The following is a 144,179-nucleotide window of genomic DNA, read 5'->3' as shown; positions in this document are numbered from 1 at the left end:
GTACTTTGGGAACCAAGTTCCATTTTGCTGGCTTTGGAATTTTAGGAACTAGGCATTCTTCTGTTTTTACATTAATTTGACCTATTCTGACTGTTTTATTAAGAAATAATTGTAATTTTTCTATTGTTTTACTGGTAGGATTGTCTGCAAGTTTTCTGTACACTGTAGTGTCTGTTAAATGATGCATAGCTTCAATATCATGATCATGTTTTTTCCACAATACTATAGATCCTCCTATGTTGGATTTAGTCACAATGACACCGCTCTGAGTAACGAGGCACGCCAGTGCGTCTTTTTCAGCAATGGTGATATTAGTATTTTTTTTCCGGGTAGATTAAAGCTTTTATGTCATTTAAGACAGATTTATGAAATAAATCTAGTGCACTACCAGGGGTGATGGGGGGATTAAAAGTAGAGCGATTGGCCCCTGTAAAAAAAAGTAATGTTTTTTTCTTTTATCTGAGTGCATTCTTCTACTTCTCCAATGACTTTCAAATGTAAAATATTGTTGTGTCATGTTATGTGTTAATTTATGCACTGTACCTTTAAGGGATTGTGGCCAGGTGACCCTGATGCCCAATGGGGAATCCCAAACCTAGCCCTTATGTAGTGTAGGGGGTGAGGAGAGTTCAATTGTGAGTTAGCAGAGGAAAGTGTAAGAGGAGTAAGGAGTGCAGTGCTAAAGTACCATGAGGAGAAGTCATCTAATAAATTCAATAGCCACACCAAATCTCAGGAAAGGTCCCTGGCGCTCAGGTGAATTGTCAAAGCCTGGTGGGCAGCAAAGCTCTTGGGGAAAATCTCTATTTCAGTCAGTCTGTCAAGTTGAGTCTTTCACATCAGCATGTGCTGCTAATAATCTTAAAGTTACATTCAACAGCAACTACAACTCCTAGCAAGGTGACTTTCGGTGTCGGCGCCCCATTGCCGGCGGCGATAGCTAGGGGGAGAGAAGCGGCGCCGACAGCCAGGGGGAGAGAAGGGGCAGCGGCACCCATTGCCGGCGCCGCTGCCCCGTTGCCTCCCCCCATCCCCGGTGGCATAATTACCTGAGTCGGGTCCGCGCTGCTGCAGGCCTCCGGCGTGTGTCCCCTGCGTCGTTGCTATGCACGGCGCACTGACGTCATGCGCCGTGCCGTTCAGCGCATAGCAACGACGCCGGGGACGCACGCCGGAGGCCTGCAACAGCGCGGACCCGACTCAGGTAATTATGCCACCGGGGATGGGGGGAGGCAACGGGGCAGCGGCGCTGGCAATGGGTGCCGCTGCCCCTTCTCTCCCCTTGGCTGTCGGCGCCGCTTCTCTCCCCCTGGCTATCGGCGCCGGCAATGGGGCGCCGACACCGATAGTCAGGGGGACAGAACGGACAGCGGCGCTGATAGCCAGGGGGTGAGAAGGGCCGACAGCAGCGCTCTAGACCCCAGGAAAGGCAGGGGGAGAGAAGCGGGCAGCGATGGCCTCTCTCCCCCTGCCTTTCCTGGGGGTGTATCGGCGTATAACACGCACACAGACTTTAGGCTAAAAATTTTAGCCTAAAAAGTGCGTGTTATACGCCGATAAATACGGTATATATATATATATATATATATATATTTAAATTTAAAAAACAAAACATGCAAGTTGTAACAAAGTCGTAACGAAGTGGTGAAGTGGATCCGCTGAACCCGTGTGGATGATGGCATGGGCTGTACCAGGTAAAGGAAGTCTAAGGTGCTGCTGGTTTTTACCAGAGCCCGCCACAAAGTGGGATGGACTTGCTGCGGCAGGCAGCACCCAGGTCGCTACCCCTGATACGACTTGTCCCCACAGGCTGCCGAGGTGAAACATGGCACAGGAAGGATGAGGCAAACTCGTATTCGGGGACAGGCAGGAGGGTCAGGACAGGCGGCACTGGAGCGTGGACAGGAAACGTAGCAAGGAGGTCTGGTACACAGTAAGGCAAAACACAAGTATGATATGCTTTCTCTAAGGCTGTGAGGCACAAAGATCCAGCAAGGGGAAACAGGAAGTGCTGACACTTATAGTGTCAGCGAGCAGCAGTAACAAATTAAGGGCATACTGTGGCCCTTTAACCTCTTAAGGACCAATGACGTCCTTGGACATGATGGCACCCTGGGCCTTAAGGACCAATGATGTCCCAGGACGTCATGGCGTTTTCAGGTCCCTGCCGCTCGCCGGGCAGAGATCGGAACCGGATGCCTGCTGAAATGCTTCATCAGGCATCCAGGGCAAACGCCGAGGGGGGCCATGCAGGCCCCCCATGTCGGCGATCGCCGCAAATCGCAAGGGAAATCGTCCTTGTGATCTGCGGTGATACCGAGCTGATTGGGTCTCTGGGACCCAACCGCCCGGTAATTTTGCATGATCCCGGCTGTCACAGACAGCTAGGACCATGCTGGAGGCTAGAAGTGAGGTGGCAAGCCTGCCACCTCCTCCGATCCCCTGCGATTCTTCGGTTAGCTAAATGACCAATCGCAGGGAGGGGGGCGGTTACTTCCTCCCGCCCTGCCCGGCCCCTGGAAGTCCGGCGAGGACGGGAGGAAGACCGGAGGACGCGGCGGAGGATGGGGGAGTGCTGGGGCCCGGCCCCGGTACTTACCTCGTCCCTGAAGACCCAGATCCCCGCGATGAAGACGGCGGCGGCGGGTGGCGACAGGTGAGTGGATCTTCAGCCGCGGTCGGGCCCTTTACAACAATGCACGTCGCTGTAAAGCGACATGCATTGTTGTATTGGGACCCTGTATACTACAACTCCCAGCATGCCCAGACAGCCCTTGGCGTCTGGGCATGCTGGGAGTTGTAGTTTTGCAACATCTGGAGGTCCACAGTTTGGAGACCACTGTGCCCTTCCAGATGTTGCAAAACTACACATCCTCAGCATGCCCTTACTGTCCAGGCATGCTGGGAGTTGTAGTTCTGTAACATCTGGCCCTTCAGATGTTGCAGAACTACAACTCCCAGCATGCCTGGACAGTTTTGGCATACTGGGAGTTGTAGTTTTGCAACATCTGGAAGGGCACAGATTGGGAACCACTGTATTAGTGGTCTGCAAACTGTAGTCCTCCAGATGTTGCAAAACTACAACTCCAAGCATGCTGGGAATTGTAGTTCGGCAACATCTGGCTCTAAAGATGTTGCCGAACTACTACTTCCAGCATGCCTGAGAATGTTTGGGAGTTGTGGTTTTGCAACAACTGGAGGCACACTGGTTGGGAAACATTGTCTGTTTCCTAACTCAGTGTTTCCCAACCCGTGTGCATCCAGCTGTTGCAAAACTATAACTACCAGCATGCAATAATAGACTGTGCATGCTGGGAGTTGTAGTTTTGCAACAGCTGGAGGTCCCCCTACCCTGTGAATGTACAGGGTACACTCACATGGGCAGGGGCTTACAGTGAGTATCAGGCTGCAAGTTTGCAATGCAGCAAATTATGCGCGGCAGCTCAAACTCGCAGCGGGAAACTCGCTGTAATCCCCCGCCCGTGTGACTGTACCCTAAAATCACTACACTACACTACACTAACACAAAATAAAAGAAAAAGAAAAAACACTACATATACACATACCCCTACACAGCCCCCCTACCCAATAAAAAGGAAAAACGTCCGGTACGCCACTGTTTTCAAAACGAAGCCTCCAGCTGTTGCAAAACAACAACTCCCAGTATTGCCGGACAGCCGTTGACTGTCCAGGCATGCTGGGAGTTTTGCAACAGCTGGAGGCACCTTGTTTGGGAATCACTGGTGTAGAATACCCCTATGCAAATCCCTAATTCAGGCCTCAAATGCACATGGCGCTCTCACTTCGAAGCCTGTCGTATTTCAAGGCAATAGTTTAGGGTCACATATGGGGTATCGCCGTACTTGGGAGAAATTGCCTAACAAATTCTGGGAGGCTTTTTCTCCTTTCACTCCTTATGAAAAGGTGAAGTTGGGGTCTACACCAGCATGTAAGTGTAAAAAAATAAATTTGTTACACTAACATGCTGGTGTTGCCCTATACTTTTCATTTAGACAAGAGGTAAAAGGGAAAAAAGCCCCCCAAAATTTGTAATGCAATTTCTCCCAACTACGGAGATACCCCATATGTGGGCACAAAGTGCTCTGGGGGCGCACAACAAGGCCCAGAAGGGAGAGTGCACCATGTACATTTGAGGTGATTTGCACAGGGGTGGCTGATTGTTACAGCGGTTTTGACAAACGCAAAAAAAAAAAACCCCACATGTGACCCCATTTTGGAAACTACACCCCTCACGGAATGTAATGAGCACCCCACTGGTGTCTGACAGATCTTTGGAACAGTGGGCTGTGCAAATTAAAAATTTTGTACAGCCCACTGTTCCAAAGATCTGAGAGACACCAGTGGGGGGTAAATGCTCATTGTACCCCTTGTTACGTTCCTCAAGGGGTCTAGTTTCCAAAAGGGTATGCCATGTGGGCGTTATTTTGCTGTCCTGGCACCAAAGGGGCTTCCTAAATGCGACATGCCCCCCGAGCAAAATTTGCGCTCAAAAAGCCAAATATGACTCCTTCTCTTCTGAGCATTGTAGTTCGCCCGTAGTGCGCTTCAGGTCAACTTATTGGGTACCTTCATACCCAGAAGAGATGGGGTTACAAATTTTGGGGGGTATTTTCTGCTATTAACCCTTGCAAAAATGTGAAATTTGGGGGGCAAACACACATTTTAGTGAATTTTTTTTTTACGTATGCAAAAGTCGTGAAACCCCTGTGGGGTATTAAGGCTCACTTTATTCCTTGTTACGTTCCTCAAGGGGTCTAGTTTCCAAAATGGTATGCCATGTATTTTTTTTCCTGTTCTGGCACCATAGGGGCTTTCTAAATGCAACATGCCCCCCAAAAACCATTTCAGAAAAACGTACACTCCAAAATCCCCTTGTCGCTCCTTCGCTTCTGAGCCCTCTACTGCGCCCGGCGAACAATTTACATAGACATATGAGGTATGTGCTTACTCGAGAGACATTGGGCTACAAATATAAGTATACATTTTCTCCTTTTACCCCTTGTAAAAATTCTAAAATTGGGTCTACAAGAACATGCAAGTGTAAAAAATGAAGATTGTGAATTTTCTCCTTCACTTTGCTGCTATTCCTGTGAAACACCTAAAGGGTTAAAATGCTGACTGAATGTCATTTTGAATACTTTGGGGGCTGCAGTTTTATAATGGGGTCATTTGTGGGGTATTTCTAAGATAAAGACCCTTCAAATCCACTTCAAACCTGAACTGGTCCCTGAAAAATTGTGATTTTGGAAATTTTGTGAAAAATTGGAAAATTGCTGCTGAACTTTGAAGCCCTCTAGTGTCTTCCAAAAGTAAAAACACGTAAATTTTATGATGGAAACATAAAGTGGACATATTGTATATGTGAATTTAAAAAAATGATTTGGAATATCCATTTTCCTTACAAGCAGAGAGCTTCAAAGTTAGAAAAATGCAAAATTGAAAATTTTTTCATCAAATTTTGGAATTTTTCACTAAGAAACGATGCAAGTATCGACAAAATTCTACCAATAACATAAAGTAGAATATGTCACGAAAAAACAATCTCGGAATCAGAATGATAGGTAAAAGCATTCCAGAGTTATTAATGTGATCAGATGTTCAAAAAACGCTCTGGTCCTAAGGTGTAAAATGGCCTGGTCCTTAAGGGGTTAAATTGCAGAGAGCAGGCAAGTGCGTGCCTTGAGGCCGGGTACACACACGCTGGCGACCTGGGACAGCGGAGGAAGCAGGAGGAGAGCGCTTGCGGCCAGCGTGTCTGGCAGGAGCTCTAGTTGTAACACAAGTTGCAGTTAAGCTGACACGTTATCCATATTCTATGGGACAGTATGATAATTAGAGATGAGCGAATCAAAGCTAATGAACCCGAATTCATTATGAATTTCATCGCTTCATTAAACTCCATTTACTGTGGACCAGGCTCCAGGGCATCTAAAATGGCGGATCCACATGTCATGGGGCAAGGGGAAAGGAATGCTGGGAAGGCAGGAGGGCAAGGCGGGAAGGGAAATAGGTGGGATGACCCTAAATCCCATGCAGGATGCAGCCTATCAGCAGCCAGTCACCCCTGTAATGTCACATCCCTATATATATTCGGCAGCCATTTGGCAGCTCATCATATCATTCATTACACTGCATAGAGATAGGACGGACATCGCTGTGTTTTACACAGAAAAGCTCATTCCATCAGTGTTTCACATCCTAGTCACATCAGTGTTCTGCTGGACAGAGAGCAGTGGTTTTTTTTCACTGAAAAGGATTTTTACTGCAGCCATTAACCTACAAGTCACTTTCTTCAGCATAGTATTACAGAGAGGGGAAGATAGCTGTGTGTGTTGCCTCATACATTTCAACAAGCTGTGAACTTAGTAAACCTTAGCAGAGGAGGCAGGAATAATTTTTCAGCGCAATTTTGTGTCTTTATTCCGCAACAAATCATCTGCTGGTTATACTAGTCTGTAGATGGTATAATACCCAACAGTCCATTCCTAATAGTCTTTGACAGAGTGCAACTTTGTGTTTAGTACACAGCTTTTTTGTGCAGCAGCCCTGTTGTGTACTGCTGATGTTGTGCAAAAATATGTTTTTTTTAAGCATATTGTAACAGATTTTTCTGCCCTCATAAATGCATACCACATACCTACATCTAAGTAGTGTACTATTTTGTACCTGTTAATCTGTCAAGGGCCTACATACTGTGAAAGGACAGCCAAAAGTAATCACCAGCTGGTATTTTACTAAAATATGTTTTTTTCAGCGTACAGTATCAAATTTTTCTGCTCTCATAAGTGCATGCCACATGCCTACATCTAAGTGGTGTACTTTTTTGTGCCTGTTAATCTGTCAAGGGCCTACATACTGTGAAAGGACAGCCAAAAGTAATCACCGGCTGGTGTTTTACTCAAATAATTTTTGAAGTGTAAAGTAGCGCATTTTTCTGCCTTCATAAGTGCATACCACATACCTACATCTAAGTAGTGTACTATTTTGTGCCTGTTAATCTGTCAAGGGCCTACATACTGTGAAAGTACAGCCAAAAGTAATCACCGGCTGGTGTTTTACTTCAATACGTTTATTAAGCGTACTGTAGTGCATTTTTCTGTCCTCATAAGTGCATACCACATAGCTACATCTAAGTAGTGTACTATTTTGTACCTGATAATCTGTCAAGGGTCTATATACTGTGAAAGGACCATCAATAGTACACACCTACAAATATATAAAATAGTTATAGACACTTTAAGCAAGTGCCCAGAGGAAAACTCTTGTATAAAAAATATAAAAAATATATAAAAATAAGTATTTTGCTTATAAAAATGAAATACTGGTGAGACATGTTAACTTTAGATGATATAATGCAAAAACATACAAAAAATTTAGCACAGTTGTGCCAAAAACTACAAATGTCATTGGCATAAATAGTACTACTGCAAGTAGTCAACTGCAAATTTTATAGGAATTAAAAATTCAGATATTGAATCCAGAGATCATTGTCTTGTTTAATCTTTTCATCTTGTTTAATCTTTTATCGTGAGTATGGATTTGCCACTGGATTCTGATTTGAAGAAGAGAATGGATCTGCATAATTGTATGGCAAATAGGCACCAAAGGGGCCAGAAACTGAATACATCTGTGCTTGATTCTGTCCATTGAAATCAGAGCAAGGCTGGTTTGTATTATAGTATTTTGGCACTGCAAATGCAGATGACTGATTATAAAGATTGGTTGACTGTGTATTGTAGGAAACATGTGGGTATCCTTGAGTTACTCTCCCAGCATCATTGCCATGTTGATATCGGTAATAAAAGGAATATTGCCAAGGACCAGCAGAAACAGGGAACTTTGGATACTGAACACTGGCAGTTGGAATTGACTGGCTATCCCAGGTGGTAGATTTACCATTTTGAAGTTCCTCAGTTTCAGTAGGCTTTAAGTCGTTCATTCTTTGTTGTGGTTCTTCAGTTGCAGAATTAAGTTGTGTCATGTTTTCCTGTTCCTCCTATGAGCTAATGTCACTGGAACACACAATACTCATATTGTCATCTAATGAAGGATCCATTTCTTCAGAGAACATATCTATCATTTTCTTATTTTGAATGTCAGGTGGTATTCTGACATTTTCTGATTATAAAGGAATTTTGGAATCTGGGACACAGGTAAAAATAAGTATTTTTAAGCGTACTGTAGCACATTTTTCTGCCCTCATAAGTGCATACCACATACAGACATCTAAGTAGTGTACTATTTTGTACCTATTAATCTGTCAAGGGTCTATATACTGTGAAAGGACAGTCAATAGTACACACCTACTGCTGTTCTAGACAAATACTGTTTTAAGCTTAGTGAAGCGTATTGTACTCCCCTCATATACGTAATAAGTATGTCAGGCAGAATAGTGCCAGGATGTGCACAGTGGAGTGGCAGGGGCCTACATTCATCAGCCACAGGAAGAGGTCACAGCAGAGTAGAGGCGTGTGTCAGCCAAATTCGCAGCAAGAGGTCTGAGCTCCCGGTGTCAGCTGGCAGTCGTGTTTCAACCAGTAACCCAGCAGCCGTGATTGATCGCTTCACTCAGTCATCCATTTCATCCCAAGTAACGTGCGACACCCCCAGTCAACAGTCGCTGAGTTCCTCAGACTCAACCCTCAGTTGGCATGGCCCTCATGCTTCTGCTGCCACCTCAAGGCTCTCTCATTGTGCTGCCATGTGACATGTGACTCCTTGTTAAATTTGGACCTCTGTACCCACACGCCGGGGCACGGGACATTAAAACTTGGGAGTTAAAATTTCAATTTAAAAATCCTCAATTTTAATTTCAAAATCTTAAATTTCAATGGTCTCCTCATGCTTCAGCCACCTCCAGGCTGTGCAATTCAGCCACTATATGGTCTCATAATTCAGCTGCCTCCAGGTTGTGTCATTCAGCCACTATATGGTCTCCTCATGCTGCCACAAACTCCAGGCAGTCATTCAGCTACTATATGGTCTCCTCATACTGATGCCATCTCCAGGCTCTGTCATTGTGCCGCGATGTGACATGTGACTCCTTGTTAAATTTGGTCTTTTGTACCCACACGCTGGGGCCCGGGGCACTAAAACTTGGGAGTTAAAATTCCAATTTAACCCCTTCCCGCAAATGGACGTGTATACACGTCCAATACATTTTCTATCACCATGTCCGTTGGCATGGTGATAGAAACGTCATCTCAGCTGTTCTGGACAGCAGACCGATGACACTATGCAGTAGGGGACAAATCAGACTGGTCCCCTGCTGCAGATCATTGTCATTAGTCAGTCAGTTAGTCACTGACTAATGACAAGGACTTGCGGGGTTCCGGGCTGATCGGGTCTCTGGTGACCCGATCGGCCCGAAAATAGGGATGATTGGAGCAGTCAGAGACTGCTCCGATCCATCCTGAGTGATAGGAGCGAGGTGGCAGCTGCCACCTCGCTCTTAAACCCCTGCCATTGGTCGTTAGGACTAGCGACCAATGGCAGGAGGGGGCGGGAGGTTAGAGGTGAAATCCCCGCTCTGCCTCGCCCCTGGATGTCGGGGCAGAGCAGGGGGAAGATGGCGGATGGTCCCGGGACCAGCGATCATGTCCCAGGACCGGTGATCGTGTCGGGACCCACGGCGGTATCCGGACAGACAGTGCGGGACCAGCGGAGGCAGCGGCGGACGCAGCAGTGAAGATCAGCGGTAAGTGATCTTCACTGCTGCCTTCCAGGAGTTGCCAAACTACAACTCCCAGCAAGCGCAGACAGCCAAAGGCTTTCTGGCCATGCTGGAAGTTGTAGTTTTGCAACATCTGGAGGCCCACAGTTTGGAGACCACTGTGCAGTGATGTCCAAACTGTGCTCTTACAGATGTTGCAAAACTACAACTCCCAGCATGCACAGACAGTCCAGGCATGCTGGGAGTTGTAGTTCTGTAACATGTGGCCCTTCAGATGTTGCAGAACTACAACTCCAAGCATGCCTGGACAGTCTGGGCATGCTTGGAGTTGAAGTTTTGCAACATCTAGAGGGCTACAGCTTGGACACCACTGCACAGTGGTCACCAAACTGTGACCCTCCAGATATTGCAAAACTAACTCCTAACATGTCTTTCGGCGGTCTGGGCATGCAGGGAGTTGTAGTTTTTCAACAGCTGGAGGCACCCTTTTTGGGAAACACTGAGTTAAGTAACAAACTCAGTGTTTTGCAACCAGTGTGCCTCCAACTGTTGCATAACTACAACCCCCAGCATGCACGGACAGCCAAAGGGCATGCTGGGAGTGTTAGTAGTATGCCTCCAGCTGTTGCATAACTACAAGTCCCAGCATGCCCTCAATTGTCACTGCATGCTGAGAGTTGTAGTTTTTGCAATGGCTGAAGGAACACTGGTTGTAAAGTTTGTTACCTAACACAGTGTTTCGCAACAAGTGTGCCTCCAGCTGTTGCAAACTACAACTCCCAGCATGCACTGATAGACCGTACATGCAGGGAGTTGTAGTTTTGCAACAGCTGGAGGCACACTGGTTGCGAAACACTGAGTTAAGTAACAAACTCAGTGTTTTGCAACCAGTGTGCCTCCAGCTGTTGCATAAATTCAAACCCCAGCATGCATGGACAGCCAAAGGGCATGCTGCTAGTGGTAGTATTGCAACAGCTGGAGGTTTGCGCCCCTCCCCCCCCATGTGAATATACAGGGTACATTCACACGGCCGAGGTCTACAGCGAGCTTCTTGCTACAAGTTTGAGATGCAGCAAGTTTTCCGCCGCAGCTCAAACTCCCAGCGGGAAGCTCGCAGTAGACCCCGGCCATGTGAGTGTACCCTAAAAACACCACACTATACTACATTACACAAAATAAAAAGTAAAACGCTACAAACACATACCCCTACACAGCCCCCCCCCCAAATAAAAAATTTCTCGTATGACACTGTTTTCAAAACGGAGCTTCCAGCTGTTGCAAATTCAACTCCCAGTATTGCCGGACAGCGATTGACTTTCCAGGTATGCTGGAAGTTTTGCAACAGCTGAAGGCACCCTGTTTGGGAAACACTGCCATAGGGTATTTTTGGTATCGGAGGCAAGTGTCATTCTTGTATCCGGTTCTGTCCTTATGCAAATCCCTTATTTAGTCCTCAAATGCGCATGGCGCTCTCTCACTTCAGAGCCCTGTCGTATTTCAAGGCAACAGTTTAGGGCCACATATGGGGTATTTTCGTACTCAGGAGAAATTGCCTAACAAATTTGGGGGAGCTTTTTCTCCAATTACCCCTTGTAAAAATGAAAAATTTGGGGGAAAACCAGCATTTTAGTGAAAAAAAAATCATTTACACATCCGACTTTAACGAAAAGTCGTCAAAAACCTGTGGGGTGTTAAGGCTCACTGTACCCCTTGTTACCTTCCTTGAGGGGTGTAGTTTCCATAATAGTATGCCACGTGGATATTATTTGCTGTTCTGGCACCATAGGGGCTTCCTAAATGTGACATGCCCCCCAAAAACCATTTCAGAAAAATTCACTCTCCAAAATCCCATTGTCGCTCCTTCCCTTCTGAGCCTTCTACTGCGCCGATCGAACACTTTACATACACATATGAGGTATTTCCTTACTCGAGAGAAATTGGGTTACAAATTTTGGGGGGATTTCTCTCCTTTTACCCCTTATAAAAATACAAGAACTGGGTCTACAAGAACATGCGAGTGTAAAAAATGCAGATTTTGAATTTTCTCCTTCACTTTCCTACTATTCCTGTGAAACACCTAAAGGGTTGACACACTTACTGAATGCCATTTTGAATACGTTGAGGGGTGCGGTTTTTATAATGGGGTAATTTTCTGGTATTTCTAATAAGAAGGCCCTTCAAATCCAATTCAAACGTGAACTGGTCCCTGAAAAATTCAGATTTAGACAATTTTGTGAAAAATTTGAAAATTGCTGCTGAACTTTGAAGCCCTCTGATGTCTTCCAAAAGTAAAAACATGTCAACTTTATGATGCAAATATAAAGTAGACATGTTGTATATGTGAATCAGTATATAATTTATTTGGTATGTCTATGTTCCTTACAAGCAGAGAGTTTCAAAGTTCGAAAATTGCTAAATTTCAAAGTATCGTTGAAATTTTACTGCTATGTTAAAGTAGAATATATCACGAAAAAACTATCTCAGAATCAAATTCATAAGTAAAAGCTTCCCTGAGTTATTAATGCTTAAAGTGACAGTGGTCAGATGTGCAAAAAATGCTCCGGTCCTTAAGATGAAAATGGGCTTGGTCCTTAAGGGGTTAAAAATCCTCAATTTCAAAATCTTAAATTTAAATATCTTGTTTCAATGGTCTCCTCATGCTGCCACAAACTCCAGGCAGTCATTCAGCTACTATATGGTCTCCTCATACTGATGCCATCTCCAGGCTCTGTCATTGTTCCGTGATGTGACATGTGACTCATTTGGTCTTTTGTACCCACACGCCGGGGCCTGGGGCACTAAAACTTGTGAGTTAACATTTCAATTTTAAAATTCTCAATTTCAATTTAAATATCTTACATTTCAATGGTCTCCTCATTTTTCAGCCAAATCCAGGCTGTGTCATTCAGACACTATATGGTATCCTCATGCTTCAACCACCTCCAGGCTGTGCCATTCATCCAATATATCGTTTACTGATGCTTCAGCCAGCTCCATTCTGTGTCATTCAGCAACTACATGATTTAGTGATGCTGCTGGGCCAAGGACACTACCTATATATGTTTATGGTAGCACTAGGTACCATACATCTTCAATGGAAATTAAAAAATTCATCATTTAATCTTAGGGGTGTTGAAGCCCTCTTGTGTACTCATGCTGCTGCCAGCTCTAGTCTGTGTCATTCAGCAACTACATGCTTTAGTTATGCTGCTGGGCCTAGGACATTACCTATATATGTTTATGGTAGCACTAGGTACCATATATCTTCAATGGAAATTTCAAAATTCATCTTTTAATCTTAGGGATTGTGAAGCCCTAGTGTCTACTCATGCTGCTGCCAGCTCCAGACTCTGTCATTCAGCCACTATATGGTCTCCTCATGCTTCAGCCACCTCCATTCTGTGTCATTCAGCCAATATATGGTTCACTGATGCTCTTGGGCCTTGACCTGGGCCTACATTTTTATTATGGTAGCACTAGCTACCATAAATCTGCAATTTAAATTTCAAAATTCATCTTTTAATCTTAGGGATTGTGAAGCCCTAGTGTCTACTCATACTGCTGCCAGCTCCAGGCTCTGTCATTCAGCAACTCTATGGTCTCCTCATACTTATGTCACCTCCAGGCTCTGTCATTGTGCTGCCATGTGACATGTGACTCCTTGTTAGATTTGGTCCTTTGTACGCACACGCCGGGGCCCGGGACACTAACACTTAAAGTTAAAATTTCAATTTCAATATCCTCAATTTCTATTTAAAAATCTTAAGTTTCAATGGTCTCCTCATGCTTCTGCCAACTCCAGGCTGTGCCATTCAGACACTATATGGTCTCCTCATGCTTCAGCCACCTCCAGCCTGTGTCATTCAGCCAATATATGGTTTACTGATGCTGCTGGGCCTGGGCCTAAAAAAAATTTATGGTAGTACTAGATACCATAAATCTTCAATTTAAATTTCAAAATTCTTCTTTTAATCTTAGGGATTGTGAAGCCCTGGTGTCTACTCATGCTGCTGCCAACTCCAGGCTGTGCCATTCAGCCACTATATGGTCTCTTCATGCTTCCAACATCTCCATGCTGTATCATTCAGCCACTATATGGTCTCCTCATGCTGCCAACACTTCCACGCTGTGTCATTCAGCCACTATATGGTCTCTTCATGCTTCAGCCACATCCAAGCTGTATCATTCAGCCACTATATGGTCTCTTCATGCTACCAACACCTTCCACGCTGTGTCATTCAGCCACTATATGGTCTCCTCATACTGCCAACACCTCCAGGCTGTGTCATTCAGCCACTATATGGTCTCCTCATACTGATGCCACCTTCAGGCTCTGTCATTCAGCCACTATATGGTCTCCTCTTGCTTCAGCCAAATCCAAGCTATGTCATTCAGCCACTATATGGTCTCCTCATGCTGCCAACACCTCCATGCTGTGTCATTTAGCCGCTACATGGTCTCCTCATGCTAACAACACCTCCACGCTGTGTCATTCAGCCACTATATGGTCTCCTCAAGCTTCAGCCACATCCAAGCTTTGTCGTTCAGCCACTATATGGTCTCCTCATGCAGCCAGCACCTCCATGCTGTGTCATTCAGCCACTATATGGTCTTCTCATGCTGCCAACACCTCCAGGCTGTGTCATTCAGCCACTATATGGTCTCCTCATGCTAATGCCACCTCCAGGCTCTGTCATTCAGCCACTATATGGTCTCCTCTTGCTTCAGCCAAATCCAAGCTGTGTCATTCAGCCACTATATGGTTTCCTCATGCTTCAGCCACATCTAAGCTTTGTCGTTCAGCAACTATATGGTCTCCTCATGATGCCAACACCTCCAGGCTGTGCCATTCAGCAACTATATGGTCTCCACATGCTCCCAACACCTCCACGCTTTGTCATTCAGCCACTATATGGTCTCCTCATGCTGCCAACGCCTCCACGCTGTGTCATTCAGCCACTATATGGTCTCTTCATGCTTCAGCCACATCCAAGCTGTGTCAATCAGCCACTATATAGTCTCCTCATGCTACCAACACCTCCACGCTGTGTCATTCAGCCACTAAATGGTCTCCTCATGCTACCAACACCTCCAGGCTGTGTCATTCAGCCACTATATGGTCTCCTCCTACTGATGCCACCTCCAGGCTCCGTCATTCAGCCACTATATGGTCTCTTCTTGCTTCAGCCAAATCCAAGCTGTGTCATTCAGCCACTATATGGTCTCCTCATGCTGCCAACACCTCCACACTGTGTCATTCAGCCACTATATGGTCTCTTCATGCTTCAGCCACATCCAAGCTGTGTCATTCAGCCACAATATAGTCTCCTCATGCAACCAACACCTCCACGCTGTGTCATTCAGCCACTATATGGTCTCCTCATGCTACCAACAACTCCAGGCTGTGTCATTCAGCCACTATATGGTCTCCTCATACTGATGCCACCTCCAGGCTCTGTCATTCAGCCACTATATGGTCTCCTCTTGCTTCAGCCAAATCCAAGCTGTGTCATTCAGCCACTATATGGTCTCCTCATGTGCCAACATTTCCATGCTGTGTCATTTAGCCACTACATGGTCTCCTCATGCTGCCAACACCTCCACGCTGTCATGCAGCCACTATATGGTCTCTTCATGCTACCAACAACTCCAGGCTGTGTCATTCAGCCACTTTATGGTCTCCTCATACTGATGCCACCTCCAGGCTCTGTCATTCAGCCACTATATGGTCTCCTCTTGCTTCAGCCAAATCCAAGCTGTGTCATTCAGCCACTATATGGTCTCCTCATGTGCCAACATTTCCATGCTGTGTCATTTAGCCACTACATGGTCTCCTCATGCTGCCAACACCTCCACGCTGTCATGCAGCCACTATATGGTCTCTTCATGCTTCAGCCACATCCAAGCTGTGTCAATCAGCCACTATATAGTCTCCTCATGCTACCAACACCTCCACGCTGTGTCATTCAGCCACTATATGGTCTCCTCATGCTACCAACACCTCCAGGCTGTGTCATTCAGCCACTATATGGTCTCCTCATCCTGATGCCACCTCCAGGCTCTGTCATTCAGCCACTATATGGTCTCTTCTTGCTTCAGCCAAATCCAAGCTGTGTCATTCAGCCACTATATGGTCTCCTCATGCTGCCAACACCTCCACACTGTGTCATTCAGCCACTATATGGTCTCTTCATGCTTCAGCCAAATCCAAGCTGTGTCATTCAGCCACTATATGGTCTCCTCATGCTGCCAACATTTCCATGCTGTGTCATTTAGCCACTACATGGTCTCCTCATGCTAACAACACCTCCACGCTGTGTCATTCAGCCACTATATGGTCTCCTCATGCTTCCAACACCTCCATGGTGTGCCATTCAGCCACTATATGGTCTCCTCATGCTGCCAACGCCTCCACGCTGTGTCATTCAGCCACTATATGGTCTCTTCATGCTTCAGCCACATCCAAGCTGTGTCAATCAGCCACTATATAGTCTCCTCATGCTACCAACACCTCCACGCTGTGTCATTCAGCCACTAAATGGTCTCCTCATGCTACCAACACCTCCAGGCTGTGTCATTCAGCCACTATATGGTCTCCTCATACTGATGCCACCTCCAGGCTCTGTCATTCAGCAACTATATGGTCTCTTCTTGCTTCAGCCAAATCCAAGCTGTGTCATTCAGCCACTATATGGTCTCCTCATGCTGCCAACACCTCCACACTGTGTCATTCAGCCACTATATGGTCTCTTCATGCTTCAGCCACATCCAAGCTGTGTCATTCAGCCACTATATAGTCTCCTCATGCAACCAACACCTCCACGCTGTGTCATTCAGCCACTATATGGTCTCCTCATGCTACCAACAACTCCAGGCTGTGTCATTCAGCCACTATATGGTCTCCTCATACTGATGCCAACTCCAGGCTCTGTCATTCAGCCACTATATGGTCTCCTCTTGCTTCAGCCAAATCCAAGCTGTGTCATTCAGCCACTATATGGTCTCCTCATGCTGACAACATTTCCATGCTGTGTCATTTAGCCACTACATGGTCTCCTCATGCTGCCAACACCTCCACGCTGTCATGCAGCCACTATATGGTCTCTTCATGCTTCAGCCACATCCAAGCTGTGTCATTCAGCCACTATATGGTCTCCTCATACTGATGCCAACTCCAGGCTCTGTCATTCAGCCACTATATGGTCTCCTCTTGCTTCAGCCAAATCCAAGCTGTGTCATTCAGCCACTATATGGTCTCCTCATGCTGCCAACATTTCCATGCTGTGTCATTTAGCCACTACATGGTCTCCTCATGCTGCCAACACCTCCACGCTGTCATGCAACCACTATATGGTCTCTTCATGCTTCAGCCACATCCAAGCTGTGTCAATCAGCCACTATATAGTCTCCTCATGCTACCAACACCTCCACGCTGTGTCATTCAGCCACTATATGGTCTCCTCATGCTACCAACACCTCCAGGCTGTGTCATTCAGCCACTATATGGTCTCCTCATACTGATGCCACCTCCAGGCTCTGTCATTCAGCCACTATATGGTCTCTTCTTGCTTCAGCCAAATCCAAGCTGTGTCATTCAGCCACTATATGGTCTCCTCATGCTGCCAACACCTCCACACTGTGTCATTCAGCCACTATATGGTCTCTTCATGCTTCAGCCACATCCAAGCTGTGTCATTCAGCCACTATATAGTCTCCTCATGCTACCAACACCTCCACGCTGTGTCATTCAGCCACTATATGGTCTCCTCATGCTACCAACAACTCCAGGCTGTGTCATTCATCCACTATATGGTCTCCTCATACTGATGCCACCTCCAGGCTCTGTCATTCAGCCACTATATGGTCTCCTCTTGCTTCAGCCAAATCCAAGCTGTGTCATTCAGCCACTATATGGTCTCCTCATGCAGCCAACATTTCCATGCTGTGTCAGTTAGCCACTACATGGTCTCCTCATGCTAACAACACCTCCACGCTGTGTCATTAAGCCACTATATGGTCTCCTCATGCTTCCAACACCTCCATGGTGTGCCATTCAGCCACTATATGGTCTCCTCATGCTGCCAACACCTCCACGCTGTGTCATTCAGCCACTATATGGTCTCCTCCTGCTTCAGCCACATCCAAGCTTTGTCGTTCAGCCACTATATGGTCTCCTCATTCAGCCAACACCTCCATGCTGTGTCATTTGGCACTATATGGTCTCCTCATGCTGCCAACACCTCCAGGCTGTGTCATTCAGCCACTATATGGTCTCCTCATGCTGATGCCACCTCCAAACTCTGTCATTCAGCCACTATATGGTCTCCTCTTGCTTCAGCCAAATCCAACCTGTGTCATTCAGCCACTATATGGTCTCCTCATGCTTCCAACACCTCCATGGTGTGCCATTCAGCCACTATATGGTCTCATCATGCTGCCAACACATCTACGCTGTGTCATTCAGCCACTATATGGTCTCCACATGCTTCAGCCACATATAAGCTTTGTCGTTAAGCAACTATATGGTCTCCTCATGCAGCCAACACCTCCACACTGTGTCATTTAGCCACTATATGATCTCTTCATGCTGCCAACACCTCCATGCTGTGTCATTCAGCCACTATATCGTCTCCTCATACTTATGCCACCTCCATGCTGTGTCATTTAGCCACTATATGGTCTCCTCATGCTGCCAAACCCTCCACACTGTGTCATTCAGCCACTATATGGTCTCCTCATACTGATATGCATGTTATAAAAAGCAAAGTGTTCTACACCCCCATTGAGGCTCTCTGCAGTCCTGACATAGCCGTTTTTAATATAGATTCGCTGCGAATGAATTCGGTTCGAACCGAATGTTTTTGAAAAATTCGGCAAATTGGCCATATCGCTCATCTCTAATGATAATAATCAATCCCAATTTTTATAGCTTTTTAAATACCACATTTTAGGAAATAAAATTTTTACTTAAAAAACAAATATGCTTAACCCCTTAAGGACCAAGCCCATTATGACCTTAAAGGGGTACTACCATTCTGACAACTTATCCCCTATCACATGGGGGCGGAGCCGTGATGTCACGATACTCCGGCCCCGTGATCGGCAGTCATCAAACCCGGAGCGATGTTTGCTCCAGGGCCTGATGAGAGCGGGGTGCTGCATGCGAGATCGCGGGGGTCCCCAACAGCGGGACCCCGCGTGATCAGGCAACTTATCCAGTATCCTTTAGATAGGGGATAAGTTGTCAGCACGGTAGTACCCCTTTAAGGATCAGAGAATTTTTAGCAAATCTGAACACTGTCGCTTTAAACATTAATAACTCTGGGATGCTTTTACTTATGAATTTTATTACGAGACTGTATTTTCGTGAAATATTCTACTTTATGTTAGTGGTAAATTTCCGTCGATACTTGCAGAAATTTTTTGGTGAGAAATTCCAAAATTTCATGAAAATTTTGAAAATGTACCATTTTTCTAACTTTGAATCTCTCCGCTTGTAAGGAAAATAGACATTCCAAATAAATTATATATTGATTCACATATACAATATGTCTACCTTATGTTTGCATCATAAAGTTTACATGTTTTCACTTTTTGAAAACATCAGAGGGCTTCAAAATTCAGCAGATATTTCCTAATTTTTCCTGAAAATTTTTAAATCAGAATTTTTCAGAGACCAGTTCAGTTTTACAGTAAAAACAAAAAGAAACATAGCCAGCACAATTACCTAATACACGGGTGCATGCTGCTTTCTCAAATACAGAGTGTACAAAAAAGAGGGTTGCAACAGCACTCTTGGTCAAAAATGGAGACTCTTAGCGCACTTTTTGATCAAAACGTGTCCCCCATCCATCACGCGGAGGTGGTCTCATTTCGGATGGGACCCTAACACTCATTACACTCACCTCTGCTGGGCAAATGGCCATTGACTAGGCGACATGCTGGATCCACTATCAATTCAGTTTTGAGGTGAATTTGAGGGTCTTTATGTTAGAAATCCCCCATAAACGACCCATTATGAAAACTGCACCCCTCAAAGTATTCAAAATGACATTCAGAAAGTTTATTAACCCTTTAGGTATTTTACAATAATAACAGCAAAGTGGAGGAGAAAATTCAAAATCTTCATTTTTTACACTAACATGTTCTTGTAAGCCCATTTTTTTGTTCTTGTAAGCCCATTTTTTCCCCAATTTTTACAAGGGGTAAAAGGAGAAAACAGACCCCAAAAATATGTAACCTAATTTCTCTCGCATAAAGAAATACCTCATATGTGGATGTAAAGTGCTCTGCAAGCGCACTACAGGGCTCAGAAGGAAAGGAGCTACAATGGGATTTTGGAGAGATAATTTTGCTGAAATGGTTTTGCCGGGGCATGTCGCATTTAGGAAGCCCCCAAGGTGCCATAACAGCAAAAGAGAAAAAAACACATGGCATACTATCAGAAACTACACCCCTCAAGGAATGTAACAAGAGGTACAGTGAACCTTAACACCCCACAGGTGATTGATGAACTTTTGTTAAAGGGGGACATAAAAATGAAAAAATCGATTTGTGTTCACTAAAATGCTGGTGTTACCCCAAATTTTTCATTTTCACCACATTTCTCTCGAGTAAATACCTCATATGTGGATGTTAACTGCTCTGTGGGTGCACTAGAGGGCTCAGAAGGGAAGGGGCGACAACGGGATTTTGGAGAGAGAATTTGGCTGGAATGGAAGTCGAGGACCATGTGCATTTACAAAGCACCCGTGCTGCCAGAACAGTGGCCACATGTGACCCCATTTCGGAAACTAAACCCCTCACGGAATGTAATAAGGAGTGCAGTAAGCATTTACACCCCACTGGCATTTGACAGATCTTTGGAACAGTGGGCTGTGCAAATGAAAAGTACCTATACGCCCTGGATGGGTTAAAATTGCCCTTTTCTGCGCCTATATTTAGTTTTATTTACTTATTCATTGTGTCTGTGAGGCTGCATGAGGGCTAATTTTTTTTTGTGCTGTGATCTATAGATTTTATTGATACCATATTGGTACCAGGACTTTAAAAAAAAAAAAATATAAATATATTTTTTGCTGTCCATTAAAGTCAATGGGCGCCAAAATCCGCAGCAGCAAATATGCAGCAGATCTGCAGCAAAAATATGCACATGCAGATTTTTTTGCGGGTTTTCCTCTGTGTATTTGAAAGTGGGCGGGCTCTTCTTGGCTGTCCGCAGCAGATTTTCTGCAGCGGAATTTACGCTGCAGAAAATCCGCTGCAGTCCCTACTGACTTCAATGAGATTTGCAGCAGATTTTCTGCAACGTAAACTCCACTGCGGAAAATCTGCTGCGGACAGCCGAGAAGAGCCCGCCCATTGTCAAATACGCAGCCGAAAACCCGCAAAAAAATCCGCCCGTGTGAACGCACCCTTAGACAGGGTTTAGGCAGCAATCGTCTATTCTGTCTCCTGTCATTTATGGGCTTTGCTTATTTCCATGACTTGCATAAAACATCAAAACTGCAGAAGTGGTAGAAATGCTCACTTCCTCTCTGGGGGGTACTGCTTGCACTATTAGCCAGGCTTCTGCTTTTAGCTGGTCAATTTAAATTTTCATCATTAAAATGTCAGCAGATGGCAATGCCATGAATGCCTTAGGCCTTATTCACAAGGAAGGACATTTATCATCGTTGCTTTGGTAAGCGAGTTCTGTAGTCATTTTTTTTTTTTTTGCTTTTGGTATTGCTTATGTATGGCACATTCAGGGTGCGTTCACACGCTCTTTGTTTTTGCAGGTTTTCTGCTGCGTATTTGAAAGGGGCGGGCTCTTCTCGGCTGTCCATAGCAGATTTTCCGCGGCGGAATTTACGCTGCGGAAAATCCGCCACAGTCCCTACTGACTTCAATGGGGCTTGTGGCAGATTTTCCGCAGCGTAAATTTCTCCGTGGAAAATCTGCTGCGGATAGCCGAGAAGAGTCCGCACCCTTTCAAATACGCAGCTGAAAACCCGCAAAAACAAAGAGCGTGTGAACGCACCCTTACTACCACAGGGGGGTTGATAAATTTGGCTCACATAAGCAAAAAACAATAAATCACTTTTGAAATGACTTCCGTACACCAATTTGTACCCCAACTCAAGTTGCAGCTGTGGAAAAAAAGTGCGATATGTGTGTGTTTTTTTTTTTTACATTTTTTTTTCATCCTAAATGTAGTAACCCATTTTTTTTCATTTCATTTCAGATCCATGGACTACGATGACCAGCGTTTTTTGTTTTTTTGTTTTGTTTAATATTAATAAAATGGTTACCGCGTGCTTGTGGGGGAGTGTTTTATAAAATAAAAGTTTTACAAACATGTTGTGTTTAAAAACATTTTTACTTTACAGGCTTAGGCTGGGTTCACATCACGTTTTCTCCCATATGGGAGCGCATACAGCAGGGGGGAGCTGAAACCTCGCGATCCTGTATGCCTTTCTATGCTCTCCCGTATGTAATTCATTTCAATGAGCCAGCCGGAGTGAAACGTTCGGTCCGGTCGGCTCATTTTTCTGCTGTATGCGCTTTTTCCCCGGGCCTAAAACTGTGGTCAAACTATATCCACAAAAAATGTGCCTGGAGGTTACAGGGTAAATCATAAATTCAACAACCTTTGAGGGGTTACCCCCTCGCAGGGAAATAACCCTTCACTAGAACCCCCCTTAAAAATAAATCTTTATTCTTATCTTATTAAAATATTACCCCACCCGACGTTTCGGTGATAAATCACCTTTGTTAGAGGCTAACTCTTGACAAAGGTGATTTATCACCGAAACGTCGGGTGGGCTGGTAGTTAAGTTTTAAACAGTGGAAGGATAGACAAGAGCAAAGAGCATATAGAGTACTCTGTGCTAAAGTAATAGAAGATTGGCACGGAGAAGTTATACACTAAAAGCTCTATACATATAGAGAGGAGCAATTCCAAGCTCCCTAAATACAACACCTTCCACTGACAATTTTAATAAGATAAGAATAAAGATTTGTTTTTAAGGGGGGTTCTAGTGAAGGGTTATTTCCCCGCGAGGGGGTAACCCCTCAAAAGTTGTTAAAACTGTGGTCAACCACGGTTTTAGGTCTGGTTGTAAAAGCGCATATGGAGCAAAAATGAGCCAACCAGACCGAACGTTTCACTCCAGCCGCCTCATTGAAATGAATTACATACGGGAGCGCATAGAAACTCATACAGGAGCGCGATGTTTCAGCTCCCACCCTGCCGTATGCGCTCCCGTATGGGAGAAAACGTGATGTGAATCCAGCCTAAGTAGGGGAAGCTGTCTTATAGACGGAATCCATTACTAAGCTAGGGCTTAGTGTTAGCGCAAATACAGCGCTAATGCCCAATTATTACCCCGGTACCCATCACCACAGTGGTGCCAGGAAGAGCCGGTACAAACAGGCCCGGAGCATCAAAAATGGCACTCGGGCCTAGGCGGTAACAGGCTGGCATTATTTAGGCTGGGGAGGGCCAGTAACAATGGTCTTCGCCCACCCTGGTAACGTCAGGCTGTTGCTGCTTGGTTGGTATTTGGCTGAGAATGAAAATATGTGGAACCCACACGTTTTTTTCTCATAAATAATTAACCCCTTAAGGACGCAAGGCATACCTGTACGTCCTGAGTCCGCTCCCTTTCTATAATGCGGGGCCATGGCGCGCTATTAACCCTTTAGACACGGCGTTCAAAGTTGATCGCTGCATCTAAAGTGAAAGTAAAGTGCTGCCGGTTAGCTCAGTGGGCTGTTCGGGACCGCCGCGGCAAAATTTTGCCGCGGCGTCCCGAACAGCTGGCAGACACAAGGAGGGTCCTCACCTGCCTTCTGTGTTGCCGATCGCCAAAGGACTGCTCAGTGCCTTAGATCCATGAGCAGTCAAGCAGCAGAATCATCATTCAATGTTATCCTATGAGATAACAAAGATCAATGTAAAAGATCAGTATGTGAAGTGTTATAGCCCCCTATGGGGTTATAACAGTGGGAAAAGAAATAAAAAAGAAATAAAAATAAAAGTTAATAAAGATCATTTAACCCCTTCCCTAATAAAAGTTTGAATCACCCCCCCCCCCCCCCTTTTCCCATTTTCACTGCTAAGCCTGTAAAGTACATTTAGAAAAAAGAAAAACACTCCCCCACAAGCCCTCGTTAACCATTTTATTAACATTAAATTAAAAAAACACGCTGGTCATCGTATTAGTCCACAGGATACACGGATCTGAAATGAGAACAAAAGAAACACGGAAAATAAGTACATTGATTGTCACCCACCCGTGCCACATAACTACTAGTGTTGGGCGCAAATATTTGAGTTTCAAATTTTTATCGCAAATTCTCGAATTCACGAATATTGCAAATATATATGCTATATATTAGAAATTGCAAATATTAGATTTTTTCCTGCATATGCGCATATGTGAATATTCACATATTCCTTCTTTTCACTTGTGGGCCAATTAGAATGATGCAAATACACTTGTCAGAGGTTATCAACAACATCCCTAGCAACCAATAGTAAAGTTGACCACCCCCTCAATGTTTTCTTCCTCGAATACGCAAATATGCAAATATATCGATTATGTGAAATTCGCGAATATAGGACAAATATTCGTCTATATATTTATGAAATATCGCAAATTCGAATATGGGCAATGCTGCTCATCACTAATGACTACAACTTACAGCATGTCCTCACTGTAAGGGCAAGCTGGGAGTTGTAGCCATGCGACAGCCGGCTGGTGGGAGATGTGCAGGTGGGTGACAAGCAAGTCAGGGAAGCTTGTCACCCACCCACACATCTCCTGCCCACCAGCTCTGCCCCACTACAACTCCCAGCATGTCCTTAATGTAAGGACATGCTGGGAATTGTAGTCCTGCGGCACAGGTGAGTGACAAGCTTGTCACCCGACCGGCACATCTTCCGCCCACCCGCCGCAGGACTACAACTCCTAGCATGTCCTTACAATAAGGACATGCTGAGAGTTGTAGTGGTGCAGCGCTGGCGGGCAGGAGATGTGCGGGCGGGTTACAAGCTCATCACTCGCACGCTCATCTTCCACCTGCCTGCTCTGCACCACCACAACTCCCAGCATGTCCTTATTGTAAGGGCATGCTGGAAGTTATAGTCCTGCCGCCCGGGCAGGTGATAAGGAAGCCAGGGAAGCGAGTGGCTTATGCTCCGCGGATTCCCAGTGGGGAAAATGAAGTTGCGGGCGGGTGGCCTGGGAGCTGAGATTCTCGTGCGACTTTTTGTAAAGCTCCAGTTCCCGGCCACCCGCCCGCATCTACCACCCACCCTTTAGCTACTGCAGGACTACAACTCCCAGCATGCCTTTACATTGAGGACATGCTGGGAGTTGTAGTTCCAACAGCTTACAGACAGGTGATTGATGTGAATGGGTGCCAGGGAGCTGCGCTGCGCAAAAAGTCGCATCTGAGACTTTGTGTGCGACTTTTTAAAAATGCTGTGAAAAGCAAGTTTGTAAGCCAGGTCTGGCCTGGCTTACAGTTGGGGTTTGCGACAATTTTTTTGCTTACGTGTGACTTTCGCACTTGATGAATTCCCGACCACTGCAAAGTGAAAACTGAAATTTGCGTAGGTAGGGCTGACTGGTATTTTTTGCTTACCCAAAAAAGTACCCCAAAAAGTCGGTTACGCGCCCGTGCAACTTTTTTTTGCGACTTTTGTAAGCAAAAAAACCCCCTCTAAATCCCTTGATAAATCTCCTTCAAGGTGATTGGAGATGCAGAGAGGTACTGTTAATGGGGGTAACATATTTTTCCCGCCTCAGTCTCCATATAACTCTGAGCACTGTCACCTTTTCCCCTTTATCCATTCTATGAGAGAGGGTAGGGATAACATAAACATTTTAAAATGCCACTGTCACATCCTCTTCCCTGCCTCCTCACAGAGGGAATGTGTGTGTCCACTGTCCACATAAGGCTACTTTCACACTATGTGAAAGGCTCCGTTACAAATGGAGGTTAAGGGCTTTTTTGTTTTCTCTTTGACCGCCATTAACATCCGTTATTGTAACAGAGCCTAACAGGAGGCATAACGGGATTCTCTGACGCCCGTTAATGCTGCCGTTATTCCGCCGGAAGATAGTGGGAGAAAAAGATGGCGCAAGCACAAATTTCTCTCCCGCTCTCTTCTAACGGCTGTCACACTACTAGGCACAGTAGACAGTGATTTCATTGGAGGGGAAGCTGCCTTGTGTGATGGGTGCGCACTCTTCATCTCTTTCTGACGCTCTGCTCTCAGCAGGGAGGAGGATGATCCACCAGATGATAACCTACCTGGCTCCCTCACAGGTCTGATTGAGAAGTCAGTAATTATAGTCCCATGGGCCCCAAGGCAAATTCTGGACCTGGGCCTCCTACAACAATTAGAGGGTATGTAAAAATATGATATATATATATATATATATATATATATATATATATATATATATACATACATTAACATCCGTGGACGACATTCCCTTCTCCTAGGGGCTCGGTTATTGTTGTACCCCCTGCGACCCCAATCATTACACCCCTGTCTTGGGGCTGATTAGAGTGTGCTCAGGCACACCCGGCACACTCTGTACGCATGCCTAAAATAGAATAACAGTAGACACTGTATTTTCATTAAATGGTTAACTATCTAATAAACATTTCCATTGAATGTTCAATGTTGAATATGCAATAAACTTGAAATGCACCTATTAATAATCCATGCAATGTCATTGGTGTTAACCTCCACCAACAAACATCGCAGCGAATGATAGTTTATGATATGGTCAGATTGGCAGTTCTTCAGCCAGTTAAACGCTTTTGTAAGTAATGAACTCACCTACTTGGCTGGCATAGTGATCAGTCTCTATAGACAGCTGTTCTATAAAGCCCGGACCTGTCCTCTATTATGTGAGCATGGCAGCCATCCAGACTCAAGCAGCTGCTGTGATCCTTCAACAACACAAGGAAAGTTGGTATGACTGTCTACTTTTACTGAAACTGATGGTAGAGGCCTTCTATTGTGAACACAGGATACACACAAAAATGCATTAAAGGGGAACTCCGGTGGAAACAAGTGGAAAACAAATGTTTTCAAATCATCTGGTGCCAGAAAGTTAAACAGATTTGTAAATTACTTCTATTAAAAATTTCTGAAGCCTTCCAGTACTTATCAGCTGCTGTATACTACAGATACATTTGTGAAGTTCTTTCCAGTCTGACCACAGTGCTCTCTGCAGACACCTGTCCCTGTCAGGAACTGTCCAGATTAGAAGCAAATCCCCATAGAAAACCTCTCCTGCTCTGGACAGTTCCTGACACGGACAGAGGTATCAGCAGAGAGCACTGTGGTCAGACTGGAAAGAACTTCACAAATTTTTCTGTAGCATATCTGTAGTTTACGCAGCTGATAAGTGCTGGAAGGGTTGATATTTTTGAATATAAGTCATTTACAAATCTGTTTAACTTTCTGGAGCCTGTTGATTTGAAAAAAAAAAAAAATTCCACCAGAGTTCCCCTTTAACATAAATCATATTGCCTGTGCAATGTTTACACTGGCCAGTTCATTCTAAGCAGTGACTGGTGACAGGGGAAGATTTGCCAGCTCTATATTTTTGTTGAAACTGATCAGTCTTGTTATATCCATTTGTACTTATTCCACTAGCTTATGGTTGATCTTTACTTTATGTGTGTAAAGGGGCACTGATATAAAAAATGGTAATGTTTTGTGTATCTTTTTACAATAAAAGTATGAGGATTTTGTCAGATAAACAGAAGAGAGAATATGTTCCAGGAGTATATGTCACTCAGATGACAAATAAAGGGCACTGTTTTTTGGATTGCAGAGTGAAAATGCAACTAATCTATCCGGATAGTTTTCTTTTATTTTCAGAGCTTAGAGCCATATTGATTTATATGTGCCAGATCATGGGGATTTATGCGATTCCTTGGATGTCAGATATGGATGTTGGAATCATGATGGCCAACTTGCTTTATTTTAGCAAGCTCTGAGTGTTCTCCTTTGTGAACAAAGCAGACTGGCAGCTCGTAGTGTTTAGGACTCCAGCATGAGTCTGAAATGCTTGCTGCCAGGACTGGTAGGGAGACCCCTAGTGGTCATTTCTTCAAAGTGGAAAATTAAATAGAAAGAAGCATATTTTTTAATAACATGCTATTGTAAAGTTATTCTGCATACATTAATCTAGAATATATCAAAAGTTTTTTTGATGAGAGGTACCCATTAAGGACCAGAGCATTTTTTGAACATCTGACCACTGTCACTTTAAACATTAATAACCCTGGAATGCTTTTACTTATCATTCTGATTCCGAGACAGTTTTTTCGTGACATATTCTAGTTTAACATAGTGGTAACATTTTGTGGTAACTTGCATCCTTTCTTGGTGAAAAATCCCCAAATTTGATCAAAAAAATAAAAATTTTGCATTTTTCTAACTTTGAAGCACTCTGCTTGTAAGGAAAATGGATATTCAAAATAATTTTTTTTGGTTCACATATACAATATGTCCACTTTATGTTTGCATCATAAAATTTATGAGTTTTTACTTTTGGAAGACACCAGAGGGTTTCAAAGTTCAGCAGCAATTTTGACATTTTTCACAAAATTTTCAAACTCATAATTTTTCAGTGACCAGTTCAGTTTTGAAGTGGATTTGAAGGGTCTTCATATTAGAAATACCCCACAAATGACCCCATTATAAAAACTGCACCCCTCAAAGTATTCAAAATGACATTCAGTAAGTGTTTTAACCCTTTAGGTGTTTCACAGGAATAGAAGCAAAGTGAAGGAGAAGATTCAAAATCTTCATTTTTTACACTCGCATGTTCTTGTAGACCCAATTTTTGAATTTTTGCAATTGGTAGAAAGGAGAAAATTTTTACTTGTATTTGAAACCCAATTTCTCTCGATTAAGGACATACCTCATATGTCCATGTAGAGTGTTAGGCAGGCGCAGTAGAGGGCTCAGAAGGGAAGGAGCGACAAATGGTTTTTGGGGGGCATGTCACCTTTAGGAAGCCCCTATGGTGCCAGAACAGCAAAAAAAAAAAAAAAACACATGGCATACCATTTTGGAAATTAGACCCCTCAGGGAACGTAACAAGGGGTAATGTGAACCTTAATACCCCACAGGTGATTCCCGACTTTTGCATATGAAAAAAAAAAAAAAAAGTTTTTACCTAAAATGCTTGGTTTCCCAAAAATTTAACATTTTTAAAAAGGGTTAAGGCAGAAAATACCCCCCAAAATTTGTAACACAATTTCTCCCGAGTACGTCGATACCCCATATGTGACCCTTTACTGTTGCCTTAAAATAAGACAGGGCTCCAAAGTGAGAGCGCCATGCGCATTTGAGGCCTAAATTAGGGATTTGCATAGGGGTGGACATAGGGGTATTCTACGCCAGTGATTCCCAAACAGGGGGCCTCCAGCTGTTGTAAAACTCCCAGCATGCCTGGACAGTTAGTGGCTATCTGGCAATACTGGGAGTAGTTGTTTTGCAACAGCTGGAGGCTCCGTTTTGGAAACAGTGGCATACCAGACGTTTTTCATTTTTATTGGGGAGGGGAGGGGGGCTGTGTAGGGGTATGTGTATATGTAGTGTTTTTTACTTTTTATTTTATTTTGTGTTAGTGTAGTGTTGTGTATTTAGGGTACAGTCGCACGGGCGGGGGTTCACAGTAGTTTCTCGCTGACAGTTTGAGCTGCGGCAGAAAATTTGCCGCAGCTCAAACTTGCAGCCCGATACTTACTGTAAACCTCCGCCCATGTGAGTGTACCCTGTAAGTTCACATTGGGGGCGGGGAATACCTCCAGCTGTTGCAAAACTACAACTCCTAGCATGTACGGTCTATCAGTGCATGCTGGGAGTTGTAGTTTTGCAACAGCTGGAGGCACACTGGTTGTGAAACACAGAGTTTGGTAACAAACTCAGTGTTTTGCAACTAGTGTGCCTTCAGCTGTTGCAAAAGCTACAACCCCCAGCATGTACGGACAGCGGAAGGGCATGCTGGGACTTGTAGTTATGCAACAGCTGGAGGCATACTACTTTGGCTGGGGATTGTATTTATGCAACAGCTGGAGACACACTGGTTTGCTACTTAACTCAGTGTTTCACAACCAGTGTGCCTCCAGCTGTTGCAAAACTACAACTCTCAGCAGTCACCGACAGCCAACGGGCATGCTGGGAGTTGTAGCTATGCAACCAGCAGATGCACCACTACAACTCCTAGCATGCACCTTAGTTTATTGTGCAAGCTGGGAGTTGTAGTTATACAACAGCTGAAGGTACCCTTTTCCATAGAAAAAATGTGCCTCCAGCTGTTGCAAAACTATAAGTCCCAGCATGCCCATAAGGTAATGCTGGGAGTTGTGGTGGTCTGCCTCCTGCTGTTGCATAACTACAGCTCCCAGCATGCCCTTTTTGCATGCTGGGAGCTGTTGCTATGCAAAAGCAGGAGGCTGTCACTCACCTCCAACTGCTGCTCCACGCCACCGCGCAGGTCAGTCCCTCGCCACCGCCGTCGCTCCTGGGGCCCCGATCCCAACAGGGACGCCGGGGATCAGGGTCCCCAGCTCCCGGGGTCTTCTTCCCGCACCCACTCACGTCCTCCGGAAGAGGGGCGGAGCGGGTTGCGGGAGTGACACCCGCAGCAGGCGCCCTGATTTGTTGGCCGGGAAACCGGCCGAGGAATCAGGGCAATCGTGAGGTGGCACCAGTGCCACCTCACCCCTGCTGGCTATGGCCGTTCGGGGCCGTCAGAGATGGAGACCCGATTGACCCGGAATCCGCCACAGATCGCTGGACTGAATTTTCCAGTGATCTGCAGCCATCGCCAACATGGGGGGACATAATGATCCCCCTGGGCGATATGCCGGGATGCCTGCTGAACGATTTCAGCAGGCATCCGGCACCGGCTCCCCTCCAGCTAGCGGCTGGGGCCGGAAATGCGCAGGGCGTAGCCATACGCCCTGTGTCCTTAAGGACTTGGAAACGGGGGCGTATGGATACGCCCTGTGTCCTTAAGGAGTTAAGAGCCAGATTACATAAATGTTAACTCAAGTACATGGTTTTTAGCTCTTAACCCACCATGACTAGAGATGAGCTAATCAAATCTGATGAATCCGAATTCGTTACAAATTTCATGAAAAATTCAATTCACAACAAATGCGAATTTCACAGCGATTCTGTCACGCAAATTGCTACAGTAAACTCCATTTAGTGCGGTCCAGGCTCCAGGGCATCTAAAATGGTGGATCCACATGTGAGGACATGGGGCAAAGAATCCTGAGAAGGCGGGAACAAAGGTAAGCGGGATGACCCTGAATCACATGCAGGATGCAGCCTATCAGCAGCCAGTCACCCCTGTGATGTCACAGTCCTATATAATCGGCAGCCATATTCTGGCTCGTCACTTCATCCTTTTACTGCAGAGAGATAGGACAGCGCTGTGTGCTACACAGGCACTCTTTTTCCAGCAGCTTTTCCCCTCCTAGTGACGTCAGAGTTTTTTGTGGACAGAGAGCAGTGCGTTTTTCACAGAAAATTATTTTTACTGCAGCGATTAACCTCCCAGTCACTTTCTACAGCATTGTATTACAGAGAGGGGCAGATAGCTGTGCGTTGCCTCATACATTTGAACAAGCTGGAGTGAGTTTTTAGCGCAACTCTGTGTCTTTGTTCCACAACAAATGGTCTGCTGGTTATACTAGTCTGTAGACGGTATAAAACATACCCAGTAGTCAATTCCTAATAGTCTTTGAGAGAGAGAGTGCAATTTTGGGTTTAGTACACAGGGACTGTGTGCTGCAACACTGTTGTGTGTTGCTGGTGTTGTGCACAAATACTTATTTAAGCATACTGTAGCAAATGTTTCTGTCCTCATAAGTGCATACCACATACCTACATCTAAGTAGTGTACTATTTTGTACCTGTTAATCTGTCAAGGGCCTAGATACTGTGAAAGTTCAGGCAAAAGTATTCACTGGCTGGTGTTTTACTCAAATTCCTTTTTTAAGCGTACTGTAGCGCATTTTTCTTCCCTCAGAAGTGCATACCACATATCTACATCTAAGTAGTGTACTATTTTGTACCTGTTAATCTGTCAAGGGGCTAGATACTGTGAAAGAGAAAAACAAAAAGGATCCCTCTCTAGGCGCTACCTCTCCCAATGGAATCACACAGAAGAAGATGTCAAGCAAAAGTCTTCTTTATTAACCACTGATGCTTTTCGGGTATTACCCTTCCTCAGATTGGCAATCTGCAGAAGGGTAATACCCGAAAAGCATCATTGGTCAATGAAGAACACTTTTGCTTGACATTTTCTTCTGTGTGATTCCATTGGGAGAAGTAGCGCCTAGAGAGGGATCCTTTTTGTTTTTCTCTGTTACAATTGTGGACGGACCAAAGCCTGTTTTCCTATCCCTACGGAATCACAACACTCCTAGGAATCCACTGGACCCCTTTACCCACTATGATTGAGTGATAAGCACATGTAAAACTCTGGAATATCAAGATAACGCACTAGGCGCCTTGTGTGGTTTTCTTTTTTTTGTCTTTATCTTCTAATAGATACTGTGAAAGGACAGCCAAAAGTACACACCTACTGCTGTTCTAGACAAATACTGTTAAGCGTAGGGGAACGTACACTACTTCCCTCATAAGTGCATACCACATACGTACATCTAAGTGTTGTACCACTTTGTTCTTATAAAGTCTTAAGGGCCTAGTTACTGTAAAAGGCCAACCAAAAGTACACAGAGGACAGGTAACGGCCTAAATTCATCAGGTGCAGGCAGAGGTCGCAGCAGAGTAGGGGCGTGTGGCAGCAGGAGTTGTAGCGAGAGGTCTGAGCTCCCGGTGTCAGCTAGCAGTCGTGTCTCGACCAGCAACCCTGCAGCTGTGATTGATTGGTTCACTCTGTCATCCACTTCATCCCAAGTGACATCCGACACCCCCAGTCAACAGTTGGTGGGTTCCTCAGACTCAACCTTCAGATTGCATGGCAATCATGCTGCTTCGGCCACCTCCAGGCTCTGTCATTCTGCTGCCATATGGTCTCCTCATGCTGATGCTGCCACCTCCATGCTCTCTCATTGTGCTGCTATATGGTCTCCTCATGCAGATGCTGCCACCTCCAGGCTCTCTCACTGTGCTGCCCTATGGTCTCCTCATGCTGATGCTGCCACCTCCAGGGTCTCTCATTGTGCTGCTCTATGGTCTCCTCATGCTGATGCTGCCATCTCCAGGCTCTCTCATTGTGCTGCTCTATGGTCTCCTCATGCTGATGCTACCACCTCCAGGCTCTGTCATTGTGCCGCCATATGGTCTCCTCATTCTGATGCTGCTACCTCCAGGCTCTCTCATTGTGCTGCTATGCGGTCTCCTCATCTGTCACCAACTCCAGGCTGTGCCATTCAGCCACTATACGTTCTACTCATGCTGCCGCCAATTCCAGGCTGTGCCATTCAGCCACTATATGGTCTCCTCAGGATTTGGTCACCTCCAGGCTGTGTCATTCAGCCACTATATAGTCTCCTCATGCTTCCGCCACCTCCAGGCTGTGTCATTCAGCAAATATATATGGTTTACTTATGCTGCTGGGCCTGGAACATTACCTAAACATTTTTATGGTAGCGCTAGCTAACATAAATCTTCAATTTAAATTTGAAAATCCATCTTTTAATCTTAGGGAAGCCCTCTGGCCTCCCCATGCTGCTGCCAACTCCAGGCTGTGTTACTCAGACATTAAACTTGGGAATATAATATAAATCTTTTAATCAATGTAATCTTTTCAAGACTGAGGCCCTATCATCGTCGATGTCATATTACCTGTGGAATCATCACAAGAATCCGATAAAACAGCTTGGAGCGATAACAATGAACCGTAACTGATTAAACGAAACATTAGCACTTTCACAGTCAGGGGGGGAGGGGCGCTGAGATGCAGGGGCTGGAACAGGTGGTATCTCAGCTGGCAGAGGACTGCCAGCTCGATGTTCCCCAGGATGGGTAATCAAAAAATTTAAATAAATTCAAATTAATTTAAATAAAAATTACATAAAAAATCTGCCACATCCAAATGCTGTGTGGGAGTGATTCTAATAGCCATGCCTGTAATCTGCATGTCATACTGAATAACAATATTATTTCACTAACACAGCACACTCTCTATGTGTGTTGGGACAAGGTAATGTGTTCCACTATTGATACTACCTATTGAGCCTCCTTGTGGGCCAGAAGGAGAGGAGGCTGTTAACACGATCTGCTGTACTATTATGGCGCCACTTTAACATGTCACCCTGCCTACTGACAGGTTGACACAGCAATGGTGAAAATTGTAGAAAACAGCTCACTGGTACTGCTGCAGCTTGAGAAATGTGGTTCGGATACAACACTCCACCTGGAGCACAACTGTCCCACTAGAGATGGTGCTCAGTCAGATGAACTGTAGAACTTCATAATGGAAGAAAGGAGAGACAAGACAGCACTCACCATACAGTGGGTTATTTTATTCTTCAGTTGCGCAACTGAAGAATAAAGTACCCCACTGTATGGTGAGTGCCGTCTTGTCTCTACGTTCTATTGTTCATCCTGCAGCAGATGTCCTGTTTCAGTTGCAAACTGTAGCTGGGAATTTACAAACTCTGTCTCCCTCCCATAGGTTCTTGGCTATAACCCTGCCCATTAGGCTGGGTTCACACCACGTTTTTGCAATACAGTTCCCGTTTATGTTTTCAATTTGAAAACCATAATGAAACCTATTGAAAACCGGTTGTATCCTTTTTGCATCTTGTACGATTTTGTCAGTTTTTTCCCCGTACCCGAAACCATAGCCTACCACGGTTTTTGCTCCAGGTGAAAACCCGTATTGAAACCATATACGTTTTTTTTTTTTACATGGGAGTCAATAGGAATCGTAGAGAACTGTATGTGCGTACGGTTCCATCCGGTTTGCACCATGCAGTTTTTTGACTTTGCACATGAGCAGTGCATGCCAAAAGTTTTTTTCTTGGAATTTCATTCAAACAAGTGAAACTTTATTCGAAATGGAGTGAAAAGTTAAAAACATATACAGTTTTTTTCTTTAAAAAACGGATGCAACCACACATCAATTTTCAAATCGTATACGGTTTTCAATCGTATACAGGTTAAAATTAGTACACATGTTTTGATACAGCTTAGTCCGGTTTTGAGGAATCCGTTTTTCATCAAAAACCTGATTCAGGAACTGTATTGCAAAAACACAGTGTGAACCCAGCCTCACACTTATAGGAGTCTCCCACATAGTAGGAGAGAGATTTGGCTGAACTGCCAGGTAAAGTGCACAGCAGAAACAGGAAGTTTGTTGCAGGATGTACACTAGACAGGAAGTGGGGTAATGAAGACAACAGAGATCAGTGCAAGGAAGTCAACAGGCCAGGTCAGCAACACACAGGCAAAACAGGTATGAAGTCAGATGGCAAGGGTTAAATCCAAAGCAAGCGTCAAGACAAACCAGAGGCAAACTAGGAGGGCAGCACAAATTCATAAGATAAATACAGGGTCAAGTCACAAACAGAGATCAGGTTACAGACGATCAGGTACAGAGGGGGGGAAAAGGTTATTATTGCTAGTGAAGGGTGTAAACCTCAATCATGGGTGACTCCGTTAGTGAGACGCCTGTTTAAATCTCCTGCTGTTGGGAGGTATAAGCATGCAGCTGTTTGGCCCAGTGCTTCCTCCTTCTGATAGCCCGAGCCAGCAGCAACACTTAACAACCAACTGCAACTCCTATGATGGGAGTTGTAGTTTTGCAACAGCTGGGGATACAATCTTTGTAAAATTCAGTTTTAGAGCTGTGTATTCTTCAGCTGTCTGCCTCCAGCCTTTCAAAACTACAAACAAAGGATGTGTGGGCATGCTGGGAGTTGTAGTTTTGCAACAGCTAAAGGCATCACTGCTCTAACACAGAGCTCTACAAACACTGCAGCTCCAGCTGCTGCAAAACTACAACTCCCAGCATGCTTGAACAGAATGACAAAGAGTCTGATCAGACATTCAGGAGTCTGTGAAAGCTGAATGACACACATAGTGAGAGCTATGTTGATTATCATCCAGCTTTACTAGGAACAGATAGAAAATGTATGCATAAAAACTACTGTGCAGTGATTTACAGACTGCCAGGCTGCTCCCAGACTCAGAGCAGATGAGTCTTCACAGTGAGGGAGAGAGATGGACACGTCCCCACTACAAGGCAAGAAGAAAAAGCAAGTGAGCAACATATAAATGCTATTTGTTAGGGATATAAAGGTCCTAGACACATTATAAATATATATATATATATATATATATATATATATATATATATATATATATATATAGTGTGTGTACATGTACAGGATGAGGTACTAAGTAAAATAGTAAAATATCACTTTTTTGGGGGGGCACTATGACAGGTACGCTTTGATCTACACCTAGTACCTCAATTTCTAGCTTTATAAGTGGCAATAGTGCCTTGACTCTAGAAGCTCTGTTCTTCAGTATTCTGAGAAGTAAGAGCAGAGTAGTTCTAGTGATGTGCTGACAGGCCTTGCAGCACCCCTTCTGCTCTTTCTATTCTCAAAACACAAGTGCCACAAACAGCATCTGGAGTCTGTAGATGGTGTTAGGACAGCAGCTGCAGAAAACTAGATTTTCTTTCTGCTTCTATTACTGTTGGCTTACACTCACCTGTTTATAGACTAATTGACTGCCTATTTAAATGGCTACAAAAGAGATGATATCCAGTCACCAGATATTGTATCTTATTGTATGCTTATTCTTCAATTTATATACATTTAGATATTTGTTTTTTTCTTTTACTTACTTGTACATTTAGTACAGACTGGCTGAATCTTACCAATACTTGGTTCATACAATAATATAATTTTTTTTGCTGTTGTGTCTAATTTTGTTCCAATTTATGCCAGCAAATCACAGCAAGAAAGCACAAGTAACAGGTGCAACATGTATGTCTAGTAAGAAGCAAGATTTTTAACCTGCTGTGGTCTGAAGTATTAGCTATTTTCAATAGTTATTTTTTACCTTATGTTTTTTTTATGAGCATCTGCAAGTTTAAGCCATTCTCCCCTTTGGACAACTCTTTTGTCTGAAAGCCCTCCCGATAATATGTTTCTGAATCCTCGAGCAATAAACTGTCGTTTGCAGACAATCCAAGTGCCAAATGTTCAATTTCCCTACAGCTTCACAATTCTCACTGAAAGCAATGGCATGTCCACGCAATACACAGACCTGTCAGTCCTTCAGAGCCATAGGCGCTCTTTTTTTGCCAAACTCCACTTTGTCTGTATTTTCTAATGCAGATTGCAAAGAATGTGACTGGCTTTAAAGGTTTTTTTTTTTTTTTTTTTTTTATCAACTGGTGCCAGAAAGTTAAATATATTTGTAAATTACTTCTATTAAAAAATCTTAATCCTTCCAGTACTTATTAGCTGCTGAATACTACCGAGGAAATAGTTTTCTTTTTGAAACACAGTGCTCTCGGCTGAAATCATGACCACAGTGCTCTCTGCTGATATCTCTTCAGCAGCTAATAAGTACTGGAAGGATTACATTTTTTTTAATAGAAGTAATTTACAAATCTGTAAAAATTTCTGACACCAGTTGATTTAAAAAAAAAAAGTTTTCCGCGGGAGTACCCCTTTAATAGTAAAAAAAAAAAAGTTGTCCCAAGTGTTCACTAATAAGCATGAGATGTGGAGTCAGACCGCCACGAATCCCATGTGGCTGTATGTAGACTATTCAATGATATCGCATTGCTACAGACTCTCCTCAGTGAGCCAGAGTGAAGGGTTACTAACCAGAAAAAAACTACAAACTATATAGCAGCCACAGCTTCCCCCGGAGATGGGAGTCAGACACAGCTGATTAGAATAATAGTTCCCAGATGAAAGTGGATGATTACAATACTAACTCCTTAACCCTTTAAGTACCAAGCCCATTGTGGCTTTAACCCCTTAAGGACTCAGGGTTTTTCCGTTTTTGCACTTTCGTTTTTTCCTCCTTACCTATTAAAAATCATAACCCATTCAATTTTCCACCAAAAAATCCATATTATGGCTTATTTTTTGCGTCGCCAATTCTACTTTGCAGTGACATTAGTCATTTTACCCAAAAATGCACGGCAAAATGGGAAAAAAATCATTGTGCGACAAAATCGAAAAAAAACGCCATTTTGTAACTTTTGGGGTCTTCCGTTTCTACGCAGTGCATATTTCGGTAAAAATTACACCTTATCATTATTCTGTAGGTCCATACAGTTAAAATGATACCCTACTTATATAGGTTTGATTTTGTCGCACTTCTGGAAAAAATCATAACTACATGCAGGAAAATGTATACGTTTAAAAATGTCATCTTCTGACCCCTATAACTTTTTTATTTTTCCATGTACAGGGCGGTATGAGGACTCATTTTTTGCGCCGTGATCTGAAGTTTTTATCGGCATGATTTTTGTTTTGATCGGACTTTTGATCACTTTTTATTAATTTTTTTAATGGTATAAAAAGTGACCAAAATACGCTTTTTTGGACTTTTGAATTTTTTTGCGCGTACGCCATTGACCGTGTGGTTTAATTAATGATATATTTTTATAGTTCGGACATTTACGCACGCGGCGATACCACATATGTTTATTTTTATTTTTTTTACACTGTTTTATTTTTTTTTATGGGAAAAGGGGGGTGATTCAAACTTTTATTAGGGAAGGGGTTAAATGACCTTTATTAACACTTTTTGTTTACATTTTTTTTGCAGTGTTATAGGTCCCATAGGGACCTATAACACTGCACACATTGATCTCCTATGCTGATCACTGGCGTGTATTAACACGCCTGTGATCAGTGTTATCGGCGCTTGACTGCTCCTGCCTGGATCTCAGGCACGGAGCAGTCATTCGTCGATCGTACACCGAGGAGGCAGGTAAGGGCCCTCCCAGTGTCCGATCAGCTGTTCGGGACGCCGCGGCGGTCCCGAACAGCCCAACTGAGCAGCCGGGTCACTTTCAGTTTCACTTTAGAAGCGGCGGTCAGCTTTGACCGCCGCTTCTAGAGGGTTAATACCGCAAATCGCCGCGATCGGCGATGTGTGGTATTAGCCGCGGGTCCCGGCCGTTGATGAGCGCCGGGACCGATGCGATATGATGCAGGATCGCGGCGCGATCCCGCTTCATATCGCGGGAGCCGGCGCAGGACGCAAATCGACGTCCTGCGTCGTTAAGGGGTTAAGGACCAGGCCAATTTTATTTTTGTTTTTTCCTCTTTGCTTCTAAAAATCATAACTCTCTTATATTTCCATCTACAGACCCATTTGAGGGCTTGTTTTTTGTGTGACCAATTGTCCTTTGTAATTGCATCACTCATTTTACCATAAAATATATGGCGCAACCAAAAAAATATTATTTATGTGGGGAAATTGAAAAGAAAATCACAATTTAGCAAATTTTTGAAGGTTTTCACGCTGTACAATTCACGGTAAAATGACATGTTTTCTTTATTCTGTGAGTCAAAACAATTAAAATTATACCCATGGTTTAATTTTTTTATATTATTGTACTGGTTTAACCCCTTAAGGACGCAGGACGTAAATGTACGTCCTGGTGCGGTGGCACTTAACGCACCAGGACGTACATTTACGTCCTAAGCATAACCGCGGGCATCGGAGCGATGCCCGTGTCATGCGCGGCTGATCCCGGCTGCTGATCGCAGCCAGGGACCCGCCGGCAATGGCTGACGCCCGCGATCTCGCGGGCGTACGCCATTAACCCCTCAGGTGCCGGGATCAATACAGATCCCGGCATCTGCGGCAGTGCGCGATTTGAATGAATGATCGGATCGCCCGCAGCGCTGCTGCGGGGATCCGATCATTCATAACGCCGCGCGGAGGTCCCCTCTCCTTCCTCCGTGCGGCTCCCGGCGTCTCCTGCTCTGGTCTGTGATCGAGCAGACCAGAGCAGGAGATGACCGATAACACTGATCTGTTCTATGTCCTATACATAGAACAGATCAGTATTAGCAATCATGGTATTGCTATGAATAGTCCCCTATGGGGACTATTTAAGTGTAAAAAAAATTTTTTTTAAATGTAAAAGTAAAAGTAAAAAAAAAGTGAAAAATCCCCTCCACCAATAAAAAAGTAAAACGTCCGTTTTTTCCTATTTTACCCCCAAAAAGCGTAATTTTTTTTTATAGACATATTTGGTATCGCCGCGTGCGTAAATGTCCGAACTATTAAAATAAAATGTTAATGATCCCGTACGGTTAACGGCGTGAACGAAAAAAAAAAAAAAGTCCAAAATTCCTACTTTTTTCATACATTTTATTAAAAAAAAAATTATAAAAAATGTATTAAAAGTTTTTTATATGCAAATGTGGTATCAAAAAAAAGTACAGATCATGGCGCAAAAAATGAGCCCCCATACCGACGCTTATACGGAAAAATAAAAAAGTTATAGGTCATCAAAATAAAGGGATTATAAACGTACTAATTTGGTTAAAAAGTTTGTGATTTTTTTTAAGCGCAACAATTATATAAAAGTATGTAATAATGGGTATCATTTTAATCGTATTGACCCTCAGAATAAAGAACACACGTCATTTTTACCATAAATTGTACGGCGTGAAAACGAAACCTTCCAAAATTTGCAAAATTGCGTTTTTCGTTTTAATTTCCCCACAAAAATAGTGTTTTTTGGTTGCGCCATACATTTTATGATATAATGAGTGATGTCATTACAAAGGACAACTGGTGGCGCAAAAATCAAGCCCTCATACTAGTCTGTGGATGAAAATATAAAAGAGTTATGATTTTTAGAAGGCAAGGAGGAAAAAATGAAAACATAAAAATTAAATTGTCTGAGTCCTTAAGGCCAAAATGGGCTGAGTCCTTAAGGGGTTAATGCCTTAGGGACTCAGCCTATTTTCACCTTAAAAACTCAGCAAATTTTCGTTTTTGCAGTTTGGCTTTTTCCTCCTTCCTTTCTAAAATGTTGCACCTACAGACCCATATAAGGGCTTGCTTTTTGCGTCACCAATTGTACTTTACAATGACATCACTTATTTTAGAATATAACCTGTGGCGAAACAAAAAAAAAAATATATTTGTGGGGTGAAATAAAAAAAAAACGCCATTTTGTACATTTTGGTGGGCTCACGTTTCTACGCAGTGCAATATTTGGTAAGAATTACAGCTTATTTTTATTCTGTAGGTCCATACGGTTACAAGGATACCCAATTTATGTAGGTTTTATTTTATTTATTTTTTATACTTAAAAAAATTATAAACTACATGCACCAAAATTAGTATGTTTAAAATTGGCATCTGATGACCCCTATAACTTTTTAATTTTTCTGTGTACGGGGCGGTATGAGGGCTCATTTTTTGTGCCGTCATCTGTAGTTTTTATAAGTACCATTTTTGTTTTGATGGGACTTTTTGATCGCTTTTTATTAATATTTATATGGTATATGAAGTGACCAAAAATTCACAAATTTGGACTTTGGTATTCTTTTACGTGTACGCCATCGACCGTGTGGTTTAGCTAACATTATATTTTAATAGTTCGGACATTTATGCGTGCGGCGATACCATATATGATAAATTTTATTCCTTATTTCATTATTTTATAAAAAAAATGGGAAAAGGGGGGTGATTTAAACTTTTAATAGGGAAAAGGTTAATGAACCTTTATTACATATTTTTTTTTACACCTTCTTTTTTGGCCCCCATAGGGGCTACAACATGCAATCTTCTGATTGCATACACTGTTCAGTGCTTTGCCATTACAAAGCACTGATCAGTGTAACCGGCACTCTATTGCTCTAGCCTGCTGCGCAGGCATGGAGCAATAGATCGCTGATCGGACAATGGAGAGGCAGGTGAGGTCCCTCCCGTCGTACGGTAAGCTGATCGGGACATTGCGATTTTATCGCGATAGTCCCGATCAGCTCCACTGAGCTGCCGGGAGTATTTTACTTTCATTTTAGACGCCGCAATCAACTTTGATTGCGGCGTCTAAAGGGTTAATGCTGGGCATCGGCACGATCGGCCGTGCCCGGCTTTAGCAGTGGGTCCTAGCTGCCCGTAGCAACCGGGACCCACCGGGTTTAACCCGTTCTCTACTGGTGAGAACGGTTTAAACCAGATAAACGGGACAAGGGCGTACAGGTACGCCCTGAGTCCTTAAGGAACGGGGATGAAGGGCGTATGCATACGTCCTGTGTCCCCAAGAGGTTAAAAAAAATCTCAAACTTTTTAAACTAAATTAGGATATTTAAAATTGCCCTATTTTTACATATACGCATTTATCATATGCATTTTTATGCCTTGACACCTTTCATCAATTTTTCTCTTCCGTCCATGCCCAGGGAGATTAGCTACAGTGCCATGGGTTGCAAACTTCTTGATAATGTTGCACACTGTGGACAAAGGCAAATCTAGATCTCTGGAGATTGACTTGTAACTGTGAGATTGTTGATATTTTTCCACAATTTTAGTTCTCAAGTCCTCAGACAGTTCTCTTCTCCTCTCTCTGTTGTCCATGCTTAATGTGGCACACACAGACACACAATACAAAGACTAAGTGAACGTCTCTCCTTTTTATCTGATTTCAGGTGTGATTTTTATATTGTCCACACCTGTTACCTGCCCCAGGGGAGTTAAAAGGAGCATCATATGCTTGAAACAATCTTATTTTTCCACAATTTTGAAAGGGTGGCAATAATTTTGTCCAGCCCATTTTTGGAGTTTGGTGACATTATTTCCAATTTGCTTTTTTTCCCTCCCTTTTTTGGTTTAGTTTCAACATATACAAAGGGAATAAATATGTGTATAGCAAAACATGTGTTACTAAAATAATTTTCTATGAAAAATACTTCATTTTGTTGAAAAATGTCAAGGGTTCCAACATCTAAAATATTTTTTTTTCCTATTTATTTCCAATTTTTCTTTAAGTCTCCTGATATTTCAATATTATTATTTCAATAATTTCATTGCTGGTACTCTTCAGAGCTATGCCATGGCACAGCAGTGATCAGTACTATCAGTGATCTACCTGTACAGGCTGCCTAAGCAGCCTGTATAAGAAGATCAACAATCAGGTGGTGAGGAGGTAGAGGGAAGCCCTCCAGCTAATTGAGACCGCCACACTGCACTGCATATGTACCAATCCAACCAAAGCCCTGGCACCTGTCATTTCTTACTTTAAGGTGCCACATTGCCAAGCACATCATAAGGTGATGGGCATTGATTTTTTTGCACCTTAAGGGTTAATGGCAAACATCAGTGTAGACTTGACTAGGCAATTCATATGTCTGCTTTGTAAAATTTACAAGGCCAGATTTTACAACAGCAGATCTGCATTTTCAGATCCCCAATTGCAGATCCAGCATGTGTGAATTCCCCCTTAAGAGATTGTCTGGCATTAGAAAAACAAAGCTAATTTCTTCCAAAACGGCACCATATTTTTTGCAAGTTGGGTGTGGTTTTGAGCTCAGTTCCTTTGAAGTGAATGGAGCCAAGTTGTAATACCATACACAACATACGATCAGGTGTGCTGCTGTTTTTGGAAGAAATTAGCTCAGTTTTTCTGTTGCAGGATAACCCCTTTAATGTTTGGTAAATAAGTACTATATGACCCATATTTTGTAAAGTAACACTGTGCAAAATCTACTTTACATCTTTATGTATCTCTAATGAGTGACGCTCCTTTAACAGTCGCAAGAACCTTCTCGGCTGCTAGGCCCCCTAGTGTGCCTTCTACACTGGTAGTTACACTTTTGCAGCTGAGCAGCTTTTCAAGGCCTTCTTAAAGCAATTACTCCAAAATACACAGTTTGTCTCTCCTTTCTTTGACACTTTATGCTTTACTAATAGCAGTAATTCCAATGCATTTTCAAATCAGAGAATTCATTCAGGAAATGACACTAATGGATTAAGTGTTAAATTCCAGGGAAGAACATTCTGTACTTCAAATAAAGGGCCGTATTGAGTGCAAGAAAGGTGTGTCTCCCCAATCTGCCAGTAAAATGAGAAATATATTTGATGAAGCAGAAGTAGTTTCTTTTAGGTCAATTTTAATAAAGTCTACAATAAATTTGCCTGTTAAAAGATGGACATAAATAACCAAGAACGTCTCTGTTTGCGAAGATGTTTTGACAAAAACTTATAAAAAACAGAAACACATTTTTGTTGTTTTCTCCCCGAAACAACATGTTTTAACCCCTTAAGGACGAAGGGCGTTGAGGTACGCTCTTGTGTCCGAGTATTTAAGGACCGAGAACAGCCACTACCCACGGTTAATGCCAGACATCGCCAATCAGGCCAATGTCTGGCATTAACCCTTTATACGCTGCAAACAAAGTTGATTGTGGCGTCAAAATGATAGGGTTAACGTGCTGGTTAGCTCAGTGGCGGTGATCTGGATGTCCGTGGTGAAATGGCGGGTCCTGATCAGCTGAGGGGATGGCAGGAGTGCCCTTACCTGCTTTATCGCCCTCTGATTGGTGCTCCAATGTCCCCAGCCAGCCATGGCAGGCTAGAGCAGCAGAGCACTGATAACACTGATTAAACAGTGTATGCAATCAACATATTGCATGCTATAGCCCCCTATGGGGACTAAAAAAAAGTTAGAGTTAATTCCCAAATAAAAGTTTTAATCACCCCCCCTTTTCTTATTTTTTAAATAAAATAATGTAATAAAAAATAAACATAATCATATGTGGTACTGCCACGTGCGTAAATGTACAAACTAAAATATAAGGTTAGTAAACCGCACAGTCAATGGCATACATGTAAGAAAATACCAAAGTACACCAATTTTGGCAGGTCATCCAGATGTCCTGGGAGACACTTAGGTTTCTTTTCTCCTTCTGGGGACAAATGTATTCCCATAATTGAGGCAGAGAAAGGAAAATGAGCACACTTTCTGCGACAGACTTATTACTGTATTTACAGCAGTTTTCAGGCTGAATGCCATGTTTATGAAGCCATTGCACCACTTATTCTCACACATACAAATTTGTCAGAAAAAAAGATGGCACTTCAGAGTCACAACTCAATTTTCAAAGAAAAGTATCACAAAACAATGTCTTGTTGATGAATCTGAGCACAGTTTTATTTATCTTAACACTGGTGAAAAAAGTTGTGAACCTAGTATCTTAGACCTATAGGGAGGGGGGAATTCATCAAGAGGGGTGTAGATGCATGTCTTTTTACCCTATTAATTTTTGTGGTGGTAAAACGATTAATACATTCTCCTTAAAGTGTGTAACATTACAGTCTATCTTAGTTTCAGCCAGCACATAAAGGCAGGGAATGTACAGACTATAGTTATTTAGAAAATGCATTATATGCATTATAGAACACTATGACATTATAGACTAAAGGCCAAAGTTAATACATCCTAATATTTTACTCTTTTGGTATGTTTAATGTGTTTCTTCTATTTTGCCTGGGGAAAAAAGAAGGGGAATAGGAAATGATTAAAAGAAGTGAGGCAGTACGGAAGAAATCTCTGCATGGGAGCAAGATTTTTTTTTTTTTATGTGCACAGAGGACTTTTTGTAAAGTACATTGTAGTAAGTCATCCTTAACTATACTTTACATATACATAGACACTGTAGTTTTAGTTTTATAGAGGTAATTGTCACATCAAGTACAAAACACTGCAGCCCCAAACTGACTATATTCACTGTCCTTACCTGCGTGGGTGATTCACTCTAAATAGCTACCCCCAACTAGGTGACGGTCCCTACACTGGACTAAGTGCTCAGGGATATAGGGAAAGCCAGACAAGCCATGTTAATACCAAACCAGCATGTAAAAGATAAAATCTGAAAGGAAAACCAGAAAACAAGGCAAAGGGTCAAAACCGGGAGAGCAATGCAGTACAAAATCAGAACCAGAGGAAGTACAATAATAATTGTAAAGGGTCAAAAAAGAGAGTAATGTCAGATCCAAATTGGCGGGAAAACAGAGTCAGGAAAAGAGGCACATGGTAAGGATCCAGGGAAAGCTGAGCAGTATAGAAACGCTGTGACCAGCAGAAGTCTGTTTATAAACGCACTAAAAAAGAGGCATGGGATGCCAGGGCCGGCACTGATTGAAGTGGTGTCCCAGCCTCCTGATTTTCTATCTCTCCCTTGCCTATAACAGGACTGAGTGGCACATGCTGCATGAAACTTGTTCCCCTAGCATACAGGAACAGTACCAGGAACCAGAGAGGTCAATGCATAGGTGCACGGCTGGGTAAGTTCCTGTCAGTAATGCTACTGTATTTTTCAAAAGCTTTCTCCATCTGATTTACTATTTATTCTGAGTTAAAGGTTGGTTTTAAATACTAGTGGATAATCAATGGCATTCCAATTTTTTTTTCAAGTATTTATGCATAAAGAAGTCTCAAAAAAAAAAAAGGGTTTTCATCAAAAGAAAGTTAACATCAAAATAGCTCAGCAAAATCATATATTTCCAGTAAATTCTTCATAGATATAACAAGAACGGTCGCCATAATTATTCCATCATAGTAGTATACCGGTAATCTGAAAATGAAACACAATTAAAATCACTATAATCTCCATAAATTCAACATAATCCCAATGGCCAGATCAGTATATGTCATCTTTCATGCAGTACACTATTACAATCAATTCAAAAAGAGAAAAAAATCCAATACATTTTGCACAATTCCAAGGATTTTAGTAAATTTTGTTGTTTAATACCAAAGAGCTCATGGCAATTTTTTAAAGCTAAACATATATAATATGGGTGCTGGAAATCCATATATGCTATTTTCTTAACCCCTTAACCCCTTAAGGACTCAGGGTTTTTCCGTTTTTGCACTTTCGTTTTTTCCTCCTTACCTTTTAAAAATCATAACCCTTTAAATTTCCCACCTAAAAATCCATATTATGGCTTATTTTTTGCGTAGCCAATTCTACTTTGCAGTGACATTAGTAATTTTACCCAAAAATGCACGGCAAAACGGAAAAGAAAATCATTGTGCGACAAAATCGAAACAAAAACGCAATTTTGTAACTTTTGGGGGCTTCCGTTTCTACGCAGTGCATATTTCGGTAAAAATTACACCTTATCATTATTCTGTAGGTCCATACGGTTAAAATGATACCCTACTTATATAGGTTTGATTTTGTCGCACTTCTGGAAAAAATCATAACTACATGCAGGAAAATTTATACGTTTAAAAATGTCATCTTCTGACCCCTATAACTTTTTTTTATTTTTCCATGTACAGGGCAGTATGAGGGCTCATTTTTTGCGCCGTGATCTGAAGTTTTTATTGGTATGATTTTTGTTTTGATCGGACTTTTTGATCACTTTTTATTCATTTTTTTAATGGTATAAAAAGTGACCAAAATACGCTTTTTTGGACTTTGGAATTTTTTTGCGCGTACGCCATTGACCGTGCGATTTAATTAATGACATATTTTTATAGTTCAGACATTTACGCACGCGGCGATACCACATATGTTTATTTATTTTTTTTTTTTTTACACTGTTTTATTTTTTTTATGGGAAAAGGGGGGTGATTCAAACTTTTATTAGGGAAGGGGTTAAATGACCTTTATTAACACTTTTTTTTTACATTTTTTTTGCAGTGTTATAGGTCCCATAGGGACCTATCACACTGCACACACTGATCTCCTATGCTGATCACTGGCGTGTATTAACACGCCTGTGATCAGCATTATCGGCGCTTGACTGCTCCTGCCTGGATCTCAGGCACGGAGCAGTCATTCGTCGATCGGACACCGAGGAGGCAGATAAGGGCCCTCTCGGTGTCTGATCAGCTGTTCGGGATGCCGCGATTTCACCGCGGCGGTCCCGAACAGCCCTACTGAGTAGCCGGGTCACTTTCAGTTTCACTTTAGAAGCGGCGGTCAAAGGGTTTGACCGCCGCTTCTAAAGGGTTAATAACGCACATCGCCGCGATCGGCGATGTGTGGTATTAGCCGCGGGTCCCGGCCGTTGATGAGCGCCGGGACCGACGCGATATGATGCAGGATCGCGGCGCGATCCCGCTTCATATCGCGGGAGCCGGCGCAGGACGTAAATGTACGTCCTGCGTCGTTAAGGGGTTAAGGACCAGGCCATTTTACACCTTAGGACCAGAGCATTTTTTGCACATCTGACCACTGTCACTTTAAACATTAATAACTCTGGAATGCTTTTAGTTATCATTCTGATTCCAAGACTGTTTTTTCGTGACATATTCTACTTTAACTTAGTGGTAAAATTTTGTGGTAACTTGCATCCTTTCTTGGTGAAAAATCCCAAAATATTTTTTTTATTCACATTTCCAATATGTCTACTTTATGTTTGCATCATAAAATTGACGTGTTTTTACTTTTGGAAGACACCAGAGGGCTTCAAAGTTCAGCAGCAATTTTCCAATTTTTCACAAAATTTTGAACCTCGCTTTTTTTCAGGGACCAGTTCAGGTTTGAAGTGGATTTGAAGGGTCTTCATATTAGAAATACCCCACAAATGACACCATTATAAAAACCACACCCCGCAAAGTATTCAAAATGACAATCAGTAAGTGTTTTAATCCTTTAGGTGTTTCACAGGAATAGCAGCAAAGTGAAGGAGAAAATTCACAATCTTCATTTTTTACACTCGCATGTTCTTGTAAACCCAATTTTTGAATTTTTACAAGGGGTACAAGGAGAAAATGTATACTTATATCTGTAGCCCAATTTCTCTCAAGTAAGGACATACCTCATATGTCTATGTAAATTGTTCGGCGGGCGCAGTAGAGGGCTCAGAAGCGAAGGAGCGACAAGGGGATTTTGGAGAGTAAGTTTTTCAGAAATGGTTTTTGGGGGGCATGTTGCATTTAGGAAGCCCCTATGGTGCCAGAACAGCAAAAAAAAAAAAAAAAACACATGGCATACCATTTTGGAAACTAGACCCCTTGTGGAACGTAACAAGGAATAAAGTGAGCCTTAATAGCCCACAGGTGTTTCACGACTTTTGCATATATAAAAAAAAAATATTTTTTTCACTAAAATGTGTGTTTCCCCCCAAATTTCAAATTTTTGCAAGGGTTAATAGCAGAAAAAAAAACTAAATTTGTAACCCCATCTCTTCTGAGTATGGAGGTACCCCATAAGTTGACCTGAAGTGCACTACGGGCGAACTACAATGCTCAGAAGAGGAGGAGCACCATTGAGCTTTTGGAATGAGAATTTGTTTGGAATGGTAGTCAGGGGCCATGTGCATTTACAAAGCCCCCCGTGGTGCCAGAACAGTGGACCCCCCCACATGTGACCCTATTTTGGAAACTACACCCCTCACAGAATTTAATAAGTGGTGCAGTGAGCATTTACACCCCACTGGCGTTTGACAGATCTTTGGAACAGTGGGCTGTGCAAATGGAAAATTAAATTTTTCATTTTCACGGATCACTGTTCCAAAAATCTGTCAGACACCTGTGGGGCATAAATGCTCACTGTACCCCTTATTACATTACATGAGGGGTGTAGTTTCCAAAATGGGGTCACATATGGGGGGGTCCATTGTTCTGGTACCATGGGGGCTTTGTAAACACAAGTGGCCTTCAATTCCGGACACATTTTCTCTTCAAAATCCCAATGGCACTCCTTCTCTTCTGAGCATTGTAGTGCACCCATAGAGCACTTTACATCCACATATGGGGTATCTTCTTACTCAGAAGAAATTGGGTCACAAATTTTGGGAGGCTTTTTTTTATTTTCCCTTGTGAAAATGAAAAATTTAGGGTGACACCAGCATTTTAGTGAAAAAAATTTTTTTTTTCATTTTCCCATCCAACTTTAATGAACATTTGTCAAACACCTGTGGGGTGTTCAGGCTCACTATACTCCTTGTTACGTTCCGTGAGGGGTGTCGTTTCCAAAATGGGGTCACATGTGGGTATTTATTTTTTTGGGTTTATGTCAGAACCGCTGTAAAATCAGCCACCCCTGTGCAAATCACCAGTTTAGGCCTCAAATGTACATGGTGCGCTCTCACTCCTGAGCCTTGTTGTGCGTCCGCAGAGCATTTTACGCCCACATATGGGGTATTTCTGTACTCAGGAGAAATTGCGTTACAAATTTTGGGGGTCTTTATTTTTTTACACTAACAGGCTGGTGTAGACCCCAACTTTTCTTTTTCATAAGGGGTAAAAGGAAAAAAAGCCCCCAAATTTAGTAGTGCAATTTCTCCCGAGTATGGAGATACCCCATATGTGGCACTAAACTGTTTCCTTGAAATACGTCAGGGCTCTGAAGTGAGAGAGCGCCATGCGCATTTGAGGACTAAATTAGGGATTGCACAGGGGTATCCTACGCCAGTGATTCCCAAACAGGGTGCCTCCAACTGTTGCTAAACTCCTAGCATGCCTGGACAGTCAGTGGCTGTCCGAAAATGCTGTGAGTTGTTGTTTTGCAACAGCTGGAGTCTCTGTTTTGGAAACACTGCCGTACAATACATTTTTTATTTTTATTGGGGAGACAGTGTAAGGGGGTGTAAATGTAGTGTTTTACCCTTTATTATGTGTAAGTGTAGTGTATTGTAGTGTTTTTAGGGTACGTTCACACTGGCGGAGGTTTACAGTGAATTTACTGCTAGGAGTTTGCGCTGCGGCAAAAAATTTGCAGAAAACTTAATGTAAACCCGCCAGTGTGAATGTACCCTGTACGTTCACATGGGGGGGGGGGGCAAACCTCCAGCTGTTTCAAAACTACAACTCCCAGCATGTACTGACAGACCGTGCATGCTGGGGAGTTGTACTTTTGCAACAGCTGGAGGCACACTGGTTGGAAAACCTTCAGTTAGGTTCTGTTACCTAACTCAGTATTTTCCAACCAGTGTGCCTCCAGCTGTTGCAAATCTTCAACTCCCAGCATGTACTGATCGCCGAAAGGCATGCTGGGAGATGTAGTTATGCAACAGCTGGAGGGATCGCAACTACAACTCCCAGCATGCAGAGACAGCTGTTTGCTGTTTAGGCATGCTGGGAGTTGCAGTTTTGTAACATTTGGAGAGCTATAGTTTAGAGACCACTGCACAGTGTGCAAACTGCTGTGTGGGTATGATGGGAGTTGTAGTTTTGCAAGATCTGGAGGTGCACAGTATAGAGATCACTTTGCAGTGGTCTCAAACTGTAGAACTCCAGCTGTTGCAAAACTGCAACTCCCAGCAAGCCTAAACAGCTCTCTGGGTATGCTGGGAGTTGTAGTTTTGCAACATCTGGATGGTTACAGTTTAGAGACCACTATAGTGGTCTCAGACTGTAGCCCTCCAGATGTTGCTAAGTAATTCACCGGCTTCCGTCGGATCCAGGAAGCTGCGTCGCCGTCCTCTTCTTCCAACGATCGTCGCCCGCTGCAGCCGCTGATCGTCGCCCGCTGCCGTCGCCGATGGGTAAGTGGATCTTCGGCGCCAGTCCCTGTCGGTTTCCCCGTCCTGCCGCACCGATTGTGGGTGGGCAGAACGGGGAAACCATAAGTAAACCCCTCCTCCCCCGATCTGCTATTGGTGGTCGCGTCTAGACCACCAATAGCAGAGATAGGAGGGGTGGCACCTCTGCCACCTCACTCCTATCGCTACAGGGGGATCGTGGGTGTCTAGGACATCCGCGATCCCCCTTCTATTCCGGGTCACCGGGTCACCATAGACCCGTAATGATCTGGAATCGGCGCAAATCGCAAATTCACTTGCGATTTGCGCCGATCGCCGACATGGGGGAGTCTAATGACCCCCCTGGGCATTTGCGCGGGGTGCCTGCTGATAGATATCAGTGTCACGATTCGGCTAGCTGGATGTGGATCCTCTGTGTCAGCAAGGGATTGGCGTGGACCGTGTCGGTGGACCGGTTCTAAGATGCTACTGGTATTCACCAGAGCCCGCAGCAAAGTGGGATGGTCTTGCTGCGGCGGTAGCAACCAGGTCATATCCACCGGCAACGGCTCAACCTCGCTGACTGCTGAGAAGGCGTGAGACAGAAGGACTAGGCAGAGGCAAGGTCAGACGTAGCAGAAGGTCGGGGCAGGCGGCAAGGTTCGTAGTCAATATGCATAGCAGATTATCTGGAAACACAGGCTTTGGACAACACTAAACGCTTTCACTGGCACAAGGCAACAAGATCCGGCAAGGGGGTGCAGGGGAAGTGAGGTATTATAGCCAGGGAGCAGGTGGAAGCTAATTAGGCTGATTGGGCCAGGCACCAATCATTGGTGCACTGGCTCTTTAAATCTTAGAGAGCTGGCGCGCGCGCCCTAGAGAGCGGAGCCGCGCACGCCAGCACATGACAGCCGGGGACCGGGACGGGTAAGTGACTTGGGATGCGATTCGCGAGCGGGCGCGTCTCTCTATGCGAATTGCATCCCCGCCGGCAATGTCAGTGCAGCGCTCCCGGTCAGCGGGTCTGACCGGGGCGCTGCAGAGAGAGAGACGCTGTGAGCGCTCCGGGGAGGAGCAGGGACCCGGAGCGCTCGGCGTAACAGTACCCCCCCCCCTTTAGGTCTCCCCCTCTTTTTGTCTCCTTGTCCTTTCAAAAGAGACGATAACATAGGGGACGCCTCTTGAGTCTCCTTCTGAAAAAAGAAATTCTGGGTAGCTATACCAGCGGCAGGTAGTTCAGAAGAAGTGGGAATGGGGAGGGGGGGCAGAGGGTGAAGCTTGTCACGGGGCAGAGTGTCACCAGGACGGGGGCTATAAGGAGGCACGGCACAGTCCAGATAGGCCTTGGGGAGGCTAGGCACAGGAGACACTGAGGCCCGACAGACGGGACTGGGAGCCGATGTGAGGCATCTCTTACGGCAAGCAGGGCCCCAATTCTTGATCTCCCCGGTGGTCCAGTCAAGGGTGGGAGAATGATGCTGGAGCCATGGAAGACCGAGGAGGACTTCAGAGGTGCAATTGGGAAGGACGAACAATTCAATCTTTTCGTGATGGGGTCCAATGCACATTAAGAGGGGTTCTGTGCGGTAACGCACGGTGCAGTCCAATTTAACTCCATTGACCGAGGAAATGTAGAGCAGCTTGACGAGACAGGTCACAGGGATGCAGAACTTATTCATCAAAGAGTCCAGAATAAAATTTCCAGAGGCACCAGAGTCCAAGCAGGCCACGGCTGAGAGGGAGGAGTTGGCAGAAGGAGAAATCCGCACGGGCACCGTGAGACGTGGAGAAGCAGATTTCGTACCAAGAGACGCCACACCCACGTGAGCTGGGTGCGTGCGTGCGTTTCCCAGACGTGGAGGGCGAATAGGGCAATCCACCAAGAAGTGTTCGGTACTGGCGCAGTACAGACATAAATTGTTATCCCTACGGCGAGTATTGTGTATTCTGTGCATATTTGATGCAAAGGATTTAAAGCTGCGGATTTGAAGCTGTGTTCAATCATTTAGTTTACACACAAATCTGCAGCTTCAAATTCTATGTATCAAATATGCGCATGATACTGTACGTATGAATACACCCTTATACAGTAAATACCATACATATAAGGCAGGAGATAGTGAAAATAAGGATGGAATGCTGAGAAAGAAAGGAAAGAATGAAAGAAACGAAGAAAGAGAGAAAGAAAGAGATAGAGAGAAAGAAAAAAAGAGAAAGAAAGAAATGAGAGGAGAAAGGGAAGGATGGAAGGAGATATTGAATAAATAATGGCATAATACAGAGAGGAAAGAATGGTCAAAAGAAAACAAGAAGGGACATAGAAATTAATACTGGAAATGGGAAAGGAAGGAAAATTGATGGGAGGAAGGAAGAAACTCATATATTTTAGTTCCAGCAAGTACAAAAGTATATATACAGCACTGTCTATACAAAATCTTGTGTGCACATTTCGAGAACCCCAGCTCACAGGTCCATCATATAGAATAAACAATACATAAAATGTTTTTGCAAATGACAGTGCCTAATTTAACTAGAAAGGAAAATAAAAGAATAAACATAGACAGAAGATATAGTCACACTGTAATATCAATTTATTTGTTTTTGTATTTTTCTGTTTAGGTGTGTATTTACACAATAGTTTGTTCTGGGCAGTTTGCTATTCTCCCTGGATTGGGAATAGTTAATGCTCAGAACCAATGTGTTTTCGGGTGTGTCTATTTTTACTAGAGTTCTCCTGCATTCTCTGCTGTTTATTTTGTGTAATAATGCTACTATGATGTCTGTTTGTGCAATACTCTGACTATGTCTGCTTGAGCATTTATCTTGTATTTATCTTGTGATTTTATCTGAGTTTTAGTCATGGTTAAATAGTCTTGTTTATTGCTACATTTGCCGGTTTTAGGATTAGTATGTCCGTTCTGGTTAGTCTGTGTTCACACTGTGTTAGTCTAGTGCTACCTGTGCTCTGTTTGTAATGATTCCTATTTGGTATCTTGGAGTCTATTTTGACTCATCCAGTTCTAGTCCTGTGTTCTGTGTTTTTATATTTCTGTTTCCTACTGAGTCAGCATCCTTATCACACGGTGAAGTGTGCCCGCTGGCCAGTAGTCTATTTGGCTTTATTATCATGGATATTCCTTTTGTGGAGTGGGGTGTCCAGTTTGTTTGCTCTGTGTCCCAGTGTGAACATTGTCCTATGTCCCTGATCAGTTTAGTGTCTAGCATTCAGTTCTTTTGTACATCCCCTGCATCTCCTGGATTCTGTTGTATACCTGTTCCATACCAAGTCTTGTTTATTTTTATCATGTCTGCCGTTTGTCTGGATTCTGATTTGTGAATTGTTTGTTTATACACTATATCCTGCCCTGTTAGTATTTGTATCCTGCCTGGTTTATCTGTTCTGGTTTTTGTATTCCGATTTCTGGCCTGTGACCGACTATGTATATTATTAGTTTTTATGCCACTAAACTGTAGCGCAGGGAGGGACCTGCTCCAAATTGTTGATTCACTGCTTAGGGTGTATGGGCAAGTAGGCAGAGAAAGTGTCACTAGGGACAGCTTAGGGCTCACTCTCCCTGTTCCCCCAGTCGGCACACACTGTTTGTCAATCCAGAAAAAAATATTGCTATATCAAATATACAGAGTAGGAAAGGATTCCAACGTAGTAAAGAAAGACAGACAGGCGGCACTCACCAGGCAGGTGTGTTTATTGCAGTCTTTTAGACAGGATACAGGTCACAGACCGGGGAGCTGCGGTGTAGGACGGAAAGAACCTTCTTTTGAGCTCTATCATTTTGCCATTGGGTGGTAGGTAGGACTAAATATTTTCTGTGCCCAATTGCAGTTACAGCTTCTTCTGCAGCCAAGTTGTCTCACATCCTAAAATCAACCTTTAAGGGGTAACCCCCATGCAGGGAAAACCCTTACTAGAATCCCCCCTAAAATTATCTTTATTGATTTCTATATTAAAAACTACCCTTTTAAACACACAGTTTAAAATTGTCAGCGGAGTCAATGGATTCTTATGGGAGAGGATAACCTCTCCTAACTATTAGACTGCATTCTGCATTGGTATAGCCAACAATGACCAATCGCTGTATTAAAACATGGCTAGCCTCACATCCTATTCACATTCTATTAAAGGGTTTTGTGCATTGCATTGAATTACTGGCATGAGTTTTTCCCTGCTTGAGTTGGCATAGAGTATATGGTAATAACATCTCAACAATTTACAAATCTGTTTAACTTTCTGGCACCAGTTGATTTAAAAAAAAAAAAAATGTTTTCCAGAGGAGTACCCCTTTATGTAAACCTAACAGAGATAACATTTGGAGGGTAATTTGGAGAGTATTAGATGTGAAGCTCAAATTTGGCTTTATCATTGCTGTGTTCCATAATTAGAATTATTCATTGGTTCAGGTCAGTGCTCAGTCTTAAAAGTGAACTCGGACTTACAGGGAAAGCATTGCTAAAGCCATACACAAAATACATGCAGGAAAATGCTGTAGGTATCCTAGCCTCTCAAGATCTAGGGCTCTCCTGACATTGAGATTTAGCTTTATGTTTGACATATGCTCATACATACAGCAATCTGCAATTGATCCTACCTATGGCAAAAGAGTTTCCCTGTCGCATATATTTTGTTAAATACATTGAAAAGCATAGTTGACTACACCTTTCGAAGTAGAAGCATACAGCAAAGAAATATAGAGCCCTGTATAATGTGTTTTTTGTTTTATGGGTGCACTTTGCTTTTTACTTAGACAGAAAGCCCTGGGAGTGGACAGCATAGGGATGGCTGGGGCTATATGGGGGGGGGGGTCTCTGTTACAGCGGCAGGAGCTGTTTTGGAGCTGGGATGGTAACCATTTTGTTGTGGTGAATCTATGCGGGCTAGGTCATGAAAGGAAAAATTTAGTCTCTAAAAATGGTTCTCGTGGGTCATGTGGTGGAAGGCTAAGGGGAAGTTAGAGACTAGCTGGAGTAGAGTTGCCTTCAATAGGAAGGAAAGAGGGTGTTAGGCAGTTTTGGGTCACACTTTTTTCTGTCCATCGCGACAGTAAACATATGTGAGGAGCAGGGTGAAAATTTCAGGGAGACACCAGGTACCCCAAAATATGTGTTTTAGGGGGTCTGGATGGTCTGTGGAACTCACATGCTATGTTGGAGGAGAAAATTGCAAAAAAAAATCCTTGTTTACTTTTTCTTTATGTTTGGCCTATTCCTTTAATATCTTTTTATTAATTTTTTTTTCCATTTTATCAATACTATAATATGAAAACAAAAGGACACAGATATAGAACGGTTCACACAAAAAAAGCACAGTGTCATGAAACATTCAAAGAGAGAAGAAATAAAACTCTGCTGACACATCAGTAGCCAAGGAAGCCCACCGTGTCACAAACTTAGACTCTCAAAGGCTACCACACATTTACTATATGACGTTCTATCCCTGTTATCCACTCATATCTATCATTTTAAAAGTCTTTCATTGGCTATTGAAAGAGCACGGATTTTAAGAATACAAACTTGCGAGACAATTTGCATTAAACAAATCAGATGAGTAGAGCAGCTAATACACATTCTTTCATAACCTTTCTAAAGACTCTAAAACATGGTTTTTCTAAATATATTAATACAGTTTCCATTCTCAGTGCTGGCAATAGGCAAATGAACTTCTCAGCGTCTGTTAATACCTACTCAGTGTAATGATAAATGTCTACTGTCTCCACCACTGCATGATTGACAACAAGCTCATAGCTTTCGCCTATTTGGCAATGAAGCCAAAGCAGAAGGAGTTCCCTCCCATAAGGAAAATATTTTGAATGGAAACAGCAGCTTGGCATTGCCGTAATGAGCACAGTGCTGTTCCAAGAGTCAGGTGAGAGAACCACACTCATTATAGTGATACCCGATCTTCATCAACTTCCCCGGCATGTAGCTGCATCATGAGAGGTAGATCTCTCCTGGAAAGAGCAAGGACATGTTAACAGCAGCGCTACAATTAATAAAAGTATAGCCGTGGAAAATGGGCCATGCTATTTTACCACTTATAACTTTGTTTACCTAACACATGAGGGATGAAATAAAATAATTCAGAATTGTCCGGCTTGTGTTATCTAGGAACTCTCCACTTATTTGAAGTAAAATCAAATATTTGATTTGAATATACCGTATATACTCGAGTATAAGCCGACCCGAATATAAGCCGAGGCCCCTAATTTCACCCCAAAAACCCAGAAAAAGTTATTGACCCAACTATAAGCCTAGGGTGGGAAATGCATCATCCCCCCTGCGGACCTCCAGATGTTGCAAAACTACAACTCCCAGCATGTCCGGACACCCATCGTCTGTCCGGGCATGCTGGGAGTTGTAGTTTTGAAACCTCTGGAGGTCCGCAGGTTGTAGACCACTGCGGCCTTCCTCATCATCCAGACCCCCCCCCCCCTTTAGTTTTCTACTCACCTCCCCTCGGTGGGAAGGAAGGGTGAGCTGGTCCGGGCCATCTATGCTGCAGGGACTGTCCGGTGGGAAGGGATAGTTTTTCCGGGCTGTCCATTTTCACCGGGGGGGCCATCTTCTCCACGCTCTGGACCTGGCCCTGGACTAGTGACGTTGCCTTGACGACAACGCACAGGGACGATGCGTAGGCTACGAATGAACGTTCTTGTGTGTAGTCGTCAAGTTAATGTCACTAGACCGCGGCCGGAGCACGGAGAAGAGGACCCCCCCCGGTGAAAATGGACAGCCCGGAACGACTATACCTCCCCACCGGACGGTCCCTGCAGCATAGATTGCCCGGACCAGCTCACCCTTCCTTCCCATCGAGGGGAGGTGAGTAGAAAACTAAAGGGGGGGGGGAAAGGGGGGTCTGGATGATGAGGAAGGCCGCAGTGGTCTTAAATCTGTGGACCTCCAGAGGTTTCAAAACTACAACCCCCAGCATGCCCGGACAGCCGATGACTGTCAGGGCATGCTGGGAGTTGTAGTTTTGCAACATCTGGAGGTCCGCAGGTTGAAGACCACTGATGAAGGGATTGACAGGCGGAGAGTTCACTTGGGTATAAGCCGAGGGGGGCGTTTTCAGCATGAAAAATCATGCTGAAAAACTCGGCTTATACTCGAGTATATATGGTACTTTGTTTTTTAAATTATTATATTGTATTAACACAATATAAAACCACAGCACTCCTAATCCCAGGGGTATTTTACTACAAGCTGTTTCCTTCTTTCTAAGCAGATCCATTTTTAAGAATGAAAACTTGTAATAGACCACATGTTTATTCAGATTGAGGTCTAGACTGTTTCTTGACCACATTATGGAGTTATTATGTCTTTTCTGAAGAACAGTATTATTGCTCTAAGGCAAGAGCATTGCCATTATAAAACATAAATTCATAGCCAAACCTAATTTCTATTAACCCCTTAAGGACCGAGGGTTTTTCCGTTTTTGCATTTTCGTTTTTTCCTCCTTGCCTTTAAAAAATCATAACTCTTTCAATTTTGCACCTAAAAATCCATATGATGGCTTATTTTTTGCACCACCAATTCTACTTTTTAATTTAAACAGAAAAAAAAATCATTTTGAGACAAAATTGAAAAAAAAACCCGCTGTTTTGCAACTTTTGGGGGACGTTTCTATGTAGTACATTTTTCGGTAAAAATGACACCTTATCTTTATTCTGTAGGTCCATACAATTAAAATGATACCCTACTTATATAGGTTTGATTTTGTCGGACTTCTGGAAAAAATCATAACTACATGCAGGAAAATTAATACGTTTAAAATTGTCATCTTCTGACCCCTATAACTTTTTTACTTTTCCGCGTATGGGGCGGTATGAGGGCTCATTTTTTGCGCCGTGATCTGAAGTTTTTAGTGGTACCATTATTGCATTGATAGGACTTATTGATTGCCTTTTTTCCATTTTTTCATGATATAAAAAGTGACCAAAAATGCACTATTTTGGACTTTGGAATTTTTTTGCGCGTACGCCATTGACCGTGTGGTTTAATTAACAATATATTTTTATAATTTGGACATTTCCGCACGCGGCAATACCATATATGTTTATTTTTATTTACACTGTGTTTTTTTCTTATGGGAAAAGGGGAGTGATTCAAACTTTTAATAGGGAAGAGGTTAAATCAGGGGTCCTCAAACTTTTTAAACGGGGGGCCAGTTCACGGTCCCTCAGACCGTTGGAGGGCCGGACTATAGATATCAAAACATGAACAAATTCCTATGCACACTTACATATCTTATTAGTGGACTACCACTTTAAGTACGCAGCACAGTTCCCCCCCCCACATTAGGTTGGCAGTATAGATCCCCCCACATTAGGTTGTAGTTCCCACACATTAGGGTTGGCAGTACAGTTCCCCCACATTAGGGTTGGCAGTACAGCTCCCCCACATTAGGTGCAGTACAATTCCCCCACATTAGGTGCAGTACAATTCCCCACATTAGGTGCAGTACAATTCCCCCACATTAGGTGCAGTACAGCTCCCCCACATTAGGTGCAGTACAATTCCCCCACATTAGGTGCAGTACAATTCCCCCACATTAGGTGCAGTACAGTTCCCCCACATTAGGTGCAGTATAGTCCCCCCACATTAGGTGCAGTACAATTTCCCCACATTAGGTGCAGTATAATGTTCCCCCACATTAGGTGCAGTATAATGTTCCCCCACATTAGGTGCAGTATATATATCCCCCAAATTAGGTGCAGTATAGCTCCCCACATTAGGTGCAGCATGTTCCCCCACATTGGGTGCAGTATAGATCCCCCAAATTAGGTGCATAATAATGTTCCCCCACATTAGGTGCAGTATAATGTTCCCCCACATTAGGTGCAGTATAATGTTCCCCCACATTAGGTGCAGTATAATGTTCCCCCACATTAGGTGCAGTATAATGTTCCCCCACATTAGGTGCAGTATAATGTTCCCCCACATTAGGTGCAGTATATATCCCCCAAACTAGGTGCAGTATATATCCCCCAAACTAGGTGCAGTATAAGGAGTTAATAGACTTAGAAAAGTGCCCAAAATTTCTATGTCCACATGTACATTGACTGAGGTAGTAAGTACCATCTTATCTGGTTCTTTATCAGACATGTAACCCTATATGATAAAGGAATGGGGAAATAAGATTCTTCCCGTGTCAGCTCACATGTTGCAATAGAATGACACCAGATAAAAGTTTCAGCATCATCTCCTTGGCAAATGAGACTTTTTATTTGTCTCTGAATATCACTTTTAATCTGGTTATTCAAACTCCAAGATAACTCCCTTGTTTTTTTTATTTTTTATGAAATTTAATTTACACATGGAAAACCAGTTTCAATTTTTTATTTTCAAGTTATGCTGTTTTAAAATGCCTTTGCTGTCACTTTCCTTTGTCTACCTGTATGTTTTCCCTTTTATAAGCTTCCTATTTTGCTTAAAATTGCACCACATTTTACACACTGTTGACTGCAACCAAAATGTTTTACCCCACTTTTCTGAATGTCCATCTCTTTGATTGTTTAATTGGGAATTTTCATGTTGGGGGCATGTTTTTCTTCATGTAGAATAGTCCTGACAGCTTGACAAGGTCAGTAACTACTTTCTCATTTAACCCCTTAAGGACGCAGGACGTAAATGTACGTCCTGGTGAGGTGGTACATTTACGTCCTAAGCATAACCGCGGGCATCGGAGCGATGCCCGTGTCATGCGCGGCTGATCCCGGCTGCTGATCGCAGCCAGGGACCCGCCGGCAATGGCCGACGCCCGCGATCTCGCGGGCGTCCGCCATTAACCCCTCAGGTGCCGGGATCAATACAAATCCCGGCATCTGCGGCGGTTCGCGATTTAAATGAACGATCGGATCGCCCGCAGCGCTGCTGCGGGGATCCGATCATTCATAATGCCGCACGGAGGTCCCCTCTCCTTCCTCCGTGCGGCTCCCGGCATCTCCTGCTCTGGTCTGTGATCGAGCAGACCAGAGCAGGAGATGACCGATAATACTGATCTGTTCTATGTCCTATACATAGAACAGATCAGTATTAGCAATCATGGTATTGCTATGAATAGTCCCCTATGGGGACTATTCAAGTGTAAAAAAAAATGTAAAAAAATGTAAAAGTAAAAGTAAAAAAAAAGTGAAAAATCCCCTCCCCCAATAAAAAAGTAAAACGTCCGTTTTTTCCTATTTTACCCCCAAAAAGCGTAAAAAAAAATTTTTTATAGACATATTTGGTATCGTCGCGTGCGTAAATGTCCGAACTATTAAAATAAAATGTTAATGATCCCGTACGGTGAACGGCGTGAACGAAAAAAAATTAAAAAAGTCCAAAATTCCTACTTTTTTAATACATTTTATTAAAAAAAATTATAAAAAATGTATTAAAAGTTTTTTATATGCAAATGTGGTATCAAAAAAAAGTACAGATCATGGCGCAAAAAATGAGCCCCCATACCGCCGCTTATACGGAAAAATAAAAAAGTTATAGGTCATCAAAATAAAGGGATTATAAATGTACTAATTTGGTTAAAAAGTTTGTGATTTTTTTTAAGCGCAACAATAATATAAAAGTATATAATAATGGGTATCATTTTAATCGTATTGACCCTCAGAATAAAGAACACACGTCACTTTTACCATAAATTGTACGGCGTGAAAACAAAACCTTCCAAAATTAGCAAAATTGCGTTTTTCGTTTTAATTTCCCCACAAAAATAGTGTTTTTTGGTTGCGCCATACATTTTATGATATAATGAGTGATGTCAATGAAAAGAACAACTGGTCGCGCAAAAAACAAGCCCTCATACTAGTCTGTGGATGAAAATATAAAAGAGTTATGATTTTTAGAAGGCGAGGAGGAAAAAATGAAAACGTAAAAATTAAATTGTCTGAGTCCTTAAGGCCAAAATGGGCTGAGTCCTTAAGGGGTTAAAGGGGTACTCCCATGGAAAACTGTTTTTTTAATCAACTGGTGCCAGAAAGTTCTATAAAAAATTCTTAATCCTTCCAGTCCTTTTTAGGGGCTGTATACTACAGAGGAAATGCTTTTCTTTTTGGATTTCTCTTATATCACGACCACAGTGCTCTCTGCTGACCTCTGTTGTCCATTTTAGGAACTGTCCAGAGCAGCATATGTTTGCTATGGGGATATTGGGGGAGATTTATCAAAACCTGTGCAGAGGAAAACTTGCCCAGTTGCCCATAGCAACCAATCAAATTGCTTCTTTCATTTTTCACAGGCCTTCATAAAAATGAAAGAAGCAAGCTGATTGGTTGCTAAGGGCAACTGGGCAAGTTTTCCTCCACACAGGTTTTGATAAATCTCCCCCATTCTCCTGCTCTAGACAGTTCCAAAAATGGACAGCAGAGGTCAGCAGAGAGCACTGTGTTCGTGACATAAGAGAAATCCAAAAAGAAAAACATTTCCTCTGTAGTATACAGCCCCTAAAAAGTAGTGGAAGGATTAAGATTTTTTTAATAGAAGTAATTTACAAATCTGTTTAACTTTCTGGCACCAGTTGATTTAAAAAAAAAAAAAAAAGTTTTCCACGGGAGTACCCCTTTAACTTCTGACTAATTTGCAGTATTAGACTTGTGTCAGTATGTGTTTAAGAAATATACACCAAGTTGTTATCTCCACTTTTAGTTATTCAAAAATGTTTCCTCTAATGATCTGTAAAAAAAATGTTGACATTTATTAAAATAATCTGCTTTCATTCAAATGTTTGCTACAAAGTGAAAAAGCTGGGTGAACATTAATTAAGTGATTGCATAATTTTTTCAGGGGCTGTCTAAGTTATATGTAAGCGTTTTTTAAGGATTTTCTCCTTAGACTTTCCAGCAGAGCTTCAAAAATACTATAAAATGGCAGAAAATAAAAGGAACCAACCAAAATACGTATAAAAAATACAACAAAATATCCCATAAAACTGACAGAGTAAATGAGATTTTAAATGCAACAAAAAGTCTTGTGTGAAGAAGGTCTTAAAGGCTTTGTGCGTCATTGCACTCAGTCCCATAGAAGATAAACAGAGCAGTAGTGCCTATGCTTGACTGACGCTTCTTTAGGTAAGGAGCTTCCGGAATCCTATTCTCGGGATTTTAGATAGGGGTCCCAGTAGCTGGACCCCTATCTGGTGGAAAGGTGATAAGTGTTAATTGTAGGACTATATAAAAATCCTCAATGGTAGCAAAATGCACAATAAATTAATAAGAAAAATCAGACTATTGCAAATAATTCTATTTGTGTTAATGCCGGTTTTGCACTTTTCTCCTTATCTTGACATTTTTATTTTTTTTTTGATTGATGACTCTGGCACCTTTAGTCCCTGCTTTACAAACCTGTAGTGCTAGAGCTGGACATACCCCTGATTTAACTACAATGGTCTGTGAGCTGGTTTTCACTATCCTTTCCTGGATGGCTGCCAATAGCTGACAAGAGTACTGTCCAAAATAATATGGTTATTTTGTCAGAACGTCAATGGTTTCAATCTGGTCATGGAAGCCTCCACAGAGTAAAAGTGCCACTTGGCCTAGAATTTAGTTGATTGACATTGAAAAGTGGTTAGAAGCTGGAAGACTAACCACAGCTTGGATATCATCCAATGCATAACCACAGATTACAACAGACGTTTCCCACTTTTAAAAGCATTACATATGACATTCAGATTTATTTAAATATGATCATGATTGAAACCAGCAACCAGTCTGTTTATTTTCCACCCATCCTCCTATTTTTTTTACAATCAATAAAAAAACTGAAAATATCTATTATAAATTATAGGATTTGGTATATTCAACCGTTAAATTGTATTGAAAGATTTTTGTATGATATAAGGAAAAAATGGATTGCTAAATGTCTTCTTGCAGAACCTAAATTAAATTAAAAAGTACATACATCCTTGGACATAATTATATTTACAATAATCCATGTTTCTTAAACATTTTATACATTTTCCTAAAGCTCTTTACAGTTTTAGGGCCCACTACAGAATTTCCAAGTGGAATCAACTTGGAAATTCCGGTTCTGCTTTAAATTGATGTTAATAAGATTCCATTGTAGAGTGAATTTTTGGCAGAGTAAATCCAGAGGTGGAAAGCTCTCTACTCCGGAATTTTTTTCACCAATAGAATGAACCCGTCCATTCATTTGGTGCAATACCGCCAGGAATACTGATTCAGTCGGTCCTGGCTGCCCTTGAAATCTCAGTTGGTACGGGCGGAAATTCCATAGTGTTCATAGACTATAACAGTTAGATCAATGATCATTTTTCCATAAACTATATTGAAATCTTTCCGAATAAAGTTTCCATTCAATTTGATATAGATAAGCAACAAGCCACCCCTAATACTGCTTATAGTTTATACATGAAAAAATATGTTAATTAACAATCTCTTAAAATTTCATCTTAATAGATTGATTTCCTTTGATTAAACCATTGAGATCTTTATGCTTGTAATAATAACGTTTTAATGTGATATGATAGTGATGTGTTGTTGTGGAGATGATGACACAATCTGTCATAATGACAATGGAAAAACATATATAACATGTACATTGGTGATTAGTGTTGGGCGTAAATATTCGCAATGCGAATATTTATCGTGAATATCGCATATTCGCGAATTCGCAAATATTGTGAATATAGCGCTTAATATTCGCAATTACAAAAATTTGCTTTTTTTTTTCACAGTACACATCACAGTGATCATCCCTCCCTGCTACCAGCTTGTGCTGTAAACAAGGCTCCAATACTAGTTAGCATATGCAAATTTTTGGCACATATTGATCCCTCCCTTCTTTTAGCTCTTTTATCACGCGATATTGCTCATGCACATGCAAATTTTATAGTGAATGCTCATGCGCATGTGAATTTTAAAAAAAAGACCGCAAATATTGCGAATATGCAAATTTTGCAAATACATGACGAATATTCATCTATATATTTGTGAAATATCTCAAATTTGAATATGGCCTATGCCGCTCAACACTATTGGCGATGTGTACTGTAGGTGTTCTCTCAGTTCCAGTGTCTCAGTGTCTCAGATTCATTAATAACTGACCAAATACTGTATATAATGTGGCTTTTTGAAGGCTCTAAAGTGGCAGAGGAAAGATATATGTCTTGCTGTGATGAAAGAAGTCTTAGTGTAGCATAGCTGAACATTGGGCTCTTTTTTTTCTTGGCCCAGGATTGAAATTATTAACCTGTCATTTCAACCTGCATTTTTATCTTTTCAGCTGTTTGAACTGTAAAATGTTCTTTTTATTGGTGTATAGAGTTTCTTAAAAGATGCAAATTCTTTCTGCGGTCCCTCACAAACATGTCTCCTCTCTGATCTTAAACCAGGTTTATAGACGATGTTTGTCTCTTTGCAGGACTCTATTTGAGCCAAAATACACTCTATACTCACACTCATGCTACAGATCCTTTCCCCACCCTCCTCCCAGAAAGACATCAAGAATAGCAAAAAGTTAACATAACAAGGTAGGGGGAGCTGGGGCTTTTAATACCTAAATTGATATAAGAAAATATACCCTTTACATGCCCCAGGCATAAAATACGGCAGCCACCATCAGACAGGTTTTGTAGACAGATTTCTGGCGAAGCTTTGAGTTTTAGGTGTGCAGATGTTTATGGTATGGTAGACACTATTTATGTTTATCGAGAAATACCTTTGGAAACTATTTAAAGTGGTTCACCAACTTCCTTTAGAAGTATGATATTGCCTGAGCTAAAAGGTTTTCTAGTAAGGATTCATGGAAAAGCACATTTAGTGGAGCTGTTCAATTCAGTGTTCTTTTAAAGCTCATGCCACTGGCAAAGTAATAAATAATTTAAAAGGGTCTTATGTCCAAGAATATCCTAACATTAACCATTTCTTTTCCACATGACACTTCAAACTACTTCCAATTTATTAACTATATCAGATTGTATTCAAGGATTTGCAAGAAGGTAAAAAAAAAAAAAAAAAAAGTAATTAAGGTTAAGAAGAAAAAACATTATATCATGACATTACAACAGTTGTCTGCAGGAAAGGCCAACAATGCCACTTCGCAAAGTGGTCAGCCGCCTAGAGCGCAACTTTCCCAGATTTGGCTTGATAACTACCACTGTTATTCACAGTGCATGTCCGAAAATAGACAGAATTTAATACAGAATCTTTCACTACAAATTTACATGTTGCGATGCAAGCATGAAATATTGGAGGGTGCTGTGGTAGCACTGTACAGCGGCAAACCCTTTGTCTCTATCCTATGAGAGGGAAAATTTGAGTGCAGTGTGTAGTGTAAGCAATATTATGAGCTCAACATTGGGCCCTGGCATGTGAGCTGCTACCTGAGCACTGGACATGGTGAAGAGCAGCCGACTAAAACTGTTTTGCCCTTGTGTGTGAGCTGCCAGCCTACCCCTGGAATTGTATGCCCCATACAGTGCAGGAGTTTCCTAATAGAAAATAAAACTGGAGCCAGAGTTCACACCCATCCCAGAATGTGACACATTGCGACACAAGATGGCATCACAGTCCCCGAGCAAAAAGCTGTGGCCATCAGAGAGCCAAAATACAAGCCTGCCTGGACAACCACTGCCAGGTAACCGCATACAGCAGGTGATAGCATCAACCAGGGGGTGCTATGAGGACTGGCACTGTGCTCTGTCTGCTTCTTATAGGAGCTGACTATGTTATGTAACTGGCTACATCATATAGTGGGGGTTTGCTATGTCATGAATGCAAAATAGTCTAGAACCAGCCCTGTCTGCAGGTTAAGTATTTAAGTATTTACTTGTACAATACGCAGTACAACAGGAAGACAAAATCAAGATCACAGATGCAAGAAAAATGATAATCCTACCCTCCCCCACAATTAATATCCCATCCCATATTCTTCTTATAGATGTCTAAAACCATAAACATAGGTTATACATAATATCATGTGGTAGATACTCTAAACTTGCATGTATCATTTTGTTGGTGCTAATGTGTATTCAGTCTTTCCAAAGAGTCTGCAATATCTGCTGCCAAGTACAGTAAACTCTCCCTTGGTGGACACCTCCCAATAGGGGACACCTCTTAATAGCAGACAGTTTTTAATTCCCCAGCAGAGTCCCATAAGACTTAATGTATTTGCACCCTCCAAATAGGGGACATTCCCAAAAGCGGACGCGGACACACCCAATAGGGGACAATAGGGGACAAAACACTCCCATTAGGGGACAAAACATTTCCATTAGGGGACAAAACACTCCCAATAGGGGACAAAACATTCCCATCAGGGGACAAAACACTTCCAATAGGGGACAACCGGGCTTATGTGCCGGCAATTCCTTGTACACAGGGCCACCGTCAGGGGGTACAGCCAATACCCCAGTAAGGGGCCCAGACTGCACCCCCCCCTGCAGAGCCCCCAGCACAAAAGCAGAAGACCAATGTTTAAACAGTGGTCTCCTGCTTCTGTATGTCTAACGGCCACATCATTCACCCCCTCCTTCCCTGCTCCTCTTTGTGCCACTTTATTCCCCCTGTGCCAAATCATCCCCTCTTTATTACCCCCTGTGCCACGTCATGTCCTCTGGATCCCCCCCTTGCTATTTAATTCCCCCTTTATTATCCTCAGTGCAAACTCTCACCCCCTCTTTACCCCCCCCCCCCCCCCCCCGTGCCATTTCTTCCCCCTTGTGCCATTTTATTCCCCTTTATTCCACTGTGCCACTTCATAAAGAGGGGGGGATTAATTTACACAGAGGGTAATGAAGGGGGAATGAAATTGCATGGGGAGGGGGGGGGGGGTCAAGGGGAAATGATGTGACACAGGGTGTAAGGTGGGGGTAATTTGGCACAATACACGGGGGGGGGAATAAGATGGCACAGGGTATAAAAGGGGGCATGAAATGATATGGGGGTGATAAGGGGAGATTAAACGACACTGGGAGATTCTACTGTAATATTGCTTTTTATGGTGTTTTATAGGTAATTACACTCTCTCATCTCTCAATAGAAGACACTTTTTTATTCAGCTATTGGGAGATTCTACTGTATTAGATCTGAAGGGAGACATTTATCTCCAGATCTTATAAATAAAGACCTTCAATATTCTTACCAAAGGCAGTGGCTTGTGATTCCTTTATTCTTTCTGTTTATATTCCATCCATTTTAAGAAAATATTTTAAAAGGCTTCATACCTTTTCACTTTTTTTTCATATGATGTCCCACTACGGGATATGCTCCTACAGTCCTGTCAGGTTGAGTCCCTGTATGTCCTCATGGCTCACCTGCAGTGTTCCCCCATAATCTGTATAAGTAATATATTAAGGGTTAAGGACCTTTGATATGGTCACATGATTGTTAGCACATGATAATGGTTGTCACATGTTCAGGTCATATGTTTTGTTACCCAGAGAGCACCAGGTGACCCGCAGTTGACCTATGGGCTCCTTGCTCAGCCCCCCTTTATAAGATGGGGAGGTACTACAATCGCTCTCTTGTGTTTCACTTTCTGCTGAGGTCAAGTACAGGCCAGACATCTCAGTCAGTGTCCAGCACATCTGGAGGCCTCAAGCCTAAATTGCAGTCACAGAACTGTAAGTCAAGTCATCTTTGTCTGCTGTCACTATCTTTAGTCAACTCAAGTCAGTTATAGTCAGCCTGGCTTTGCTAGAGTCTGTCAAGTCACTGCAAGTTGTGAGGTCCCTCATGTTACTGGTCACCTCTCTGGGAACTTTACTACCCTGTAAAGACTGTAATACCTTTTCAACTTCAATAAAGCTACCGTTAACCTTAACCTGGCCTTGGACTATTATTTTCCCCTGCCTAACCTAGGAGTAACGGGATTGATTACCTTCGGGTGGTTACACATGAACACTAAGGGGTTAACACCATCTACCCCTGGGCAACACCATCTGCCCCTACACCTCACATTGCACCCCCGGGGCTCATCCCATTCGCATTTTGTTATGTCACCACCTTGTGCTAAAATAAAAAAATAAGTCCCTCCACATCTTTCTACACTCAATAACCCATAAGGGCAAAGTGAAAACAAAATGTTAGAAATCTTATTGACATGGAACAAGCAAAATATTGCATTGACATAAGTATTCAGACCCTGTGTGATTACGGCCTCCAGTCTTCTTGGGTATGATGCTACAAGGATTGTACACCCGCATTTGGGGATTTTCTGGCATTCTTATCTGCAGATCCTCTCAAGATCTGTTAGGTTGGATGGGGACCGTCGATGGACAAACATTTTCAGGGATATTCACAGAGTTGCCCCTAGGTCATTCTTGGTGTCATGACTGTGTGCTCAAGGCCATTGTCTTGTTGAAAGGTAATCCTCAAATTTAGCTGTGGTCCACAGCACTCTGGATCAGGTTTTTAGTAAGATATCTGTACTTTGTTCTGTTCAGCTTTCCCTCACCAGTCTCCCTGTCCCAGTAGCAAAAAATAAAAAATAAAAAAAACCTACAGCAAGGTGCTGCCACCACAGTGCTTCACTGTTGGGATGGTGTTGTGCAGGTGATGAGCTCCATGTCTCCAGAGTCCTTTATATTCTTCTTTTGCAAACTCCTGGTGGGCTTTTCATGCATTTTTACTGAGAAGCTTTTTTCTGGGCACTCTACAAAAAACCCAGATAGTTGAACTTTTGGAGGTTTCTCCCATCTGCAAACTGGCTAAGCTCCAAAGATCCTGAGTGATCGGGTTGTCTCTTTTACCAAGGCCCCTCTCACCCAATGACTTTGTTTGGTGGGGCAGACAGCTCTAGGAAGAGCCCTGGTTGTTCTATTCCCTTTTTTTTTTATTATTATTTAATTATGGATCCCACTGTGCCATTGGAACATATCAGTGCAAAAGGTTTTTTTTAGCCTTCTGTAGTTCTATACCTCCTCTCATTTCTGTCTCTGTACTCTACAGGCCGTTATTTCCAACTCATGGTTAGGTTAGGATGGGGGCAGGGGACAGGGGGCGGTGGACTTTCTAAATCATGTCCAATCAGATGAATTTTGCATAGGTGATTCCAATCATCATGAAGAAACATTTTAGAGATGATTAACAGAAGTGGGAGACCCTCAGAGCTACATTTCATGTGTCATACCAAAGGGCCTGAATGCATAATGTTAGTTTGTTATTGTAAATCAATTTACACATTTTTTTTACTAAAAACCTAAAAATGATGGGGTATTTAGTAAAGAATGATGGGGGGGGGGGGTTGTTCTTTTTTAAGAGCAAGGCTACAACATAGCAAACAGCGAAAAATTGAAGGGTCTGGAAACTTTCTGAATGTATTGTAGATGGAACTTAGGGTTGTTCACATAAATACAAATACATAAGCAAAAAGGACATTGAAAAAAATATAAATTGCTCATAAAGAGCAAAACACAACATGGGAGAGGGGCCATGAACCCCCTCTCTCCACAGACCCCGTCCTTCAATAAATGGTATCCTATTGCTGTAGTTCCCAATTGTGCACAAATATTACACCAATATAAATAACAATTGCTCTATGGTATACTGAATAAATATTGTATAGCACCATATGACTACTCAAATATATATCACAATAATAGAGGAGCTACCACAATGCATTCAATACACAAAATAGGTAAATTAAAGGTTATAACAAACCACAGACGGAGGAACAGCAAGGTATAATATTACATGGGAAGGATCCCAAAGAGAACCCCACGCGTTCCGTCACTGATGATGACTTCCTCAAGGGTGTTGTGCTGAAGATGCCCTATAATCCATATATATATATATTATATATATATATATATATATATATATATATATATACATACACATTCAATTAGTTGGCATATATGACATCCTGTTGGGGTAACTGCTATTTTGTGAAAACTAGGTTATCCCACTAAAATCATAGCCACTCTATGTTGACATGCCAGAATTCCAGTGAGATTCCACAGCAGCAGATTCCCATTGATTTCAATGGAACTCTGCTGCGCTGTGCACATCTGGTGCAGAAATTCGAATTCCAACATCTGCAGAAAGAATGAACATGTCCATTCTTTACAGCAGACTCCGCACAGAATGCATTGCCATCTATGATTACGCATTTCCGAGCAGTCCAACAACGGCTAGACACGCAGTATGCAGAATGTCCGCACGGAGGTTTTTCGTGCAGATATTCTGACAAGTGAAAATAGCCTTAGGCTGCATTCACACTACATTTGCAGCCTACGGCTGTCGGGTCCAGCTGGGGGATTTCAAAACCGGACCCTCCCATATCCCAGCCAGACCCACGCAGCTTCTCATTCACTTTCATTTTTGCTCCGTATCCGGTTTTGTGACTGGACTTAAAACTGTGGTACAGTGGGGCAAAAAAGTATTTAGTGAGCCACTAATTGTACAAGTTCTCCCACTTAAAAAGAGAGAGGCCTGTAATTTTCATCATAGGTATATACCTCAGCTATGAGAGACTTAATGAGAAAAAAAATCCATAAAATTACATTGTCTGATTTTTAAAGAATTTATTTGCAAATTATGGTGGAAAATAAGTATTTGGTCACCTACAAACAAGCAAAATTTCTGGCTCTCACAGACCTGTAACTTCTTCTTTATGAGTCTCCTCTGTCCTCCACTCGTTACCTGTATTAATGGCCCCTGTTTGAACTAGTTATCAGTATAAGGCTGGGTCCACACTACGTTTTGTCCCATACGGGAGCGCATACGGCAGGGGGGAGCTAAAACCTCGCGCTCCCGTATGTGACCGTATGCGCTCCCGTATGCCATTCACTTCAATGAGCCGACTGGAGTGAAACGTTCGGTCCGGTCGGCTCATTTTTGCGCCGTATGCGCTTTTACAACCACGGTTTTAGGTCCGGTTGTAAAAGCGCATACGGCGCAAAAATGAGCCGACCGGACCGAACGTTTCACTCCGGTCGGCTCATTGAAGTGAATGGCATACGGGAGCGCATACGGTCACATACGGGAGCGCGAGGTTTTAGCTCCCTCCTGCCGTATGCGCTCCCGTATGGGACAAAACGCAGTGTGGACCCAGCCTAAAAGACACCTGTCCACAACCTCAAACAGTCACACTCCAAACTCCACTATGGCCAAGACCTGGATTCAGATGAGTCAAGATGGTGACCGGAGGTCTCCTCTAGTAGGATGTCTTTTAGCAGACCATACAAGTAGATTGCAGATGGTACTCACCAATGCAAGTGATTACGATAAAAAAAAGTCCCCTACAGGTAGATAAAAAATGTAAAATCTGACAAAAAAAAGTTTTTTCAAAATGTGAACAAGCCTCCCCTCCAAAATGAATGGGGCCATGTATCATGATATTTTGAGTCAGCAGCAAGGACATTGAAGATAAAATGTGGCTGGGTCTTTCAGCATGACAATGATCCAAAACACACTGCCCGGGAAACAAAGGAGTGGCTTCGTAAGAGCTTGCGAAGGACACCAGAAACAAAATTTTAGACCTGCACCAGGCTGGGAAGACTGAGTTTGCAATAGGCAAGCAGCTTGGTGTGAAGAAATCAACTGTGGGAGCAATTATTAGAAAATGGAAGACATACAAGACCACTGATAATTTCCCTCAATCTGAGGCAAGATCTCACCCTGTGGTGTCAAAATTAACACAAGAACGGTGAGCATAAATCACAGAACCACACGGGGGGGGGGGGGGGGGGGTACAGGACCTAATGAATGACCTGCAGAGAGCTTGGGCCAAAGTAGCAAAGGCTACCCTCAGTAACACACTACGCCGCCAGGGACTCAAATCATGCAGTGCCAGACTTGTCCCCCTGCTTAAGCCAGTACATGTCCGGGCCCATCTGAAGTTTGCTAGAGAGCATTTGGATGATACATAAGAGGATTGAGAGAATATCATATGGTCAATATCATATGGTACATTGGAGCCGAATTCTGGGGAATTAAAATCAGGGAAAAGGATAAAAAATGTAGTACTCCATGGAAGTGTGATACTCCCTGAAGCAGTTTTTAACGCAGAGGCCCGGATGATCGGGGCAAGTGTCACATTGAGTGGTGGTGTCCTTCCGAATCCCCCTCCTGTGACACACTCTGCATTTTTTCTGAGATCGTCCCTTCTTTCCAGTGTGGGGGACCTCACCTGGAAAGTGTTGGCCGGGGACGATCCGGGGCACTGAAGTTCCAGAGGTGCTCTGACCCGCTCTTTGGCGGTCACCAAAGATGAGGGCCCTTAGAACTACCTCTTGAAACTCCAGGTATGTCCCTGTGTTGCCAGCGTTCTGGTACAGTATAAAAGAGTTGTACATGGCAACCTGTACCATGTAGACCGCAACCTTTTTATACCATACACGTGTTTTCCGCATGGCATTATATGGCTTGAGGACTTGATCAGAAAGATCAACTCCCCCCATATACCGATTGTAGTCCAGAATACAATCGGGCTTGAGGACCGGTCCCACGGTACCTCGCACAGGGACAGGGGTGCTGCCATTCCCATGAATTGTGGTGAGCATAAGGACATCCCTCTTGTCCTTATACCGGACCAACAACAGGTTCTCATGGGAAAAGGCACGGGACTCACCCCGGGGGATAGGAGCATGTAGGGGATGGGGCGGAAGGCCTCTTTGATTCTTCCGGACTGTCCCACAAACGACCGTGGATCTGGCGGCGAGGGATGTGAAAAGAGGGATACTAGTATAAAAGTTATCCACGTAAAGCTGGTAACCTTTATCTAGCAATGGGTGCAAAAGGCCCCAAACGATTTTCCCGCTAACACCCAAAGTGGGGGGACATTCTGGGGGTTCAAAACGGGAATCTCGTCCCTCATACACTATAAACTTGCAAGTGTACCCGGAGGTACTCTCGCAAAGTTTATACATCTTCACGCCATACCGCGCTCGCTTGGTCGGGATGTATTGCCGGAAGCTGAGTCTCCCCTTGAAGCTGATGAGCGACTCATCAATAGAGACCTCCCACCCCGGGACATAGGCCTCCCAAAATCTGGCCCCGAAGTGATTGATGACCGGCCTGATTTTATACAGGCGGTCATACGCGGGATCAGTTCGGGGGGGACATGCTGCATTATCAGCATAATGCAAACATCTCCGAATGGCCTCGAACCGGGAGCGTGCCATGGCCATACTGTAGAGGGGTGTCTGGTAAAAGACGTCCCCAGTCCAATATTGCCTGACACTGGGTTTTTTAACTATACCCATATGCAGCGCGAGGCCCCAAAAGGTCCTCATTTCGGCTGCATCGACTGGAGTCCAGCCGCCGGGTCTAGCTAAAAGTGAGCCCGGGTTAGCGGCGACGAACTGTTGGGCGTACAGATTCGTCTGTGTAACCATTAGATTAACAAAGTCGTCACTGAAAAAATGACCGAAAAAGTCCTTTTCAGTGAACCCGGCGATGTTAATTTTGATTCCTGAGTCGCCAACAAACTCAGGAATCACGGGCTCGTGGTCCGCTGGCTCAGCCCAGTCAAGTTCTCCGGTACGATGTACCAGTGATCTTGGCAGGGGGGCTTCACTAGTATGAGCGCCAGGGGGACTCATACTAGCATGGGGCACAGGGTCAAGGGCAGAGGAGGTTTGCGGCACCGCACGGCGGCGTCTCCGCTGCCTTGGTGGCTCATCATCAGAACTAGATGATGAGGAGGACGATGAAATAAGGAAGGTGGGGTCTTCATCGTCATCTGAGCCGCTCTCGGTGTCGGAGGCAATTATGTCATATGCCTCCTCCGCCGAAAACACTCTGCGGGCCATTTCCCTACTCTAATGGGGATACGGCGGTGTGTGTGTGGGGGGGAAAACTTTATTGGTGTGTGTGCTGCGTGTGGTGTGGTGCGATACTACCTCCCTAACCCGCCCTAACCCGCCCTAGCCTAACCTAACCTAACCCGCCCTAACAAAAAAAAATATATAAAATAAAAAGGGGACTTTTTTTTTTTTTTTTTTAAAAAGGGGACTTCTAGCGCAAAAAAGCCCTGCGCCAAAAAAAAGCGTTTATCTAATCAGTGGTGTGCGCACTGATTAGCGCTTGTGGCGGCAGGGGGCGCAGAAGTCAGTGGGGGGTCCAGCCACTCAGCCCAGAACAGTGGCTGGTGGCTTGTTCACAGACCCCCACACAAAAAACCCGAAAAATAAACCCCAAAAAAACGCTGATCAGTGATAAATCACCGACAGAGGTGGGACAGGCTGCACACACAGGTACGGTCCGTCCACACAGTACACTCCTGCTACTGGTGGCACGGATCGCCTATGGGTGCAAAAAAAAATACGCGTTAACCGAAAAAAGTGCCTTTACCACAAAAAAAAACGCTGATCAGTGATAAATCACTGACAGCGGTGAGGCACGCCGTACACACAGGTACGGTCCGGCCACACAGTACACGCCTGCTACTGGTGGCACGGACCGCCTATGGGTGCAAAAAAAGCGCTAGAAAACGCGAAAAAAAGCGCCGGCACCACAAAAAAAAACGCTGATCAGTACTACGGGACTGATCAGCGGCGGGTGGGCTTTAACAAACGGTGGCGGACCGCTCTAAGAGGGTCCGCACACACGCTTAGGGGAAAAAAAAAAAAAGATCTGCGCCAAAAAAAAAGGCTGGCGGCAGACCGCAGCGACCCAGCAGGGCCGGGGTCACGCAGCTAAAGGTGCTACGGACCGACGGACACCCACTGAGGTACGCCGGAAAAAAAAATGAAAAAAAAAGGCTTTTTTTTTTTAACCCTAACCTGTCCCTACCTAATCTAAAGCTAACCCTGTGTGATTTCTGTGCCAAGGGGCCACAGAAAAGGGGGCAAGGGGCACTTTTTTCAACTGAGGGGATGGTGGGCAGCACGGGGCTCCGTCCTGCACACCAGATCTAAGTGGAATGGGGGGCAGAACGGAGCAACGTGCTCCTAGCCCCCACCATCCCCTCCTATTACATTGTGATTGGTGTGGCCACTTTGGCCACCCAATCACAACTGTACTGAGGGGGGTGGCCACAATGCCAGCCCCCAGTACAGTACGGATGGTGATTGGTGGTGTATACTACACCACCAGTCACCATCTATATCCAGGTCACAGGGTCACACGTGACCCTGATGACCCGGAACCGCTGCAGAACGCCGGTAAGTAGTTACCGGCGTCCTGCAGCGATCGCCGGTATAGGAGGTCCTCCGGACCTCCTCCGGCACACTGCCGGGATGTCTGCTGATAGAAATCAGCAGACATCCGGCTCCGATCCCCGCCCGGCGAGCGGCGGGGAACGGAATCGCAGCGCATCGCTCATCTGAATTGATGAGCGATGTGCTGCGATCGCCGACATGGGGGGACATAATGACCCCCCTGGGCGATATGCCGGGATGCCTGCTGAACGATTTCAGCAGGCATCCGGCTCCGGCGCCCCTCCGGCTAGCGGCGGGGGCCGGAAATGCTCAGGGCGTATCCATACGCCCTCGGTCCTTAAGGACTTGGAAACGGGGCGTATGGATACGCCCTATGTCCTTAAGGGGTTAAGGGGTTAAAGTGGTATTCCAGGCCAAAACTTTTTTTTTTATATATCAACTGGCTCCGGAAAGTTAAACAGATTTGTAAATTACTTCTATTAAAAAATCTTAATCCTTCCTATAGTTATTAGCTTATGAAGTTGAGTTGTTGTTTTCTGTCTAACTGCTCTCTGATGACTCACGGCCCGTGAGCTGTGCAGTTCCTATGGGGATATTCTCCTATCATGCACATGACGTGACATCATCATTGAGCAGTTAGACAGAAAACTTCAGAAGCTAATAACTATTGGAAGGATTAAGATTTTTTAATAGAAGTAATTTACAAATCTGTTTAATTTTCCGGAGCCATTTGATATATGTAAAAAAAGGTTTTGCCTGGAATACCCCTTTAAGGACGCAGGGCATATCCATACGCCCGTGGGAATTCCGGTCCCCACCGCTTGCCGGTTGGGGACTGGAGCCGGATGCCTGCTGAAATCGTTCAGCAGGCATCGCGGCATATCGCCCAGGGGGGTCATTATGTTTCCCCATGTCGGCGATGGCCGCAGATCGCTGGACAATTGTGTCCAGCAATCTGCGGCAATTCCGGGTCAATCGTGTCTCCAGTGACCCGATGACCCGGAATTACAGGCTGTTTGGGGCCGTCTCTGACTGCCCAAAACAGCAAGAGCCAGCAGGGGTGAGGTGGCACTGGTGCCACCTCACGATCGCCCTGATTCGTCGTCCGGTTTACCGGCTGACCAATCAGGGCACCTGCTGCGGGTGTCACTCCCGCAACCCGCTCCGCCCCTCTTCCAGAGGACGTGAGCGGGTGCAGGAAGTTGACCCCGGCAGCTGGGGACCCCGATCCCCGGCGTTCCTGTTGGGATCGGGGCCCCATGAGTGGCGGTGGAGACGAGGGACTGACCTGTGTGCGGCGGCGTGGAGCAGCAGTTGTAGGTGAGTGACAGCCTCCTGTTGTTGCTTAGCAACAGCTCCCAGCATGCAAAAAGGGCATGCTGGGAGCTGTAGTTATGCAACAGCAGAAGGCAGACCACCACAACTCCCAGCATTCCCTTATGGGCATGCTGGGTCTTATAGTTTTGCCACAGCTGGAGGCACATTTTTTCTATGGAAAAGTGTACCTTCAGCTGTTGTATAACTACAACCCCCAGCTTGCACAAACAGCTAAAGTGCATGCTGGGAGTTGTAGTGGTGCATCTGCTGGTTGCATAACTACAACTCCCAGCATGCCCGTTGGCTGTCGGTGACTGCTGAGAGTTGTAGTTTTGAAACAGCTGAAGCCACACTGGTTGTGAAACTCAGTTTTTTCTTTACCTAACTCAGTGTTTCACGACCGGTGTGCCTCCAGCTGTTGAAAACTACAACTCCCAGCATGCACCGTACATGCTGGGAGTTGTAGTTTTCCAACAGCTGAAGGCACACTGGTTGTGAAACACTGAGTTAGGTTACAAACTCAGTGATACATAACCAGTGTGCCTACAGCTGTTGCAAAACTAAAACTCTCAGCATGTACAGTCTGTCAGCGCATGCTGGGAGTTGTAGTTTTGCAACAGCTGGATGTTCCCCCCCCCCCCTCCCCAATGTGAACGTGCAGGGTACACTCACATGGGCGGAGGTTTACAGTAAGTATCCGGCTGCAAATTTTCTGCTGCAGCTCAAACTGCCAGCGAGAAACTAATGTGAACCCCCGCCCCTGTGACTGTACCCTAAAAACACTACACTACCACAAAATAAAATAAAAAGTAAAAAACACTACATATACACATACCCCTACACAGCCCCCCCCCCCCAATAAAAATGAAAAACATCTAGTACGCCACTGTTTCCAAAACGGAGCCTCCAGCTGTTGCAAAACAACTACTCCCAGTATTACCAGACAGCCACTGACTGTCCAGGCATGCTAGGAGTTTTACAACAGCTGGAGGCCCCCTGTTTGGGAATCACTGGCGTAGAATATCCCTATGTCCACCCCTATGCAATTCCTAATTTAGGCCTCAAATGCGCATGGCGCTCTCACTTTGAAGCCCTGTCGTATTTCAAGGCAACAGTTTAGGGTCACATATGGGGTATCGCCGTACTCGGGAGAAATTGTGTTACAAATTTTGGGGGGTATTTTCTGCTATTACCCTTTTTAAAAATGTGAAATTTTTGGGAAAACAAGCATTTTAGGTAAAAAAAAAAATGTTTTCTTTTTTACAAATGCAAAAGTCGTGAAACACCTGTGGGGTATAAAGCTTCACTTTACCCCTTATTACGTTCCCCGAGGGGTCTAGTTTCCAAAATAGTATGCCATGTGCATTTTTTTGCTGTCCTGGCACCATAGGGGCTTCCTAAATGCGGCATGCCCCCAGAGCAAAATTTGCTTCCAAAAAGCCAAATGTGACCACTCCTCTTCTGAGACCTGTAGTGCGCCAGCAGAGCACTTTTCACCCCCATATGGGGTGTTTTCTGAATCGGGAGAAATTGGGCTTAAAATTTTGGGGGGTATTTTCTGCTATTACCCTTTTTAAAAATGTAAAATTTTTGGGAAAACAAGAGTTTTAGGTAAAAAAAAAATTTTTATTTTTTTTTTACGTTTGCAAAAGTCATGAAACACCTGTGGGGTATTAAGGCTCACTTTATTCCATGTTACATTTCCAGAGGAGTCTAATTTCCAAAATGGTATGCCATGTGTTTTTTTAATTTTTTTTTTGCTGTTTTGACACCCTAGGGGCTTCCTAAAGGTGACATGCCCCCCAAAAACCATTTCAGAAAAATGTTCTCTCCAAAATCCCCTTGTCGCTCCTTTGCTTCTGAGCCCTCTACTGCGCCCGCCGAACAATTTACATAGACATATGAGGTATGTTCTTACTCGAGAGAAATTGGGTTACAAATACAATAAAAAATATTCTCCTTTTAACACTTGAAAAAATTCAAAAATTGGGTCTATAAGAACATGCGAGTGTAAAAAATGAAGTGTGAATTCGGGTAGAAAAACAGACATGGTGCACATCTACAATCTTGTATAATGATCTGATTGCTTCTCAGCATAATATCAAAAACTAACAGGTTGTTAGTATACATTTTTTATCAAAAAGTACAAGCCCACTCGCCACGTCAAGGCCACCTATTTAGAGTGGGTCCCTAACGTCCCTAGCATAAAATGGCGCAGCACCGAGCGGCGACCACCACCGCCGCGACACCAATGCCCACAGGGGGGAACGACCCACCGGCAGAGCGGCCCCAATGCCACTCAAACCAGTCTATGGGCCGCACCCCCCCGCAGACACAGCGCCACGGCAGTAACGGACACCGCACAGCACCACACCAGTGTGAACAGGGTGTAATGGCTCACTTACCATGCTCTCCCAGTCAGACTGGGAGGCTGCTAGGAAAGAAATGACCCATGTGTAGCTAACTACTACTTATATAGGGTTGGGCTGAGGGGGTGGGGAAGAGTGCAGACAACATGTTGAAACAAAAAAAAGAGGGGATAGAAATCACAGTGTGAATTCGGGTAGAAAAACAGACATGGTGCACATCTACAATCTTGTATAATGATCTGATTGCTTCTCAGCATAATATCAAAAACTAACAGGTTGTTAGTATACATTTTTGATCAAAAAGTACAAGCCCACTCGCCACGTCAAGGCCACCTATTTAGAGTGGGTCCCTAACGTCCCTAGCATAAAATGGCGCAGCACCGAGCGGCGACCACCACCGCCGCGACACCAATGCCCACAGGGGGGAACGACCCACCGGCAGAGCGGCCCCAATGCCACTCAAACCAGTCTATGGGCCGCACCCCCCCGCAGACACAGCGCCACGGCAGTAACGGACACCGCACAGCACCACACCAGTGTGAACAGGGTGTAATTGCTCACTTACCATGCTCTCCCAGTCAGACTGGGAGGCTGCTAGGAAAGAAATGACCCATGTGTAGCTAACTACTACTTATATAGGGTTGGGCTGAGGGGGTGGGGAAGAGTGCAGACAACATGTTGAAACAAAAAAAAGAGGGGATAGAAATCACAGTGTGAATTCGGGTAGAAAAACAGACATGGTGCACATCTACAATCTTGTATAATGATCTGATTGCTTCTCAGCATAATATCAAAAACTAACAGGTTGTTAGTATACATTTTTGATCAAAAAGTACAAGCCCACTCGCCACGTCAAGGCCACCTATTTAGAGTGGGTCCCTAACGTCCCTAGCATAAAATGGCGCAGCACCGAGCGGCGACCACCACCGCCGCGACACCAATGCCCACGGGGGGGAACGACCCACCGGCAGAGCGGCCCCAATGCCACTCAAACCAGTCTATGGGCCGCACCCCCCCGCAGACACAGCGCCACGGCAGTAACGGACACCGCACAGCACCACACCCCACCCCCTCAGCCCAACCCTATATAAGTAGTAGTTAGCTACACATGGGTCATTTCTTTCCTAGCAGCCTCCCAGTCTGACTGGGAGAGCATGGTAAGTGAGCCATTACACCCTGTTCACACTGGTGTGGTGCTGTGCGGTGTCCGTTACTGCCGTGGCGCCGTGTCTGCGGGGGGGTGCGGCCCAAAGACTGGTTTGAGTGGCATTGGGGCCGCTCTGCCGGTGGGTCGCTCCCCACTGTGGGCATTGGTGTCGCGGCGGTGGTGGTCGCCGCTCGGTGCTGCGCCATTTTATGCTGGGGACGTTAGGGACCCACTCAAAATAGGTGGCCTTGACGTGGCGAGTGGGCTTGTACTTTTTGATCAAAAATGTATACTAACAACCTGTTAGTTTTTGATATTATGCTGAGAAGCAATCAGATCATTATACAAGATTGTAGATGTGCACCATGTCTGTTTTTCTACCCGAATTCACATTGTAAAAAATGAAGATTTTGAATTTTCTCCTCCATTTTGCTGCTATTCCTGCGAAACACCGAAAGGTTTAAAACACTGACTGAATGTAATTTTGAATACTTTGGGGGGTGTAGTTTTTATAATGGGGTCATTTATGGAGTATTTCTAATATGAAGACCCTTCAAATCCACTTCAAAACTGAACTGGTCCCTGAAAAATATTGAGTTTGAAAATTTTGTGAAAAATTGGAAAATTCCTGCTGAACTTTGAAGCCCTCTGGTGTCTTCCAAAAGTAAAAACTCATCAATTTTATGATGCAAACATAAATTAGAAATATTGTATATGTGAATAAAAAAAATTATTTGGAATATCCATTTTCCTTACAAGCAGAGAGCTTCAAAGTTAGAAAAATGCTAAATTTTCAAATTTTTCATCAAATTTTGGGATTTTTCACCAAGAAAGGATGCAAGTTACCACAAAAATGTACTACTATGTTAAAGTAGAATATGTCACGAAAAAACAATCTCTGAATCAGAATGATAACTAAAAGCATTCCAGAGTTATTAATGTTTAAAGGGACAGTGGTCAGATGTGCAAAAAACGCTCTGGTCCTTAAGGCCAAAATGGTCTTGGTCCTTAAAGGGTTAAAATTGCCCTCTTCTGACCCCCTATAACTCATTTTTTTCTGTATAAAGGGCTGTATAAGGGCTCATTTTTGTGCCATGATCTGTAGATTTTATTGGTACCACTTGTCATGGGACTTATAATTTTTTCTGGGATGAGAAAATGCCAAAAAGCTTTCATTTTTGACTTTGTTGTTTTTTTTTTTTTTAAATAAGTTTATGCCTTTCACTGTACGGGATCGATAAGACTATGCTTTAAAATTTCAGGCATTCACGCACTAGCCGATACTATGTATGTTTACTTTATTTTTACCCTTTTTTTTTTATCTTGAGAATGAGGACACGAATTACATCTCAAAATGTGAATTGTGAGTCGAGTATGTGAACCACAACTTCATTTATTGTCTATGGAGCAACCAGAGACAGCTGAGTACAGTGCTGCTGCATTCCAAGATGCAGTTTGGGTCCCTGTTTTTCAGATTGTGGCAGTTTGCCCCTATCCTGAGGGGGGGGGAGGGGGGGGGGAATAAACAACAGCACCATACATGTTAACCATTTGTTTGTGTACTTTTTAGGATATAAAATAAGGGTATGGCTGTATAGGGTATTTGACCCTAAATTTGTACATACCTCTCATTAGTTAACTGACCCCTCCAGCACTGAGATTTCAGAGTTTATATTGATATGCAAATTAGGCTTTACTCAACTTTACAAGGGAATCTACAGTAAGTTACAGTAAAGCCTATTGGCTGTCACTTAGGAGGTAGAAGAGCTAACACATGCACAGAGGAAAGAGAGGAACTGGTGAAGGGGCTGAACTTTGCTTGGCTCTTGCAGCCGAGGGGAATGCCTGGTGGGCTCCAAACTCCAATTTGCATATGTATTTAAGGAGGACCTGTGGTCACTCTGAAAACAATGAGTTGCAGTAACCAGTAGATAGCTTAGGGGGGGGGGGGGCTCTTCCCATACCTATTTACAGCATGGTGACCATCCCCCTGTTGCTGAATTATAGGACTTTGTAGTCCCTTTTGAGTAATTTAGTGAATCTGTCAGATGGGCGGGACTTTATTTTCATACTAGCTGAGTACCCCGGTTTTTCCTTCCTAATCCCTGTTGGGGAGGAAAATAAACAAAGGAGGAAGCTTTTGACTTCATATCCAGTCCTCATATATTCTTGTCATATCCCAACCCCATATCCCAACCTCCTATCCCGTCCTCCTATCCCGTCCTCCTATCTCGACCTCCTATCCCGACCTCCTGTCCTGACCTCCTATTGCATCCTCCTAACTCAACCTCCTATCTCGACCTCCTATCTCGACCTCCTATCCTGACCTCCAATCTCGACCTCCTATCTCGACCTCCTATCCGGCCCTCCTATCCCGTCCTCCTATCCCGACCTCCTATCCCGACCTCCTTTCCTGTCCTCCTTTCCCGTCCTCATATCTCGACCTCCTATCTCAACCTCCTATCTCGACCTCCTATCTTGACCTCCTATCTTGACCTCCTATCTTGACCTCCTATCCCGTCCTCATATCCCATCCTCCTATCCCGACCTGCTATCCCGACCTCATATCTCGTCCTCCTATCCCGACCTCCTATCCCGACCTCCCATCCGGTCCTCATATCCCGACCCATAATATGTGTACCAGGTATTGAAATATCTCCAGCCGTACGGAAGTTATGTGGGAACATACATTTCCCATTGATTTGAATGGGACTTTAAACAAAAACCGTGACCCTCACCAATGGGGGTAGTTAAGGGTTACATTAACTATCCTATATTTTAAGTGGACATATAAGTAACATGTGACTGAGTATTATCGAAATATCTCCAGCCGTTTGGAAGTTATGCAGTAACATATATTTCCATTGACTTGTATGGGACTTTAAACATAAACCCCGCCCCTGGCAAATGGGGGTGAGTAAGGGTTAACTCACCTATCCTGTGTTTGTTGGTGACATATAAGTAACATGTGTGCCAAGTTTCATATTAATATCTTTAGCCGTTTGGAAGTTTTTGTGGAACACACACACACACACGTTGAGTTTTATATATATAGATGAGCTGTGTTCGGTGCAGTGCCTGTATGAGGGTGTGCATATTTAATAAAGGGGTGTGGCTTCACAGGCATGAAATCTTGCTCTATGTCATTAAATATGCATGCTCCGGTACAGTTACTGCACAGAACTCAGCCCATATGAGAATAAAGTCCAGCCCCTCTGACAGATTCACAGTCATAGATTTACTACAAAGCCCTTTAAATATCCTACGGGTTATTGCACCATAATAGGACCATAGGTCTGCAGAGGTCAACTAACTAATCAGTACATACAGATTTACGGTCAAAAGCCCTATACAGCCATACCCTTACTGTACACCCTGAAAAAACGGGTCTGCTTTAAACGTCCTGTTACAGCACAAGAAATGACAATGATAGATTTTTCAGATATGGCCTTCAAGTACATTGTATCTCTGCTGCAGTCATGTCACGTGCTGAATCACAGTGAATAAGAGGGCTAAATAAGAAATCATACAGCTAGGAGAACACCTTTAATGTGTTATCCATTGGGTAGGCATTATAGCACTATCTTTAACCCTAAGAACCACTTTCCACCATGGACATTTAATTTTTAGTGGAAGAAATAACCTATTTTTGCTCCAAAGCCTTCTGACTGCGGCTGCCTCATTACAGAACGTCTGTATCTATGGCTTTAGACGAATATTTAAAATATGGAATAATTTTATATCAATTGGCCTTATTTTCATGTTTCATGTTTTTTTTTTTTTTATTCAAAATTATTCCAAGTACTTTCATGTTTCCTCACAATTGATGTAGATTATGTCATTGCATCTACCTAAAATCCCCTATGACAGCTTGGTGACAGTAGATAAAACACCTGGTTAAATGAGAGTCCTGTGTGCACAGCAGCTGTCAGGAACCCTTACTAATGTCTTTTTTGTATGTCGCATCCAGAAAATCTCATTTGCATTAGGAAAAAATCATGCAAATAGAATCTTTTTTTTTTTTTTTTCACTCCACACTGAGAAGAAAAACATACACATTCATATTCTGGCATCATTAATTCCGAAGAATTTATCTGACAAATGATCCTTTTCATAAGTTTTTTGAGGTTAAATATTGGAAGCTGTTTGTTACAAATTTTGCATAAGCAGAACTTTTTTTGTTTTTGGACATAACACCAACATACCTCAAACAAGGGATCACGTTTATATACCTATATAAGGTGTATAATATATAACTTAAGTATATTAACTATTCATTATATTGTCCTACTTGATGTCATTGTTGGACAATGCTGATACCATTAGGTTATGTGATGCACACAGCAAAACTACATTTAGAGAAGCTGTACAGCGGCATATGGACCCTCTGTGGTCCCATTGTTTTTAGTTTTTTTTTAAGAGCTGCAGGCATTTCATGTTTTGGTACCTTCATATTTTACTATATTCACAGTATACTGCACTGGGCCAATGCCAGAAAATATATTTTCTTAAATTAATTCTATTATTGTTACGTGTACATGTGGTGTCCCGGTACCGCATCCTATACGGTACCTATGTACGTGTGGGTCCCCAGAGCCAGAGTCCCTAGGACGTAGGGAACCCTGTCACTTAATTAACCCCTTGTCGCCTCCATTTCTACTAATAGACCAGTGGTCTATATAAGGTTAATGTAAATATAATGATATATCTGTAAATAAGTGGTTAATTACCTGTGCCGTAGCGTTGCAGGACCTGTGGGTCATGTGACTAAGTGAACTCTATGGTATTAAGCTTAAGGACCTTTGGAGGCCCTGTGACGTAAGCAATCCCATTACTCTCTGTAATGGTGAATGGCAGGTGTTCGGACCAATCGGATTTGCCCCTCCCCCTGCCCATATAAGGGAGCGGCGGCCATGTTTCTCTCTCTTACCTTGTGGGCTGTCATGAGAGAAGGATCTGCGCAGCAACTAACGCAGTGAGTTAGGCCCGAGCCTTGCGACAACGGCTGAAAAATTCTAAATATAGAGTGTATCAATTTCCAGACACTCTGCAGCATCACCAGACCTAATAATACCCCTAAATCCGGACAGATCTGCAAATATCTACCCTAAATTTAGAGACTGTTTAAATATCAAGGTCCGCAACAACTGTCAGTCACTAAGCAAGCTAAAGACTGTTTATATGAGACCGTTACTGTGCCTTGGATACTGCAAGCACTTAAGTAAAGTTGTTCAAGTTCAAGTTAAATCTTCTTGTGGACCTTCAGTCATTTCATGCACCTATCATTACTGGGAAGGGCGACGATAGGCCGGAACATTGATTCAGCATACCAGCCCTCAGCCTGGCGTCACGAACTATAGGTTAACAGTAATCCCTCATATACTGATACCATACCACCACTACCATACACCCCCCAAGGGTTACCACATACATATGTTTTTTCATGTTACTGTACCCTTAAATGAGAGCAGTGAACCCCATGTGACCCTGCCTGCCAATGGGTACCCCTAAAGTCTCGCCTATATAGTGTAGAGCAGTGGAGGAGTCAGTAAGTTCACCCTAGTGTGACTCCTGAGCAACAGCTTAGCTCAGGTGTGCTGTGTGTCGTTTGCTCTGAGAAGAGGCCTAGCTCAAATCTAATCTCTCAACTGGTCATCCTGCAAGGATTACTCACAAGGAGGAAGTTCATGCCCCTGCGGAAAAGTCTTCATTACCTTGACAGGACCCTACAGACCAGGATTAATTCTTCCATCTCACAAGTCAGTATTAATCTGTTTGGTGTAAGTATCATAAGTCCCAGCAAGGCAACAGGGCTCCCAAGGGGTTACGCTGTACTCTCTCACCTAAAGCTAGCTGTAAGTGTATTACCATCTGCACCCAGCTCAGTAAAGACAGTACCCTGACGCAGTTGTGTTCATTTACTCCACGTGTCTGGCCCAGGAGAAACCGTCCCCAACCTCGGACTGTGTATAGGATAACAGTGCCCTGGCGTCACAAAGTGATCAGGTATTTCTACTAACACCCCATTACTACCCCATTGTCCTGATCCTGAGTTCTATCCTATATATAATATAGGCTGTAACTCAGGAGTAACATCTGGTATACTTATGAGATTCAATCACTATTCTGTTGGTGGGGTCACTATGTAGATACATTACTTAAAATTGAGCTGATCTCTTTCCAGGCTTCCTCTCAGACTCTCTTCTCTCCCTGCTGCTCCACTCTGGTGGCATTCCAGTTCCTTCAGCCACAATCTCTTCTATCCTTCTGACCTCCGCGCCACATGGACTGGTCATATTATTGTGACATCACAGGTTCTTCACCTCCAGCATGCAGCAGATACAGAGTAGGTCCTGGTCAGGCAATCTCTAAGGAGCAGAGATCTCCACACACAACACAGCAGCAGTGACTGCCTGACCAGGACCTGCACTGTATCTGCTACATGACCAGTATTAAAGATTGTTTACTTGTACACCCAGGGGAGCTGCTGCGTACCCCTGGGAAGTACACATTCCTAAAGGTTTGGAACTCCTGCTTTATACTACAGCGGTACCCCATAGGTGGCCATAAATGGCTGGGAACACGACGGAGCGAAGAAGGGAAGAATTTTCATTTGACATTTGGAGCTGCTCTCTCCTGTTTAGAGTGAAACAACTTGGTCTCCAGACTAATCCTGTAAACTGATGTATGAACAAATCAACGTCCATTTAACTTTTTTTTTTTTACATTTTTCTTAATTATTTGTACACTTTTTGTCCCATTATGGTTCTTTACCTGCAATCATTATTTGTATAACACCTTGCAGCCCATTACTGTATTACAGTATATTTTTAAGAAATAAAAATAGCTACTGTAAATGTCAGCTAAACAGGAAATCCTAACATAGATAAGATTTCACCAGCACAGATACTGCAGTATCCATTTATACAGGTTTAAAAGGGAACATTTTTTGTACACAGATTCTGATGTACACAGACTCTGGAATCTATATGAAACAATATGAAGTCTGCATCCTGTTGTTTTCAATGGAAATTCACACTATGACTGGGCTCACACAGTGTAAAAGAAAAACAACAAAAACAAAATAAGGATAAAAGCCAAAGTAATTTTGTAATCTAATAATGTGTTTTAATTATGTCCATAAAAAAGCAACCATTAGTGCACATAGTATACATTATTTTTTTAAATATGTGGGGGGGGGGGGGGGGGGCATATTACTATGTGGAGGCGCTATCACTGTGTGAGAAACCAAGGGCGGCATTATACCTTTTGGTGTACTATGGATGGTGAAGTTTGCCTAAAGATGGTAAATTGGTGTGAGAACTGAGCAGGTATAACCAGATATTTGTCTGCCAGATTATGCAAAGATGAACTGATTAAAAAAAAAAGGAAAGATAGCAACTCCAGTTTGGGAATATGTCACATGTCAGGAATTGGATTATAGAAGGCCTGTCTCCTCTCCTGCTTTGCTTGTTAGGGTATGTTTACACTGAGGAATTGGGGCAGAAATCACGCTGAAGATTTCCACCCCAAAATACACTCAGAATTAGCTCAGAATTAGCAGCGATTTTGCACGGAATTTGCGAGGAAATCGCGTGGAAATGTAGGTTTCATGCGTAGGAGGAGAAGAGGAGGAGTATCAAGAGTGGGAGGAATAGTGGGAGGAGTTCCAGCGGCCATTTACTCTGAATACAGTCACAGAATCAGAAATGAGAATCTCAAAATGGCTGCTGAATAAAAAGTGGGTGGAGAGTGTGCGTAAGATATGTATTTTTTTTTTATTCATAAATACTCCTCTTTTTTTTTCATGCGGAAATTCTGTGCGAATTCCGCACGAATTCCGCGTGGAAATGCTTCTGACTAAAAATTTTTTTTTATATTGATCTCTATGGGAGAATGACGCTGATTCCGCCTGAAAGAAAGAACATGTTCTTTCTTCAAGCGGAACAGGAAATTCCTCAGTGTGAACTAAGGGGCAGAAATTCTGTACAGCTCTATGGGGATTTTCACTGTTGAATGAATTGGAGAGGAAAAAGCGAGAATAATTACTTGTGGAAATTCCTATCCAATTCCTCTCCAATTCCTCAGTGTGAACATACCCTTATAGTAAATCCTTCTATTGCACATGTTATAACAATTCTGAAACCTATGAACTCAGAACTGTAAAGTGATGTTCCTCTGTTATTCCTCCTGGATGTGTATTAAACCGGACTACATGAAGACGCAACTAAATGATATTAACTATGGAGTCACAGCTGCAGTATACAGCTATACACAGAGTTGTATGCCATTTTGTGGACTGCTGTTGCACTGTTGTTAAAGGGGTACACTGGTGGAAAACTTTTTTTTTTTTTTTTTTTTTTTTAATCAACTGGTGCCAAAAAGTTAAACAGATTTGTAAATTACTTCTATTAAAAAATCTTAATCCTTCCAGTACTTATTAGCTGCTGAATACTGCAGAGGAAATTTTTTTCTTTTTGGAACACAGATCTCTCTGCTGACATCACGAGCACAGTGCTCTCTGCTGACACCTCTGTCCATTTTAAGAACTGTCCAGAGTAGGAGAAAATCCCCATAGAAAACATATGCTGTTCTGGACAGTTCCTAAAATGGACAGAGGAGTCAGCAGAGAGCATTGTGGTCATGATGTCAGCAGAGAGCACTGTGTTCCAAAAAGAAAAAGAATTTCCTCTGTAGTATTCAGCAGCTAATAAGTACTGGAAGGAGTAAGATTTTTTAATAGAAGTAATTTACACTTCGGTTTAACTTTCTGGTACTAGTTGATTTAAAAACAAAAAAAAAGTTTTCCTCCGGAGTACCCCTTTAAATTCTTTTAGTTCCATCACAAAAAGTATGTGTTATCATGGGGTGTTACCATTCTCTTCATAAGCCCTTGACAAGGAAAATGGTAACACCAATGGTTTTCAGTTCATTTTTACATTTCCAGGAGGAATAACTGAGCAAAGCAAAAAGTTATAAAGAAAGTATATATCAAAATTATATATAAAATTATATATAAAACTCTATATCAAAATTATTATTTTATATGGGATAGAAATATTTACTGAAACTGACAGGTCAGTAGAGATAAGAGTGTGGTGAAGGACATGACCAAATAAAGCACAATTTGCCACAAGATGCAGCCTGCACTGCTATTTTTCCACTATATTTGGAGATAGTGGAAACAATATTGTATGTATTACAGTGGTTTTTTTTGTGCTTTTTTGTGCCACAGATTAAATGCTTTCAAAACAGTAGGGTTTGTGAATTGTTCAAGGTATGCAGTGGTCATAAACCTTCAATGACACATTTGCACAATGACACAAAAAAGATAGAAAGCAATATTGAAAATACAATTGTAGACATAAAAACATATATTAATATGTAGATTAAGTACATCGCTGGAGTCATGCAGAGGGTACAGACAATTTCATTGGTATCTCAAAGTGAAAAGATACATAAAGTAGGATGGAATACATAGAGTCTGTATAGAATACTTAAAGGGGTACTCCGGTGGTTAATTTTTTTTTTTTACTATATGGCCTCTTCTTTGTAAGTTTTTTTTTTTTTTGCAATATACATGTGTTATATGTTTTGGCAGCATGTGTGTTTTTCTTACCTGTTTGTTGGGCAGTAAGTTCTGTAGTTCAGAGGGTTTTCTTTTACTGTTGTCCACAGTTCTGAGTCTGTTGTGGACAAGATTTCATAGCTTTTTTTTTTCTCTCTGTCTGCATGAGAAAAATAAGCCACGCCCCCTCATCTCATCCAGCTGAGTACACAGCTCCTCACCTCCCCTCCCCCTGCTCTGTATTCTAAGGACACAGGTCTGCACAGGAGAAGGACCTCACATGGCTGGGGATGTATGGACTGCAGGGGAATAAATCTCATACTGGGAATGATCTCTATGGGGGAGATTTATCAAAACCTGTGCAGAGGAAAACTCTGCATAGGTTTTGATAAATCTCCCCCTATATGTGGAGGGGGAGGGGGGACTCCTGAATAACACATGCTGGGAGCTGTAGTCCCTGTTGTGTGTGTGTATGCTAGTGTTTACAGACCAGTGTGCCTCCAGCTGTTGCAAAACTACAACTCCCAGCAAGCCCTGACATACTTTGGGCATACTGGGAGTTGTAGATTTGCAACAGCTGGAGGTACATTGGTTGGGTAACACTGTTCTAGCCTATTCAGCATACACATCATGTTACACCAGTGTTTCCCAACCAGTGTGCCTCCAGCTGTTGCAAAACGACAACTCCTAGCATGCCCAAAGGCTGTCAGGGCATGCTGGGAGTTGTAGTTTTGCAACACCTGGAGGCCCCCTGGTTGGGAAACACTGGTGTATGCCCTCCAGAGGTGTGGTGAACTACAACCCCCAGGAGACCACAGAGGCAGCATGCTGAAGACTCCTGATTGACACATGCTGGGAGTTGTAGTCCCTTTTGTGTGTGTATGCCAGTGTATCCCAACCAGGGCTGATTATAGTAGTGTGCTGTGTATAAGGGGGCTGACCCGGGAAAATAGTAGGATGGGTAAAGGGCTGAACAAACAAACAAAACAAAAAAGGAGCCGCCCCAAACCAGCAAGGCATGTGGCATGCTGGGATTTGTAGTTTTCAGCACAGCAAGAAACAGGAAATAGAAGCAAAGAAAAGAAAGTGGGGGATAAAAAGAAAACAAAGAACGGAAATAGAATAGGCTAAACAACAAGAATAGAAATGAAACAAAACAAATAGGGTAAGTCAAAAATGGAAAAACACATTGACCACCGGAGTACCCCTTTAAGGACAACATATGTGTGAATGATCTAAACCCCCTAGTGTATGAACAACCTGCACCATAACAAGGTAAATACAAGAAAATCAAATCACAATGCAACATCAATACTGCCATGCACTTACCCGAACGTACGTTTCACTATGGCGCTTCGTCAGGGAGCGTGACAACATAGCGAAACATACATTGGGGTAAGTGCATGCCGGTATTGACTCTGCATTTTCAAAATGATTTGTATTGCTTTCTATCTTTTTTGTGTTGTGCACCTTTGCCATTGGAGGCTTATGTATAATTTTGGTGCACCTTGGAGATGGTGATCCCTATTTGTAGATGACAGTATGCAGTGGTCAGTAAAACTGGTAAACCAGTGGCAGGGTGATGTAAGTGTGAAGCTCACAGATAGGTGCTGGGAGCCAATTCAGTCCAATCCAGCAGAAGTGCTGTAAAAATGAATGCTGGCTATGATGGAAAGAGTCAGAATACACAATGGATTGCAGCTTGCTGTCTGGCCACAGTGAGAGTGCCCATGCGCACCACTACATTCTCTGTGTTGTTTCTCATGCATTTTACCATAGCACAGCTGGTTAAATACTGTAATTGAGTTTATTGGGAAACAGCCACTGTCATCTTTTGATGCAGTTCTTTAGCCAAAACCAATATATTGAAGAAGAAAGAAAATTATCTATTTGTTTCTTTTATACTTCCCATTGCTTTGGAATCCTCTAATGGCGTTGGCTCAAAAGAATGCATAAAAACTGCAGTGGGGACGTTCCAAAAAATTACTGTCTGTGAGAAAACACCTTCAGTGCAGTGTAGTGGATGTTCAAACCTCTTTTCTTTTACTTTAAAGCAACTACATAAATGACAAACATGAAATGTAGCAATGTTTGTTTGGTAGCTGAACATTTTGGCTTCATGAAACATACCTCAAACAAATGTTATTTAAATAAAATAATACAAACAGCATACATTTTTCTTTAACAGAAAAACGACGCCGTCAATCAATGTTGAGAAGATAAAATATGGAATCACCTGTAATTTGCATTTCTCAACAAAAGTCCCCACATTTCTTACAATACAAACTAGCCTGTAGCTAAGATAGGCCAACAAGAAAGTTGACAATTGAAACAATAGCAAGCATTCATAAGCACAATGGAAATCCAAATGGAGTGTGACAAAAGATGATTGTTGTTCCCAGTGAAAACAAAAATAATACCTACACAGAAGTGATCATGGACTGTGGCTGATTGGATGAAAGAGATATTCATTGATGAATTACCAATTTTCATTGGGAATAGAGATGATGCTTGGATTTTGATCTGGTGTCGTTCTTATGAAACATATAAAGATGACTTCTGAAGAAAACATATTTTCTTTAGAAAAGGCATATCATGGTGAGCCATCAGGATCTCAATCTGATTTAAAAAATTTTTAAAGGTCAATAATATTATACTATCCTGCAAAGCTTATCTATTAACAACTTTTTTTTTCAAATTTAAAGTTTTATTCATTTTCATATAGAAATAACCCGTGCAATATATAAGTACAAACTACAAGTAACCCCAACATCCAGAGTAATGGTGATTGAGGAGTCGCTCAAACGAGAGAAGCATAGACACTAACAGAGGGCCAAAGAAATGTACGGCCGACCAACACATGAGTCCCCTAGAGTAGGAACATTAACATAGAGCCCTAAGACAGCTCATCGAGAAAGCAAGAAGGGACCCTAATTATAAAGCACAAACCTAAGAAACAAAGCAAAAACACAGGACAAGGAAACACAAAGGGTCAACAAGGGAACAGGAAAAAGGGATGCAGTCAGGAAAAGAGAAGGATAAAAAACAAAAGAAAAGGGGGAGAAGGGGGCAACAGGGGATCAGGAGGCCGTAGGATTGCCAAAGTCCAGCAGGGCCTGATACTCAGGTGTGGACTGGAAAGCCAACCAATCAAACCACCTCTTAGTGCAGCCGTCATTTTCCGCAGGGGTCAAAGCAACTGACTCCTCCATACGTTGGAAGTAGTTAACTTCCGCAAGCCATTCTCCAGTAGTAGGGCCTGTCAACCTCCATTTACTAGGTATAAGTGACTTAGCCACCTGCAGAAAATAACGCAACAGGGATTTCCAATAGGAGGTGGAGTAGATACCTCTGGAGATTCTGGGACAGTAATACAGTGGAATCACCCTTAGTGGACACCTCCCAATAGGGGACACCTCCTAATAGTGGACAGTTTTCGATTCCCCGGCAGAGTCCCATAAGGCTTAATGTATTTGCCCCCTCCGAATAAGGGACATTCCCAATAGAGGACAAGGACACACCCAAAAGGAGACAATAGGGGACAAGACACTCCCATTAGGGGACAAAACAATCCCAATAGGGAACAAAAGGGGACAAAACACTCCCATTAGGGGACGAAACACTCCCAATAGGGGACAACCAAGCTTATGTGCCAGCCCTACCTTGTATACAGGGCCACCATCATGGGGTACAGCCAATACCCCAGTAAGGGGCCCAGGCCCCGCTGCCCCCGTCAGTAGCCCCAGCACAGAAGCAGAAGACCGATGTTTAAACAGTGGTCTCCTGCACTGCACGCCCGCCGGCCACATCATTCACACCCCTGCTTCCCTGATCCCTCCCCCCCTGTGCCACTTTATTCCTCCTGAGCCAAATCATCCCCCTTTATTACCCCCTGTGCCACATCATTTCCTCTTCATCCCCCCCCCCCCGTTTAATTTCACTCTATGTAAATTCCTCTTTACCACCCCTTGTGCTATTTCATACCCCCTTTTTTCCCATATACCACTTCAGAAAGAGAGGGGGGGGTGATGAATTGACATAGAAGGTAATAATGGGGGAATTGAATGGCACAGGGGAGATCAAGGGGAAATTATGTGGCACAGGGGGTGATGGGAGTATAATTTGGCACAATGCAAGGGGGCGGGGAATAATATGGCACAGGGGAGATAAAATGGTACAGGGGAGTGATAAGAGGAAATTAAATGACACTGGGAGATTCTACTGTAATATTGCTTTTAATCATGTTTTATAGGTAATTATACTCTGTAGTGAGTACAGGACAGTATTCAGTCATTTAGGAAGATTTTTTAGCCTTTTTTTCCCCAATAAGGGACATCTCTCCATAGCCGACCCTTTTTCATTCCCTGTGACTGTCCGCTATTGGGAGATTTTACTGTACCAGTGACCTTGCAATCTGTGTGATGTACCATGTACCAGAAGGGGTGCAATGAGGGGCAATCCCATTAAATGTGTGACATAATGCTCCTGGAGAGGCCACATTGCCAGCAGATGTCAGGAATCGATGGGAACCAGTGATGGAGTTGCTCTGGCATGTAGTACCAACAGGAAAGGATCTTATAATTAGTGTCTTGCATTCTATTACCTTTGACAGCCTTATGAGAGAGATGGAAACACTTATGCCACTGCGCCGGGGTTCATCCTCCCATGTGGTACAATACTGGGGCAGGGAAGAGGTATAACGTGAAAACAGCAGTTTATAAAGGAGGCCAAAGGTGTGAGGCGGCAGTGGCGGTGTAAGACAGAGATGTTCAAAAGAGGTCAGATTCCGAATGAATCAATCGAATCAACCATTTGACAGATGCAGAAAAGTGCTGTAGTTGCATGTATTCAAAGGGCCGACGAGTGTGGGAAGTTGTTTCAGGGCACATAGACGAGATAGGAAGAAGACCAGTGGAAGAAAGCACATATTGGAGTTAAACAGAGCAGATTCAGTTTGCCCCCCCTCCCCCAGAAAGCAATGAGATGCGGCGCTCAGAGGGAAGTCAGGATGATCAGTGATGGACGGCAGGGGGCTTGAAGGGTCCACTATGGACCCTCCCACTGAGGAGCACTGAAGCGCAGAGAACATCTGTCGCAAAGTAAACAAAAGTAGGGACAAGGAGGGTGGGGGTCGGGGCCAGGACCAAGTAAGCCCAGCCAAGGAAAGCGATGCAACCCAGAGTTTGGAGGCAGAATTATGCAATAAATCTAGCAAGTGGGCATGCATAGCTGCCATATAGTACAGACAAAAGTCAGGCAGACCCACACCCCCAGCCTCTTTAGAGCAAAAAAGAGTTTTGTGAAAAATGCTGGGACGAGCTAAATGGACACTGCAAGGCACACCAGGATGAAGGGAGAGGGATACATTCATCGCCTCAGACTTAGCAACATTAATCTGAAAGTTATACCAAGCACCGAACCCAGACAGCTTCGACATCTATGAGCGAAGAGATACATGAGAATTAGTGACATACACTGAAAGATCATCAGCAAACGCTGAGCAGTTGTATTCATGGTCACCAATAGTGATGCCAGAGATGTCCGGGCACCTGCGAATGGCCATCAGGAGATGTTCCATAATCGATACATATAATAGGGGGGGGGGGAGGGGATATGGGGAAAGCCCTTTTGGGTGCTGTTATGTATACTGAAGGGTTTAGATAGAGAACCATGAATTTTAAGGCGTGCATAGGGGACCTGATAATGCAACATCATTTTAGAAGTAAGAACGGGGCCAAGACCAATAGCAGACAGCATCTGCTGCAGAGAGGACCAAGAGATGTTGTCAAATGCCTTTTCAGCATCTAGAAAGAGAATCATAAGGGGGACCTTCCAAGAACGAACATAGTGGATGATGGTCTTAGTGGACCAGGGTTTTAAGGGTGTTGTCGCGATCCCGCCTGGTCCTGGTGAATAAGGTCTATAAGAAGAAGACCTAGTCGGAGTACAATCAATTTGGAAAACATCTTAAAGAGGTATTCCAGGAAAAAAACTTTTTTTTATATACCAACTGGCTCCAGAAATGTAAACAGATTTGTAAATTACTTCTATTGAAAAATCTTCATCCTTTCAGTACTCATGAGCTTCTGAAGTTAAGGTTGTTCTTTTCTGTCTAAATCCTCTCTGATGACACCTGTCTCGGGAAACGCCCAGTTTAGAAGCAAATCCCCATAGCAAACCTCTTCTAAACTGGGTGTTTCTTGAGACAGGTGTCATCAGAGAGGATTTAGACAGAAAAGAACAACCTTAACTTCAGAAGCTCATAAGTACTGAAAGGATTAAGATTTTTTTAATAGAAGTAATTTACAAATCTGTTTAACTTTTTGGAGCCAGTTGATATATATAAAAAAGTTTTTTCCTGGAATACCCCTTTAAGATCTACATTTAATAAGGAAATAGGTCTATAACTAGCACAGACCTGCGGGTCTTGTTTCGGTTTAGGGAGGACCACAACATGTGCGAGAGTAGTTTGGGAGGGAAAGGGAGCATCATAAGAGACTGCATTAAAAGAAACAAGTAGCATGGGGGAGAGGAGCTCACCAAACGCCATCTGGGCTTGAACTTTTGACCACTGGAAGGAAAGTGATAACCCCTTTAAGTTGAGCCAATGAAAACAGAGCCTCCAGGGCTCCCACGGTTTCCATGGGTATGCGAGGAAGAGCAGAAAGGCGAAGAGTCAGACCGAGAGCTTGCAGGAGCAATAGAGGGTAATTTGTACTTATTGGCATAGTAAGACTGGAACAGTTCAGCTATGTCTGTGGTGGTATGCGTTGTGGAACCATTTGGAGTCTTGATACAGGGAAATTGAGACCTAGCTAGATGTTCCTTCAGCCCCCTAGCCAATATACGCCCACTCTTGTCACCAAATTCATAGAATCTACTGTGGCACAATTGAAGAATATGCTTAGAGGAGGTGTCAAACAGGCGCCTGGCCTCCTGTAACGCCAATAGAAGCTCCCCCCAAACAGGAGCTAGGAGTGTGCGTAGGCTAGTTCTAACTCAGCAACTCACTTCAAAGCATGTTGCAAAGCATATGCTTTCTCCTTTTGAGACGAGTACCATGCTTGATGAAAATACCTCGCAATACACACTTAGCAGTCTCTCATTTCATCATAGGGGATCCAAAATAAAATTAGATATCACCTCTTCCACCTCTGCAGTACACATGGTGTCAAGCAAGAAGGATTCATTTAAATGCCAGGTCCACTCCCCCTTGGTGAGAAAGGACAGATGCAGAGTACAATCTACCGGAGCATGGTCTGATCACAGAATACTACCAAAAGACCAAGAGACTAGCCAGGGAATTATGTTATGCTGCAGCAAGACAAAGTCAATTCTACTGTAGAAGCCATGAGGGGCAGAATAGAAGCTGTAATCCCTGTTGGATGAATGAAGAATCTGCAAGGTATCACAAAGCTGAAGAAGGGAAAACGCTCTCTTAAGATGCTGAATAAAAGATGGAGGAGTGGCCAGTGGAGTTTTCTAGAGTGGGATCTAGAGTGAGATTAAGTTGGCCACACAGCAGGGCAGTACCCCAGAGCAATGGGAGAGCCACCTCCACAAAATTCAAGAGAAACGGAACCTGATTTAAATGAGGAGAATAGACATTCAGGATTGTGAACTCATGACCTCCTATGGACAGGGTGAAGATAATGTAACGTGTGCCTGGAGCAGTCGTGCAGTTCAGGACCTGATGAGGGAGGGACTTGTGTATAGCAATCGCCACCCCACAGGACCTGGAGTGAGGACTGTTAGCGCAGAACCATGGGGTGTAGTGTCGATGCTTCAGAGAAAAGACAACACAAAACACAAACGCAAGAAAGACAACAACTAAAGAGAAAAATACACAAGCAGTAGTCAATAGAAGGGAACTACTGCTGCTTAATCTAAAGGGCAACACCAGAGATTCATAAAAAGGGACCAACCTGAGGACCAAGAAGCCCACAGGGACCCAATACCTATTGGGGGGTTAGATAAAGTCAGGTGGTGAATATACCAGCGCTCCAAGCACTGCCTAGAAGATAAGAACAGATGAAACAAGGCAAATGGTGCAAAGAAAAATCAAGATGATAACATAATGGTCGGCAAGCAATAACCGGGAAAAAAGAGCTTGGAGAGGCGCTGCTGGTTCCTTGTAGGATCTGATAAACCAAAGCCAGAGATGCAGGTGTACAAAACACTGGAAGGTTTCTTATGAAAAAAAAAATAAATAAATTAAACGGAGATTACTCGTTTTGGGGGAGCCACCCCCTTCTTCAGATCTGATCTGAAGAAGGGGGTACTCCCCCAAAATGCATAATCTCCATTTTATTTGTTTTATTTGTTCATTTGTTTATTTTGCTCTGAATATACTCCATTGACTACAACCCTCTGTTGTCTGTCACTCAGCCACTGCCTAAGCCACTCAACAATATGGGAGTCCAAGCTCAATGATTGCAGTTTGTTGATAAGTCTTCTATGTGGCACAGTGTCAAAAGCCTTACTAAAATCTAGATATGCAATGTCTACTGCCCCTCCCCCATCTAGTATTTTAGTCACCCAGTCAAAAAAATCAATGAGATTTGTTTGACATGATCTCCCTAAAGTAAACCCATGTTGTTTTTCATCTTGCAATCCATGAGATTTTAGATTGTCCACAATCCTATACTTTAGTAGGGTTTCCATTAATTTGCCCACTATTGATGTCAGACTAACTTGCCTATAGTTGCTTGATTCCTCCCTACTACCTTTATTATGAATGTGCACGACATTTGCTAATTTCCAATCTTCCGGGACGACTCCTGTTACCAGTGATTGGTTAAATAAATCTGTTAAAAGTTTTGCTAGCTCACCACTAAGCCCTTTTAACAATTTTGGGTTTATCCCATCAGGCCCCTGTGACTTATTTGTCTTCACTTTAGACAGCAAATGTAGAACCTCTTCCTCTGTAAAGACCCATGCATCAAACAATTAATTATTCTTCCTCCCTAACAGAGGTCCTTTTCCTTCTTTTTCTTATGTAAAAACTGAACAGAAGTATTCATTAAGGCAGTCGCCTAGCCCTTTATTCTCTTTTACATACCTTCCTTTGTTTTTAGTTTTGTTATTCCTTGTTTTCATTTCATTTTTTCATTTATATATCTGAAGAATGTCTTATCCCCTTTTTTCACAGACTGAGTTAGTTTTTCTTCTGCCTGCACTTTAGAAGTTCTTATAACTTGCTTGGCCTCTTTCTTCCTAGTCTTGTAGATTTCCTTATCTTCACTGCTCTGAGTTGTTTCATAATAACTAAATGCTAGCATTTTGTTTTTTATGATTTTGGCCACTTCTGCTGAGTACCACAGTGGTCTCTTCCTTTTTCTGCTTTTACTGAAAAGTCTAATGCAATTTTCTGTTGCCTTCAATAATGCGTCATTTAAGTAGCCTCGTTTCTCCTGGACTTCATGTAATCCGTTCCAGTCTGATAGGAACTCATATATGACTAATCTCATTTTTGAAAAGTCTCTTTTTCTAAAATCTAAAACTTTAGTTTTTGTCTGGTGCGACTCCAGCCCATGTCTCTCTTCTCCAATAGGGACTAAAAATGGATGCACAGTTGTCTCCTGTAGGTTTCTCCTGAGATTTGTGACTCCACTGATGCTGCAATACCAGGGGTGGGGTGCAGGCAAGTTGTTGTAGCTATTTTTGCTATCCTAATGTCCAGGCCCTGTCTGAAGGTTCTATAATGCAGTAAGGCGCAATTTACTCCTCCTTAAGGGCTAGATGATAATGTTGTGACTCTCTCAGCCACTGGCATTTTCTGCTACAGGCAATACAGTTCCCTCTCCTGTACTTTGTTTAATACTGTACTGCTGCTGATGAAGCTACTTCTATCTTTAATTTTAAGAAGCATACAAAATTCACTAGTGCTGTGTGTTTTTAAACAAGCTAGTTAGTTCCCGCGGGTTACTGCATGTCGCCTTAACTTTGACATTAACTTAGCCTTAAAGAGAATGTATCACCCAGATTTTTCCTGTTAGAAAACTGATACTGAATTCTTTATTTATTTATTTTTTTTTAAGTTAGATTCTATTTTCGGATTGTAATTTTTTTTAAAATATATTTTTGTATATTATTATGGGGGCTGCCATCATGCCTGAGCTGTTTTTTTTAACAGCATTTAGTTATATGCTTTACTGCAGAACCCATGTGCATAGACAGTGTATACAAAATAGACAGGACCTTTCCCATTCAGGTGCTTTGCAGATGTTATTGAGTATCCTCTGTGAACTTTTTAGAGGTCATTCTACAGGGAGGAAGGTTGCTGATCTCTGTTGTGAATGATGGTGGATCCAATGTTATCTCTCTACTGGTCTTACCTTTTACTGTACTCCTGTCTGCGCTGTGAAGAAAGGCATTACTAGGAAGTATTCTTTACAAAACTGGAAGTCTCAGCTTAGTTTAAAGGGGTACTCCAGCCCTAAGACATCTTATCCCTAAAGGATAGGCGATAAGAAGCCTGACCGCGGGGGTCCCACCGCTGCGGACCCCCGCAATCTTGCGTTCGGCACCCACCTCTTTGAGCTGCATGCCACGCTGCCTGCTCACAAACTGCCAGGAGCTGACTACGGGGCCGAAGTATCGTAACATCACGACTCTGCTCCCGTGTGATGTCACCCCCCCCCCACTATGCAAGTCTATGGGAGGGGGTGTGATAAGGGATAAGATGTCTTAGGGCCGGAGTACCCCTTTAAGAACTAGTGGGGAGGGGGGTGGGAAGGGGGCGTGGATAGGGGATAAGATGTCTTAGGGACGGAATACCCCTTTAAGAACTAGTGGCCGGAATGGAACATTTTGTGATTAGTATAACCAAAAAATAAAATTAAAATGATAGTAAAAGAGAAAATTATTTAAAAAATTATCAAAAAATATGGTTTACATAAAAACCTGATTTATACAATTGGTCTTTTTCTGATGACACATTTCCCTTTCCCTGTATAACAGTGTTATACAGGACTTTAGGACTCTAAGGCAGTGTTATACACAAGTTTTAGGGTTATTGCTGCATTATTGCTGTCTGTCTCTGCATTAGTCACTACACTTACACATTCAGTAGACAGGGGCAGATTTATGAAAACAGTCTCAGTACAGCATATGGAGGCTGGTAGAAGTTTTAATGGGTCATTAGGTTTGGCCAATTTCCTAAATCAATTTGATCTGGAAAGTGTCATGGTGCCAGTCAGCGATGTAGTGAAATGTGGGATTTTAGGAAAATTATTCACTTCTCTAGTCTTATGTTGATGTGAGAAACGGTCCTGAAATACACCACTTAAGGGTTATTCACTGGTTAGCTCCCAGTGTGGGACATTTGTAAAAAGTAGAATACTTATTATACTTGAGCTGCAATGTCCTCTGCAGGATATGTTTACCCATGCAGATAGCAAGAATGCAATGAGGTACTTGTACAGCCTCTCTATGCTTCTGATGACTCTCCTTTAATGGAGGAATTCTTTCAAGATTGAAGGACATTCCTTTAGAAAGTTTCAAGCCAGTCAATTTCCTAAAATTCCTTCTGGTTGTACTATTATAAAATAAATGTGATTCAATGTTGGAATGCAGCCATCCAAATTGCAACATTTGAAGGACAGTTATATCTGGGTGTAACAATCCAAATATCTAAAAGGCTGGCTGCAGTATTTGTCTGTTTTGCAGCTCTGTTTCACCCACTGCTTGACTGGCAAAGCCTGAGGAGAGGGTTTAAGATCTTATCACCATTCAGATACATCTAGATGAGCTTAAGAAGGTGACCCCACAATCTATACAAGTATACTCCATCAATCCATCAATTAACCATACACTACAGCACCAGGGAACATGATTAATTTATTTCAAGGCAGAGACCAGTTTTCAAGAGTATAGACATGATAGTATACACATGAGGGAGCCAGCTTCATGCCCAAGATAGGACCAACAGACCAACAAGCATACATTCATTGTTCACCCATGGCCTTTTAAGTGTGAATTTTCTATTCTATCAAAATCATAGCAAAATCTTGCCACAAACAAATAGCTTTTCATGTGTCTCTGTTGCATCACCCAGAACCTGATTGCTGGACTCATTGCAACCCCACACCAAACCTTTCTCAGCACTGAACAGCTGCTAAGAAAAGCTTATGAGAAGTTGCAACGTCCCTAAAATGTACTTGGATCATAAGAACAAGGTAGAGTGCTTGAAGGTAAAAGTAAGTTGTCAAGATAACAAAATAGTAACAGAAAATTCTAGAAACACGATGAACACTTAAAGCTATCATGATCCACATGAAAATTCATCCCTACTTTAAAGGGACACTCCGGTGGAAAATATTCTTTTTAAATCAACTGGTGCCAGAAAGTTAAACATATTTGTAAATTACTTCTATTAAAAAATATTTAACCTTCCAGTACTTTTTAGCAGCTGTATGCTACTGAGGAAATTATTTTCTTTTTGAATTTATTTTTTGTCTTGTCCACGGTGCTCTCTGTTGACACCTGATGCACATATCAGGAGCTGTCCAGAGCAGGAGAAAACCTATGCTACTCTGGACAGTACCTGACACGGACAGAGGTGTCAGCAGAGAGCACTGTGGACAAGACAAAAAAGTAATTCAAAAATAAAAGAATTTCCTCTGTAGCATACAGCTGCTAAAAAGTACTGGAAGGGCAAAGATCTTTTAATAGAAGTAATTTACAAATCTGTTTAACTTTCTGGCATCAGTTCATTTAAAAAAATAAAAATAAAGTTTTCCACCGGAGTAACCCTTTAAGGTCAAGTTTTGTGCCTTTGTTGTATTAAAAGTGAGGATCAAAGCTTTGAGAATCAGTCTTCATATTCAAAGAAGAAACTCAAAGAACGAGGATATCCCCTTATGGTCAGGCCATAAAAAGGACAGACAATCACTGTTATAATATCAGAATAATAGGAAAGAAAAGAAAATAGGTTTGTCTTGACATCCATGTGCAGTCCCAGTGTCATTTACAGATCTCACAGGATCTTGCACCTACAGAAGTTGCAGCACTTAGACTGAGGCAGTAACATTAGAGACAACTTGGTAGATGGTAGAATCATAGCACTTAGTTACAGGAGGTGTTCTCGAAAAGGGCATTATAAATGTGCATATTGATTCTCTATCACACCTATTGGCCCCAATCTATTATTCTGTGAAAAACCAAAACTGTCTGGTTTATGCCCAAGGCTCAAAGACCAATCACAGCTTTACCAGAACTACTTAAGACATAAAAACTAAGCTGTGATTGCTTGCTATGGGCAAAACCAGACAGGTTTAGTTTCACACAGATTGAGAAATCTGGGCCATTGTATGGGGTTTTATAACATGTAATATGTGATCTTTTGCATGGGTTATTGTTATTAAAATGTCATCAGAGCCATGTCCTTAAGGTTTCCAGTGTATTGGGTTTAGTGTGGGTGAACAGGCTAACAGTTTTCCTTAAATTTTCATGTGTATATGAACAGTCAAATTGTGTATATGAAATTCTTAACATACTCACCTTGTTGTGTCAGTACATACTCAGTACTTAGGTCTGGATGATGTGAATAGAGCACCAAATGGCTGTTACCTTTTTACCCTGGAATTATTTTATGCCTTCTTGCCTTACACCCTACGATATAGAATTGTTATGCAGCTAAATGTAAGTAAAAGTCTTCTAAGTAAACTTACCACAATGAATCGAGCTGTAAAGAGGTGTGAAGACCCTCCTCAGTAGAGGGTTACCCTAACTGGACAGTGTATATCCCCTAGCAACATTAAAAGTGCTTATAGCCTTATTATACACTCCCATCTCCAAGACTTCACTCGTGCTGCACCGGTTCTCTGGAATGCTATACCTCAATCCCTCAGACTCAACAACAACATCCATAGTTTCAAACGTGGCCTGAAAACACATCTCTTCAGACAGGCCTATAACATTCATTAATTGGCCTCAACATATCCCCAACATATCCCCAACATATCCTCAACATATCCTCAACATATCCTCAACATATCCTCAACATATCCCCAACATATCCCCAACATATCCTCAATATATCCCCACACCTCTTGTTTGAATATTTATTGTGTAATATTATGTCTGATACTTGTCTTTGTTTGTACCCCATAATTGTAAGCGCTGCGGAATCTGTGGGCGCTATATAAATACAATTATTATTATTATTATTATTATAGACTTCCCTACAGTATTTCTGCAGCCAAAGCTACTTGAGGGAACTATCCAAACCTCATGCATCCAGATTAAAAGGAATCGGTTGCTGCAATTCATGATCCAAACTACTAACACAGTTAGATAGCTTTTAGGGCAAGGAAACACTTGAAACTTTTAATATACCTCTGTGCTTCTGTAAAGTAGAAAACAATGTTTTATTATCTGGTACAAAGAGCCAAAAGGGCATTCCCAAGTGTTGAAGACTGGAATGCTTCTTCACTCCCCCTCCCATCCCTGCCTTTACTTCATTGACACTCAGCTAGAAGCTGAGCCCTATTTCCAAATCTCGCACTTGTGCACAATTTGCATGCTTAGCACAGGAACATGATTTGTAAGTGTGGATCAACTTCCAGCCGACTGTCAATCTGGGATAGGAGGGGAGTGTGGAGGTGTTCCAGCCTTTAGAACTTATGGGTCTTGGGGGTGCCTCTTGGACTTTTTACACCAGAAGATAAAAGCATTTTTCCATGTTATAGAAGCACAGACAGATATATGAAAGTTGCCATATGTCTCCTTGTCCTAACAGTTTTCCAACAGTGTCAGCAGTTTGGACACAGAAATATTCCCTTTAAAGACTGTAAACTTCTCCCTATGCTGTGCTGTTCGGAATTTTTATTTTTTTTTAAATATACCGTATTTATCGGGGTATACCACGCACCGGCCTATAACACGCACCCTCATTTTACCAAGGATATTTGGGTAAAAAAAGTTTTTTACCCAAATATCCATGGTAAAATGAGGGTGCGTGTGTGCGCGTGTATACCCCGATATACCCCCAGGAAAGGCAGGGGGAGAGAGGCCGTCGCTGCCCGCTTCTCTCCCCCGGCCTTTCCTGGGGTCTAGAGCCCTGCTGCCGGCCCTTCTCTCCCCCTGGCTATCGGCGCCGCTGCCCGTTCTGTCCCCCTGACTATCGGTGCCGCATTGCCGGCGCCGATAGCCAGGGGGAGAGAAGCGGCGCCGTCAGCCAGGGGGAGAGAAGGGGCAGTGGCACCCATTGCCGGTGCCGCTGCCCCGTTGCCTCCCCCCATCCCCGGTGGCATAATTACCTGTTGCCGGGGTCGGGTCCGCGCTGCTGCAGGCCTCCGGCGTGCGTCCCCTGCGTCGTTGCTATGCGCTGCACGGCGCGGCGCATGACGTCAGTGCGCCGCGCCGTGCATAGCAACGGCAATGGGGCGCCGGTACCGTATAGTCAGGGGGACAGAACTGGCAGCGGCGCCAATAGCCAGGGGGAGAGAAGGGCCGGCAGCAGGGCTCTAGACCCCAGGAAAGGCAGGGGGAGAGAAGCGGGCAGCGACGGCCTCTCTCCCCCTGCCTTTCCTGGGGGGGGGGGGGGTATCGGCGTATAACACGCACATAGACTTTAGGCTAAATATTTTAGCCTAAAAAGTGCGTGTTATACACCGATTAATACGGTATATATATATATATATATATATATATATATATATATATATATATATATGTTTGTTCAGAGGATTTCAAGTTGTTCTTGTTTCTAACTTAACCAATGTATGTCTGAATCATGGAATCAAGTCCTTTGCACATACCATTGCAGGTATCACCATTATGTACGCTGTATTCAAGGACTTGAATATTGTGCAGACATTGCAGAAGTTGTCATTGGCAACAAAAAGACATAAAGGTTCAGCAAGATCTCAAAGCAACTGTGAATATAGACTTTGCTAAAGGTACTACTTTGTCCCACATTCTACACCTTTCCAACTTCAACTGCTGCACAACTTTTTAGCCCTTGTGATTACATATGCACTTCTACAACTACTTGAAACTGAATATTACTTTTGAGTTGTGTCATGTTATTCAAAATGTAGACCCCATTCTACCATGTTGTTTGATGTGAAACGTATTCGCAGGACAGACCTTTACCTGCCAAAGGTCCTTACAAGTCGCTACTGGGGGAATTAGGGCTTGGGAACTTGTATGTCCAGATTTTGAGGCCTCTAAGCCATTTAGAGGGTTTTTAATATGTTAAGTCCTGGAAAAAAACATTTAGGTAGAGTATGCTGTATGCTTCCCTTAGTCACCTGATTGACTCTTTGGTCATTTACTAATTGTTTCTATTAGTTCAGATAGAATATATTACAGTTACTGAGTTATATATGAAAGCTGACCATATGTTTTTGTATGTTTTCATTCATCCAGGTTGAGGTGGACTTCTAGAATCTTGATCTTGAAGACTTTGCTCTTGTCTCCTGGGTGATTGTATAAATTGCCTGAATTACCCACAGCATAATATATGCTGATAATTTTCCTTAATAAACTAAGAAATCCAGATGAACAGCCGAACAGCGCTCTAACACTGTCACAATTTCCCAATTTCTTTACCAATCAGTCTCATTTTGATGAAGAGAGTTCATTATAATTGTGGTCAGGGCTACAAAAGTAACGATGTACCTAGTCCTGCAAGAAAAACTTACCTTTCAACAAGTATAAATAACATAATATCACATAACATGATAGCTGTTAAAATGTGGCCAAAAACCACGACCAAGGATCTACCTTTAGAGGGCAAAAAATAACACCATGTAGATGAACCACAACAGCTTTATTTAATCATAACACCAAATATTTAAAGACATCATCCATTTCCATACGAGGATCAAGAATATACGTGGCATAGCAGCAAGACCTCCATCTACCCAGCTTCCTAAGTATGTGCGGAGGTACCTTATGGATGGAGGCTGCTGAAGCCACACCAATATGAAAAGAATGACCTGAATACCCACTAGGGTCCACACCTAGGTTCCCTATCAGAGTCCCTACATGAGTGGTAAACTGAGAGGCCAAAGAAAGCCATAAAATGCCAGGTAAATTGCTGCTTTCAACATCAAGCTAGGTAAGAAACCAAAAGGGCGAGCATCCAGCTGTGCAGACATGGCTCTGAACATATCTGCTGTAATGGTGATGGCCGGGAGGTTTAGTCACGTTAGTCAACTGGACCCCTTTGAGTGCTGCTTTAACTGCATATATGGTTAGAATGGAGGGTTTATCAGGAAATTACAAGGCAATGTAATGTTGGATGCCAGCTAGATGCAACTTAATGGTCAAGTGGGAAAGATTGAGTACTGAGTGGCAAAAATGTATGAATGACAGGATGAGGTGTGTATCAAAAGAAAAGGGGAAATTGTACTGAACAAGATATCATTTATAGGTATTGAAGGCAGTTTCGTAAGCTCTTTTAGTACTGGGGGCAAGTGAAACCTTAATTAACATGGCAGCTAAGTTTGAAAAATAAGCTAATCCATCATTAGAGTCTGGCATGATGGTACCGGGGAGCCCACGGGGTCTGCTTCCAGCATTACCTGAAAGAAAACATCTAGGTTAGATCTCGACAGTGCATCCGCGGCAATATTCTTCACACCAGCAACATGGTGACAGACAAAATTAAAATTGTACTAAAGTGAGAGCCAAACAAGCCTCCTGACAAACTTTATAACTTGTTGGGACTTGGACCTTCCTTTGTTAACAATTTCCACAGTCGCTGCATTGTCGCACAGAAACAAAACAGCACAATTAGACTAGCTGTGCCCCCAGACCTCTGCTGCCGCTACAATAGGGTAGATGTCAAATAAAGCCAAAGTCATGCTAAAACCAAGAATTTCTCATACTTCAGGTGGCCACTGGCTGGCCAACCAATGCTTCCCAAATATAGCATCGAAATTAACTGAAGCCGAAGCGTCTGTATTGACTCTAGGTGAATTTGCAGACACAGCTGGCATGAACATTGAAATGCCATTCTATATGTGATGTATTTGTCCCACATAATTAAATCGTCCATTGCTTGTGTATCTAAATGTATATGACTGTCTTGATCTGGAGCGTGTGAGAATAGAGCTAGCAACCATGAAATGAAAGACCTGCCCTGCGGAATTATGAGCATAGCGAAAGCTAGCATACCTAACAAGCTCTGGAGTTCTACCTTGGTAGTGGACTGAGTGATAGGGAATTGATGAATGGTGTCTCTGATTCTGTGTAACTTCTCTACCGGCAAGCTAGCCTGCATGTCAACTGAGTCAAGGACCACACCCAGAAAAGTCAGACACGCGCCAGGACCTTCCGTCTTTTTTTGGCGACACCGATACCACTACTTGGTTGAACAACTTTAGGAGTTTTGTTAGGTCAGAAGGTTGTGCAGTCGATGGTTCGATGAGTGAAAAGTTATCTACTGTAAGTAGTGTAGCGCGTGTCTGCAGTCCGCTATGTTGTTTAATGCCCAATGTAGTGCCTGTGCTATTTGATCAAATAACCATGGGCTACTCTTAGAACCAAACGTGAGTTTTGTAGCAAAGTAACATAAATTCTGCCACTTTATGCCATACCATTTCCAGAGATTTTGCCGGATAGGCAACAGCTTGAAGGCATTCGTGATGTCTGTGTCAGAACCTACAGGGTTAAAAGGTTCTGATGGATTCTTTGTTTATTTTGTTGCTGGGTTACACCTAGCTGTCTAGCTGGTCAGCTGACTGCTTGATGAGAGCACCTGTGAGTTGCCTATTTAACCTGGCAGTTGGCTCCCCGTGAGCACCTGTGAAAGAGTCTTTTTGCTCCAGTAGCTATCTTGCATTCCCTGTTTCTCCTGTATAACCCGGCATCTTTGACTTTTGGCTTTCATCTAGACTTCTCTCTGGTATCAGCGACTTGGTACTTTGACTTCTCCTGGCTTTGACGCGGTTAGTTGACTCTGGACTATTTTGTGAGTGTGTAGTCATATTTTGTTAGTCTGTCTGTTTTCCCACTGTCCCCGGACCTAGTCAGTATCATTGAAGTTTATTATTTTGACAATTACGCCCCTCACGTATACAGGAAGGGACTGTCTTCGTGGTTACCGACCTGTCATTTAGGGCAGGTATGTAAGTAGGCAGGGATAGGGGAGCGGGTGAGATTAGTGTTCACTCCTTCCCAGCCCATACATGACCGTCTGCCCTGGATAACCACATCCCCGGCCCTAACTGTACAATAATCTGTATGGCTTGATCAATAGAAGTATATTTCATGGTAAACTCCTCTGACGGAATTAAAGAATTCAGGCTAGGTATCACAGAAGAGTATGGTGCTGATAAATCATAAATCATCCTCTTTTTAATACTGAATTTACCCATAACCACACCAACAGGGCTCACTCTCCAACTAGCAAAAGGCGGCTGTGCAAACGGGCCAATCATGTAACCTCTTTTGAGTTCGACCTGAAGTAGTTCAGACACCACCTGTGGTTCATTAAGTTCCTGCATTCATAAGTGCACTGCGGTAATGCAACTAACATTGTGTGGAAACCTTGTGAAAATCCATTCATCAACCACTCAATCCAGCCAGAATCTGGATGCCCTTGCAACACCTGAGCCAACGCCTGCACCTGCACCCCGCCTAGTGACGCCTTCCCTTTTTGCATGCACACTGTGCTGGGATGGGCCCTGTAGCACACGAAACAAACATGGAGGAGCCTGCAGTTGCTGTAATTATTGCAGATATGACTCCTGCCCAGAAATCTGATAGGACGCCCCAAATTGTCAACCGTAGGCGCAGGGGCTGCACCAACGTAGCACCTTTGATTGTGCTGAACTCTGTTTTTTCACTGGCACTGGCACACCATGCAGCTGAATGTGATATAGACTGGCAGATCGTGCATGCTTGTGACTTCGCCCCCGTGAAGTGTTTACAAAATAACACAGTATAAACCACACTCCAATCTGTAACATAAGTGAACTGATTAAAAGCTGCTGCCGCCTTAGCGGAAGATGATTTGTGATAATCCTAAAAGTGACTACCACCGTACTTGTATGAAAACTTAGTCAGAAGGTCCTGGGAGGAAATGAGCAAGGATGCCAAGTTAACATCTTTCCTGTCCAACATGTCCTTGCGGATAGACGCTGGAACAAAATATGCCAGGGCGACCTTCGGCACACCAATAGGCATACCTGGCGTCGAAGTCTGAGATGTAGAAGGTGCTGCCACTGCATCAGGGACTGCATATTTCCTAGGGTTTCCTTTCTCGAGCACCTCCATCCTTGAGTGGAAGCTAGACATGGAGGCCTTCATTGAAGACATCATAGTATGAAGCTGAGCTAAGGATGTGGAAGAAGACTGTCCAGGGACCGTCTTCTCACCACCCACAGCTGCCGGATCTGCCATCAAGGGCTTGTACAACTCAGCCTTGCGGGCAGAGGCTGAGAAAGGAATGCCCCTCCGGTGCAGTTCCTCCATGACTTTCGGGATAGTCCATATCCTATAAGAAGATGATGCCCCATGCTCGGAACTCCTAGCTGGGGTTTCTGGTACTGACAGAGGATCCTCAATGTCTGGCACATGAGACATTCTCGCTGAAGAAACCATCTGTGCAGTCCAGAAAAGGGTGCTGGGAAAGAATGACAAATACCATAAAACAAGTAGTAGTTAGCTACACAAGGGCCATTTCTTTCCTAGCAGCCTCCCAGCCTGACTGGGAGAGCATGGTAAGTGAGCTATTACACCTTGTTCACACTGGTGTGAAAATGTATACTAACAACCTGTTAGTTTTTGATATTATGCTGAGAAGCAATCAGATCATTATACAAGATTGTAGATGTGCACCGTCTCTTTTCTACCCGAATTCACAATGTGTTTTCTATCCCCTCCTTTTTTTTGTTTGAACATGTGCTGCACTCTTCCCCACCCCCTCAGCCCAACCCTATATAAGTAGTAGTTAGCTACAAAAGGGCCATTTCTTTCCTAGCAGCCTCCCAGTCTGACTGGGAGAGCATGGTAAGTGAGCTATTACACCTTGTTCACACTGGTGTGGTGCTGTGCGGCGTCCGTTGCTGCCGTGGCGCCGTGTCTGTGGGAAGGTGCAACCCATAGACTGGTTTGAGTGGCATTGGGGCCGCTCTGCCAGTGGGTCTTTCCCCCCCGTGGGCACTGGTGTCGCGGCGGTGGTGGTTGCCGCCCAGTGCTACGCCATTTTAAGCTAGGGACGTTAGGGACCCACTCTAAATAGGTGGCCTTGACGTGGCGAGTGGGCTTGTACTTTTTGATAAAAAATGTATACTAACAACCTGTTAGTTTTTGATATTATGCTGAGAAGCAATCAGATCATTATACAAGATTGTAGATGTGCACCATGACTGTTTTCTACCTGAATTCACACTGTGTTTTCTATCCCCTCCTTTTTTTTGTTTGAACATGTGCTGCACTCTTCCCCACCCCCTCAGCCAAACCCTATATAAGTAGTAGTTAGCTACACAAGGGCCATTTCTTTCCTAGCAGCCTCCCAGTCTGACTGGGAGAGCATGGTAAGTGAGCTATTACACCTTGTTCACACTGGTGTGGTGCTGTGCGGCGTCCGTTGCTGCCGTGGCGCCGTGTCTGCGGGAAGGTGCGACCCATAGACTGGTTTGAGTGGCATTGGGGCCGCTCTGCCAGTGGGTTGTTTCCCCCCCCGTGGGCACTGGTGTCGCGGCAGTGGTGGTCGCCGCCCAGTGCTACGCCATTTTATGCTAGGGTCGTCAGGGACCCACTCTAAATAGGTGGCCTTGACGTGGCGAGTGGGCTTGTACTTTTTGATCAAAAATGTATACTAACAACCTGTTAGTTTTTGATATTATGCTGAGAAGCAATCAGATCATTATACAAGATTGTAGATGTGCACCATGTCTGTTTTCTACCCGAATTCACACCATAAAACAACTGCTAAACTCCACTGAACCCCACAGGACCCTGCTACTGACCTGAATCACTACCTGACTAGAGCTGAACATGTCCAGAACCCCCTGAAATCTAAAACAGCTAAAACGTGTGAATAGAAATAGAAAAACCTGCTCAAAGAAACAATAGATACCTACTAGAAAACACTACTGTGAACCACTAAACTGTAAATGAAAGTGACCAGACCAGAACCAGATATCTGAGAACAGTACTAGATTGTTGTGTACCAAAAGTGAGTGTCAAGGTACTTGCGAGGATATCGAGTGTACTTTGAGACTATCAATGAGAATGAGACGTGCTATGACCAGTATGGTAGCGTAACTTGGTATAGCAGGCATCCGCTGTGCTGATAGACACATGCAATAAAGCATGATGATGTGAATGAACGGTAAGTGATATTGTTGAACCGAAGAAATGTCAGTAACAACAACAATGCCGTGACCTCCCCTGAAGGCGTGTCAGGATTAGCGGTAAAACCACAGCCTATGTGTATGACAAAAGCTGTCCTGAAGACATGTCAGTGACAGAAATGATGCAGGGGCCCATCCCCTGAAGACATGTCAGAGATAACGGTAAAGCCAACTGCCTATGTGTAGTGCCAATGTAACGTGTAAGCAGAGGCTCCTCCTGATGACGTGTCAGTATTAACAGAACCACTGCTTATGACATATGCTATTGCTGCTCTGAAGACGTGTCAGTAACAGCAATGGAGCAAGAGGTTACCCTTGAAAACATGTCAGGACTAAATGGCAACCCTTGCTTGTACAGTGAAGTTGATGCTCTGAAGATGTGTCAGTAATCATCAACCTAGCAGTGGCCTCCCTTGAAGGTGTGTCAGGATTGGTGGTAAAACCGCTGCCTATGTGAATGATAGTGTGAGGAGAGCGGCCTGCCCGGAACATTGCAAGAGTAAATAACTGCTGAGTGAAAAGTAGGAGTGAACACAATGAGGAGTGGCTGGCTAAGCGTGTGCCATGACAATGGTGAGTAATGAATAAGAAACTGCTGAACACCGCACAACAACCAACCTCCTAAGCCCAGAAAATCTGTTATCAACATCAAACCGTATTCAATGAGTCCACCTAAAATCGGAAAGCAGATGTAAACATGAAGAAGCTTACTCCCTCCCTCCCCCTCCCAATATGACATACCTATATCCATATATATACACATATGCATCTTATATAGACACACCCATACACATACCTGCGACTACCCCCCCAGTAAACACCAGTGTAGAATACATTGCGGCTAACATTAACCAAACAGCACTCAGAGGTGTCCAGCCACAACTCAATTGGAGGTGAATCCGCCTCGTATCAACCCTGGCTAAGGACTGCCGGCCAGAGCTACTTTCCGGTGCACTGATCCTGAGACAGTGCGGCAGCTGCCATGATATTGCGAAACACTACCCACCTCCCAGCATCCCGCAGTAACAACCAGCGAAAACCGGCCATGCCGGGAGAGTGCAGACCAGGCACAAAGCAAAGCAAGCCGCACGCACCCCTTGCAAGACGCCCGCCGCAGCACTACAGCACCGGACACAAGCCACAGCCCCCTGTAACCATTAAGGAAAAACTGGGTTACTTAACGCCCAAGGAACAGTACAGCCACAGAAATACGCACTCTGACCTCCAACACAGGACATATGAGCTAACAGCAGTGTTCAGGTAACTGAGGCAACTGCCAAACGCAGCATACGCACGTGTGAGAAGGACCCCACGCCCCTCCCACATATACAGCCTGATAGGCTTTATACATATCCACAATCCTGATATCATAGATAGGTGTTTACTTCCAGTTATACTCGCCAGCCTAGCCAGGTTAGAAATAAAGATAAAAACTACAACCCCTGTTTTTCATAAAATAAGTCAGTCTTGCTCAAGGCTCTTATGATCAGTTATTGTTGTGTTACGTGCACAATCCATTAGAACTCTTTGTTCTTTGTATATGTTGGAAAACCCCCTTGTGTAATGTACCTATAGAATTCCATACAACCTTCAGAATGGTATGTGCCTGACATACCTATTTTTTAGCCTTGGCATATTTTTGAGCAACGCCCTCATTTTTCGCACAATGCACAAGAAAAGCCACAAAATTTGCACACATAAGTTTTTGTTCAAAAGAATGCAACAGTTTTTCACCAAAATTTACACTAAAAATATTGGTAAAATCCCTCTTGTATGTAAAAAGAGTGGCATACATCAGAACCTTCCATCACAAATATGTTGAAAAATCCTTTCCCCATTGAAAAAACGTATTGCCCAAACCCTTGCAAATAATGTCATGTAAAGCACCAAAATAACACTTTCTATATATACACTTGAGTGTGGAACATTCATGCTCATTGACAAAGCTTTTACAGTCAAACGCCCAAATGGTAATTTTCTTTCAGAGCTGTTTCCTAGGCATTCATTTATCAAGCATTAGATGGTGAATAGTTAAACTGATAAATATATTTTCTAAAGCCAATAAACCAGATGCTAGCCTGGAAAAAAGCCTCTTCAACAAATGTATTTCAAACTCAATTCAACCAAGGGCACCTCACCTTGCATTGTAATCTATTTCTAAATGTATTGCACCAGTTTTTGTGTATACTTTATAATCAGATCAGCTTTACGGCGAAAACAATAGCTTAATTTCTACTGACAAATTCCTTTATCTTTATTAAAAACACAACAAGAACATTGAATGAACTAATCACAGCAGAGGAAGTGCTGTAAGCTATTAAAAGCGTTTACACATCCAGATGGCCTAACAGCATCGTATTATCCAAACTGTACTCTCCTTCAGCACACAAAAAGCTACCTATAGATCATACTGGTGCTTTGTTTCAGAAATGCATAAAGTTTGCTCTTTTTTACCTTTTTTATATCTCCCTTATCTTCCCATGAGTTCCAACATTTGAACACTATTTTTAGGGGCACACCACAAAGGCAGAGCATCCAGAGGACAACAGTTCTCAGCATGATGAGTTTATAGAAATGGTGACATAACACAAATATATGGAAAAAATGGAAAGCACTCTCCTAACCTTATAACTAATGTAAACTTATAGTACCTCCGCTGCTGAAGAAAGGATCTATGGCAATCCTGAAACGCGTCCAGCATGAGTATATACCTGACTATACTATTGTCCAGTGAGGTCTGATGCTGCCCAGCATACTGCTACTTGCCCGAATGGAGTACTCTTGACAGATAGTGCCCTGTCAATCAAAATACCCCAAAGACACGAGGACGCTGGTGTTACATATACCTGTCGCAGAGCAGAGGTCCACAACCTTCCATTCAGACACTGCAAGAACAGACTACCGTACTTGCAGAAGGTTGGAGCCGGCTTAGTTCAGCCCGTGACATCGGAGTTGTGCTACCAGAGGGGTAAGAACATACTGCCGTGATCTGTACTCCTGTCTATCGTTGCTATCGGTGGAATAGGTGAGAGGTGCATAGCACCACTGTACCATTCATTATTTTTACATTGCTACTGTATTGCCAAACACGCAGAATATTTACTCTCTTGCCGGAGCAAGTGCATTGTCTTGTTCTTTGCCAGAATAAGTGATATTGGAACATTGCTTTACAAAAGGACAAGAGACTATAATTACGATTATAACATTCTATGAGCAAGAACTATAAGTTGCACAATGCCCTATTAACATCCCGCACTTTTAGTAGAGCACTAATATTGTACTTTATTTCAGCAGAAGTTCCCAGTATATCTATCCTGTTTTTTCTTGTTTAAATACATTACTGTGGTGCCTTGGTGAGGTATGTAGGGTAGTTGGGGTGTTGCTGGATAATAAAGGGCGCTGTTAACCCTTGTCACTCGTGACGCCAGGGTGGGGGTTAAACACCGTATGATGCTCGGCCTATCGCCACCCTTCTCAAGAGCGATAGGTGAATGCGTAATAAATGGATTGTCCACAATCGCTGTTTAACTGAAAACTTGCAGGAACTTTTACTGAAGATTTTCTGTAGCAGGCAATAGCAACAACAGTCCAGTTAACAGAGTCTATTTCTAGTTGAGCAGCGATTGACAGTTGGTTGAGATCAGATAAGTTCAATGTAGCTTTAGGAAGATTCCGTTGCATAGTAGTGGTGTAGGCCGAGGCCGCAAGGCTTTGGCCTAGTAAACGTACTTGAAAGTTGCGAAGGTCCTACCTCATTCAGAGTCAGCAACCCAAGAGAAAAGAGAGAGATTAATGGCCACAGCTCCCTCATATGGGCAGGGGCGGGCCATTTGGATTGGTCCAAAACAACTGTCACTCACCGTTACACGGCATTATGGGTGAACACGTGACTTAAGAACCACCTAAGGTCCTTCAACATACCATAGAGTTCTGAACCAAGTCACATAACTCACAGGTCCTGTATATTGTGAGTAACACAATATACATATTTACAATGATAATATTTATAAATATCAACTTACTAAGGGGTGACTAGGGGCTAACTAGGGAAGCGGACCCCGACAGTCCTAGGGACTCTGACTTTGGGGACCCCCCCCTACCAAGGCACGGTATGAAATACGGTGGCGGGACACCACATTACCATATAGCTTGAAGTAAGCCACAAGGGCTATTTTAAGACAGCTATTTTAAGTGATAGTTATGTGATTATAATTGTGATTTTTTAATAAATATATTATTGAAATACAATATCCATTTAACTTTGAGCACAGTCACTTTTTTCCTCTATAACACAAATATAGTTAGTTATATTTTTTTACTTTAATGTGTATCAACAAGACATTCGTTCTCTGCTGAAAGCAATAAGCATATAAACAGTAACTAAAGGAAGCCATACATTTCAAACTAATGGACTACCATATATTGCATGGATTGATCGAGTCCATTAAAGTTCTTTAGTCCAGCTGATTGAGGGGAGTCAAAAACAGGGTCCACCATGTAGTTTGTATGCACTAGTAGGGCATATGCATCATGGTTGTTGGTGTGAGACAACCTGTATGAGACTACATCTGTTATTATTTTTAGGAGCTAAACATAAACAGTATTAAACATTCCATCAACAAACATCACATTCAGTGGCGTAGCTATACGGGTCGCAACGGTCACCATGGCGACCGGGCCCCTTGCCACAATCACATTATGGCCGGCACCGCCATTAATAATCAGTATGACTGCAGCCGCTGCTACCAGACCTGTCCGTCTGGCAGCAGCGCAGTCTACATGAGGAGGACCTGGGGTGGGACCTGAGTGACTATCCCACCCTGCCTTTCCACTGCATTAAGTGAGTGGAGGAGGAGGGGCATGGCATGTACGGCACCAACAGGAAGCCCTGCCTCTCTCCTTCCGCAGTGACTGCCCGTAATCTTACCTAGTCACACCGCCTGCAGGACCGTCAGTCACAGCCCGGTAATCCGCCAGCAGGACCGTCTGTCTAACTGCTTCCCTTTCCTCCGCCCGGTATGAGTAAACCCTGCGCATTATATGCGTTCATTTATGCCAGTGTTCTTCAACCTGCGGACCTCCAGATGTTGCAAAACTACAACTCCCAGCATGTCCGGACAGCCGTTGGCGTTGGGTGTATGTATGATATGTGTATGCATGATGTGTGTGTATGTATGTATTATGCATGTGTGGGGTGGGGGGCGGAGGCGGCGTGTCTATGATGTGTGTGTATGTACTATATGTATGAATGGTGTGTCTGTGTGTATGTACTGTATGTGGCAGTATTATATTCAGGGGTACATTGGGTGGCAGGATTATATTCAGGGGGTACATTGGGTGGCAGGATTATATTCAGGGGGTACAGTAGGTGGCAGGATTATATTCAGGGGGTACAGTGGGTGACAGGATTATATTCAGGGGGTACAGTAGGTGGCAGTATTGTATTCAGGGGGTACAGTGGGTGGCAGTATTATATTCAGGGGGTACAGTAGGAGGCTGTATTATATTCAGGGGGTACAGTGGGTGGCAGTATTATATTCAGGGGGTACAGTGGGTGGTAGTATATGCAGGAGGTACAGTGGATGGTAGTTTTATATTCAGGGGGTACAGTATTTAGCAGAATAATAATGATTATTGTCTTCAAACAGAGGATGAAGAGCCTATGATGTCCGAGCGTCTGACTCTGCAGAGAAGATGGAGCTGGAAGACGTCCTGACGTCTGAACCAGATGAAGAAGAAAAGAAACGACAACAGAGAAGACATCACTCAGGTCATTGATATCATTGTGTATTCTCCTGACTGTCCTATCAGCTGGAGTCACTTGCAAGTTCCACAGTGATGATGGGTGATGCTGTACCCTAATCTGAGGCTCTCCAGCTGTTGCAAAACTACAACTCTTATAATGCCGGAGGCTCTCCAGACATGATGGGAGTTATAGCTTTATAACAGCTGGAGAGCAACTGGAACCAGGGTGATTGGGTGATTGGTGGGGGTCCCAGCAGTTGGACCCCCACTAGAAAAATGGGCTACTTATTCTTAAATTCCTGTTTTGTGTGTCTGGCCCTGCCTGTTAGTCACTTATATTGTTGTGTATTCTCCTGACTGTGTCCCATCAGTGCTGTAGTCACTGATATGTTTGTGCGGCCGAGTAAGGGGTCGTCCGAGATTGGGGAAGCGGGTCGTCAGGTGGTAGGGGGGCCCAAGGCAATTTTTCGCACCGGGGCCCTTGGGTTTCTAGCTACGCCCCTGATCACATTCTATACGGAGTTTAGTTTTAAAAGCAGAAAAACATGTGAATGCATATAAATAGTGGGTTAGGAAAAGGACCTATGTGTGATGTTGAGTACTTTTTGAAGGTAAGTAACCTGGTTTCAAGAAATGGGAGTAAATATTTCCCTGGTATTTAATGGGTTAGGTTGAGTAAGATCAAGTAGGAAATAAAGGCTGTTACATTGAATGATCTACCTAAATATTAAAACAGATAGTAAGGTGGACATGACCTAATAATCTACATGACCTAATTATCTCACAACGCAGATTCAAAGGCAGACAAAGCCAAATTCCCTCATTTTAGGGAAAAATATATTTTCCAGCTCCAAGCATGGCAATTAGAAGAAATCTATTGATGAAGAAGCCATCTCTTGAAGTATAATGCATATAATAGTAATATGTTAACATTTTAAGAAAGTCATCAATGCCCCTATTAACTATTACAATCAATTAACTAATTATGGCTGCTTCCTCTGGCAGAGAGTTGAATTTATTTTTACAAAAAATGTTGTTCTTCATCTAGATATCAGCTAATACTTTGTTATATAGCTACAATCTAGGGTATAAATAGATCATGAGAAAGACCATTGTATTGGCCTTTGATATCTTTTTGCATAATTATCAGGTCACTCTTCAGATGTCTTTTCTCCAAACTAAATACCCAGAACTTTGATAATTTATCTTTATACCATAGTCTATCTACTCCCTTTATTATTTTGTTGCCCACCTTTATATCCACTGAAGCTGTAACCGATTGCGGTGATGCCCTGTATTAACCCTTCAGACGCAGCAATCAAAGCTGACTGCCCCATCTGAAGCGAAAGTGAAACTATCCCGGCTGCTCAGTCGGGCTGTTCGGGACCGCCGTGGTGAAATTGCGGCGTCCCCAACAGCTTACAGGACACCGGGAGCCTCCTCGGACACCTGCCTCCTGCCTCCTCCTCTGTGTCTGATCGGTGAATGACTGCTCCATGCCTGAGATCCAGGCAGGAGCAGTCAAGCGCAGATAACACTGATCACAGGCATGTTAATAAATGCCAGTGATCTGTGTAAAAGATCAGTGTATGTATTGTTATAGGCCCCTATGGGAGCTATAACATTGCAACAAAAAAAGTTTGAAATACCCCCTTTTCCCATAAAAAAATAAAACAGTGTAAATAAAAATAAAAATAAACATATGTGGTATCGCCGCGTGCTTAAATGTCAAAACTATAAAAATATATTGTTAATTAAACCGCACGGTCAATGGCGTACACGTAAAATAATTGCAAACTCCAAAAAAGCGTATTTTTGATCACTTTTTATACCATTAAAAAATGGGGGAAAAATGGTACCATTAAAAACTTCAGATCACGACGCAAAAAATCAGCCCTCTTACCGCTCTGTACGTGGAAAAATAAAAAAGTTATAGGGGTCAGAAAAGGACATTTTTAAACGTATACATTTTTCTGCATGTAGTTATGATTTTTTCCAGAAGTACGACAAAATTAAACCTATATAAGTAGGGTACCATTTTAACCATATGGACCTATAGAATAATTATATGGTGTCATTTTTACCAAAATATGCACTGCATAGAAACAGAAGCCCCCAAAAGTTAAAAAATTGAGTTTTTTCTTCAATTTTGTCGCACAATGATTTTTTTTCCTTTTTACCATGGATTTTTGGATAAAATGACTAATGTCACTGCAAAGTAGAAATGGTGATGCAAAAAATAAGCCATAATATGGATTTTTAGGTGGAAAATTGAAAGGGTTATGATTTTTAAACGGTAAGGAGGAAAAAACGAAAATGCTAATCTGAAAAACCCTGCGTCCTTAAGGGGTTAAAGGTGAGATAGAAGACAGGTAGTAAGACCCTTGTGGGGATTTCTTGAACTTCTATTGTTGTGTGGAAGACACATCAACTTGTAGCAGCCTCATGTTCAGTGTAGTTCAGCCTCACTGGATATTGGTAACAAGTGTCCAGACTGAAGTGATCCTTTGGGTGGGCGATGAGATGTTTTCATACCCCTTTAACTGTATAATTGCCTTCTGTTTAGTGTGATTTGTTGTTCAGTATAAAAGAAAAGAAAGTATGTAATATGCAATAGGTGGGGAGCCAATGATCTAATTTATAATGTATAACAAATGAACATATATTGATTTAAAAAAAGCTATTTTATCATCTTTCTTTGGCCTTTCATGCTTTCATTCTGTTCCTGATACAAACTCTCTGCTCTTTTCTCTCTATTTCACTTCCAGTCTGGTGTACATCATCTAACAGACTTGTACACCTGTTCCGCTGTGCACTCTAGTTGGGATGTCAGCCAACTTTATCTCTCCCTAGTGACGCCCGCATACCCACTATACATAGTGGTCATGATTATTGTCAAGAAGGTATAGTGTCAGGGAGATAAAGATGCCATTTATAAGACAATTAAAATTAGTTTTTTTCATAGAAAAAAAAACTTTTGATTTATCAGGAAAATATTAGTAGATCCTATAATAGTTTGGGTAGATGGGACTGGTAATTTGGGATGAGCGAATCAAATCTGACTAATCTGAATTCATTATGAATTTCAGGAAAAATTATGATTTGCAAAGAATGTGAATAACGCAGTGATTGTATCACGCAAATCGCTTCATTAAACTCCATTTAGTGAGGTCAAGGTTCCAGGGCATCTAAAATGGCAGATCCACATGTGAGGACATGGGGCAAGGAATCCTGGGAAGGAGAAAACAAGGGGAGGTGGGAACTAAGAATCACATGCAGGATGCAGCCTATCAGCAGCCAGTCCCCCCTGTGATGTCACAGCCCTATATAATCGGCAGCCATATTGTGGCCAATCACTTCAGCCTTTCACTGCAGAGAGATAGGTAAGGACAGACAGCGCTGTGTGTTGCACAGAAAAGCTTTTTTCCAGCAGCGATTCACCTCCTAGTCAAGTTAGCGTTATGTTGCACAGAGAGAGGCACTATTAAGGCAGCATTAGGGTCCACCTGTGAGGCCGGCAACATACTAGCCAACTCGGGTGGGGCTTATAGTCTGCCTCCCTCCTCCCAATGTATGTGTGTCCAGCCACACTGGAGGTTACTGGGAGCAGGCTGTAAGTCGGGCCTAATGCTGCTGTAATTGCCCACTGGCCCCTGATTTTGCTTATCACGCACAGGTAGGTTAGTGTTAGGTCCCATGCCACTTAAGAAACCTTGGTGTTGATGTGCGGGCTCTGGTATGTCCTTCATCTAAGGATATACTGGCGAATGTCTCAATTTTAACATCAGTGTTGAGGGATAGCCAATGTCATTGTTTACATCTACCAGAGTAGTGAACCTAAATTCCTGTATTGCACTGAGAGAGGGACAGAGAGCAGTGTGGGTTTCACAGAAAAGCATTCTTACTGCAGCAATTTACCTCCCAGTCATACAGCATTCAGAGAGCAGTGTGTTGCACAGAAGAACAACAGTGATTCAGCTCAAGCACAAATCCTGCCTAGAAGCACTAATAGGGAAGGGAGTGAGATTGAGAAAGAAAGTGCAATTTTGGGTGTAGTTCACAGCGACTGTGTGCTGCATCACTGGTGTGTACTGCTGGTGTTGTGCACAAATACTTTTTTAAGCGTACTGTAGCTAATTTTTCTGCCCTCATAAGTGTGTAACACATACGTACATCTAAGTGGCGTACTATATTGTTCCTGTTAATGTATCAAGGCACTAGATACTGTGAAGGACCAGGCAAAAGTGCTCACCGGCTGGTGTTGTACACAAATACCTTTTTAAAAGTACTGTAACACATTTTTCGGCTCTCATAAGCGCATACCACATATGTACATTTAAGTGGTGTACTATTTTGTTCATGTTAAAGTCTCAAGGGCCCATATACTGTGAAAGGCCAGGCAAAAGTACTCAATGGCTGGTGTTGTACACAAATACCTTTTTAAGCGTACTGTAGTGCATTTTTCCCCTCATAAGTGCATACCACATACATACATCTAAGTGGTGTACTATTTTGTTCCTGATAAAGTCTTAAGGGCCTAGTTACCGTAAAAGGCCAGCCAAAAGCACACACCTGCTGCTGTTCTAGACAAATACTGTTTTAAGCATAGTGAAGCGTATTGTACTCCCCTCATATACGCACTAAGTATGTCAGGCAGAGAAGTGCCAGGATGTGCACAGAGGTGTGGCAGAGGCCTTAATTCATCAGGCGCAGGCAGAGGTCGCAGCAGACTAGGGGCGAGTGGCAGCAGGAGTCGCAGCAAGAGGCCTTTTCTCTTGGTATTAGCTAGCGGTGGTGTCTCGACCAGCAACCCATCTGCCGTCATCGATTGGTTAACACGGTCATCCACTTCATCACAAGTGACATCTGATACCCCCAGTCAACAGTCGGTGGGTTCCTCAAACACAACCCGGGAGCAGTCCTTGTCCTCCCATTGCCTCTGTCCTATGCTGTTCCCTCCCCTACAGAAGTATCTTATGCTGTGGGTTCAGCTCCACTATCCAGTGAAGATGATCTAACAGAGGTCAGTAAGCAGCTACTGCCCAGCCAAGAAGTGGAGGAGACATCTGCCGCTATCTCCGCTAGACAGGCAAGTAGTGATGAGGAGAGTGACGTGGAAGGTGGTGTTGCCAGTGTTCATGGTTCTGAAGCAGACATTGTTGAGGAACCTGAGGAGGACATCAGAAGTATCTTATGCTGTGGGTTCAGCTCCACTATCCAGTGAGGATGATCTAACAGAGGTCAGTAAGCAGCTACTGCCCAGCCAAGAAGTGGAGGAGACATCTGCCGCTATCTCCGCTAGACAGGCAAGTAGTGATGAGGAGAGTGACGTGGAAGGTGGTGTTGCCAGTGTTCATGGTTCTGAAGCAGACATTGTTGAGGAACCTGAGGAGGACATCAGTGACATGCAGACACTTGTTGATGATAATGAAGACAATCGCAATTGGGAGCCGGGTGCAGAAGGGGCTTCATCATCATCAGTAGAAGAGGGTTGCAGGTTGCCCATGAGGCAGCAGCTGAGCCACCAAGGGGGTAGCATGGTTGGCAGTCATCATGGTGGCAGACGTGGAAATTCTGGAGCCAAACGTGCCCGGGGGAGACCACCTGCTTACCGGCATCCTACTTTCCCGGGAGGTAGTGGAACAGGGGTTCATTGAGACGGCGGCAGTAGCAGTCAATTAGTGTGTACTGTTGGTGGGAAAATCAGCTACTCGGCGGTGTGGCAGTTTTTCATCAAACATCCGGAGGATGCAAGATGTGTCAGCAGAATGTGAAGCATGGCCAGGGTCCCAATGTTGGCACCATGGCCCTGCGTCAACATATGCTGGGCCACCATAAAGCGTCCTGGGGGTGGCTCATATGTCTGCTACATCACCCAGTGGCACGCCGCTCCCTCTTTCAGCCAGTCAAGGCTACACCACCTCAGCCAAACGGAGCTGTGTGTCATACCCTCCTTCTGTTGCTCCAGATGTTCCTGCTCCTTCTACTTGGAGTCAGTCATTCTGCCAGTAATCCAGCCGCGAAGCCATGTCCAAGAGACAACAGTATGCGCCCACTCATCTTACGGCGCAGAAGCTGAATGTTCTCCTGTTTAAGTTGCTGGTGCAGCAGTCTTTCCCTTTTCAAGTGGTGGACTCTGCACCTTTTAGAGAACTGATGGCTTGTGCCGAGCCGAGGTGGAAAGTGCCAAGCCGTCATTTCTGTGCAACGAAGGCAGTAACAGCCCTGCACAATTTTGTGGGAGAGAAGGTGGGCCAGTCCTTGAGCCTGTCGGTGTGTACCAATGTGCACAGCAGCGCCAACATCTGGAGCTGTAACTATGGTCAGGGACAATACATGTCCTTTACGGCCCACTAGGTGAATGTGGTTCCTGCACAGCCACAACAGCAACTTGGACAGGTCAAGTCGCTTACGCCTCCACACTCTCAGCCGTTGGTCCTGTGACAGTGTGCGACTCCCCCTCCTCATCCTCCAGCGTGTCCTCATCCTCCACTGCATGGACAAGCCTCAGTGACCCTTCAGCATACCATGTGTGCAAGGCACAGCAGTGTCACGCTGTTCTTCACATGGTTTGCCTTGGCGAACTGAGTGAAACGAGGGAGGAACTGCTAAAAGTTATTCATAAAGAAATCGGAGCATGGCTTACTCCACGAAAACTGGAAATGGGAACCATGGTGACTGACAACAGGAAGAACATCTTGTCTGCGCTGCGACAAGGAAGGCTGAGCCATGCGCCCTGCATGGCACACATGTTCAATCTGGTTGTCAAGCGGTTCCTGAAGTTTTTCCTCCATCTGCAAGACATCCTAACAATGGAATGGAAACTTTCCATGCACTTCAGCCACTCGTACACCGCAAAGCACACCCTCCTTGAGCTCCAGCGCCAGAACGGTATCCACCAACATTGTCTGATTTGCAACATTGCCACACATTGGAATATGTTGGACCGACTATACAAACAAAGCAAAGCCATCACCGATTTCTTGATGATACAAACGGATAGGGGGACTTTCCTGTATAACTTCAATGTCAACCAGTGGCAGCTCATACGTGGCGCCTGCCATTTGCTCAGGCCCTTTGAGGAAGCCATAAGTCAGTCGCCAAGATTACAGGATGAACAATGTCATTCCACTGCTTCATTTGCTACAACACTTGTTGGAAACGATGGCTGGTCAGGGCCCTGGAGACATGGCACCTACATCTCACGGCTACATGAGCCTTTTGGGGGCTGAACTGGAGGAGGAGGGGGAGGGGCACAGTGGAGCACAGTTTAGGTTTCGTGAAATGGGCAGTTTTTCTAGTCAGTGCAAAACAGATTTAAAGGGGTTATCCAGGAAAAAACTTTTTTTTATATAACAACTGGCTCCAGAAAGCTAAACAGATTTGTAAATTACTTCTATTAAAAAATCTTAATCCTTTCAGTACTTATGAGCTTCTGAAGTTAAGGTTGTTCTTTTCTGTCTAAGTTCTCTCTGATGACACCTGTCTCGGGAAACGCCTAGTTTAGAAGCAGATCCCCATAGCAAACCTCTTCTAAACTGGGCGTTTCCCGAGACAGGTGTCATCAGAGATCACTTAGACAGAAAAGAACAACCTTAACTTCAGAAGCTCATAAGTACTGAAAGGATTAAGATTTTTTAATAGAAGTAATTTACAAATCGGTACCTGCATACCAACGGATAAATACCAGCTGCACATTAGAAACTAAATCTATGCCAGTGATGTTGTCATAATGTCAGTAATATTGTCTTAATTTTTGTTATTCACATTTTATGCACAATATTATTTAAAGGTTGTTTTTATTGTATATGTTCTTCTCACATGGGCCCTGTGAGAAGTAACTAATCATAGTCTATTTATCTTATTTTAACCCCTTAAGGACTCAGCCCATTTTGGCCTTAAGGACTCAGACAATTTAATTTTTACGTTTTCATTTTTTCCTCCTCGCCTTCTAAAAATCATAACTCTTTTATATTTTCATCCACAGACTAGTATGAGGGCTTGTTTTTTGCGCGACCAGTTGTCCTTTGTAATGACATCACTCATTATATCATAAAATGTATGGCGCAACCAAAAAACACTATTTTTGTGGGGAAATTAAAACGAAAAACGCAATTTTGCTAATTTTGGAAGGTTTTGTTTTCACGCCGTACAATTTCTGGTAAAAATGACATGTGTTCTTTATTCTGAGGGTCAATACGATTAAAATGATACCCATTATTATATACTTTTATATTATTGTTGCGCTTAAAAAAAATCACAAACTTTTTAACCAAATTAGTACGTTTATAATCCCTTTATTTTGATGACCTATAACTTTTTTATTTTTCTGTATAAGCGGCGGTATGGGGGCTCATTTTTTGCGCCATGATCTGTACTTTTTTTTGATACCACATTTGTATATAAAAAACTTTTAATACATTTTTTATAAATTTTTTTTTAATAAAATGTATTAAAAAAGTAGGAATTTGGGACTTTTTTAATTTTTTTTCGTTCACGCCGTTCACCGTACGGGATCATTAACATTTTATTTTAATAGTTTGGACATTTACGCACGCGGGGATACCAAATATGTCTATAAAAAATGTTTTTTACGCTTTTTGGGGGTAAAATAGGAAAAAACGGACGTTTTACTTTTTTATTGGGGGAGGGGATTTTTCACTTTTTTTTTACTTTTACTTTTACATTTTTTTACATTTTTTTTTACACTTGAATAGTCCCCATAGGGGACTATTCATAGCAATACCATGATTGCTAATACTGATCTGTTCTATGTATAGGACATAGAACAGATCAGTATTATCGGTCATCTCCTGCTCTGGTCTGCTCGATCACAGACCAGAGCAGGAGACGCCGGGAGCCGCACGGAGGAAGGAGAGGGGACCTCCGTGCGGCGTTATGAATGATCGGATCCCCGCAGCAGCGCTGCGGGCGATCCGATCGTTCATTTTAATCGCGAACTCCCGCAGATGCCGGGATCTGTATTGATCCCGGCACCTGAGGGGTTAATGGCGGACGCCCGCGAGATCGCGGGCGTCGGCCATTGCCGGCGGGTCCCTGGCTGCGATCAGCAGCCGGGATCAGCCGCGCATGACACGGGCATCGCTCCGATGCCCGCGGTTATGCTTAGGACGTAAATGTACGTCCTGGTGCGTTAAGTACCACCTCACCAGGACGTACATTTACGTCCTGCGTCCTTAAGGGGTTAATAAATTGTTTATATTATTATTATTGAAGCATGATCCAGAGAATTATTTATTTAAGTATCTTTATTCAAATACCTATAATATTACATACTCACTTAGAAGGTCCGGGCAATTTTTTACTATTGGTTTTTCCTTTTTTGTGCAATTAAGGTATAGTTGCATGCCCTAGTTTCACCTCGGTGTGTATTATTAGTTGTGAGCTGCACATACACCCCCTTTTTTTCCCTAATTTACAAATCTGTTCAACTTTCTGGAGCCAGTTGATATACATAAAAAAGTTTTTCCTGGAATACCCCTTTAAGGCGCTGCTCCCCAGTTATAAACATTCCTCCGCATCAGACCTTTTTTCACCCACCTTCGTCACCATGAACTGGTATTGCCAACCACTGCACCACTCTGTCACTGGGTCACTTTCAGGACTCCTGATGCTGTTGCTACCACCTCCAGGCTTTCTCATTCTGCCACCATATGTTCTCCTCATGCTGCCGCCACTGCCAGGCTGTGTCATTCAGTCACCATATGTTCTCCTCATGCTGCCGCCAACTCCAGGCTGTGTCATTCAGTTACTATATGGTCTACTCATGCTCCCGCCACCTCCAGGCTGTGTCATTCAGCCACTGTGTGGTCTCCTCATGCTGCCGCCAACTCCAGGCTGTGTCATTCAGCCACTATATGGTCTCCTCATGCTGCCACCAACTCCATGCTGTGCCATTTAGCCACTATATGGTCTACTCATGATTCCGCCACCTCCAGGCTGTGTCATTCAGCCATTATATTGTCTACTCATGATTCTGCCACCTCCAGGTTGTGTCATTCAGACACTATATGGTCTACTTATGCTGCCGCCAATTACAGGCTGTGTCATTCAGCCACTATATGGTCTCCTCCTGCTGCTTGTACATTACTTAAAAAATTTTGAGGTAGCACTAGCTACTATAAAACTTCAATATAAATTAGAAACGTCATCTTTTAATCTTAGGGATTGTGAAGCCCTATTGTCTCCTCATGCTTTCACCAACTCAAGGTTGTGTCATTCAGCCGCAATATGGTCTCCTCATGCTGCTAGGACATTACCTAAACATTTTTATGGTAGCACTAGCTACCATAAATATTCCATTTACATTTGAAAACTCATCTTTTAATATTAGGGCTTGTGAGGCCCTATGGTCTCCTCATGCTGTCGCCAACTCCAGGCTGTGTCATTCAGTCACTATATGATCTCCTCTTGCTGTTGCCAATTCCAGGTTGTGTCATTCTGCCAGATTATTGTCTCCTCATGCTGCTGCCACCTCTAGGCTCTGTCATTGTGTCGCCATGTGACTCCTTGTTGGATTTGGTCTTTTGTAACCACACATTTTATTATTAAATCTTAAATTTAAAAAAATCAATAGAGCAATAACAATGAACCATAACTGATTAAATGAAACATTAGCACTTTCACAGTCAGGGGGGCGCTGAGAGGCAGGGGCTGGAAAAGCTGGTATCTCGCCTGGTGGAGGACCGCCAGTTTGATTTTGAGATACAAGTACAAGCTTTTTCACTGCACTAGCTTTATACGCCCACTTATCCAATATCACAGAAGCTGAATGTGATCCTGTCCAAGTTGCTGGTACTGCAGTCCCTCTCTTTTCAAGTGGACACTCAGAGTATGGGGGTGCGCTGAGAGACAGGGGCTGGAACAGGTGGTAGCTCGCCTTGCGGCGGACCGCCAGCTAAATGCTGACCAGAATGGGTAATCAAAAAATGAAAATAAATTCAAATGAAATAAAAATTACTTTAAAAATCTGCCACATCCAGACGCTCTACGGCAGTGATTCTAATAGTGATGCCTGAAATCTGCATGTCATACTGAATAACAGTATTATTTCACTAACACAGCACACTCCCTATGCATGTTAGGACAAGACAAAGTGTTCTGCGCCCCTATTTAGCCTCTCTGTAGGCCAGAAATAACAATTTTTAATAGCGATTTGCTGCAAATAAATTCGGACCGAATAACATTTTTCAAAAATTCCCTCATCTCTACTGGTAATGTTGACATGTGCAATGTCATAATAGAAAGGGCATAGAGCAACTATCAGATAGCAACCTATGTTCATTAGATGAAAGTGCTATGAAAATGTACCTTTACTGCCAGCTCGATCAGGGAGGTCAGTATGCCACTTCTTGAAGTTTAAGAATTCTTTTACATGGGTCGACACTGTCCCGATAATGAGCACCAATCAGCATGAGGGCCTTTAGTAACTAGAGCATATTCTGACATTCAGTAAGTCACTCTCTGGCCACTGGCCCTCAGGCAGTGATTTAATGCCATGTGCCAAGCATGGAGCTGCCTAACTTTGATTTCTGCTAATCTACTCATTTACAGCAGGGATTATGTTCAGCATAAAAAAGGAATAAACTATCAAACAGCCAAAAAATATGAGAACCGTATGTCGAGTCCTAATTTCATGAATGTTAATTTGAGATTTTTGGAAGGAACAATATGTGTTACATAAAATTCTTTGTGTTGAGAGGATAAGTTGAGGTAACGCAGATCTATCTATCTATAACCTGGTGACCAAAATATATTTGTCATTCTGTTCATATAATTCATAAGTATTAGCAATTTGCAGGTAGAAAATACAGACTAGGATTTTCTTGCACATTTCCAGCACCTGCTGAAAATATCTGAGCGTTGCTGTATTTTAGTATAATTTAAAATGTATGCGGACAACTCAGCTGATTCTTTTTAAGGAAAAGCTAGGGATCTGTGTTTATTGTGAGCACAGCCACCTATCTACTTTATCATCATGGAAATGCTATGAGCGTCAGTTGTGCAAAGTCAAAAAGATAAGATAGGATGGGAAGCTGTTCTGCTCGTCCAGAGTTATATGTGGAAATATCCTAATTCCCTCTGGGCAATAGCTCTCTCTGCTCAAATACCACAGTTACAAAGACACTTAAAGAAATTCAGAAATCTAAAATCTGCCAATCTCACAGATAAATACTAAAGTTTTATACCTCCGCACATCACCACCACAATTTTGGATCAGGTCTGAAAGAACAGTAAATATGTCAAAGTTTAGTGTTAAATGACGATGTAGATGAATGTCCTCATTAAAATAATGGTGTTTGTCTCATAAAATTTGCACATTATTTACTAATTATTCTCATATTGTACAAATAGAAGACATTCTCCATCTACTATACTCTGGCCAACTCTACATGGTGAGAATATTGCGGAATGGATAAACTTATCTATTCATCGTTTTGTTAACAAATGAGGTAGAGAAATAAACTGGGTTCATTAATAGGGTCTAAATTGTAAATCTATTCCAGCATTAAAATAGCCTCATAGGTATTTATTTTTACACTACATGCTAATTATATCCATTTATAACTCTTTTTTCTAAGGGAAAAGTGCCTTAACTTCTTAAAGGGGTAATCCGGGCCCTGAGACATCTTATCCCCTATCCAAAGGATAGGGGATAGGATGTCTATACGCGGGGGTCCTGCCGCTGGGGACCCCCGCAATCTTGTATTTGCCACCCACCTGTTTGAGCGGCACGTTGCGGTGCCAGCACACAAACAGCTGGTTGGCGACCACGGGGCCGGAGTATCATGATGTCATGACGTGTGACTTCACCCCCCACTATGCAAGTCTATGGGAGGGGGCGTGACGGGACCCCCGCAGTGAGGCATCTTATCCCCTATCCTTTGGATAGGGGATAAGATGTCCCAGGGCCAGAGTACCCCTTTAAGGACACAGCCCATTTTGACCTTAAAGGGGTAATCCGATGGAAAACTATTTTTTTCTCATCAACTGGTGACAGAAAGTTTAAACAGGTTTGTGAATGACTTCTATATAAAAATCTTAATCCTTCCAGTCAGCTGCTGTATGCTACACAGGAAGTTGTATAGTTCTTTTCTGTCTGACCATAGTGCTCTCTGCTGACACCTCTGTCCATGTTCCGGAACTGTCCAGAGCAGGAACAAATCCCCAGAGCTGTAGCTAACTCCCGAGGCATGCCCAGAAAATTGCGCCCCCCCCCCACCCCCGTTTCGACACATATCCCCTATTCTTTGGAGAGGGGACACATTTTTCTAACCCGGAGTACCTCATTAGGGATTCATTAATTAAGTATGAAGGGGGGTGGGGTGGTGGTTAGGAAGGTAGGTGAGTTGGTTGGTTAGGTGTGCTGGCTAACATGTGATTACCAGTTGTCATGTGAGTGTAGCCCTGTGAGGTATCAGTGACCATGTTGTGGTGTTCCGGTACTGTATTGCATACCGTACCTAGTGTAGAGGTCCCCAAAGTCAGAGTTACTCCGTTCAGGTTGGGTTCCTCAGGTGGGACAACCCCTAGTCACCACTCCTACAGTTTATCTCTAATGATAATATGTGTGTATATATTTAATAATTATATATATTTTATAGTATATTTTATGTATAGTACATACCTTGTTTAGCGTAGCAGGACCTTCGGTCATGTGACCATGCTAATAACCTCTATGGTATGTCATTGGACCTTAGGAGGTCCTTGGGTTATGTGTTACCCACAAGTCTTTGTAATGGTGAATGACATCAGTATGGACCAATTAGCACTAGTCCAGCCCCTGCCCATATAAGGGAGATGCGTCCAATTATCGCTCTCTTGGGTTGCTGCTCTCTTGGATGCCGGACTAACAGGATGGTTTTGCGCAACTTTCAAAGACACGGTAGGCCTCAAAAACCTGCCGACCTCAGCTGAACCAAAACCGTGAGTTCAAATCTAAATTCTGCTAATGCTACTGGACCACAACTAAGTCCCCTAAATCCAGTGGAATAACGCACAGTACTAAAAGACTCTAAATGCTAAAGTCCCAATCTCAATCTCCAAGGAAAGCCGTTGTTATGCTTAAAGACTGTTATGTTATTGGAGCTTGCAGAAAACCTTCAGTAAAAGTTAATACTGTTTCAGAAAACTCTCCGGTTATGGACAATCTATTCTTCTCTACCTCCCTATCGCTCTTGGGAAGGGTGGCGGTAGGACAAGCTTTACTGAGGAGCCCTCACTCTGGCGTCACGAATAGCAAGGGTTAACAAGCACCCTTTAATTACTGCACAGCTACACTCCCCATACCCTACATCCCCCAGGCTATCACAATGTGACTTATGGGACCCCACCAGAGTTTCCCCTATATAAGCCCTGGGAGGAATCTCTTCGCTCTCTTTGAGCTTAGCTCTAAGTCTTTGCTGAGGTTCAGTGCAGTCAAGTCCTAGGAGTGTAGTATAGGAAAAAGAGTTGGCACTTCTGTGGTGGGTGGTGCACGTGGAAGAAATAGGCATCCAGGAAGTCCATAGGAGGCCTCAAGTCAGTCTAGCAGCCACAATTCTACAAGTAAGCTACAATCAGAGCATTGTCAGTCTCAAGTCAAGTCAGCTAAAGTCATCTGTCTTAAGTCAGCGTCACCTGCATCAATTTTGTCCCTGTCCACTACAAGTTCCAGCAAGCCCTAAGGTCTCTGAAGTCACTGGTCACCTCCATGGGCTTAGCCAAGCCATTTAGACTGCTACATCTGTCTGATTCAGTAAAGCTACCATTGTTCCTTAACTTGGCATCGGAGTCATTATTGCCCCCGTGCCTAGCCCAGGATCCAGCGGCATACCTTTGGGTGGTATTAAGCATAAACCACGCCCTGGTGTCACAAATATAAGGGGTTGCACTGGGGAAGATTTTGCCGACCAGACCAAAACCGGAAGTTCCCTGGGTGCAGCCATATTGAGGCTTTGGCCTCTGCGCTCATCTCTGCTTTCATCTGTCAAGCACCCACTGCAGTGCAAACTCTGCAAACACCAATTGTCAGCATTAAGTCTCTGGTGCCCGTAGCCATCAGTACTACAGCATTACTGCCTTTAAGTCTGATCGTAAGACTATCCATAACCGGGTACCTGCATAATAGAGGGGGAGCATCCATTACAGTACCCCCATTGGTCAAGTCAAATCTTCTGCAGCGCTTCAGTAAGCATCTTAAAGGTGAAAGCACCATATTTCTCTTAAAGCGACAGAGCACTCAATAATCAACAGAATGGCAGAACCCAGCACCACAGATAAACCGGGTGCCAGCGCCCCTTCATCTTCAGCAGCAAGGTCATCACCTGCTCCAGTAGCCAGTGTCCTGCCCCCCTTGCCTGCAGTTAACATAAACAGTCCTGATGTTCCAGCATCTGCACCGGTATTCATGGGGAACCTTGTCCTCCCTACCTACAATGGAGACCCATTTACCTTGAGGGATTTCAAAGAGAGGATCCAGAGTTTGTTTGTCTTTTACTATTTCCCTCCAATCCAACACTCTCTCCAAAGGAAACAGCAGCAATCGCCAGGTCCAGTATAGTAGCAAACTGATATTTATTGCATCAATAACAGCAACGTTTCGGCTAAAAGTGAGCCTTTCTCAAGCATGCTTGAGAAAGGCTCACTTTTAGCCGAAACGTTGCTGTTATTGATGCAATAAATATCAGTTTGCTACTATACTGGACCTGGCGATTGCTGCTGTTTCCTTTGGAGAGAGTGTGAAGTGTACCCGTCTTTGGCATTCGGGTGGATTACGGGCACATCCCCAGTGGTCATCCAGTGCTGGCTCCCTTTGTGTTTCCTCCAATCCAACAGGTGCAATTGCTCACAGGATAACTCCAGAGGAAGTTCGCACCTGGCCAGCCTCCGAGAAGGCGACTTTGAAGCAGATCTTTGAAGGACTGTACAGGTATTTGAGTCACATTCTCCCTCAGAGGTACATCTCTTACTGTATGAAAGGCGACAAAAGCCAAGTGAGACCTTGAGAGTGTATGCTGTAGCCCTACAGACTGCCCTAGAGACTGTCAAGAAGCTAGATGGTATAACTCTCGAGCAGGGCAACAAGTTGTTGATGGACAGATTTATTGATGGGGCTCATAATAAGTTGAGAATGTTAGCGGTCCAATACCCCCAACATGTCATTTCCCGGTTTCAAAAACCGGCTATCCAAGTGATTGAGTCCGGGATTGAGTTAGAGGAAGGTTCTAGGGATGGTAGCCAGACCTATACCATCACCGTCACCAGCCCCCGCCCCAGTGTCATCTACTTTGTCAGTTACCACAGCCTCAGATTTACAGAGTGTTAGGCAGGACATTGAACGACTGACTAAGGTTGTGAAGGAACTTGCCATCCGGGCCGCTCCACTTGACCATGAACCACCCCTGCCTAGAAAACCTGCCCCTGCTCTCCGCAATTTCAATTACCGTAATCCTCCACCCAATAAATACTAGTGTACCGGCCCTCAGGAAAACAGTCATCAGGCCCAAACCCTGTATGACCTAAATCAGGACTCTCACTTTATGTTGCCTCCTGCCCCTATGTAAAAGTTATTGTAGAAGGTGTACCTTTAGAGGCATTAATAGATATCGGGTCACAAGTGTCTACCATACCTAAAAGTGTTTTTTTTTATCAGCATTGGGATGTTAGTTTATTGTGTGAGTCTGATGATGTCAATTACAGGGTAGTAGCAGGTAATGGGCAACCAGTCCCCAGACATGGATACTGGGAGGCAACTATAGAAATGCTACCCCACACAATTACTGACCCACTGCCAAAGTGGTCATGCTGGAGGATGTTGCAGGCAGCAGAACGTTCTCCACGGGGTCGCCAGACTCTGTCTCGTCTGTCATGTGTGCTCAGTGTGAACCTGCTTTCATTTGTGAAGAACACAGGGCGCCAGTGGCGAATTTGACAATCTTGGTGTTCTCTGGCAAATGGCAAATGTCCTGCAAATTTTTCTCAAATTTTATTTTAAATAAGTATATTAGAAAAACAATTTTTTTTTTTTTGCCAAGATGGACAAAAAGATGACATGTGTCTCGGGAACCGCTCAGTTTAGAAGAGGTTTGATATGGGGATTTGCTTCTAAACTGGGCGGTTCCCGAGACACGTGTCATCAGAGAGCACTTAGACAGAAAAGAACAACCTTAACTTCAGAAGCTCATAAGTACTGAAAGGATTAATATTTTTTAATAGAAGCAATTTACAAATCTGTTTAACTTTCTGGAGCCAGTTGATATATAAAAAAAAAGTTTTTTCCTGGATAACCCCTTTAAGATGTGCTCTTTTCTTGCATTTTCTGTAGAGTCAGTGGTGTCTGCTCAAATCTAACTGACTTTGTCTTAGCCTTCCTTATTACTGCAGGTAAAAGGCTGAGGAAAACAGACTAGACTGTACTAAAGGGGTGCTGCAATATGAGAGTTGGGAAATGTATCAGCTAAATATGACAGAACAATAAGATTAGAAGGTCATCAGAAGTTCAGAGCAAAAAATGATCTGATATATTCATGAAGAATTATCTCATTGGAAGAAGTGTCAAGTGGTGTAACCTCTTCTGTTCTATATCCTACAAAGAATACTTTATTTTGATGACTTAACAATAAACACAGCTTAGCATGGCTAAAACAAGGTCATCCATACCCTTCCTTATGGTTCTGGGTTATAAAGGAAATCCAATTCCTCTAATAGCCTTTCTGAAGGAAAATCCCTTTTTGGAGGTCGCATCTACACATACTGTACAAGTTCTTGGAGCCTTCAGTGAATTAAAATTAACTCCTTCACCGAGACATAACTTGAATCTCTTGGATCCCGATGCACAATCTGTATCTCAGTGCCCTTATAACTAAGCGTCATTTATAATACTGGGGTATTTGGGCCCCCTCAGGCACCCGGCTGTGTCAGTTGCTTCTACACTCCTTGTAGAATTGCTCCTGCTCCTTCACTTAGTCTTAGTTTAAGGACATGGCAGATTTTGACCAAGAAGGTCAGCCTATGGGAATTTATTAAACCTTGTGAAGGGGATCAGTTGAGCAGTTTCCCACAGCATCCAGTTACTCCATTTCAACTTTTCCCTTAAAGGGGTACTCCGGTGCTTAGACATCTTATCCCCTATCCAAAGGATAGGGGAGAAGATGCCTGGTCGCGGGAGTCCCGCTGCTGGGGACCCCCGTGATCTTGCACGCGGCACCCCGTTTGTAATCAGTCCCCGGAGCGTGTTCACTTCGGGTCTGATTACCGGTGACCACAGGGCCGACGGCGTGTGATGTCACGCCTCTGCCCCCGTGTGACGTCACGCTCTGCTCCTTAATGCAAGCCCACGGGAGGGGGTGTGATAGCTGTCAAGCCCGCTCCCATAGGCTTGCATTGAGGGGCGGAGCGTGACATCACACGGTGTCGGGGGCGTGACGTCACACGCCGCCTGCCCTGTGGTCGCCGGTAATCAGTCCTGGAGCGAACACGCCCCAGGGACTGATTACAAACGGGGTGCCGCGTGCAAGATCACAGGGGTCCCCAGCGGCGGGACTCCAGCGATCAGGCATCTTATCCCCTATCCTTTGGATAGGGGATAAGATGTCTAAGCACCAGAGAACCCCTTTAACCCCTTAATGACCCGTGATGGGGCCATTAAGGAGAAATGGAGCAGGCTCCTGACTTGAGCCTGCCATACTGGACGGCCCCCAGCTGATTTCAGTAGCTTAGATTTGTTGTTTATAGCTGGCATGCCTTGATTGCTGCGGGTGGCAATTAACCCATTAAATTGCCTCTGTCAAAGCTGACAGTGGTGTCTTAAAGGACATTTAAATGGTCCCTAGTCGTAAAGTATTGTGGATTGTCCCTCCTGCAGCACAATGGGGGGGGGGGAGCAATCCACTATCCCTCCTTCCCTGTAATAGGCTCTATTAATCAAGCGCAGAGTAAATACAGGGTGGGCCATTTATATGGATACACCTTAATAAAATGGGAATGGTTGGTGATATTAACTTCATGTTTGTGGCACATTAGTATATGTGAGGGGAGAAACTTTTCAAGATGGGTGGTGACCATGGCGGCCATTTTGAAGTTGGACATTTTGATTCTAACTTTTGTTTTTTCAATAGGAAGAGGGTCATGTGACACGTCAAACTTATTGGGAATTTCACAAGAAAAACAATGATGTTCTTGGTTTTAACATAACTTTATTCTTTCATGAGTTATTTACAAGTTTCTGACCACTTATAAAATGTGTTCAATGTGCTGCCCCGTAGTTTCAGGTCCTGCACATCTCATATCTTCACAGCATAGACAATTGCCTTCAGATGACCCCAAAGATAAAAGTCTAAGGGGGTCAGATTGGGAGACCTTGGGGGCCATTCAACTGGCCCACAACGAGCAATCCCTTTGATGTGTTTCCCTCTTTATGCACTGAAGCTGGTCAGGTCCGAGCATTCCTAGATGGACAGTTTCCTGGAAAGGGGATTGGTCATCGTGGACCAGTTGAATGGCCCCCAAGGTCTCCCGATCTGACCCCCTTAGACTTTTATCTTTGAAGGCAATTGTCTATGCTGTGAAGATACGAGATGTGCAGCACCTGAAACTGCAGATACTGGAAGCCTGTGCTAGCATTTCTCCTGCGGTGTTGCTATCAGTGTGGGAAGAGTAGGAGAAGAGGGTTGCATTGACAATCCAACACAATGGGCAGCACGTTGAACACATTTTGTAAGTGGTCAGAAATAACTCATGAAAGAATAAAGTTACGTTAAAACTAAGCACATCATTGTTTTTCTTGTGAAATTCCCAATAAGTTTGATGTGTCACATGACCCTCTTCCTATTGAAAAAACAAAAGTTAGAATCAAAATGTCCAACTTCAAAATGGCCACCATGGTCACCACCCATCTTGAAAAGTTTTTCCCCTCACATATACTAATGTGCCACAAACAGGAAGTTAATATCACCAACCATTCCCATTTTATTAAGGTGTATCCATATAAATGGCCCACCCTGTAGATCAATAGAACTGCATTGATCTATGTCAGTTATCCAATGATTCCTCATAAAAGTCCCCTAAGGGGTCTAAAAAAGTGTAAAAAAAATAAATAAATTAAAGAGGTACTCTGCCCCTAGACATCTTATCCCCTATCCAAAGGATAGGGGATATGATGTCTGATTGTGGGGGTCCCACCGCTGGGGACCACCTCGATGTCCCTGCTGCACCCGCAGTCGTTTTGAGCGGATGCAGTCCTGGAGGCTTGTGATGTCACGGCCACGCCACGCTCATGACATCACGACCGTGCACCCTCAATGCAAGTTTATCGGAGGGGGTGTGACGGCCACCACGCCTCCTCCCGCAGACTTGCATTGAGGGGGCGTGGCTGGGATGTAACGAGCTTCCAGCACTGCACCCGGCGCTCTAAACGAACACCAGATGCAGCAGGGAGGGGGGGGGGGGTGTCCCCAGCAGCATGACCTCCGCCACCAGACATCTTATCCACTATCCTTTGGATAGGGGAAAAAATGTCTAGCGGCGGAGTACGCCTTTAATAAAGCTTTAACACACATACACTAACCCCTTCCATATTAAAAGTTTAAATACCCCCTTTTCCTATTTTTCAATAAAAAAAAAACCATATTACGTATCCCCACATGTGAAATTGTCCAAACCATTTCATATTTTTATTCTGTATGGGGAATGGCCTAAATGTAAAAAAATATATATCAAACCTCAGAATTGCGTTTATTTGAATAATAACGTGCCTGACTACTCACATGAGCACTGCAGCAGATCACTGGCCAAAGTACAGTATAGAGCATCACAGCAGCTGCAACAGTGCCATTACGGCATTTCCCCCCTTTGGCCATTTTTTATTGATCTAAAAAAAACTTTAAACAGACAACATAATCATTAATGTCTCTTAGCAGCAAATAGCATGAATTAATGGATATTATAGCAAAAAGCTGCTCCTTTGTAATTATTTTAGGTTGAGTCGTATATGACAGAAGTGCTAATTCTAAGATATTTCTGGAGATAAATATTCAGGCATCTGGTGACAGGCACTTATAGCAATTAATGAAATGATTGTACTTAACGGCCTACTGATGATAGGATGATAATATGACAAGTGTAATAGACAATGTCATTTCCTCAAACTTGGGAGATGTCAAGATTTGTTTTTACTATTTGCAATATATTCAATTAGCCGTATTAGTTGGGTTGAGTCTACTGAATGAAGATGTTTACAAACATGTTCACAGTTCCTTTGAGTTCTCTGATAAGTAGAACATTTACTCAATTGATGTTTGCATAATGCGAGACTGCTGATGGCAGGAATGGATATAATGTGTAATCCGCAATGTTTGAGACTAATGAAGACTTCATCACTTTGCAAATTTAATATGTCTTTGGAACGTGTCATCTAGAAATAAGTCAAACTGTTTTTATACAAAGGAATGAATCACTTGAGTCATTAGAACTCCTTACATTAGTATTTTGATCAATGTTGCTTAGTTACAAAATTGTCTTTTTTTTAATGATTGTAAAAATTAGGTAAAAGTGCAATGCGGGAGATGTTTTACCCCACTACCAAAAAAACATATATACTGAACACGCCTTAGCTATTCATTTTTTTTTAGAACACATTTGAGTGACTATTACAAAAGCCTATACCCATAGATACACCAGAATTGCACTGAAATCATTTGCCCTATCATAGACAAGTTCTATATGTATTTTTGGATATCTCTGAATAATAGCAAATAATAGTGACAAATAAAAGCACTACACAAATGTCAAATAATCCACACCATGGCTACATATGTCTACCACAAAAGCCAGTATAAATAATACCATCCTAAAGTGACCATGCACTGCATTCTACAGGGTATATTCTTGTCTTAGGCTTCATACTGATGTAGTACCTGCTATGATTAGTGCAACTACTGCAGATAGAGGCCGACACCCGCGGTAAGGACATCATCAGTCGTCAGCCGTAAGTCCATCCCGCGTCAGGCGAAACGGTGTCCCGCCTCCTCCCTTGGACCAATCTCCGTCAGTCGTCAGCCACAACTCCATCCCCCGTCAGGTGAAACAGCATCCCGCCTCCTCCTTCACTCCAATCGCCATCATCCTTCAACTCCCTCCTCCCTCATCCAAAACTCCCTCGTCCAAAACGGCATCATGCCTCAGACGATTCTACAAAGCGGCACTGCTGGAGCAATATTAAGACGGACTCTGCTAGAGCAATTGTAAAATGGTCTCTTATAAATATCTGGATGGATGAACTGCCGGATAATCAAAAGCTGACGAAATGGAGAGACAATGGTGGTGCGGCTTCAGGAAAAGTGCATGTATAGCATATCAACTTCAAAGGCAAGAAGTAGGAAAAGAATCGCACTCACCACATAGCGTGTCCCAGGGTAATCAGATGTTTATTCCATAAGACATAATAGCAGCAAGATAAAGGAACATTGCCATGTAGCGGGGAGTGAGAGCAGCCGCTCTCGAGACGCAGGGGCACACAGACGATTCTCCCTCAGGCGCAACTTCCTGCTGTATATCCGAGCCGGCGCTGTGCAGCATGTATAGTAGAGTCGAAACTGTGAAACTTGCACGTGTACTACAGACACTACAGTGCCTGTGCTACAGAGTCTGTATAGCAGAGCCGACACTGAATAGCATGTACAGCAGAACCTGTAGAATCCATATGGCAGAGAGCCGACACTCACTTGACTCTGCTCTGCTACACGGCAGGAAGGTTTTTCGTCTGAGGGATGACAGAGCTTTGGACGAGGGAGTTTAGGATGACGGGGAGGGAGGATGGAGTTGTGGTGGATGCCTGAAGGAGATTGGTCCAAGGGAGGAGGCGGTACTCTGTTTCGCCTGACGCGGGACGGAGTTATGGCTGATGACTGACAATGTCCTAAAAGGGACACTGAACGAGTGCAAGGCATACTTCCTCACTTGACCCATGCCAAAATATTATGGTTCAGGAAAGGATTAAGCTGTACCACTCCCTTCTGACACCAGGTGGTGCTGTCAGAGGCTATTAAAGCAAGTGGCCTCATGGCAAAAGCCCCCCCCCCCCCCCGCCTCCTGACTAATGGCCTTGGACATTGGAGAGGTTAATGCCATGATCCCTAGTGTCTTACGGCAATGAAGGAGTTAATTTTAGAATCTTTACTGGGTATGATCCGTAAAAAGGCTGAGATTTCATATTTAGGGTACACTGGTAACCCACTTGTACAGCACTATCGCCAAATTAATAAGGGTATTTGTAATGGAGCAGGCTTAGACTGAGTGGGTGTACAGTCGCTTCTGAGCTGTTTAGCAACTAAAAGGGAAGAGCAAACTACAGCAGAACAGCCACTCACATGCCTACAATTTAAGGTTTGGGTGGCTAGTATAAATGTACAGAGATAAGTATTTTATAAGGTGTCAGTAACACGATGCAAACTGTCAGTACATCATTCTGCCTAGCAGCCTATTGGAAGCACTTTATGAATCATTATTAAAGGTTATCGTCAGTGTCTTAACTATTGTATGAGATTTGATTACACCAACAAATTCTTCAATAATTGCTGCAATATCCATATTATAGTCATGAAGCATGAACAGCAGATTAATATCAGATTTATGACTCTATTTTATACAACAGGAACAGAGTTTAATGTGCCTATAGGCATCTAAGGGTTTAGAATTGTCTGATTTCCCAGCAGAATAGAATTAGCAATGAAACTTCATACTTAGTGCTATAGAGTCACAATAGCTGACAGACTATGTGGATGTCATTGTAAGGCTAAAATTATATTATTTTTGGGGCACTGCATGTGGAGTTTACACTGGAAAATTCTCTACAACATATGCACCTTCCGCAATATTGATATGGAAAAAATGCAGGTTCTTTGCATACCAGTTCATCCATTCATGTGTACCATCCCACCATGGTAAGATGACCTCATGGGATGGACTCTATACTATATGCCTCTCATGGGTATGCACTAAGCCTACAATTTCTGGGTGTCCACCATCAAAACATTTATTCAGCAAAATGTTTGTTGTGGTATTTGTGCCCTGAGTGTGGCCTCTGTACATGGCAGTGGTTATTGCTCTGTTGCCGCTCTGATGATTGTGACTTTTCTCTGTGTAGGATGCTCCTGCCTGTAATATTCAGAAAGGCACAACTTTCTTGCACTTTAAATACATGCATGTACTCTAACAATCTTGTTTCTTCTCTACTTAATGCCTGGCTTATTTGCTCTCCAGAGCATTTATCCATGTGTATAAAATGGTGCCTTTCCACTTTGATTTTATGTTTAATTATATTGTGCATTTCTAATAAAGGAAGTATCATTTTGTGGTATTTTGTTGTTGGTGTTTTTTTGAGGTTTGATTCCTGAAATCCACAAGGGCCTCAGGCCAGGTCCAGGGCTTTAAGGGTGTCTCAGTATATGACATGTTTCTGATTAGCTGTCAATGCCTGTGCTGAAAATTACACTGGCTCCAAAAGCTGTGTCTGAACACTGCCTTTTGTTTCAACCCCATTCCTTATAGATTAGTTTTTTTTTTTATAATTATGTAATTCTGCTAAATTCTGTAATGTATGATTATCTGATCATGTACCCCCAAAGTTGAAAAGTACTACAGAATATGTTGATGTTATATAAATATAAGATGCACACTTGAACATAGTATATTAAGCAGGTTACAGAAAGACCATGTTGTTACTGCAATTTTAGTCCTTAAAGGCATAAGAATGGTTAAAGACAAATTCTACTGGACATAGCCAACACATCCTTTAGACAGACATTCATTTTTAATAAAGGTCTTATACCTGGATTTAGCACATGTGCCATACACAGAGAATGTTTCAATACCATCTAGGTGCAGGTACAATGTTTTTTCCAATTGTCAGCAACCACATCGTCCAATCTTAGATTACGAGGAGGCAGTATGTGTGAGACTTTCTCCTGCAGGCACTGCATGGTAGTGCTTTGCATCTATGAAAGGAGGGAGGAAGCTATGCTCTGCCTTGTAGGGGACAGCAAGATGTCCATTGAGGAGGATGTCGATGAGAAGGAGAATAGGCCGTAGGTGTCCAAAGTTGAACCACATCAGCATAACTGTTGAGGTATCACTAATGCCTGGCCTTGCTGCGGTGAAGCAACATACCGCAAGATGTTGACGAAGTTAGACATGAAACACCTGTATTAGCCTAGATGTAGCTACTATTCCAAGTATGTACCATCATATGCACTGTCCTGCACACTGACAACTGAATGGAGTGCTTTTCCTCTTACGAAACCCTTCTCTCTCCATTCCATCCTAAATGCAGCAACCAGTCTCATCTTCCTCTCCAACCAACCGATACCTCTGCTCTGAACCAGTAACTGCACTTGTAACTCATTTAGCTAAGAAGACAATGTAAACTTCTCACTCTCACCCTCAAAGCTCCACAACTTCATTGTAAAGTTTTGGTGAATATGTTGACGCTACATAGATAA

At 43.3% G+C, this 144,179-nt stretch overlaps 1 long non-coding RNA gene across 3 annotated transcripts; it reads left to right on the top strand.

The window, feature by feature from the left end:
- Positions 1 to 35,122: 35,122 nt before the first annotated feature.
- Positions 35,123 to 107,134, top strand: LOC130356146 (uncharacterized). 3 transcript variants are annotated; one of them, XR_008888796.1, is made up of 4 exons: positions 35,123 to 35,166; positions 104,136 to 104,263; positions 106,392 to 106,524; positions 106,997 to 107,134. It is a non-coding gene; the product is annotated as an uncharacterized LOC130356146 (long non-coding RNA). The 3 variants fall into 3 exon arrangements; XR_008888797.1 differs by lacking the exon at positions 35,123 to 35,166 and adding an exon at positions 91,777 to 91,894; XR_008888795.1 differs by lacking the exon at positions 35,123 to 35,166 and adding an exon at positions 102,728 to 102,813.
- Positions 107,135 to 144,179: the final 37,045 nt, after the last annotated feature.

Source organism: Hyla sarda, chromosome 2, assembly GCF_029499605.1.
Source record: "Hyla sarda isolate aHylSar1 chromosome 2, aHylSar1.hap1, whole genome shotgun sequence".
Taxonomy (NCBI): domain Eukaryota; kingdom Metazoa; phylum Chordata; class Amphibia; order Anura; family Hylidae; genus Hyla; species Hyla sarda.
This window is presented reverse-complemented; position numbering and strand designations above follow the sequence as displayed.